Source organism: Alexandromys fortis, unplaced genomic scaffold (genome assembly GCF_014885135.2).
Source record: "Alexandromys fortis isolate MF-2015 unplaced genomic scaffold, M_Fortis_MF-2015_v1.1 scaffold_9, whole genome shotgun sequence".
Classification (NCBI taxonomy): Eukaryota; Metazoa; Chordata; class Mammalia; order Rodentia; family Cricetidae; genus Alexandromys; species Alexandromys fortis.
The window spans coordinates 10,222,600-10,366,778 of NW_026067892.1; the positions used below are offsets into that span (position 1 = coordinate 10,222,600).

The following is a 144,179-nucleotide window of genomic DNA, read 5'->3' on the forward strand; positions in this document are numbered from 1 at the left end:
AGAAGGGAGTTTGAAGACTTCAACACAAACAATTGGTTTATATTAAGGAGGTAGAAAGGCTGTTTTCTCAACCTGACCTTTGCAGTGGCCCGTTTATCACACCATACCCCTTAACTCTGTACAATTTTTATGTTAAAATCCATGTACACCATGTTATCTGATCTTCAATTTTTATTTCAAACCTTTTTATTTTATTTTTATAGGTCCTTTGCTTTCTTATCTATCTTAAATCATTAGAAGACTATACTACACGAGTCTATAATTCAGGGAGGAATTCTAGATAAGTTACTAAATTTTCAGTCACATCTTTGAATCTATTTAGATTTTTTTCATTATTGTACTGCCATTTACTAGACTTTTATTAGATCTATTCTAGGTAGCTCATGTTTATTAAGACTAGCAAAAATAGTGTTATTGCACATGTTTTGGGGTATGATTTATTTAAGGTAACTTTTATTTTCATAATTCTTTTCCTATATATTCTGATTTTTATTGTTGGTATAGACTATATTTGATTTTTATGAAGTAAACCATCTTTACTTCATTTGAATAAATTTAATGGCACTATACAAAGGATTTCTTTTACATATTAATTTTAGTTAATGCTGGATTCAACTTTCTAGTATAGAATAAGGATTTTTGAATCTATATTTATGAGAAATATCAATTTTTTTAAATTATTTACATTCTCCTGATTATGTCATGAGAATAAAGTAGTTCCTTTAAAAACAAGTAGACACTTGCTATTTACTACTTGGTGTTGCGGTCATTAATAAAGATTTTTCTTTATGCATTAGTCATTAAAAATAATGAATCTCATTTTTTTCAGTCGCACCTGCTTTCTAAATGAGACCATAAGACCACACTCCTCAACAGTCCTTTCTAAAACCTACATGCTGTATTGTGTTAGGACCAACAATTTCCTTAAAGTGTTTACAAGCATTTCCATCATCATTGGCTTTCATCTTGGAGCAGGTGGGTCACATAGTTGATTATGTAAATGCTGGACCTGGTGATCTGACTCATTTGGCCAACTGTCTTTCAAGAAGTCAACACCCATGAAAAATTTAAGCATGATATATGTTTTATGAATAAAGAAAAATTTTCAAGCGTATTTCTTCTGTGAACTCCTCATTGTTAAACAAACTCAGTATGGTGTCAGGCTGCAGAATCCCCTCAGGCAAACCCATGCAAATCTTACATTTTCCAGGTCCAGCGTTACCTTCAACAGTTGGGCACGGGGTACCCTACTCTCTACACCAGTATACAGTATAGAGAGACAAAGGCAGGAATATGGTCAGTTTTAAGTGAGTCTGAAATTACATAGTAGAGCCTATTTCCAAAAGTCAAACAGGCAGAACCAAACAAATAAAGCCCCCCACCCCTAAAGCCTCCCAACAGTCTATTCTGGAACAAGCACATCTGTGTGTTGGAGTAAATACAGAACCTTTACCAGTCCCGAGTTTGTATCCAGTGTATTGTGGTTAAATTAGGGTGACTCTCACTCTGCTTGCTATGACAATAAGGTCACAGGATGCTTAAGCAGCCTCAAAATAGCATTGCTACTTAATTCTACTAAAATAGCAAGTGCCATTATTAACGGTGACAAGCAATGAAGGGATCCATCAGGGAAGTCAGGCCCTTGAATTTTGTTATTGCTGATAGTGAATAATTTACCTCCAAAGTCACAATGAGTAACTATTTAATTCAAGCCACTATTATCTGGGATCAATAAAAAGGACAAGATTTATGCCTTTGCTAATGACAGTAGACACTGCTCCAAACTAGCCTCTTGCTAAGTTATACCCGTTTTTATTAAGACTTATTTTTAAAGGTTTTAGCAAAGTATATGCGTGCATCTATGTGAGGATATGTCAGTGGCTCACGGAGGCCACAAAAGGGTGTCAGATCCCCTGGAACTGGGATGATGGGTAGGTGGTTGTTAGTTGCCATATGGGTGCTTAGAATTGAACCCGAATCCTCTGAGAGAGTAGCAGGAGGTGAACCATTCAATCATCTATCCAGTCCTCTATATACAGGCTTTGACTTCAGTAATGATTCAGTATATAAAATAGAATGAGGGTGTCAATGTCATAAGAATGATAACTGATTGCCAATTAATAAGGACAGTGCTATCTCACACACTGTGTTTCATTCTGTGGAATCTTTTATGGCTACAACACTGAGGTTTTGTGACAAGAACTAGTTTTCAAGTGCTTCTCGTGATAAGAAACATTTGTGACTGCTTCTCCCAGCAAACAAGCATCACAGAAAAGACTTCAGATTTTTTTTTAAAAAAAGTCTGAATTGGAGAAATATAAAAGATTAGTCTGCACAATAATAAAACCCATAGTTCTCAAGAAGGTTAAATGCTAATATCATGAGATGTCCTCCTTAGTGTCCACTAAAGTGTCCTTGCTTTCATATTAGGCCATTTTTAGAAGCATCTGGTAGTCACTTCTTCTGCCTAAACTCACACTGTATTTGCTGATCAAATCCCATTTGATAGCCATAGAACAACTCTTTCTGTGACCACTCATCCTCATTGTCAGCTCAGGTCCTTGCTGGCGTTGGTAATGCAGTCTCACTTGAAACAATGGCCAACTATAAAGAGCTTCAAGAATCTATTTGTGTATTAAAGAACAATTAATTTAGCAAAAGGTAAAAATTTAAAATTAGAATCCACTCACACTTAAATCTGATTTAATTTATAGTATCTGTTCATTTCTAATGATAGTTAAAATTGGTTTGTTTCTATTATGAGACATGGACTCACCTGTTAGACTAGGCTAACATGGGCCTCATTATTTAGACCAAAATGGCTTCAAAGCTGTGCAGCTCCTCCTATCTCTGCCTCCTGGGTCTTAGGGTTACAGATTACATCACTGCATGACTTTAAAAGTTAGCATTGTATAGAACATATTTTGAATATCACTTTGCTCTTAAACTTATAGTCTGTCAAAAAGAACTTCTGTATTCCTCAAATTGAAGACGACTAGCCAAAATTTTGACAAGTTTATAGTAAATTATGAAAGGCTGGTGAACGTTCAGTATAGTTATTTCCCAAAGAGTTTGAGAATGACCAAGACTTTCATAAAGCAACAATTCTAGAACATGCATGCTTCAGCTCATAGGCCGTGTCTATCCTTCACCTGTACTTGTGAGCAGAGTTTGCTGGCATGTGCCATGGAATGTACAACACGTGGAGGAGTGGTAACCAAATGATTTTCAAATATGCACTTAACAGAAAAGATGTCCCAGGATGTGCTTATTAGTCTAGCAAGATACTTAGTGGTTCTCTGAGGTTCTGAAGTAACACTGTAGACTTTAAATAGAGACTATTTTTGGGGTACAATTTTTCAACATTTTAGACCATATCACACAGGGACAAGAAACAACCTTGATAGGAAATTTGAGATTGTATGTTCTGTTGAGTGACAATTGTTAAACACAAAACCAAAGATAACTGACGCTTCCAAGTACAGAGTCTATAAGCTGATGATGCTGATTTTGTGTTTGGGATTATATGAAAAAAAATATTTGCATCCCCATATCAGTTGATTCACTAAATGTTTAAGATAAAATAAGAATTTTGACAGCCTGAAAGAATTGGATTTATGTGTTAATAGAAGACAATATTTATTACAATGTATAAGCTGCTGATGGGTCATGTTGAGTCCGTCCATTTTACTTCTGTAAAGGGCACTGTGACTTAGTTTGTGATAAGAAAGCCTGCTCTCTGTGTCATTCATAAGAGGATGCTGTACAGACCACAGACATGAAGTAGTCTAGACCAACAGTATACATGATGCTTAAAAAGTAAGGCAATTCTCACACATGAAGCGGAGCCACACCCAAAGGCAGCTGAATTATTAAGGCTCAGTTCCACACGCTTCAAAATAGTCCTTTAAAAATAATTGCTGTCATTACTGTGGTTATCACTGAGATACGTGACAAGGCTGCCAATTTATCTTCTTCCTTGTACAATTTCATCACTCATTTTCCTAAAGCCAGACAGCGGTGGTGATTTTGTTCTCCAGAGGTGAAGCACATTTTGACTGTAATACATCTTCTTTCTATTAAATTTGAGAAAGAGAAAATTTGAAATTGTGTTAATGAAATCATTGATTAATTATTGGCGCCTGTGGAGTTTCACATTAACAAAATGAATGCTACATATACTGGAGATCTTAGTGATCTATAACTTTGAGGAGACTTTTGTCAATATTTCTGACACAAATTTTCCAAAAATTCTGAGTTTACTGGTGTTTTAACTGACACAGAAAATATTTTTAAATCACTTTTAACCAATTGATTGAGCTTATTTTTCAAATTTATTATTTCAAAAATTCCTGAGAGTTTTTAATAATACCATGTGATTAATAAATGGTTATTAATTGACTTCTTTCTCTGTGTGATTTATGTGTATGGCTATGATCAGCACAATTATCAGGTTTGTAGTTTCTAAAATATCAGTCATTCAGTGGAGTATTTGTTGAGTAAACACATGAGTAAAGAGATAAAGGAGAAGACAGGATCATTTCATGTAGCTGGAGTGACAGATGAATGACTTTGAGAAGAAAACAATTCTCCCATCTAAATTTTCCTCCAGTATCTTAGCATTCTCACTTGGGACTTACAACGATTTGTTAAAAACTAACATGTGCACTCCTTCTACATCTATTAAGAACCCTTCTGATCATGCCAGACTCGGGTAATTCAGGAAAATGCCCATTTTAAAAGTCTGCCTATACAAACCCTCCCTTTCCATTCAAGGGAACAGTATTAGATTCTAAGGGGAAAATGTACTTGGAACCTGTCATTTAGTTTACATGCCAATCAAACCAAAGCAAAAAGACAGATGCTAAGTTCATGGAAAGTACACAGCATTCAAAACACGGATCCTATGAATGCCACTATGTGAGAATTCTCCCAAAATTTGGTTTCGTTTTTGTGCATTTCTTTCGAAATTTTGACACATCCTAGATTTGATGATGGCAATGATGATGACAAAGAAGGAAAGGGTATCAGAATCCTGGTGCTTTATTATCTAGGCCATAGATAAACAACCACAGGCAAGCCCTTCATCTTGTGAGATAATGGTAAAGTTCACCTGTCTGCGAGGAGCCTCTCATATATTGTGCAATCACTACATCAGCAGGTCTGCGAAAGAGCTGGGATAGATTTATCGGCATGATAACCTATTTCATCCAATTACAATACCTCTGTGTGTAAACTCCTGAAATTCGTGTTCCGTGCCTTCCTGACTTACACCCTCTCCTTGACCTTTAGCGGAACACTCTCTGCCCGTCACATCGCTCTCAGCTGGTAAGAAGCAAGCTCATATATTTCACCTTTGGAAAAACTGAAACCCATTTAGAGTGGGCGAGACAGCTTATTTTGGTTACTAGCAGAGTCTGAAATACACCAGCGTGACATCTTATTCAATTTATTGAAGTGAATGCTACCGACAACATGCAGATGACGGATTCAACATTCTCAACTAAAGGGCCAGGGGCACAGATGAAAATTGCCAAAGTAAACTCTCAGAGCAGATCATGCATCTGGCTAGGCAACTACATCACTCAACATCCATGTTTTTTTCTGAACCCACACCTACGTTTGACTTTATCTTTCTAATATGCCAAGTTAAAATCATGTCATTATCAGTTGTTTCCCTACTTAGATTCAGCTCTCAACACAACACAGAATGCAGTCACCTGAGGGAGACCTGACTGATGGATTTCCCGGATCAGATTGGCCCACGGCCATTGATGTCTGTGAGAGATTGCCTTGATTGGTGAATGATGTGGGAGGGTCCATGCCATTGTGGGCAGCACTGTCCCTAGGCAAGCAGATATAGGCTGTATCAGAAAGTTTGCAGAGAGCAAGCAGTAAGCAGGATTTCTACATGGTTTTTTATATTTCCACTCTTGATTTGAGGTCCTGTCCTGACTTCCCCCAGGAAGTGTAAGCTGAAAGAAAATGTTTCCTCTTTTTAGCTGCTTTTAGACATGGTGTTTTGTCACCAAAATGGAAAGAAAATAGAACAGTATTGTATCATTTTTAGCTTCCTTAATAAAATTATCCTTTTCTACAGTAACTATGGTAGATATGGATGGAGCCAAGACACAAAGGATCACAAGCTTTATGACTCAAGGGCCACCTGATTCTGCTTTCTGCTCGCATTGGACAGTATGGGGATGAAGACGATTGCAGCTGGTGTACATACCCACGGCATTAAGAGCAGGAAGTAATGCCAGCCACGATGTGTCCTGGGAAGGATATGGAGTTTCCAAGTAAACTTTGCTCATTTTTACCTAGCATGTGTTTTCCATTACTTTATAGCTATTTTTCCTTGTGTACTAAAACATTTGAAACCTTCCTGCTCTGCAACTACCAGGCAAGATGATTCCCCAAATTCCCAGTCTATAAATTATATTAGCTATAAAATAAATTTAAATTTTTGCTTTCCCTGAGTTTATTATTTTCATTTGACAGCAGTGTATGCGTGTGTGTGTGTGTGTGTGTGTGTGTGTGTGTGTGTGTGTGTGCATACAAGACTTGAAAACCACTTTATTTAGGTTAATTGACATACGAAAAGCATTGAGTCCATCATCAAAGTCAGTATCAAACTTATTCATCATTCCTCAAAACTTTCCTCTCCCCCTTGGGCTTCTCTTACATGGTGTTTATTCATTTGTTTGATTTTACGTTTGTTGTTCCAGCTCTTAATATAATATGCTGTCTCCCATGCTGTGGGAGGGGGTTGGTGACGCAGCTGTCTTTCAGTCATTTCTGCTTAGTTTCTGCTTCCTTTAAGTCCAATAAAACTCGTTCATTTGCCAAGTTGTAAATTGGAGATATCTGTTCATTGGTCTGTTATCAGTTCCCTATCAGAAATGATCAGACAGTTTTTTATACATCTTCTCAGGAATAGTATCACGAGATACTTTTTAAAAACATAGCTTATTCATTGCCAAACACTAAATCTAAATCTTCTCCTCTATGGACATTTAAAAACAGTGGAACTTGGGACATTTTCTCTCTCTCTCTCTCTCTCTCTCTCTCTCTCTCTCTCTCTCTCTCTCTCACACACACACACACACACACAAACACACACAGTATATATATGTATATGTATATATATATATGTATATATAGTGTATATATCTACATTTACCACAAAATTCCATGCATCATCTAGTACTCTCTTTGCGTTTTAAAATAAAATATGAGTAAAAATAAGTACTATATATAGTACTTATACATATGTACAAATATTCAGCATTTGCTGTGAGCTAGGTTAAATAATATTTATTACTAATAATTCATTTGTTTCTGGAATATGAATTTCAATTCTTTTTCCCTTCTTCCTTCCCTTGCTAATCTGCTTTCTTCTGTGTCCAATTTCTCATAAATAGGAGAGAATACACTCAAAGATGATTCTCAGTTTTATGTGTTGACATGAAAACAATATTTTATTTAAACAATAGTCTCAATTTCAAGTTTTAAGTGTTATAATTAACTGTAGAAAACATCAAGAAAGAAATGTATCTATCAAATTTCATTCAATGGTACTTTTATCTCAGTCTCAAATTTTCCAAGTATATCTTATTAATATCTTATATTTGGAAATATTGAGAAATTATTCCCAATTTTATAGTTCTCCTCTCCTCCCCCCTCTCTCTGTATGTGTGTGTGTGCGCACGTGTGTGTGTGTTGTGTAAAATCAAAAGAAAATTTCATCAAACATGTTATATCATCTTTCCTTCATCTAAATGAAATGTTTTGCCACCGCCTCTCAAAGCTATTCCTTCCGTCTGCTGCTCTGGGCTGTTACACAAAGTACAAACAAAGTTTGGTTCCTTTCTGAGCCAAACCCATGTGCCAAAATAGCTGAGATCTAGCAATTACTGAGATTTTTCTTTATATGAATACATCCAAACAAGATCTCATGAGTGCTCAAATAGTTTGCACCTGTGTTTTGTTAAATATTCTTGTGTGTTGATTTGGGAAACAAACAAAAACAATATAATTGGGTAGAAATTGAGAAGCCCATGAACCTGGCCAATTTGGATAAGATAAAGCAGCATTTTGCAGAAGGATTTGTTTTAGAAATCATCTATAATTTACCTATTTGCTACAATGAAAACAGAAGGGAATAAAGCTCAGCTCTGATATTACCCAGTGATGTAGCTGGTGGCTCACAATGGTCTTCCTTGATGATGTGCACTGAGAACAACAGTTGGTCTTCTTTTCTGAAATGACTTACCTGAAGGCTATATTCACTTATATCTAACTATGGTCACAACTTAAGCAGTAAATTAAATACAATAAAGGTAGGAAACTCAGGAAGGACTTTCTTTATCAAGCACCATACACAGAAACCTAGATGGCAAATGTAGGGGGTGGGGAAGGATGAGATCAACATGAGAGAGAACTTGATTGCTGATGTACTCCAGAACGAGGAAGTTTTATATAAGAATATTTGAAATATGACATGTGACACAAAAATTTAAAAATGAATATGAGAGATAACAGTAGCATGAACAAATCCACTAGTGATATTATTTATTAAATATTCCTACAAGCAACAACAATGCTTTCCCCCACACACCCTCATTTATTCATCTCCATTACTTTATTAGTATGGGACTTACTTTTCCTTTTGGTGATTACAACATATGTAATTATCTAATTGGAAATAACAACAAAAACAAATGCAGATGTGGAAATTGAGAGTCAGAAAGGCCTGCCTATAATTTCCACCAGTTACTGCTTGTGTAGATAAGAGGAACTTGGCTAAAGTCTTCTCCTCATATTTTATAGATTTGTCTATCGCTCTCGGTCTAACAATAATCCTTGGACCAAATCCCCACAAAAATAGGAACTGTGTAGAATTGTTCTTTGCACTGGTAGAAGCAGAAAATACTTCTTTAAAAAATTTGAAACATCTACAAATCATTGTTATCACATAGAAATGTGATATGACCTTTTAGTCATGAAGTGGATGATGCCACACCATGTAGGTCAATGTCTTCCTGGAAGTATAATAGTTATTTGTTATTAACTATGACATGACCTTCTATTACAGCTTCCATTTCCCATGTCTGAGTCTATCTCAACCTAAATTATACTCACACTGGAGTGTAGAATGATGGTTATCTCCGCTGGATTTGTTGTTTCCTGTTGTATTTTAAAACCTCTGGACTTTAAGATTCCTAATGTGGAGATGGTCCCCACATTCATTTCACAGATCAATTGAGAGAATGTTATTTTTAATAGGCAACATTCTTTGAACAATATTCTCAGTAGACAAAGGATTTAATAAGGCAGGACTTAGATATTAGTTATTCTTTGTTCCTGTGGTAAGACACTGTCACCAAAAGTGACTTACGGAAGAAAGAGTTTGTTTTGTGCTTTAGTTCCAGAGGGAGAATCCCTGCGGGAGAGGTGAGGTGGCAAAAGGAAGCTAGAGCAGTAAGCTGAGGGATCACATCCTGAATTACAAAATGAAAAACTAAGGTCGTGATCTCTGGACGTGGATTGAAATAAACCCTCAAAGCCCAGGGACCTTCCACATCCAGTCTAGTTCCACCTCCTGAAGACTCTTCAACCCTCACAAGCAGCAGAACATGGCGAAAGGGTGTTCACATACACGGGTCTATGGAGGACTTTTCTCATTCAAAGCACCATATCCATCAAAAAACTCTCTTCCCCAGTTTGAGTAAAATGATACAATACACCGTGTTGTCCTAGTTCAACATCAAGAATTCCAAATGTTGAAATTGATATATCCACAGAACACTTCCTTAGAAATAATTTTATCATTGTTTTTCTTGAACAACGGAAAACAAGAATAAAAGGGAAGAAAATGAAAAGCAGTGATGTCCAAGTTATTCTTAGCCAGCAATCCCAGAACTTTAGAGCATTTTGTGTTTTTATTTATTTTACTTCTTTATAATCCACTTAAGGTAGGTATGCTTTGGAAGTTTTACTAAAGCAAGCCGTATTTCACCAAGTGTGTTGTCTACTTTCTATTGCATGGAATTTCTGAAAGTTTTATAATGTGTATAATCCATCTGACCATTGAATACGGTGGTATAAAAACAACAGTTTCTAATAACTGCCTAAAATGTTAAATAAGTAAGCCACAATGAAGAGCTGCAGATAGTCTAGCAAAGAAGCACAACGATACCAAGGGTCATCTGGCATCACTGCATTGAGGAGAGTGTGGCTACCGGCCCACCGTGCCCAGTCACCCTGCGATGTGCTCCCTTGTCTCTTATCTACCTCGAGATATGCACATTTTCAATGCTTTCTGTCTCTTTACAGTAAAACCTTTCTGCATAATACTGTTTGAAATGTCTCTAAAAAGGTCATGCAAAAACCAAATGGAAATTTCAACTCACATGAGTGTTTAAATATCTCTTTATTTAATATTTCAGAAATGGTAAAAAAAAATGGGCGATTTTTAATTTCATGAAATTCCTTGAGAATCTTTTCTGATGAGCCCAGTTTCATTTGCTTGCTGAACAATTCTTCCATTGCTGTTTAACTGATGACTAATCTTTATTTTCCCAGTGTCCTTTTAACTTTCAAAGTTATTTTTAAGCTTTGCTATTTCATATTCACCCACATCTTCTGGGGTTGAAGAAGCTATTTCTAGTTTATCAATAGATTCAATCATTTTGTCTAAAGTCACTTCCCTCTAACTCCTATTTTCTCTTCCTCCAGTCTTCTCATACTTGTATTCTGACAATAAAAGTATTGCCTAATTTAGGAAATAAGTATCCATTTGGATGATTTTGAGAGAATCCATGGAAATAACTAGTCTGTGAAATATTTTATGCTTAGTAACATTGTAGCAGGCAGTGAGATATGAAATAGACAACTGTATGTTATAAACCATACATGTTTGGACATTTTGATGATTTTTGTCCTGTAATATATTTTTCTTTTTGTAGAAAAGCTTTTTAAATTTTTTCTTAGAGATGGCAAACCTTTTTAGACCTAGCTTATCTTTCCCTTCTTAGCTTCAAGCTGTACCTATGTGTGCATATATGCACATACACTATGCATTTATAAATGATGTTAAGCATCATAATAACTTCTGTCATTAGCATAGGACATAAAAAAACAGATAATTGGTTATAGCTGCCATTTCCAGTATCACAAAGACTCTGACATCTTAGCAAGTAACCTCAGCAGCTTCCCATGTAGAATGTGGTTTGTATTCATCATTGATCTAGTACCAAGACGGATTTACAAAGCACAGGCTGATAGTCTCTGTTTCACAGATGGCACACTGAAGCAACAGTTTTACCAATTTGTTCATACTTAGAGATTTTAGGGTTGAAATTCTGACAGCAAAATCTAGGCAATGGTCCTGAAGTTTTGTGATTCCTAAAGACCCTGAAGAGTTTAGTATTTGCTCTAACTAATTTCTCTCAACTTTAAGGCTCTGTCTTTCCAAAACTATATATTGAAAAACCATACTTGTATCATTTTGTGTTGTACAATATAATGCTCTTATATTTGAATGTCATGTAAACCTATGTAGATCAAGCTGGGAAACCAAACATCACTTCACAACTTGTGACGAGAGCATTTGAGAGTTATTCTTCAGGTGATACTAAAGTCTGTAGTACTCGTTGCTAAGTGTGTTCACCTGCTGCTAACAGATCTCGGAAAAAAGCAAACATTTCTTCTTTGTAACTGGTATTTCAACTATTGCCTTCCCTTTACCTCTTATTTCTAGTAACCACGATTCTGTCCTGTGTTTCTATGGGTCAGAAACATACATGACAAAACATGCGATATTTGACATACAATTGTGGAAAGTTTTTGGGAAATGCTCAACAGTTGGATTGTTGAGGGAAAAGGCGATTCATCTTTTAGGGATTTTTGAAATAGGTAAGACCTTGATTAACATTTATTAGCTGCACATGCTTGTTTTATTTTGACTTCTCAGGACATCCAGTAATTAACTATAGCTCGTATCGTCATCCAGGGGTGTGGCCTCTTAACAATTCCTCCATCGGTCCCCTGGTCTCACTGTGGATGTCTTTCATATTGTTGAAATTTCATGGAAGAAAGAAAGAAAGAAAGAAAGAAAGAAAGAAAGAAAGAAAGAAAGAAAGACAGAAAGACAGAAAGAAAATGAAATAAGAACAAACCAAATTATCAACAAAATTATAAAAAACTGAAAAATAAAGCAGAAAGCACCACAGTATCTGATTTGACGTTTTAGCCAAGTATTAGTAATTGAAGCATAGTAATACCAACATATATCACCTACAGAACAGAGGAGAACAGAGAGGAACCCAGACAGCAACTCCCGCATTGTAAATTAATTAATTTTAAATATAACGGCCATAAACGTCCAATGGAAACACAATCAGCAGTTTTGAGAACAGGAGATAGCTACAGGCTAAAGGATGAAATTGGCCTTTGCCACAAAATCAATTAAAATGTCATAAAGATCTAAGCTACCATCTGGAATTGTAAACCCAGAGGCAGAAAATGGGGCAGGGGAAAGAAGACAACATGGGTCTGAACAAAGTCTGAGAACTGGCCCTCACAGAGCAGGCTCAAAAGAAAGACAACAGACACGATGACATCACAGTGAAACACTCTGCAGGGCAGAGGAGAGGACTGGTGGTTCCTTTCTGCTACTGACTAAGCTGGTGCCAGTTCAGTGTGCTCTGCTTTTTTTTGTTTCAGTAAAATGCATTTCTTCCTCATACAAAGTGTGTTCTTTCAGAGTGCTTTCCTCAGCCAAGTAAGGAAATGTGTTAAGTAAAAATATTGATATAATTTCGTTCATGAAATATCCTTGAAATAAATTTCTTCTTTGCATTCCATGACAAGTTCATCCAAAGAGCACCATGCAGATAAGCCATATTGGGTGCTTTGTGTGCACCGAGGTCTCCTGATTCCTGTCTTTCCAATTAAAGGTATAATAAGGGGGAAAGTTAAGATAAAAAATACTAAAAAATTAATATTATTTTTCAAAAGAGACAAATGAAAGGGATTGAAGTATATGGACAAATTCTCCTTCACACCAGACACCTGACTGATTTGAATTTTATTTCCCTGCTGCGTAGATGAGAAGGAATGTAGGTTATTTTTTTTCGATAAATTCTTACAACTCAAGAATCCTAAGAAACCATAGAGGTGTTCCTGCCTCATTTCACTGTGCTTAAAGATACCTGAAACCCACACAATTGTTAAATAACAGTGGTGCTCTCTACACTGCCAACCCACTCCAGCTCTTACTCCAGCAGAGGAAGTGATGTCTCAAGCGCCTTTGTGGTTTTTGAAGCTTCTCTTTCTCACCTTCTCCTTTATTCTCCGTCCCTGTGCCTCACCCCACAATGTTCCCCATAGTTGCTGTTGTTTAAGTTACCATAGCCTTCAACTAGTTTTATGAATATCACCAAGACAAGCAAAATGCAAGTATGTGAAAAGGGAGAGAAACAGATCTGGTTAGTATCCCTGCATCACCACAGTCGATTGCCATAGCTTGGACCATTGCCTGAGTCAAGTATCCATGGGGCATCTTTTATGTGATAAATAGCAAAGTGGGGGTATTCAAGGAAACAGACTAAGGAAGCATCTGCTATTGATCTTCCATCTGCTCACTGTCAGCTTTTAAGAAGGTTTAACTTTCTGATATCCATCTTCAATATAATAGTAGAGACTATCTGCCCTAGTAGACTGATTCCATTTTATTCACTTTCTGGTCTTATAGGTGCATGCAAATATTTATGAAGAGAATACACACATCACTAGAATTTTACAAATATGTCATCATTCTTACTTAGTTATTATGTCTGTGATATTTCCCACTGCTGTTACAACACACATAACACAAGCAGTGTCAGGGCAGAAAGCTTTGTGCTGGCCTTCAACTTGAGAGTGTGGTCCATCATGGCAGGGAAGTCAATGAAGCAGCAGGGCCTTGAAGCTTTAGTTACACTGCATTCAGACAAGAAGCAGGGCGTGATGAATGTCACTGCCTTGCTATTTTTCTCCTTTTTACCAGTCCATTATCCCTGCCCATGAGATGATGCTAACTACATTAAAGTGAGCTCCCCTTTCCAATTAGTCTAATAGAAAACCTCCCTTACAAACATGCCCAGAGGTGTATCTGCTATATAAATCCAGACCCAACAAAGTCAATAATTCTTATGATCTATCAAAGTTATTTTCAAGCAATGGTTTAGAGGAACATGGACATTAATTTTTAACTCCTTGGTGAGTGAAGTCATTTCGAGAAGGGTACTTTTACCCATTAGGAGTACACCAATACTATCTCCAGTTTTGCAAATTGCCCTCTCACTTTGATTATTCTTCTTTTCTCTACTAAAACTTTCTATGGAGACTTTTGTGCACTGGTGGTTATGAGACTGAGTATTAAACATTTCTCAGTGTCTAGTATGTTAGTAGGCTTTCTGTTGCTGTAACTTGAGATAAACACCTTAACAGTAGGGGAGATATATCTTGACTTGTGGTAGAGATAAACAGCTGAGAGAGAAAAGTCCAGTGCCCCTCTACACCTCCGAGGACACACCCCCAGGCACAGATGTCTTCTGGGACCCAGCTTTGAAAGTTCCTTCACCTCACATCAGCAGCACAGTTGGGGACCAACTGTTCAACATGGGAGCCTGGGGAAAAATTGTGATCAAATCATAACTCCTCTTAATCTGTCAAAAGAGTATTTTGATTTCTGAAGAATTATTTAAAAGTATATCCCAATCATGTATAGTAAGATTGTATGGTTTCTAAAAAAGAAAGGTCTTGAGTCCCACAAAGTCCCTCAGGCAGTGGCCCAGGGATGGTAAAGCTAAGATGGTATTTGAAACTCTGTTCTAAGCTGAAAAACACAGACTCTGTTCCCTCTCTCTACTAAAATGAACATCCCACAGCCATGATGCGGTTTGCTGGGAAACAAATCCCAAAGGCAGGTCTTGCTGAAGATCCATTCCTGAAAAGACTCAAATTTGTGTTGAAAATTAAAACAATAAGTCTGTATGACAGGACTTAGGGTAAAGCAGGTATTTTAGACACTAGAAAACAGTTGATCACTTGGACCATTTTGCTTCTTTTCCCCTAGAAACCTGCCAAAACAGTCTTACAGCCGAGCTCTCAGAGAAGGGAAATCTGGATTTGTCTATTTTAATTTCTTCGTTGATTTTTTTTCCCTCTCTCAATGTTGCCACAAGCCTTGCCTGACTAACTGGTTTCAAGCTCAAATTTGATTTGTGTCACCGAAGAAGCCATGATCTTTCAGAATTCACACTACAGAAAACCCTAAAACTAGATAAAGTCAAGAAGATGTTTCAGAAATGTCTCTTCTACTTTCTGTGTAGTTCGTTTGCGAATCCTTTTTATATACCTGTAAAAACCATGGTTAGTGTATGAAAATGGCTCACAGTAGGACAGTGACTCACACAGTAGGCAATGTCAGAGATGCCCAGGGTTCAGGACTTACGCTTCAATCCTTCTGTCTTCCTTCTCTCTGTGTTTACACTTCACCATCTCAAGCCCAAGCTCTCGCCTGCCTTCCCTACCTCCTGATTTTCCTTCCTTCTTTCCTTCCTTCCTTCCTTCCTTCCTTCCTTCCTTCCTTCCTTCCTTCCTTCCTTCTTTCCATCCCTTTCCATCATAATCATTTTCTATCCCATTTCCTTTCTTTCTTAGAGTCAGAATAAGATATCATCCAATTGTTTGTAATTTTGTAAGGAAGTAGATACCATCTTTTTTTTTTTTTACATTTTCAGCTATTAAAAACCTGAGCACATTCCTTATTCTATCCAGGGATTAATTATCTCAAACATAAAATGCAGCTAGTAAAGAGTGCATAAAAGTAACATGACAAAATCATTAGAAAATGTGATAGCTGATAAATATGAGACTCCTGTTAAATGCTAGGCATTTGAAAAATACAAATATTTCTACCTTGATTTTATTTTTACCAAACTTATTTTCTTCCTGACTTAAATTCAGGATGCTAAGCATTGCCAGGCTCTGTGTTGGGTGAGGCAGTGAAGAAACCGCATTTTCTCATTCACTTGGTAATTGAGCTACAAGATCAACAAAAGCAAGAATGAAGCAACTTAAAAATGACTGGTGCTTTGAAAGAGTTGTAAACAAATATCCGACATACCAGAAGAAAATATTATGCATTCAAGTCCATCATTATATGATTAATATACACTAATAAAAGACAGGGTGGTCCATGCACTACCTAGAGTAAAGGATAGGTTATTTCACTGTAGGACAATTTCTGAGATCCAGAGATACTTAGACAAAGCTAGGTTTAAAACACAGATATGACACATCACTCTGAGGAGAAACCAAGTCAACCATCACCACCATGGGAACAGAAAGGGAGGTTTCATCCTCAGCTCAGGACAAAATATCCAAATGGCCTCCCTTATGGCCAGTCTTTTCTTAGACTTTTTAATATGCATTTGGTCATCTACTGCATTTTTATTTCTTAGCTCAAATGGATGTTGTTTCTACATATGAATTTGTGTTATTTAAAGCACTCAGAATGGGAACCAGAGACATAACTTTGGGTTTCTTGGCCATTCAATCTACTTCATTATGCTAAAATTTAAATTCAATCATAAGGTTAGGCGGTTGCTCACTGATCCAGAAGCAAGCAAAACTCTTTTTATAAATTCCTGCTGATGCAGGACCAGTCACTAAACTCTCTGTGGAGTCAGCCTTAGGACTTATGACTGCTGATGCAGGACCATTGAGCAAACTCTCTGTGGAGTCAACCCTGGGACTTGTGCTCTCAAAGAAATTATCTCTCTGATGACCTGACAAGTCAGAATGAAGCTGGAAATGTGGCTCATTGTTGACTTCTTGCCTAGCATGAACAAGTGCCTGGGTTTGATCCCCAGCATCACATAAACTGACTAGCGATGAGGCCTGTATTTATAGCACTGGAAAGGCATAGTCAAGAAGATCCTAAATACCTGATCACACTTAGCTAATTAGGGAGTTTGAGGCCATCCTAGGCTATGTAAGATGCTGCCTCAAAATAAATACATAAAATCCTGCCATGTTGAGAATAACTTTCTCTTATCTCATAAATTAAACTTTTGTGTTCAAATCAGTGCAATCGCCCCAAATTTGAGTAGAGAACAAAAATTCACTCTAATGCTAACTAACAATGTCTTAATGACTAGCAATGTCTGAAAAATCCATCTATCTCGATTTGCTCGAAACTCATGAGACAAACTGGATCTCTGCCAGTGCAGAGAAACTAATCATTGAGCCAGGTTTGCATCAGTAAATGCAGGTCATGTTGCAGGATAGTTTATGGTCACCACTGCCCCCAGATGACTGTAGATAACATGTATTTATATTTGCAATGTAGAGTGAGATCACATATTCTCGGTGTCTATGATCAATGAATCACACGGTTCCTTTTAATGAATTCAAGTGTAGCATTCATTTCTCCCCCTAGAGATATTTAGAATACTGTTCAAAGTTCTGTTACCTCTGCTAGGAAGCAGCAGGGGCTGTTGTTATTCATAAACACTTAGCATAATTTTCAAGTATCAATTTCATTACCCTTACACGAGAGGCCAAAAATACAGTGCATATAAATTTAAAAAGAAAAATGTTTTATTGAAAATCATGGTTAAAAACGTCTGTTGGTGATATATGAAAAGAAGACAATATATATTAAAAATGTAAATAATCACTCAGTTATAATACTGGTCCTTGTCAAATAACAAAATAGTGGTATGTTGTGAAATGTAAGGAAGTAGGGGAGCAAATTCAGAGGCCTTTGGATATGAAGAGATTTGCGAATATGTTATTTTCCTAGAGGTAGAGACATAGAGAGGCAGGACTCCAGACTGAGGATGAATCTTTATTGTAGATGTAACAAGCAGAGAAAACACTGTTTTCTCCTGTGATAAAAACCACCAGGACATAAAGCTTCACACAATGCAGTCCTATTAGCCATGCAAACGGAGGCTAGATATGATTTAGGCATTATTTCTCTACTGTGGGTATGACATGTAGAGTGTGTTCTTCACAGTCATCATACCAAGAAAGAGATGCAAGAAGTGCATTGTTTCTAGCAGGTACACTTGCTGGTTCTGTTCACACTCTGTCATTTCATGCCACACTTTTCCAGCCAAAATGACGACAAAGTTGGGAAAAGAGGAGACTGTTTGGATGTTTTGGAGACACTCTACATCCATATGGATATTGAGTTTTGGAGAACTCAGGGCCACTTACCTGCTAACAAAGACTCTAGTGTTATTATAATCTAAGCCATTAATGGATGGCAGGTTTATTGAGATGAAACTGTAGAGGGTTTTGAACGTCAAAATGAACACTATTTTTCCATCTTCAAAGCTTCTGGAAACCAAATACATGATTCCAAGTTCAAAAATGTCATACTCTAGAGCAATCTTAATAATGAAAGTGCTGTCTCCCTCTCTTTCTCTGTCTCTCTATCTGCCTCATTCTCTGTCTAAATCTGTCCCTAACTCTATCCATATCCCACTCTCCTGTTTGTATGTCTCTTTGTGAATTGGAGAACAAAGACTAGCTCAGCAGGCATTGCAGAGTTTGCCCAGTAGAGAAAATAAGATTTTTCAGGTCTTTAAATTCTTAACAAGAAGTGAAAAAATATCAAATTTTTTTCTGTCATCCAGATCATGCTCTATTGCTAAGGAAGACTATATATCTAAATCATCAGACATGAATTGACATAACAAAATACACATATTGGATGCTCAAATCAATGAAGATTTGGTTCTTCAGAATCTAGATAAGTATTGAAATCCAGCGATCAGGAATCTAGCATGGCTGTCTTCTGATAATGATCTTTTCAAGACACACTTTTAGTGTGTGCTTGCAGGAAAAGGAGAGGGAGACCTCATAGACCGGTATCTAATATATAAAGGAACTAATCCCACTGGGAGATGATCCCTATGGCTTCACCTAAATCTGCTTGTCTCTCAACTGCCCACTGCTAAATACCATTACATCGGAGATTATTATTTTAGCATATGAAGCTGGGTGTGGGCAGAGACCATTCAGTTCATATTAGTTAAATGTGAAATTTGCCCTTGGCAGTAAGGAGAACACTCCTGGCTCTTATCTTGAACTGTGTATAAGAGCAATTCTGTCACCAAGGTTCCCAATAACATAGCAGGCATGAGAAGGTCTGCCATGTAGAGAAAACATGAGGGCCTTGATTCCATATTATTTCTTCAGTGCCCAACGTCTACAACTGGTTTTGCTGTGAGAAATTTTAGTGTTGTCATTATGACTAGTATCAATGTTAGATATGATTGTTCTCTAATTAACTCATTTATAATGGCTACAAATGAATTTATACTTACAAGAATAGCTATTGACACATTTTACCTACTGTAATTATTTTTCCTAATTACAATTATGTAACACGTGCAGAATATAGTGCTAATACGCTGTACTGCCGTGTTCTATGTGTTGATCGTAACTAGAAAACAAATGCCCACTAAGAGAAGAACAGCTACTAAAGTGGTGATTAAAACAGGTGAGCAGAGGCACACGCAAGCGTATCTGTTATTCTCACCATCCTACATCGATGTGTCCTTGTAAAATAGTATCATAAAACAAGTGAGCAGAGGCACACGCAAGCATATTTGTTCTTACCATCCTACATAGATGTTTCCCTGTCAAATAGTATCATAAAATAGCAAAAATTGGACCATATTTACTTATTCTTTTATGGTCTGAAATTTCTGGAAAATTGATCTGCAATTTCAAAGTTTTTACTCAGAAGGAGCTATATATAGAAGAAACTACAAAGCAAACACACAAACAAACAAAAAGCAAAAACAAATAAAATAACTTTTGTTAAGAAAAGAAAGGGAATAATGAAAGAAATAGGCAAAGGTAGTTAAGTTTTGGTAAAGAAATCTTTCCTAATAAATAACGTTGGCTAGTTAATCAAGATTGTCTGGTCTGTGGCGAGAGAGGGAAGTAACACCTGACACCTGTACGTAGAGACTTTACTTTGTTTCCCAGCTGCCCAGAACCAATTTATCACACGGAAACTATATTAATTACAAGACTGTTTGCCCGATGGTTCAGGCATGTTTCTAGCGATCTCTTAATTCTTAAATTAACCCATTTCTAATATTTTATATTTTACCATGAGGCTTTGGCTTGCTGGTAAGGTTGCGGTGTCTTTCTCCTGTGGCAGATACATGGCATCTTGCTGACTCCACCTTCTTTCTCCCTACATTCAGTTTGCTTTCTTGCCTAACTCTATTTTGCCCTGATATAAGCCAAAGCAACTTCTTTATTAAGCAACGGTAAAAAACCAAATTCACAGCACACAGAGGAGAATCCTATATAAGAAACCCTACTGTGTGACCCTACTGTGAGCTCTCTTACTCTACACTGAGTCTCATGTAGTAGGGGAAAGAAGCAGAACATTGCAGCCAGTTTTGGTTATGCATAATATTTTAAATGAATATGCATATCTTCTTTGATATGGTAGAAAGTTGTTCTGTAAACAACCAGAGACATGTGGTCTTCAGGGTATTGAGTTCTTCCTTGACATTAAAGATAGCCAACACTGGTTCATGTTAATAGTAAAGGAAACGACTTTGTGCTCCTAGCTGCCAATCACAGGGGGAAAGAAAGTCAACCTTCAGACTTGTCAACTGAAGGCAGAACTCATCTTACACTTGACAGTGCACACTACCTAGACTTGCAGCTTTACATTAGTCACCAAGAAGGAGTGCCTGCCTAGATGTGTGTGGCATTTCACAAATCTCCAAATAAACCATGGAGCATGGCTTGGCAATAAAGCATTCTCCAAAATGTCACCAGCTAAAGGCTTTGTTCCTGGGGTATTGGTTCATGGGATTATTTTATCTCTGGGCTAATCCTTTGATGAGGGCACACTGGATGGCCCATTAGAAGATGGAGGCAGGATGAAGGAAGTACATATTTGGGTGGCACGGCTAGGAAGAATGTTTCTTGTTGCTGGACCCTCACTTAATTTTTTCTGCGCTTCCTCACCGGCACAAGGAGAGCAACTTTGCCCTCTGCCATGGTCTTCCATTCCACTACGGTATTGTCAGCTCCCACTGAGCAGGACCTTTGAAACCCATTCTCACCTAAAGTCTTTCTTTTGGATGCTTCGTCCTGTGGGCAAGTGACTTAAATAAACACTTAATAATCAAAGGAAGATGGCCCTCCCTGGCCTTGGTTTTGACCGCATCTTCTTTCTTTCCTACTCCTCTCCATTTTATTTCAGTGCTTGTTAGTTTTGCTGAATGGCAGTTCACAGGGAATCCTTTGACTAAAACAAATATACCAATGAAAAAGCCTGCTTGATACAAAATAAAGGAGAGAAATAGAATGGAGCCCAACACACTAAGACATGGGTTAATAAAGAAAGGAGCACAATCCTCTGTATGTGTAATCTGCATCATCGGCTTCTTAAGCATGGTGTTTGTCTCTTTTGCTCACTCTGGGAGCTACCCAAGCTTTATTTCCACTAGCAAATAAGTAAAGTATAGGAAGAGATTAAGCATTTCACAGAAGCAGCAGAAACCTGCTCCTGTATTTGCCCCCAACTCCCCCATTAAATGTTCAGGAGATATAAAATTACTAGAAATTCCTCTCATCTCCAAATTTAATTCCTGACTATATTTTCACTAAAGTCCTCTATTTCGTTTTTAACAACAAACCTTTTATAATTTTCTGGAGCAGCATTAGTTAACCTCTTATCGAAGGTTTTGCAACATCCTTAAAATTGGTAAAATTATTTGGCAGTTGTAAATTCAACATTCAGCAAGATAGAACTCCAAGAGAAAGGTGTATAATAGAAAATATTTGGGAGAAAGATGCGTTGTGTGCTATGGAGAATAAAGACACTGTGTAGAAAGTCTCTAAAGGCTCCCGTGAGCTGTTGGGTAGAGTCTGGGATCATATCCCTTGAAGCAGGCCCAGAATTAGAAAGAGAAACTTGAAGCAACAGAAGAAAGCACAAACAGAGCTGAAGGGCAGGAGCAGAAACCTCCAAGAAAGTTTAACAGAGATCGTGTAGTGAGTGTACAGGACAGAAACACACAAGGTGAAACCTGTAAATGTCATCCTAGCCCTTCTCCTAACACCGTAGGTCCCTAGTACTACCCCAACACTGCAGATAGAGACCTCCCTGGAGATTATTGTAGCTGGGAGCCCACAGAACAACAAAGCCTCTAAGATAACAAGATGCATTAAGGTCCTTAAGTATTGCTCATATTCATCGTATCGTTCTAGCCACATACCTAGATCTGGAGGTAAGTGCATACCTGAATACATATATTGATTTTCTTTAGAGTGAGACACTATTAAGATGTAGCTACAACGATACACTTCTGTAAAGATGTGTCCTGCAACAATGCTGTAGGCATGTTTTTTTTGTTGTTTGTTTGATTATATGATTATTAAAAAGGCACTTGTCAATTGAACCATGATAATACCAGTGAATTTAGTTGACTACTCCCTGCCTTAGACATAATTGACTGAGAGGCCCTGCTTCTGGAGACAAAACCAATACAAAAATGGATGCAAAATAATGTGTTTCAACCACTGTACCTCATGAAATGAAATCATGGATCTTGGAGGAGAATCCACAACTGCTATTTTACTGAATAAGCATAAATCCTAACTACATTCCTAATATTTATCCTTATATTTATAGGTAAGTGTAATTTTCATTCCTCATGAAGGAATCGTCTCTTTCAATACACTGAGGCCATTACAGAAACCTACAACCAGCTGAAATGCAGCAGGGTTTTTGGGTACCAATGCCAAGGGATACATCTACAAAACACTGCTACACCTAAGCTTCAGGGATCACTTTGGAAGAGGGAGTGAAAAGATTGTAAGACCCAGAGGAATAGAAAGTATGCTGTGAGACTGTGTGACCTAGAACGTGAGAGATTTAGAATCTATGAATTCTCATCAATATTGCTGTCCAAACATGACTTGGACAAGGAAGACACCAGCAGACATGCTAACACAGAATGGAGGATGCTCACTCCCCTGAGAACTGTCATAAAGCAAGTTGAAAACAAGTCCTTGCCATATGCCAATCAGGTCAAAGGCTGAAGGGCGTACCTGGCAAGGTATGGGTTTGCCATGTTTGGGTTCACAGGACAAGGATCTTATACACAGGCATGAACCCTTTAGAAGTGAGGGGGATCCCAGTGGGCACTATGGTTGGCCTTTGAGAATAAGTGATGTTTTAGCTGCAGGGACTGGCAAAAGCAGCTTAGCCGGGAAAGGACTCGTGCAGATGCATAGCACATGTGAGGCCCTAGTTCCTCTGAGAAAAACAATAAAAGGACACATGAATAGTAAAATGGTACAGGGAGCCATTTACAAGAATTTACAAAGAAAATTTATTCAAAATTTACAAAAATTTATAAGAAAGTTATGAAGTACAGAGAGAGCATCAATTTCAGTTAAGCTGGTGAATCTGAGAAGTCTATGAAGGTAGGTCATCTCCTTCCATTTGTAACTGTCTAAAGAGAAAAGCAAGAATCCCAGAGTCCTGGCCGGGGGACATACCCCAGACAGAAGTGATGAAGGGTGGATTCTGCACAGTGCGCTTGCTCTGTGCAGCTGTGATGTGTGGTAAGGTAGGTGTGTTGGGTATACTGTTGACCTCTAATGGAATCAGCTTGAGTCCATCAGCATACAGAAAAGCATCCGTATATTTAAATCATCATCAGAAATGTTTTTACTTTTTGGTACCAAGGTGCCGTTATCAAGGCTGTTTGTGCTCCACTCAAAAAATGAATTTCCTAATGATTATTTCACAAGCACAAAACAATTGAACATATCCAGGATCCCACTGTGTCTGAACCTGGATTCCTCTCAAAGTGTTGCAAATAAAAAAAGAGGGGGAAAGGTGGAAGATCTCCTAATATCTGCTCAGATCAGCTTTGGACATGAAGTTGCTGCACAGAAAAATATAATAAAAAGCAAGTCTGACATTTGTTCAGACACTTGAGAATTCTTTGAGAGAATGACATTGTTATTTTGGCAATTATGTTGTCATAATTTATAAAATTATCAATATTCTCTCCCTAAATGATAATAAATAGAACACAAAAGGTCCATGCTTTTACTTTTCAAGCAAACAGAATTATTGGAACACAGTGAGACTTCAGTAACTCTCCTGACATTGGGATACTCTCTTGCTTTGGTCATATTTTATTGAAATTATCTCATTTTCCAGAATGTATAAATTCCATGCCTTCGTTTATCCAGTTCTATCATTGTTTCAAATGCACTTGCTTTTATTTTGAAGGTGTCTGAGATTCAGAAACAGAGAGAGAACACATAGGACTTTCTCGCTCACGCAGACACAGATTTCTGGCCCGTGCTGGGGCATGAGGTCGCTAGTCATCAGTGCAGCACGATTCTCACTTGATTGACATTGTGCTTCCCAATGATGGTGTTGAAGCATCTCACAGAAAAGAGATGCTGCGGTGCTGTGCTTTTCACCTTTATCCTGTCTCCATCTGCTTGTACTTGTCCATGATTGATCGATACAATTAAGCAACTTAAGAAAATCCACTTGGTCAGTCTGTTCCACAGCAAGTAAGTATTCAGTAAGAAAAAGAATTGCCTGGCATTGTTGAATTTTGATGTAACTCCTTTTACTTACTTATTATTAATTCAGTGTGGACTATTAGTACCACAGATCAACCAAACTCACATGTAAGATTTTCATCAACACTCATGTTGATAGAAGAAGCACCTTCAGATTTTACTCTGTTCAAATTCCTATCATTATTTGTAGCATTATTTATTTTCTTGCTCAAACTACATTCTCAACATTTCTCAAATGTCATCTGTCAGAATTTGGATTAAATATTTACATAATTCCCACCCTAGCTTTCCCTATAAATATTCTCATGATATCTAACCTTAGGGTAGGTCCCTTAGGTTGCTAGCATTGTCTTCAATAAAACAGTATCTTACCAAAATATATGATGACAATCTATGTTAAAAATATAAAGGTTTTCTGGAACTTGTAAATTCCCTTCTATCCTATTTGTGATGGTTGTTTTTGTTTTGTTTTGTTTTTTCCACTTGTCATAAACCTACGCATATCTCAGAAAAACAGAATCCTAATGGAGAAAATGTCTCTATAACAGTGCTTCTCAACCTTCCTAATGTTGAGACTGATTAATACGTCATGCTGTGATGCCCCAACCATGAAATTATTTTCATTGCTACTTCATAAGTATAATTTTGCTACTGTTATGAATCAGAATGTCAATATCCGTGTTTTCCAATGATTTTAGGCGGCCCCTGGGAAAGGGTATCAATCCACAGGTTGAGAATTACTGATCTATAAGATTGTCCTATAAGCAAGTCCGTGAGGCATTGTCGTGAGTGATAGTTGATTTGAGAGGAGCCAGCCCTTTCCCCACTGGTGTCAGCGACAAATAGTTTCTTAGTTAGGGGCGAGACTTTGCATCTACGTCCCCTTTTCCATGTGTTTTCATGGAATATTTTTCCTGTTTCCTTCTAATACGAATTACCAATATTAGTCCTGGAACTGCACATGGTACTTCTGGGAAAATACCATGTGCGAACAGAATGGCTATTAAAGGAGTCCCTAGGCTACAGAACCAAAGGAGGCTTTACTGAGGGAGTTAAGTTATTGCTTTATTCTTCATGGCTTCTCTAATTCTATAGTACGTTCTAGAAAAGTTCAGGAAGTAAAGCAATTGCTTGGGAGTGTGTACAAGATAATTCTTACCAGAACAAAATTGTTCAGGATGGATGGCCATGTGAGTTTAAATTTTGCATGTGTGCATATGTGCACATCTACACAGAGGCACCTGTGGCACATAGAGGGGCAGGAATGAAAGAAAGAGGAATTTCATTTGGACTGCACAGCCTACATCTTAACTTGCTTAATCTAGAACTAGGTTTTTCACTTTTTATTAAGATTTATGATAGGTCATTCTCCTGACAAAAGCCATGGCCAGTAAAAAAGTAATATCTGGTGTTATTGGTACAGACGCTTTGTGCACCTCTTTTATTCCTTCCTCCACAGATTGCTCACCTCAGCACCTCTGTCAAGTTTAGTGTGGTTTTTACAACTATAGAGTTATGAAAAGAAAAGGGGAAGCTATGAAAAATAACTCTTGTGCTGTTCAGGTCTTCCGCTCAGTCACTCAGCTGAATGACATCTTCCCAAGGGATGGGGAGAGATGGAACACTGATGTGTGCGTCCTTCTGGAGGCATTCCTAGACCTTGGACTGAGACAGAAGCACACAGAGAGAGAGAGAGATGGAAGAGGCTCTGTGGTACTCTGTGAGGCAGAGGAGTGCATCAGAAAAGAGAAAAGGATGTTTTTCTCTTAAACAGTGACATCATCAGGGATGTCTCTTTAGAGCAAAAATAACGTGAGACTAAAACCATGGTGAGTGAAACTGTTAGGTAGCAAAATCAGTTAGTACACAAAGGCAACCTGGATAAAGACTGATGAGCTCAAAGTTCTTTTGCTCTAACCCTTCCAAATCATTGCTACCCCTCCAAGGTGGCAACCCTACAGTTGCTGCAAAAACAAAGAAACTTAACAGAGCTTGACTCTGGTGAGAATAATATGAGTGTTGGGTCCATCTCAATCCCTGTCTTCACATTCACCTGTAGCCCCAGTAACTCTTTATCAGCCGTTCCAAGCCACTACCTCTTCCCATTGCACCTGGTTGTAGTGTAAGGAAGTTTTGGTCCAAGATTAGGTGGCTGCCTCTCTGCACATTTGAAACGCTCCCCAATTTTCTTTTTAAAATGACTTTTAATAATCTATGAAAACGCCAAGCATTATACAAAAATAGGTGTCAAGAAGGACAATCAGTAATTAAGATGGAGTGCTGGCTCCTCTATTATCCACCAATATCATTAACTTAGTGTCAAATCCATAGAAGCATTGAGATAAATTCCTCCAAGTCCCATATGATTGTGCATATGCGCTGGACACAATAATCTCTAGGCATTTTTAAGCATACATATCTCTAGCCATATATTCATGGCATTTATAACATTGGACCCTTTCTGGGGCTGGTGACTACTGGGCTGTCATAAAGAAAGGAGACCCCAGGAAAATGTTCATTAGGATTAAAACCGTAGTTAGGTTATAGATAAAGGTAAATTCAGAGTTATTGCTATTGTTCAGTCAGAAATAGGGTTAAATTTAATTTACTCTTACAGGTAGATTTTGGTGTTAGGTTTATATCTAGATTAAGGGTAAAGGTAGACGCTAGGTTAGATTTTGCTCGGGGCTAAGCCTAGTCTGGCCTAGAGTTGTGCATTTACAGGTAATGTTTTGATCAGAGTTAGTGTGTGATCTGGGTTTAGGCTAGGATTATAGTGAGGTTTCAGAATTTTCATTATTGATATTGCTTCTCATAGGTGTAAAGCTACTGTTAGATTTAGTATTCTTCGTGGTCCTAGTGTTAAGGTCATGGTTTTGTCATAGCTAGGCTAGTATTTTCTGTTTGTTTGTTTGTTTAAATTATGATTTTTGGTGTATTTGGGGATTTTTTTGTCTTTTTTACTTTCAGGGTTCAAGTTATTGTTTGCGTTAGGTTTAAGTGAAGTGTTAAGATTAAGTAGTGAAGGGGGCTGGAGAGATGGCTCAGTGGCTAAGAGCATTGCCTGCTCTACCAAAGGTCCTGAGTTCAATTCCCAGCAACCACATAGTGGCTCACAACCATCTGTAATGGGGTCTGGTGCCCTCTTCTGGCCGCAGGCATATACACAGACAGAATATTGTACTCATAATAAATAAATAAATATTTAAAAAAAAAANAAAAAAAAAAAAAAAAAAAAAAAAGATTAAGTAGTGAAGTTGGGTTAGTGATGGCTGGTGCTAAGGTTATCCCTACGCTCGGGGTTATTGTGTTGTTTCTGTTAGCATTAAGGATGGGTTAGTTTTAGAAATAGGGTTAAGGTTTGGATTGCAGGCAGGTCAAGAATTCCTTTGAGGTCAAATAATATATCCTTTAGGTAAACCCAAAACCATGGAGGCAGTCCCACCGGGACATAGACAAACAAACCTATGTTTAATCTAGTAATGTTATGAAAGTGCCCACACAGAAATCATAAACTCTCAAGAGTGGCTGAGATGAATGCCTCTCCTTTTAGACAACACCTTGAGACTCAGCTTAAGCCTGACAACTGCCCACATAAGAACAAGTCAAACAAGGGGCCTTAAGGGTGATCCATGAAAGTCTTATACACACCCATTGTCAGCCACTAGATCCTAGAGGAAACAATTTCACCAGAAACTGTTGATCACACTAGCAAAAATGAAAACGATTAAGAGTCAGTGTTTTATTACCAATGAAGTTTTCTCTCACAATGCCCCACAAGTGACTTTTAAATTATTTTAGGTCATGCTTTATATATTTAGTCACATTATGTAATTAAGGGGGAAAGTGGGAAATCAACTCTTCGTGGAAACGGAACCAGGTGCTATTTGCACAGCTCTGGCTGGCTTATTTCTTTCTTAACATGTGGTCTTCTTGACCCTCATATGTGGCATTTCTTTTCCCTCTAATGTGGGCTGATGCCCCATTGTCTGGGCAAAGCATCTTTCCTTTATCGGTTCTTCTTATTGAGCCTTTCAGGTTGCTTCCGTGTCTTGTCTTTGTGTACCACACTAAAAGCTGCCCGAGACACAGGCAGCACTGGAGACCCTCCTTTCAATTGCTTTAGATGCAAATACACATATGTGGTTCCTGTATCATTTTGGTACTTACACTTTGAACAGTTTGTAAAAGATCTTGATTGGTTTCTCCTGGTGCCTGTGATACATATTTAACAAGGCACAAACATCCTAACTTCTCCAAACCCTCAACAAGAGTTTTAACTTGTCTTCCATTTCTTCACACTGAAGCTGAATGTTGAAGGTATTCAGAACCCACCTATCTCTATTATTCCCCACACTGAGGCCCAGTGCTCATTGTATCTGGTTTTTCAAACCCTCATACTTCGGTTTACATAGTTTATAGTGATTTTCTTTTTTATTCTTTTTATTGACCTATACGTTTTGCTCTGTTCCCTTCCCTTCCTCTCCCTCCCCTTCTACCCTCTCTCATGGTCCCCCTGCTTCCAAGGCGCTCAGGAGATCTTGTCTTTTTTTTCCTTCACATATAGTGCTTTTCTAATACCAGCAAAATATTTATTTTTTGTATTTTTATTTTTATGGATCTATTTTATTTTTAATTATGAGTCTGCATGTGGCTGTGCACAAGTGAACGCAGGCACCCTGGAGGTCAGAAGATAGTAGTGAATCACCAGGAGCTAGCTGAAGCTACAGGAAACTGTGTGCTCGCCAAAGTGGCATTGAGTTCAGGTGTGATCAAAGAGCAGTAAATTCTCTTCACCCTGAGCCCAATTCTCGTCATCTTCCTTTATCAAAAATGCAGAAATCTATTTACAGATCACTAGGAGAGCATATATGTTTAGTGTTAATCTTGCCTATTTTTTTGTGAGAAATTCATATGAGCATTTCAGTGGAGACTTATGCTCACTTCTTGCTGGTTTTTCTATAGACCATGAAAGTATTGATCATCTGTGATTCCTTTGGTACATCACAAATGCAGATGACAGACCTACAAACAAGGTGATAAAATGGGTTACTGCCAATCTAATGCAAACTGCATTAGAAAAAGGCAGACTCTGAGAAGAACCTGCTTAATCATGGTTAGTTGTCCTGTAAGCAATTTTTTTTGACTAATTTGGTTAGGAAAAATGCTTTAAATGTGTTGTTTTTAAATTCACACTTAAGAAAATTAAGAAGAAAGTGAGAGGATTCCAGCAGGCTATTTTTATAGTAGTGGATAATGATACAGAAGAGAAGAATTTGAAGGAAGATTAGACAGGAGTTAAACTTTTTCTTCCAATTTCACATGTATTTTCAATTATCCTCTTTTTCCTAAGGGAGTTGCTAAGTTTACCACACAAATGCCCACTGTTTGAATGATTGACAATATGATCCCCAAGGAATATTGCAACGAATACCAATTTGTAAAACACACTGCCCTGTAGACACAGATACTACACTCCCAACTTGGGAATTTATATATTAGATAAACTAATTACTTTAAGAATGCCATAAGATCAGTTGAGAAAGTTTTGTGACAAAGCTTCATGTTTCTTTGAAAAAAAAAAGATTGAATGCTCACCTTTCCTACATGCAAGAATTATATTTTATCTCGTATTCTCTTAGAATATTCTCACTTTCTCATATTGCATAAATAAAATTAGATCAGGTAGTGAAAGCTGGCTTCTACTTCCTGGCATTATAACTGTGGTGAAGAATAGCAGGTGTTTTCTCTTGGATGTCAATAAAACCAGCTATTTTTAAAGGCAATTAAGTTCATTATCATTTCACTTGTAAGTGTCACATAGCTACAAGTAGAAAATTTATAAAATATGTGTTGAGGTCCATTCCTAGAAGACAACGTAAAACCTCATACTTGATGCTGTTGAGAACACTTACAGATGAAGCATGACAGCAGTAACTGTTTCTCTAAGTCAACCCCATGATAAATGCAGTGTGAAGAAATGCGTGGAACTCTTGTGGCTTCCATCCTTGTGTGACACCCACAGTAAACATGAATATGTAAGGGCATCCTCTGAGCCTGTCCAGAGGATAAAGTAGCTGGGATGTGCTTTGGAATAGTCACGTAAAATAGTTATAGTTTAGTCCTGAAAGCTTCAATCCTAAATTGGGGCTCAAAAGAGAGAAGATGGTCCGTAGAAACATTATTTCTCCAGAAAAGAGATAATATAGCCTTATAAAGAAAGTATGAAATAGATTTACATACATACATGCTTATATGTATGTACACAAACATACACATATATGCACACACATACACAGACAAACTTTTACACATACAAATATACATATACATTCATAAATAGAATTACAGACACACACAAACACATGCAAACGCATATACATACCCAGATTGCACACACACATATACTCAGGCATATACACATATACATGTGCACATACACATACATACACCCCTCTCTCTCTCTCTCTCTCTCTCTCTCTCTCTCTAGCCTCCTGAAGTTTCTAACTCCCTCAAAGCCATCACATGAGACAGCGACACCTTTTCTATTCTTCAGAGGTAGGGAAGCAGCTTAACAATGTACTTTGCCCATTGTAATGAGATATTTCTTTTCGAAAGCTTTGTTCAAGAAAATAACATCCATGCTGCTACTTGAAGACTAGAAGTTACTCAGGTGAAATGATGGGTGTAAAGGTTTAGAAAAAGTGCAAGAAGTGTGAGGATAAATGCTCTTTCCCTGCATGCAATCAGTAAGCCAGAAAATAAGACCGCTTTCTTCAGGAGCTTTCAAGTTTCCCAAAATCTCAGCAGCAGATTCTTCCTTGTCAATACTTTGTTTACTCCATGAAGTCTCCATGTACTGATTAAGAGTAAATAAATTATAGTAACTGAATAGTTACATTATAGTCTATGAAAAATTGATGATTTAAAGCATCAATTTTCACATCTATGCATTCAAATAGCAACATAGTTGATAACAATTGATACGCAGATACTATGCTTGGATGTGTCTGAAGAGAAAAATATAGAGAATGTTATAAATTGAATTATTGAGTGCTGGGTGATGCTTGAATAGAGGAAATTATTGTATATTGGACACTAGATCAGAGGTCACATTATACAGATTTAATTCTTTACTGGAGATTTTCTAGCTTCGCAACCATATGATGGCAGCAGTTGGGAGGATGTACACAGGCAGAATGCTGAAATGGTGCTTTCTTTTGCAGTTGTACATAATGAGGTAGAGATAGAGTGACCCAGCTGTTCAATTGTTTTCCAGCAGAAGGGGAGTGAAGTATTTCTGACCAAGACAGGCAAACCTGAAGGATGGAACTGTATCTCTCTCCCAGCTTACCAGACAACAGGGAACAAACACTGAAAAGAGGTTCCAGGACTGAGATAAAAATCAAATGTTTTTCTTAAGTCAAGACATCAATTATACAGGCATAAAACCCCACTGAGTCTTTGAAAAAAAAAAAGGAGAGAATGTTTCTCTATAATTTCTAAGCTGCACAAGACAGTACATTATAATGTTGAAGTCTTGATGCTTAGATTCTGTTGGCTAAATAAAAGAACTTCCAAAAATACAAGAATATTTGACTTATCATTCAATTGAGGGACAAGCATGACTCATAGAGACTTGAGAGTGTAGAATTATTTTCTAATGGAGGATTTTATAGTTAGAATCTATAAGGTCATACGTTTCCAAATAATGTAGCAGTTTAAATAAAACAAAATCAGATCCATTCAAAGTAAAATAAGAAAAGCTCTCTGGCCAGTTAGAGGAAAGAGCTAAGAAATCAACTCAGCTCTAAGCCAGAACATTCTTTACATTGATGACATGCTCAGAGCGCAGAGCTGCAAACTCAAAGTGTGGGGCTCCGAGCTGCAAGGAAACCGCTCACATGTAGCTCCGCTTTAATTCAGAATTGGCTGAAGACTTCCCAAAGTGTGTGCAGGGCACAAAGGGGAGGGGAGGGGGAATCAATCGATTGGATCATGAAAGTACAGCAAAAACTAAACTTCTAGATGAGCCCTTCCTCGTTTAGTAAATATCCCTGCCACAGCTGATACGGTCTGAGACAGCTCTCTCCCCCTGCTGTTGCCTCTTCCAGATGCCAGCAGCTGGCACTGTTGATGGTCAGCCTTAACAGAGATTATACAGTCAGACTTCTTTTTTTCCTTCATCCATGGTCCATCTGCCTCCCAATTTTCCCAGATGGACATGCATCAAGGAAATTATCATCCTCTGTTATATATTCATCTCTAATTCCGAAATCAAAAAATAATGTCCCCATCTCTCCATCCTTTCCTTCCACCCATGGTGACATCCAGGATATCTCATCCTTTCAGGGGCTTCTCTATTCCACATGTGTGACTCATATCACAGTTGCTGATAGCAGACGCAGGGGTGCGGCCCATTTAGTCTCAGAGGGGCTGTGCGTACTGAGTGAGTTGTGGTCCAAAGGACCCAGGCTTCTTCCCGTCAGGCATGGTTAAACTCTCACAGAATTCTTCAGGGTGCCAATGTCAACTGTCACATCACACTGCTAATTCCGGCTTATCCTCTAACACCCATGAATATTAGGCTTGTCGCTTGTGGTTTTCATTCTGTGGTTTAATACTCTTTCATTCCTAAATAATTAATACACTTTCAACTGAATTTAATGATAAGAATTTTGTTGGAAGCCAAGGACCCCTGCACTTTGTCTCCTAGTAACTATTTGGATGTGTTCTAGGTTCTGAAAATCTCTCAAAATTCTAAACCTGCTGTCAAAGAAAATAGTGAATTTACACATCACATTCCCTGATTTCCCCTCTCCTCATCCGCTAACCCCCCATAACCTTTGCACTAGAAGCTTGCTTAGGTTATTCCCTATTTTTTTTTAAGTCGCAACTCCTTCAACTGTAAATGTCAAAGTAAACACACTAAGAAGCCAAAGTCTGCAAGATTTACTTCACTGTAGGAAATGGACCTTTCTCAACCATTTAAAGGATGTAGTTTATAAACTCACCTGAATCTTGAAAACAATGGAAGAAACACGTCAGTCATATGATAATTACATACCTTATGTTCCTTAAACATACAGTTCCACCCTCAGAATAGGCATGCATACCATCCAGCCAAAATACACAATTACAGATGCTACATGGGGATGAACCTTAGAATTGTAGTACTAGAATATATTTTCTATAAATCACATCCAAATTTCAGTACATAATATGCAAACTGATAGGAAATGAAATGTTAATGTCTCCTGACTTTAATTAATGTTATCCCAGAAGTTAAATGGTTCTTCCTAGAAATACTGAAAAGTGCACAATGTCCCGATAAATCACTGCACCACGGCATGGCATAGTACATGACCTGAGAGAAATGGCAGCCTACTTCCTCTTATCATATAAAACTATGGACTATACAAAGTCACTGGGTGTTTCAAGTTAACGTCACATGCTACAGACATGGCCAGACTTTCCCAATGGTACAGATGGGGCTGCCAGTGGCTCATGGGGCACAACTTCTCTTCCGTGCCATTGCTTTATTGATACATTGGTTATCTAATTAAACAACAGAATATAGATTTACAACTGTCACCGTTTGCCAGGTTCTCCTTAACTGTTTTACATGAGGGTTGGCAGTCTTCTGGAATAACGGCTTGTGTTTACCCCCAACAGTAGCTGGAGGTTTCCAGCGAAATAAACTATTGGAAAATAAAAATGATGGACATTAACCGTACACTGTGTATATGGTCATGATTTAAACTGGAAGACTGATGTAAAGAGCCAGGGATGAAGAAGGGTAAGATCTTCAGATAATGAAACCTAACGTGTCGGTCTTCTTCTGACACTTAGATCTGACTATCAAAACATGAAGGTAGAATAAATGAACAGAAAAGAGTCACAGAGCCTGTGACACATGAAATCTCCTCCACTATCCCATATCTTTGGATCCTAAAAGAGAAGAAAGACTACTCTCTAGCAAATATGTATTTTAATGAAGTTTTTCTAGCTAATGTACAAGAATCAATTGTTGAAGGATACTCAACTCAAAGAGGTTTCAGTACTCTGGACTTATTATACCCGTGGATTTGCAGTGTCTGCTGGAACTAGAAACATTTCTTATAATGAGCCAGTTGTTGTTGTTGTTGAGTCATCTTTGTTCAGCAAGAATTGGGGGCATTTTGAGATTCATTTATTTATTATTTATTTAAAGAAGGGCACTGTGTCCCAGACAACACACTAACAGAGCCTCACCAGAGGATCTGCTGCTGTTCATCTTGGTCCTGTCCAGTCTCTAAACTTGTCTGAATAACTTTCTCAGGGGAAGAGACTAATACTTGATTTATTGAAGGAAAGTGACCAAGAGGATATATTTCTAGGTGGTTGTAGGGAAAGTGCAGAAAGGAAATATAGGGTATGTGCAATTTTAGAAGCATCAACACTAAAATGTTCCTAGGAGCATGTCATGGTCTCTAAGCCAGTAACACTGGGGTATCATCCTAAAGCCTCCATTAGGTTTCTCCCCTTCATGTTAAGAGAAGGAAAACATTTTACTGGGGTGGTGTACATTTTTCAGAGGTTTTATTCATCATCATCACAGTGGGACATGGTGGCATACAGTCATGGTGCTGGAGAAGAAGCTGAGAGTTCTACATCTTGATCTGAAATCAATGGGAAGTACACTGAGTCTACATTGAGTGAAGCTTGAGTGTAGGAGATCTCAGAGCCCACCCCTATAGTGGTACGCTTCCTCCAACAAGGCCACATCTCCTAATAGTGACACTTTCTATGAGCTTATGGGGGCCAATTGCATCCAAACTACCACAGAAATCATACTGAAGGACATGTCCAATGCCCAGCAGTAAATGATTAACACGACTTAACTAAATGACACCTTTGGAGGTTGTCTGTCTCACAAAATTTTGTCAGGACATTAAAAAAATTTTTAACCTTACAGCTCATTTGCATATATGACTTCTGCTTTTCCATTTTTATAGGATTCCTATATATATGAATTTGTGTCTCTGAATCTATATGTTTCCTGTGTTTTTATTTAACTCTTTTCCTTCTGTTACTTTGTTTTGCCCTATTCCAGTTTGTTTGCTTTTGTTTTATTTTATTTTCTTATTATTTAGATGTCCATTTTTTTTCTAACAGAGACAGAAAGTTTTAGACTTGAATGGGAAGGGTAGTAGGAAGGATCTTGGAGGAGCTGGGGGAGAGGAAGCCATAATCATAATACATTATATGCAAAAATATATTTTCAATAAGCAAAAAGCTAGAGAAAAGAGATCTACAGAAGTTTTCTCATAGACTTTACTGAATTCCTTTTCTGGTAAGATTTAATCAAGAGCTCAGAAAGGTTTGATGGGAAGGAGAATATGTCTAAGAAGAGCTGGAGAGATAGCTGACCGGTTAAGAATATGTTACTTCAGCAAACCACTGGATTTCTGTACTTAATATATACCACAGGCATCTCATAACCACCTGTAAATACAGCACAGGAGATCCAATGGCCATTTCTGGCTTCCATGGCACCTACCTAGACTCACCCATAGACATAAACATATGTATAATCAAAAAAAATAAAATGAATTTTCAAAAATACCTAAGCCTAATATTTTTTTCTGAAAAGTCAATACTGATTTAATACATTATCTATGTTAAGAAACATGATGCATGCTTTCATATATTAAGTTAATAGTTTAACCTCTCTAAAACTTTCTTACTATCCAAGATGACAAGATTGGAGGTAATCAATGTTCACTACTGGCTTTATCTCGGGAACAAACACTATCTAGATTAGATCCACAGGGAAGCTGTTCCTGGTGTGTGAAGACTTGGGGAAACTTGATGCTGTGATTTGACCGTTAAGCCCAGGGCACAGGAAACCATCAGATGTAGTCATAGGGCTTGATAAGGTTTGGAAACTGATTAACAAAATTAAAGAAAAAATTAATACATTAACAGTATTTTCTTTGAAGAGAAAAACAGAGCTCAAAAATACTGTTGTTGAGTCAAATATTTTTTAAAAGATTTTAAAAATGTTTTCTTGCTGAAAAGTCTTTCTATGTTGCAGGAAAACATTGTGTAGGCCTTTGGAATTTTTAAGCAGAAGAAGTGGAGTGTTTCTGGGGGTCATGCTCCCAATGTGAAAACTACTTTCTCTGATGGAGGTTAAGAAATATATCAAGCAATGCAGAGGAGGCATTGCATTCAGCAGAAATACGCAGAGCAGTGAACCAGTAGAAAGGTGGCAGGCAGGCTCTCCTCGGAGCACAGCAGACTACATCAGACAGGGAGTTCCTTTCTGAGAACAGAGGCACGCAGTTCACAGAAATCCCACGCCTACCCTGGGGGTTCCGTCTGGTGCAGACGCAAGTGTACTTCGTGCAGAAACAGAAGTCCTGACGTAATGCAGAGAATAATGTGAAGGGTGACCCTGAGCATAGCGTGCAGGGTGACGCACGCATGCAGAAAGAGAAGCAGACGCAGAAGCTGAGTGCTGGCAGCCACTCTAAGTTCAACTTGTCACTAGAGTGAGACTCGAACAGAAAGGAGGCTGTTGTTCCCTTCAGCCAGATGATGTATTTACTAAAGCTGTCTTGCTAACCCTCTAAGGTTCTCTCTGGATTCTATATGAGAAGTTAAAGTGAAGACTTTCCTACAACTAAAACAAAGGAGATTTCAAATATTTAAAACATAAACCTACTACCATAGAAGCTTCTTAAACTATAAACATTTCAATGGAGTTACCATATAATGGAGGGAGTAATAGCCCAGCTAGATTGCGTACGCTATCAAATAAAGCTCTCAGTACCACATGCCCCCAGGCGAGATACAGAGAAGCTAGCTGATCCAAATTCGGAAGAACCCTTCCCAGGTTCCCACTACCCTGCCACCCTCCACCCACAGACCATTCCTGCTTAACTGCCATCTCCTCCCAGTTCTGGGGACTTTCCATAGCTTAGTCGGCTCAGAGGGTGAGTTCAGAGTCCTGGCGGTTTCCAAGCTCTCCTTGCCTTGCGTACAAGGGTCAAAAATGTGGTATCCCCCCCAGGGCTCTGCCATCTCTGTCTTCTTCTTGTTAGATTGGTAATTAACACTGAGAGCTGTAATGGGTTACCTCCTTTTTAGTTGTTGGCCAGGGGCATCCGTAACTTCTCACATATTATAAGCTATCACCAATATTCTTCGCCACCTTTGAAAGCTTTACAGGAAAAGTCTGTTGCTGAAGGTCAACGTACAGACTGAGAGAATTAGAAGTGCTCAGCCCTAAAGGGGATGTTTATATCACTTCCTCCCCTCAAGGGTCAGGGATCTATGTAGAAGAGGGGGAAAATAACTGTGAAAGCCAGAGGTGGAAGAAGACGTCTAGGAAACAATACTTTCCAGACACAACAGGACAGATGGGGCAGATGACCATGTTTCCAGACACAACAGGACAGATGACCATGTAGACTCACAGAGACTGTGACAGTAGGCACATGACCTGCACAAGCTGAAGCCAAAATTCCAACATGGAGGAAGGAAAGTGAACACCAAGCCTCACGCCTATCGTGAGTAGCTTTGGGACTTTACTGCTATTGAGTGAGGGAAAGACAGTTTCCTTAATGGAGCGAAACTAAGTATATGGCCCACTCTCAAGGGCAGGCCCTATGCCTGGGAGTTGTCACCCAGCAACACAAACTAGATTTCATGTGTTTCTTTTATTTTTAAGAAAGAAAGAAAGAACATGACGTTGTGTGAGGAGGGAGGTGGGGAAAGATCTGGAAGGAGCTGAGGGGAGTGAATATGAATAAAATACATTATATAAAATTCCCAAAGAAGAAATAAAAACACAATTTGTAAAATGTCAAGACTAAAATAATTCAAAGCAAGAAAAGTTGTAAGGAGGAATTTTTAAACCCAAATGGACATTCTTAGCAAACAGTACAACTTCCATATCCTGCTTCAAAGAGGCTTGCTACAGTACACACTCAATATTGCCTTGGACAAGAACTGACCTAACCTTCCATAAAATTGAGGCATATAAATTACCAACAGAAGTTACCCTTCAGTGGAAATATAAATTGTAAAAATTATTCTAGTATGTTTCAAGTGTATGCATGACAACTCAAGCTGCCATGAAAATGCTTGCAAGTAAATGTTCTCTCTGACCCAGTTCAACTTTAAGAAAGTTGTGATATTGCTCTAGCTAATGAAGAACCCGCATTTCAGGTACTCATTGTTACCCCTGACCTCCTCCTTAAACAAGCAAGTTAGCCCAGGACCACCAGCTCAGTAGCCCTAGATATTATACAAACAAGAATTCAACTTTAAAACACAAAATGGTTCCTAAGTCTTATCCCTCCCCATTCACTACCGTGCAGCCTCATTTTTGGATACTAAAACCGTGGATTGGCTTTATCTGCTGGAGGTACGCATTTCCCTTACACATGGGTAAGCTCCTCTTTGTCAGTAAAAACCATACATGATTCACAGAGCACAACATCTTCCGCTGATGGCAGCAGGGGAAGGTTGTAAGGCCTGCGGGCGGAAGGAGTGGGATCCAGGCTGCAGGTGCTAGGGTACCAAGAAGAAACTCTTAGGTGGTTTCATTACAGAATACAGACAGCTTCTTCTGTTAAAGGCAGCTCATTATGCAGCTTGTGTGTGGCACCGCAGGTGAGCTAGCTTCTCAGGCTGCAGGCTGTGGCAACCACAGGCCCCCACCTAGGTTTCCTCCCCACCATTCTTTAAGCAAATGATTGAATTCCGTAGAAACCACTCTCAACTACTTTAAAAAAAGATTTATTAAATTCTCCTGCCGGGCAGGATTCTCTGGAGAAACAAAAATCAATGGATTTGTGTAAGTTTCTCTCTCTCTCTCTCTCTCTCTCTCTCTCTCTCTCTCTCTCTCTCTCCCTCCCTCCCTCCCCCCCTCTGCCTGTGTGTGTGTGTGTGTGTGTGAGAGAGAGAGAGAGAGAGAGAGAGAGAGAGAGAGAGAGAGAGAGAGAGAGAGAGAGAGAGATTTGGTCCTGGGTTTTCCAGCTTCTAGAATTGTAAGTAATATTGATAACCGCCCAGCTGCAGTTTCCTATAGTGCCTCATCATCACAGAAGCTCAGAAGGCAGTTCAGTGAGATGAGCCAGGGGAGTGGGCAGAAAACTTTCACCATGGCTCTCAGTGCTAGAATCTTTCAGTGTTTCAGGATATACTTGCAACAACGGTGTGCTTAATCTGAAGCAAAGCAGTTGCTGTACCATTTCACTGGTTAAATTACATGGGCCTCAGCGTTCTTATCAGAGAGCCAGAGTCCCACGCTGTAAATCACTGACCTAGCAGCCTACAATGAACACTCCCCTCCCATTTCAAAACCAAACACTCTCCGCCTTAGTAAGAACGCCACTTCCTTTGTGAAGTAACGGCGGTACTGTAACTCCTGGCACGCATTGTAGAAGTTTACAGCATATGGTGACATACTCACGGCTGTCAGAATATATCAGCTCCACAGAAGCAAGCAGAAGCTGATTGTCATAAGATCATGAGCTGTGTTCCAGGGTGATCTAGTCTGAGTTCCACTCGATTGCTTACTCCAAATAGAAAACTTGCGACACACAACCTGTCAGCTTCCAAGTTTTATATGCTCAGTAAAAAAATAAATAAATAAAGTTTTCTCTTCATTGTGATAGCTATCATGTTGCTACCAACACACCATAGAAACGTACACAAATCACCTATGAACTGGAAATTCTTTTTGAACATGTAAATTGCCTCTTACGAACTATAGGTTTCTGCCTCCAATAACCCTCAGCTATTGTGTACACATTCTGAAAGGGCAACTTCCTCTCATTGAGATGGGCATCACAAAGAGAAATTAGTACAAATGAGCAATCCATTCCAAGGCACAGCTCCCACAAGCTTCATTCCACACATGGCATTATGGGCGATTCTGTTACAGATGCGTCCAGATCATCTCTAAGTTAACTTTTACCCCAAAGGAAACTCTACCATCCACCTCAACATCTCATGTTTATTCAAATCAGCTGGGTTATTGCCAGGATGTTTGCGCAACCAACCAGGCAAGGCAGACTCTATATTAACATAGCCTTAGATCCAAATCTCATTCACCCATTACTCACTAGAACCCGTGGCTAAACACTAGTCTACCGATTCAATTTTTGTTCTAAATATTATAATGTAAATTAACTTCTTGCTGGATTCTTTATAATAACTGGCAGATGAGCATTTCCTCTCACTGATCCTGTCTTGAGGCCATTACAAGAGAAACATTGACACCAGTAACAGGCAACGGAGCAACAACAGCAACAGCAACAGCATACAGGATGAGTCAATACCCTCTGAGTCTATAGTTATATCGTACTCAGATAGCTGCTCTGTGCTTGAACTCTTCCTACCCCAGTGCCTTTACTCTCTTTACTGGTTATAAATTCCTATTAACCACCTTGGCATATGGGCAAGCATAGTGCTAAGTCAGCTTAGCAATGCCTTCACCCTCCTTAGTGTTTTCAAGTAGAAATTTGGTTTAGTCGCCCCCTTGCGTGGCCTCTTCTTTATTAATCAAAGGCTTCGCTATAGCTATACTTTTGACTTCTGTTTCAACAGTTGAAGTCTTTTCTGTATTTTTGACTTTCACAAGGGGAATGCCAGCATTTTTAATAAATAAATATTTAAATGCTAATGTAATAATGGGTAAACAGGAAGCCATTTAAATTACATTGAAAAAAAAAAAGAGCGATTAATCTTTAACTCTGACCAGTGTAACATGTCACGGACAATGCCAGGATAGTAGGAGAGAATTAAGTGAAATACTTTAAGAGGTGCTATTAAAACATTACTATAATAATCTATGAAGGAAACTTGATGGCCCGAAATTCAGAAAGAGTTCTTAAGAAGGCATGAAATAAATACATTTTCATTCTTAATATACTTCTACATCAGATGGTAAATTATTACACCAACTCAATAAAAAAGAAAGACAATTTTCTCCAGCTGCACCTGTATTATGTCAGTTCCCATCGGAATTACCTTTAATGATTCCAGAGCCAATAAAGTGAGCTGAAATTTGACTAGCAATTGCGCTGCTCCACTTCATTCCATGTGGCTGTTTCAAGCCACACAGAAAACCGTCGCTGCCAGCAGGGAGCGCGCAAGGGAAATCACCTAGGGCGCTGTGTTGAGTTCTACTCTTCGAGTCGGCGCGAGCTGCCCTAGGACACCGAGGCCACGGTCTCACCTCCGCACAGAGCAGCAACCGGCCAACCGGAATGAGATCACGTGACTGGCAACGCTCCGTTTCTAAGCGGCAGTGGCCCTAGAAGAACTTAGGGTGACTACTGGCATGGTAACTCCGAGACAGAAGCCTAAAAATCGAAGAAGCTTGTCTGAAACCGTAACTGTGAAATGCTCTGAATTCGATTCCAGATTAAGTGAAAAGAGCAGATTAATATGGTTCTATTCTTTTCAGATTTTTCAGCTTAGTGGAGTACAGGCTTGTGAAGTGTTTCCTTACAGTTTACTAAAATTCACCGTCGTAGCTACCAGTGCTGAGGATGAAGACTGCCTTCGTGTCTCCTCACTGGAAATGTTACACTGTCGATGTAGAAATGCACATGAAAAGTTTTTCTATGAATTTAACCCTTGTATCGCATTGGGAACACTCGGCTTTGCTCTTTGCTTCTTAATTTTTATGATCTGAAAAATAAAATCCATGTTGTTTGAGTTAATGCCTGCGACAATAATATGGCGATATCAATTATCTGTCAATACAGAGAGTAATAATTTGTAATGTTAATTTTTTTGTAGAAAAGTCATGGATTAAACAAATACACATTAAAAAGCAAAGGATTTTAATTCTGCTCAGATTGCCACATCCGAGCCATCGGGCCTATTATACAGTGTACATGATGACTGTAAACCTGGATATGATTGTTAGACCTGAGGTGAGCCTTTCAAATCATATGTGTATTGGTTGCTTTTCTGTTGTTATGATTAAAAAAGTGACTAAAAGTAACTTTAAAAAGATGAAAGAGTGTTATAAAGGGAGAATCAAGAAAGAAAGGAAAGACATGGCAGCAGGCAGCAAGAACAGGAAAGCTGAAAGGGGACATCTTAACCACGACAGGAAGCAGAAAGAGGGAAGGAAGTGGAACCATACTATAAAATCTCAAATCTTCTCCTCCAATGGCATGCTTCTGTCAGCATAGTTCCACCTTCTTAGGGGCTCCACAGCCTTTCCAAACACAACCACCAGGAAGGGGACCGTGTGTTCAAATGCACAAGCCATAGGGGACATTTCTCATTTAGATCGCTACACAGTGCAAACTATGAGCTGTATAGTGTATATATTTATGAGATTTCCACATAGAGTTGCATTATGAAGACCACAGTCCATGGGCCTGGAGAAATGGCTCAACGGTTAGGAATATGAACTGCTCCTCAAAGAGGACCCTCAGCTTAGTTCCAATCACCCATATCATGAGAGTCACAACTGCCAATAACTCCAACTCCAAGGGATCCTATGCCTCTTGCCTCCCTGGGCAGCTGCGCTCATACGTAAATACTCATACAGATATATACACACATATGCGTGATTAAAAATAATACAATTAAATCCCTTTTTAAAAGACCCCTATCCATATGAAGTTGGAATCTCATCTAGACTCCTTGGCACGTTCCTAAGGATGGCACTTGCCTCTCCACTGTGCCCACGTGGGCCTGAGTGCCCTTTTCTTCTCTATTTTCATCTCCTTTCTCGGGTTTACTGACTTTCCAACAAATCCGAATTGTCTTGCCTCTCAATTCTCTACTCAGCCCAGCAGCACTCTCTCTGTGGCCTGAATCCAAACTCCTGTACCCTGCCTTCAATTCCCTCAGGTCACGGTACCACACAGGTCTTATTTATTTAGTTTAACCAACCACTCTGCATGCGTGGTTCCCGTGTGTCAATGCAGTCCTTCATTTGCTTTCTTGCACAATCAGCAGGCAGCTTAACAACAATGGACAAACAGCCTCACTACATATAACAAAATGGAAAGAAAAAAAAAAAACAAAATCCATGTAAAAGACAAATGATTAATGTGGGGCATCAGGGAACCAAAGACTGAGCAAATAAAAGCCCCTCTAACATAAAAAGAGAAACGAATAGTGTAAACAAAAGCAAAGAAACCTGCTGTACCATGATGCAGAACTTAAAGAGGGAGGAAAATAAAAGATAATTGCTCAGAATCATTAGCCATTAAATTCTCAGTGCTAGCAAACTTCAGTTCAATTATTCCAGAAGAAAAAAAAAAGAGTATGCTGATAACTCTTTTACATGCAAAAGACCTATGCTTCTCGTTTCAAAAGACTGTATGCAATATGCTATTCATAGCAATAATAGGCATGATTGCCAATTAAAGAAATTTCAGCTAACGTCAAGGAGCTTTAATGCTCCTGCTTTCTTTGGAGGTGCCTATCAGAACGACTCTAACTGTCATCATAGAACCTACATCCACTAACTGATGGAAACAGATGCAGAGATCCACAGCCAAGTACCAGGTCGAGCTCTGGGAGTTCAGTCAAAGGGAGGGAGGAGCGATTATATGAACAAGAGGGCGTCAAGATCATTACAGAAAAACCCACAGAGATGACTGAGTTAGTGGGAATTCATGGACTCCAGGCCATCCACTGGGGAGCCTACGTGGGACCGATCTAGGTCCTTTACGTGTGGGTGTCAGTTTGTAGCCTGGTCTGCTTGTGGTAGTGGTCCAGGATTTATCAGCTGGCTTTTTGTGCCCATTCCCTGTGGTGGGATGCCTTGCTCAGCCTCGATGCTGCTGGGAGGGGCTTGGCCCTGCCTCTATTTAATGTGCCAGACTTTGGTGACTCCCCACGGAGTCTGAGGGGTGGGTTGGTGGGGTGTGTGGGAGGAGAGCAGGGTAAGGAAACTGTGATTGATTTGTAAAATAAATAAAAAAATAAAAAAGGGTCAATATTTTCTGAGGCCAGGTTTATGGAATCTATAAATTCCTTTTGTTTACTAAAAACAGGAATATTAAATGTTATCCTCAAAAGTTGGAGAAAATCTGATATACATATTTATATTTCTGATGAGGAACCATAATCCCAGTAGCTACATGAGCAAGAGCCATAGAGAAAATTGAAATTCACATGAGTAGTGTAACAGGTTATGATGATAGCAAAACAGCTGGTAAGTAACACATTTATATGTTTTATATATATATATACACACACACGCACACACACACACACACATGAAATTGGTATTTTGTGACCAGATGCAGGTAGGAATTGAATAAATATGAAACAGTCAGGATTAAAGCCACTGCTCTGGTCAGCCAGAGTCTAAGGCTGGCCAGTGGCAACTGGAAGGTCAACTGTGACCTGGCAACAGGCATGTGGCTAGGTGTTTATCTCTGGGGACGCTCACACTCAGTTGCATGCAGACTTGACTTGGGGGCATTGCCAGAATAAGCTGTCTCTTGCAATCATCTTCTGAACTGGGGAAGGCATTTTCTTCCTCCAAGGATGCCAAAAGCAAGTTTCTATTTCCAGCTAGTTACAGCTGGGGTCCCACTTTGAGGACAGAACAAGAGACACACAAATCTGAGAAAGAAGGAAGGGACAAGCCTATCCAGGATGACAAACAGCAAGAATGAATTATATATAAGATACAGGGCCAGGGTGGCTAACAGCAAGGACAGGTTAGGTACAAGGGGAAACACCAAAGGTGTTAGATATAAAAAGCAACCAGTAATTTAAGAAAATGTTCTTATAATGAAGGATGATAAAACTTATCTGACTGTTGCTTAAAAGACACACGTATCAATACAAATACAAAGCTCAAAATAAGGAATATCTGTAAAGGACTTCAGGCATTGTATCCAAAGCAATAATAGGTAACATTACATAATAATAAAGTGAAAGATGGACGGAGAAAATACAATTATCAAACACTAGTATGGTTCACTTGGTTTTAAAACATCTTCATATAGTGCAAGGTAAGACAATAGTAGCTTTAAAGCGAAGAAATCAAAAGACGATCAATAATGGTAATTTCATGGGTGAATCATAAATGAATATTGAACATCTCCAGACACAGCAACATACCAAAGAAAAGATGACTGAAATATTCCTGAGTGTAAAACCCTGATTCATTCTACAAGACAACAGTCATCAGAGCCAAGCATGTTACAGTCTTCAAGAACATCGGTATCTCACAAGATGAACAAGTCCTGAACCTTTCCATATTAAAAAAGGACACAAGAGACTGGACGGTAAAAAGTGAGCCGTCAGGAACCCGAGTAGAATCCATAATGTGGGGAATGTTACTAAGTCAAGGGACACAACTGAAACATTGTTGACACATTCAATGTGACAATATGACCGAGCAATTCACCCCTGAAGAACTGGGAGTTAATAAACAGCAAACTGTCTTTGATTTAAGGCATTTGGGATGAAATTGGTTTGTTACAAAAGTTTTTTAACCAGTAGTCTAGAATGTCTTTGCATCTCTGAAGTTACCACAGACTCACCCAGTTATATAAGAGTGGCCCGGTCAGCAAACTTACAGTGTTATTATATGGTTACAGAAAATAAGAAATCTTGCTTTTATTAATTTGAGAAGTTATTCAATAACAAAACATCATTAAGTACTACGCACCCAATATTTTATCCTTGCATGAAGGTATTATAGAGAAAAGAAAACTATGGTCCCACTCACTTGGCAGTGGGATGCTGTCTACTGTTTAAATTTCACTGGAGAAAATCCTCCTGAAATTACATTATGATAAGTACTTAGTGTTTCCTGGCTTCCTGAAAGTGAGTTAGAAGGCTCAGTGAAGAATTGATTATAAATATATCTCTGGGGAGAAAATACTATAATCAAGAGCTAGGTTGATTCAGTAAGGATGAACACAAGAGTTTCCATTATTTCTTCCTGTTATTTGCTTCTGTTCTGGGATGTAAATAAACTGTAAGAACATGTGTGCAATGCAATTCATCTGCGGGACTTCATGCCAGCTGGAGCATTTTAATTTTTAATTTGTACTCTAAAATCGTACAGAAGTTGTACTCCTAAGTTCCTTTTTTTCTGAATTTGTTAATGCCATAAATATAATATTGCTTAATGTGTCAAATGCGTCCCCCCACTCCCAATCCTGATGTCTTCTAGAATCTGGCCAGGCAGTCTCGTTAAGTCCGTTAGCTTCAGGTTAAGTGAGAGACCCTCCGTAAACACATAAGTTGTGGAGCGATTCAAGAAGACCTCTGATGCCAACCTCTGGCCTGTATATGTGTGCACGTGCATATGCTCATTAGCACACATGAACACATACATATGCGTGTATATATAAAAGATCCTTAGTATAAATAAAAGATCAATCTAGCATCCACAGAGATATAACTAAGGATTCTTAATCTAATTCTACTTATTTTAATGAGGCTTAGTTGCTTATTATCATAAATTTATTTTTTAAATATTTAACTTTGACACTCTCTCCAAGCCAAAATATTTAAAATGCTGGTTGGTCTCTCTCTCTCTCTCTCTCTCTCTCTCTCTCTCTCTCTCTCTCTCGTGTGTGTGTGTGTGTGTGTGTGGGCACCTGCATAAGCCATAAGATGGAGTTTCAGGCAGCTGTGAGATGTTGTGAGTGCTGGGAACTGAGCTCAGATCCCCTGGAGACTCGGCACGCTGTTCATTGACCAGCACTGTCTGCAGCTCCATGCTCATTTGCTTTTTTACTTTTCCCATTACATTTTAAAGAACGTTTTAAAAGGTGGGGAAATTGCACTGCGAGTATATAAGATAGTTGTACAGATAATGATTGCAGGAGGAAAGGATTAAATAAGGATTGGAGACTTAATTCTTTACTTTTTAAGATTTTTACCATTTGGTGTGCGCGCATGCATGTGTGTGTATGTGTGTGTGTGTGTGTACATATGTACATGCATGCAGGTGTCAACAGAAGCAGGAAGAGGCTACAAGGTACCCTGGAACTAGAGTTATAAGTTGATGTGAGCTGTCCAATGTGGATGATGATAACTGAGTTCAGATCGTCTGCAAGAGCTTCTTGCCTGTCTGTAGAAGTTGTGCCGGTTAGCTCCTTCTGAGCTATTTCTGAGTTGCCTAAAACTGAATGCACACCTATGTATTTTCTGTGTACTTCTGGTTTGACTCGTTATAATAGAATCTCTTCAAGTCACACATAAATTTGAGCTTTCAAATAAACGCCTCATTTTCACCTTATCAGAAGGACCCCCAAGGGCTTTAGGATGCTCCCTAACTGAGCAGGGAGCAGAGCTTTAGAGATGGGGAAAAAACCAAACCATCAGTGTGTTGCAGCCCAGGTCATGCCCGTGACTCAGGTGGGAAGCATTTGCTGCGTCAATGAGTCAGATGAAATTCACACGACTAAAAAAAGGGGAAATGAGTTCTGAGAAATGCGGCTTGCTTCCTCGTGGCTTCCATTGCTAACCACAGAGTTCGGGCCTGCGGTCTAATAACGGGTGCTCCTGGCACTTCGTCAACACTCAGCACAATTGTCAGTGTGGAAAGATGCTGGAGGACTGCCTTGGGTGAGTGAGACATGCTCGTTTGCACCTTATCTGGTGCTGCAAGAAATAAAGAAATTCAGAGCACAAAAGCTGGAGCCCTGGGGAAAGTGACAAGATTGGGGAAAGTTGAATGGAGTCTTTGGGCTTTGTACAGGAACCATGCAGGATCCTGGCCTTGCCTCTGCCACCCCCACAGGACATGCAGAGATATAGCATGCACTGCTCCACTATGTGTGAAATAACTGCTTTGAATAAAAGGCATTCCTGTCAATCTTTGGTCTTCCTCCATATACTGCTTTAAAAATCTATTATTCAAAGTATAAAACTGATGTCTTCAGGGACTCCGTATTTTCTTATAAAGTGAAACAAAGCAAAAGACAACTAACCATTAATCAGTAAAATTCTCTTACTTTTATGTTTTCTAAGGTTAGATTATCTCTGTTCCAGTGCTTAGGAAACAATTAGGAACATTTTCTGGAATCAAGTGTCTGGAGGGCTGGAGAGATAGTGTTTGGAGTTCCTACAGAGGACATGAATTTGGTTCTCAGGACCCATGTGAGATAGTTCACAATAGGCTGTGCCTCCATCTCCAGAGAATCTGATGCCTTCTTCTGGCCTCTTCAGACACTGCACAATGCCCCCTGCACCACCCAAGTAATTCAAAAAATAAACTTTACTTTTTTAAAAAAAAATGTGGACATACTTGGATACATCCCTACAAACAAGCATGAATATTTCTCAATGAGGAAGATAAAATAGAAATTTCTCCCATGTCTCTAAAACATTCAGTGATAGGAATACAGCACGTACTATCACTAAGTTCCATTTAGGTTGTTGTAATAAAATTTTCAGGATCCAGATGGTATGAAATTACTTTCTCAGCACACAGACTGCCATGTGGCTGTGTGACTGTGGAAAGCTGCAGGCCCGAGATAACATCTAAGCAGGAATGTCTTCCCGTCCAGGGGAAAATAAAACACAAAAACAGGCACGCACAGAAGAAAGAATTCAGGGAAAGAAGGCAAAGTGCCATGAGGACTCTTTGCTCAGGTCATGCCTTCAGTGCAATGTTAGTAGCCAAACACTATGTAAGCAGCTGTGGAAAACAGAAAAATTATTAATTCGTGAAGTGAATCCAAAGAAGTCCAGTGTCTCTGTCTATCATTCTTCCCTTCCAGGTCCCTTTGTTGCCCATGGATGTGCTGGCCACTGGACCACTTAAAGGAGAAAACAAGAGATTTATTTTTAGATCACAGTTTCAGGTTACAGCTCTCCACAGCAGATAAGTGAGGACAACAAGAATCTGTGAACAGTTGGTCACACCACATTCAAAATCAGAACAGAGCAAAACAAAGGCGCGAATGCCTGCATTCAGTTCCCATTCTCCACTCTTACACATTCAGAATCCAGTGCCTAGAGGATGGTGCCACCCACAGTGGAGGCATCTTTCCACCTCACCTAACTTGATCCAGAAGATCCTTTACAAGCATGCTCAGAGAGGAGTTTACTCCACGGTGAAACTCTCTTCAGAAGTGATTCTAGATTATGCCAAGTTGACAATTGAAAAACTAGCCACCCTATGACCTGTGCCATTTCACATGAAGGGAACCTAGCCAGTTAATAGCTAGTGTCAACTTAGACCCACAAATGTCACCCCTTCTTGTTTGCACACACATCCATGTGTTCCATGGCACACCTGCAGCTTCAATGGAAATGCTTTTTACTCCCGCTTAAATTTTACTAAATTGCTAAGAAAGCAAAGGATTTATGAAATGATGGTTTCTATCCTACTCAATTCCTGTAAACTTCCCAAAGATATTTCAATGCTAATTAGGAAAATATATAATAAATCGTCAACACAAAATTTAATTTCTTACATTTACATCATTTTTTTCATGTATGAATGTTTTGTCCACACACATCTTGCGCCACACGTGTACTAGGTCTCCACAGAAGCCAGTAGAAGGCATCAGATGCCCTGGGATTGGAGTTATACACAGTTGAGAGCTACCATGTGAGTTCTAGATATCAGACCCAGGTCCTCTGAAAGAACAGCCAATTTCCATACCTACTGATTCATCTCTCCAAGCCCTCAAGTCAAACTCAAAAAAAAAATGGCTCTGAAAACTATTTTTCAACTCAACAGTTTGTGATTTAAAAACTCTTAATCAAAAAATAGCAACTTCGGAAATAAAGGAGAAGGTGTTGCAGCGAAGTGGAGATGTCTGAGAAACGCACAAGTCTGGGCCTCATTTTATCTCATTGTCATTTTATTCTTATTTTATTATTACAGACGTGAGACTCTCTGTAAAAATAATAACTATAGTACTGAAAAGTACGAGTTCCTTCCTCCCCTTGTGGACTGTGAGATGGTACCTACGATGTTGCTGGTTCTTCTCGGTTCCTCTTGTCTTCAGTGACTCAATGGTCTCCCTTGGAGGAATCGGGAAGAAGTAACTGTTAGTCCTGTCGTAGTTAGCTTCCTCTGAACGTTAATACCTACAGCACCCCTGTTTAACTTTTATTTCTTTTAACTTTATTTATACTTATCGTGTGAGAGGGTGGATATGCCAAGGGACAGGAGTAGATATCAGAAGACCACTCTGTGGCCCTCCATCTTTCTGTGGGTCTTAGCAATCACACTCAGGGCATTAAGCTTGTGTATCAAGGACCTTAATCAGCTGAGTCACCTCATCAGCCTTCCGTTTAGTTTTGCACCTACCATGCAAAGACGTCAAGTGTCACATGTTTGCATAGCATTCTCTTCCACAAGAAATCTGTTCAGAATTCAGCTTATAAATAGAGTAATCAAAATTTGGCCAGATGTTGAATAAGTCAATTAAATTAAAAATAGATATAAGATGATATATATATTTCAAAGTCTTCTTTTGAAATCTTCTTCAAAGAATCTTTTGTTTAGAATGTGATGAATTCAATCACATCAAATAATTTTGCATTTATTTCAGGTTAGGAATAGATAGAAGTCATTCAAAATGAGAACTGATGAGTAAGGGTAATATGGTAGTAATACTAGTAATAATGATGATGAGAATAATTAATAATAATGATGATGATGATGATGATGATGTACATCCAGATGCTGACAGACTAACATTTTAATCTCTGCAAAATACAATAATTTCAAAGAGTTAAGATAGGAAAAACAATCTCTCTGAGAAAGAGAGAGAGAGACAGAGAAAGGGAGAGAGAGAGAGAGAGAAAGAGAGAGAGAGAGAGAGAGAGAATGAATATGCTGGGGAAGTTGATGACCATACATAGGATAATGAAGACAGATCCCTCTCTCTCTTACACACACACACACACACACACACACACACACACACACACACCTGGTACAAAGTCAATAGAAAGTAGAAAAATTCATTGCATCAATAGAAGAACATAGGGCACAGCACTTCAACTTGCAGGCAAAAGCAAGAAATTCCTGAAAAGGACTCAGATAACATCAGTTAATTCTAAGCACTGATAAAATTGATTAAATGCCTATTTTAGGATGATGAGTCCATACATGCTGCACAAGCATGTAGATGAAGTTCAGATATCCAACAATCACTAACAAAGCTAACCTCAGATGTGTTTGTAATCCCAGGGCTGCGGTGTTGAGAGCATGGGCAAGTGGATCCCTTGGACTTTTAGGCAGGCAGTTCAGGTACTATGGTGAGCTTTACATCTAAAGAGATCTTTCTCAATAGACAAGGTGAAGAGAAACAGATGAGGTATCCTGGTATTAACTTTTGAATCTTAAACATGCCTCCCCCCACATACTACACAAACACACGTGCACGCACACACGCAGGCATGCATGCTCGCTTGCACACATGCACCATTTTTGCATAGCAAATGGAGGTTTCAGCAGACTGAAAAGATCGCCTATGGAGTGCGATATCCTCAGTCATCTTTGACTCCATCCAGACAGAAGTGCAGTTTCACACAGGCAAACACACTGGAGCTGTGTCACCTTGTGAAGAGACTGTGAGTGGCTTCTGAGAGGAAATTGTTCTTACTCCCTCGCTCGTTCTTCACTTTCCATGTTCTCACTGTTTCACGTGACTAATTGGCATATTTTGTTCTTAAAATTAAACTTAATCTTAAGAATAAAATATATATGACCCTGGAGTGTCTGATTTTCCAAGTAGCCTTGATTTCTTTGCCTGTATCTTTTCTTCTTTCCTTCCTTCCTTCCTTCCTTCCTTCCTTCCTTCCTTCCTTCCTTCCTTCCTTCGTTTCTTTCTGCCTGTCTTACCACATTACCAACAGAATAAAGGTATGATGAGAAAAATATCTACAGACTGGAACATTCTGGCTTGGCTTCACTTCCAGAGAGCATCCAAAATGGAATAGGCTTCTATGTAGAAGCACTGCTTGTAGTATGACTACAGCTGTAACTTTCAGAATATCTGTCCTCGTAATTCTACCTCAGAATACAGAAATAAATTTTTATTGAATTCTTAATATCTGGTGTAAATATAAAATGAGATGTCAACGTTTCTAGTACATCCTGTCGTCTTTCTTTGAGCAAAAACTAATGATGACAGAGACTGAGACCACAGTCTGCTGAGAGTGTTAGTCATGTGACATGCCATGCTATCTTTGTCTGCTACCTGAAAACATGAATAAAACACGTCAGGTCTCCATGTAACTCTTGTCTTTCTCTTGGATTACCAATGCAATCTAAACAATGTAGCAGCAGACATATAGTTATTGTTTTCCAAAAACCAAAAAATACCTCAGTGTGTCATCCAACAGCAGGGTGAGTGTTTCCTTGCATAATATTTCTTCCAATTATAAACCAAAGAGATTGGTTTTTTTTATTAATTTTTTCATTTCTTTTAATTATGTTTATGTGTGTGTGAGGGGCGGTCACAACTGTGTAGAGGTGCCCACAGAGGGCAGAAGATGATTTCTGTATTCTGATTCTCTGATGTTAGAGTTACAGGAAGTTGCAAACTGTTTAGCTTGTAATCTGTGCACTCCAACCAACACAATACAAATGCTTTGAGTAAAACAATTTCTGTGGATAGGTAATTGAATCATGTCAGCACAGTGGGTTAGTGTCATGGCTCAATAATTTCAATAACTTCTGGAGGCCCTGTATTTGAACAATTGACTGCCAGGTTACAGCACAATCAGGAGGTAGTATAGGCCTAACAGGTAGGGACCAGAAAAAGGAAGCATGATCATAGAGGTTGTGACATTGATGGAGATACTAGACTTATCAGCTTTGTCTACTGTTTTTTTTGGGGGGGGGCATTGTGTGTGTGTGTGTGTGTGTGTGTGTGTGTGTGTGCCTGGAAACCATGAAATAAGCAGTTTTCCTCTCTTCGCCCTTTCTACCATAATCTGCCTCACCACAAGATCAAGTACAGCATCGTCAAGTGATCATGAACCTCGGAACTTGAAGCCTAGACTACATCCAGATTCATCTGAGATATGGCATCACAGCGACAGAAAGTTAAAGGCCATATGTGGTCAAGTGCCATCACACACAATCTGAGGAAAGATCCATCTAGTAATCTTTATAAATTGAATTCTCGTGTTTTTGTTCTTAATCTCTCCAAAAAATTGCTACAAGCTCTCTTTACCAGGGTTCATTCCCTGCCCATAATGTATCAATTGTTTTTATTATTAAAAAGTACTATAATATTGTACAAAGTCTCAATTTTCATTTTAGAATTAACTCAATGACTTTTTCTACACAAGTTTTAATTTTTGGTTCAGTTAATGTTGCAAAAAGATCCATTTAAGATAATATCTTCCCTCTGCATTAAAAGTCCTGTAAGGCAATGCATGGATGGTAATGTTTCCAGGATACATTAAAGACTGGGATCCACATGATCCACATGTGCCTTCTGTCCTTCTGTAATTTCTCTTCTAACAAAGCCAATTCTCTCCCAGTTTCAGCTGATAATTCCCTGGGACTATTTAAGTTCCTGTCATCATCTAAGGTTTTATTTAAATTAGTCAGTTCATTGGGTTTTATATCAATAGTGGGCCATAGATTGGATATGTTTCCTAGCAATCTTTGGAAGCAATTAAGAATCTGCAACCATTATTTATAGCTAGAAACCAATTATGTACACCAGGAGTGTAAACCTGGTGAACCTAAAGAAGCTAAATAAGAAGGTGAACCCAAGAAAAAACATATAGTTATCCTCTTGGCTAAGGGAAGTAGACAAAATTGCTGGGGAGAAAATTGAGATCTTGGGGGTGGGGTGGGTTGGGGATAAGGGGGGACGGGGAGAGAAAAGTGAGAAGGGGGGGTTTGGGGGAACTTGGGGAAACAGGAAGATTGGGATAAAGGAAGGTTGGATAGGGGAGCAGGGAAGCACATATCTTAGTTAAGGGAGCCACCTTAGTGTTGGCAAGAGACTTGAACCTAGAGTGGTTCCCAGGACCCAAGGCGATGTCCCCAGTTAGTCCCTTGGGAAGCTGAGGATAGAGAACCTGAAATGACCCTATCCTATAGCAATACTGACGAATATCTTTCATATCACCATAGAACCTTCATCTGGTGATGGATGGAGATAGAGACAGAGACCCACACTGGAGCAGTGGACTGAGCTCCCAAGGTCCCAATGAGGAGCAGATGGAGGGAGAACACAAGCAAGGATGTCAGGACCACGGGAGGTGCACCCACCCACTGAGACAGTGGGGCTGATCTATTGGGAGCTCACCAAGGCCAGCTGGACTGTGACTGAAAAAGCATGGGATAAAACCGGACTCTCTGATCATGGCGAACAATGAGGACTGATGAGAAGCCAAGGTCAATGGCAAGGGGTTTTGATCCTACTTCATGTTCCGGCTTGGTGGGAGCCTAGCCAGTTTGGATGTTCACCTTCCTAGACCTGGATGGAGGGGGGAGGACCTTGGACTTTCCACAGGGCAGGGAACCCTGACTGCTCTTTGGATTGGAGAGGGAGGGGGAGAGGAGTGGGGGGAGGGGGAGGGAAATGGGAGGCTGGGAGGAGGCGGAAACTTTTTTTTCCTATTCTCAATAAAAAAATAAAAAAAATAAAGATTTCTAGGAAAAATCAAAAAAAAAAAAAAAACCAAAAGAATCTGCAACCAGTATCTCCTAATTTGTACCTTTGGGGTCTAAGTTTTTGTAAACTAATTTTATAGGCTAAATAATCAATAGACTCTCCTCTTTGTATTCTCTCAGGAGCAATTTCTAATTCCCAACAAGCCAAATTTTTCTTTACTTCTTTAAATATTTTTTCTAAGTATCAACATTTCAATTAGATAATAATATGTCATGCATGTAATGATGGATTATAGATTGAGGGAATTGCTTTCATATCATTTCCAGTGGATGACATACTGATGTGGGAGTGATTTCTTATTAATAAAGAAACTGCCTAGGCCCCTTGATAGGCCAACCCTTAGGTGGGTGGAGTAAACAGAACAGAATGATGGGAGAAAGAAGATTAGTCAAAGAATAGCCATGATTCTCAAACTCCAGACAGAAGCAGGTTAAGATCTTCCCTGGTAAGCCACCTCGTGGGCTACACAGAATATTAGAAATGGGTTAATCTAGATGTGAGACCTAGCCAATAAGAGGCTAGAGCTAATGGGCCAAGCAGTATTTAAATGAATACAGTTTCTGTGTAATTATTTCGGGGCATAAGCTAGCAGGCGGCCAAGGTGCTGGGGACGCAGCCCCGCTGCTCTTATTACTACAACATACAAATATTGACACCAGGGGAGAAGAAAGGAAAACCTAACAGTGGGGCAGTGACTGCATACGCATATAGCTTCAGCCTATGCTGGTGCATAAAGCCACAGACAAATGTTTTTTTTTTATTAATTCATACAGCAAAAGATGGGCACCATATGTAGTATGACTAATAAAAACCCAGAAACAGATATTGGGAATCAAGCTGAAAGATCCAAGAAGCAAACCAAACAGTCGCTAGAGAGCTCTTACCTCTACAAAATCTTCAGACTGAAAAGAGAGCGAGTTCCTGTCCCGCCCCACCTCATATTTCTCTCTAGTCCTGGTATTAAAGGCATGCACCACCACCGCCTGGCCTCCTTGGCTAACTAGTGTGGGTGCTGGGATTAAAGGTGTGAGTCGTGACTGCCTGGCCTCTATGGCTGAATTGTGTGGCTAATTTTGCATTATGGTCTTCAGGCAAGCTTTGTTTGTTAGATCATTAACAAAATATCACTACATTATTCCAAGCACAAGAAGGTGCTTATGGGAACAAAGGAAGCTTAGATTCTTATTAACCCTATTCAAAGTTAGCAGGAAAAACTTGCAGTTAAACAAGTTTATATTTATTTTTCACAGCGTCGTCACTCTCTGTGAAATTGAGTTGTACAGCGTTTAAATCTATAAGCTTTTCATGCATGAAGGAATAAACTTTTGAAAGTGCTTTTATTAGTTCTTTAAATATGGATGGGGCATTCAATTATCTTCCTAAATTTGAATGCGGAGAGGGAATAAATAAGCCCATCTCTCCAGGTCATGCAATCGTAATCCTCCCACTATATAAACTTAAGCCAAGGAGGCTCCTGCTTGGCAACACACAAAGAGAACTAGCAGGCACCAGCATCACAATCTTCCAGAGCTGTTAAATGATGTGAACATCTGTTGTATTGTACTGAGCATTAAAACACAAAACCATGATGAAAACCTTACATCACGTATTTCGTAATAAAAAAAATAACAAATCTGTTTGTTTCATATTCATTTGAACCGTGCCATAAATTTCTAAAAGGTAGAGAAAGAAGCTGAATCAGAGAGTTGCCATGATTCTCCCACTCCAGACAGACGCAGGTTAAGATCCTCTCTGGTAAGCCACCTCATGGGCTACATAGAATATTAGAAATGGGTTAGAACAATATGTAAGAGCTAGCCAATAAGAGGCTACAGATAACGGGCCAGGCAATGTTTTAAAAAATACAGTTTGTGTGTTGTTATTTCGGGGCATAAGCTAGCCATGCGGGCGGCCAGGTACCGGGGACGCAGCCCTGCTGCTCTTAATTCAACAGTGTCAGGAAAACTACCCTCTGTCTTCTGCATCCTGGCTGGGAAGTGACTAGTTTCTACTACAGGCAGCATCCATGATGACCCACCAAAGGGCCCGTTAACCTAGGACTTCCTAAAGCCATGAACCGAATGGATGTTTCCTTTCTGTAAGCTTACTGTGTGGTTGGGCATTTCATCACACTAGTAGGAAGTAGAGCCATGGGGTTGTCTTTCTTACCACTGTTCTTGTGGCATCAATGAGGTTCAAGGAGACCAAGAAAGTAGCAAAAGGCCACTTAGGTAGGAAATTGGAGAGGTGGGGATTCAGCCACCATCTGTCTGACAGGGCAGAGCTAATCCACAATGTTAGTCTTCGTTTACTCACCCCCTCAGTGATTATGAAGCTATTGCAGGAGCTGCAGAGCATGTGAAGAGCCAGACATAAATTTGATTCTAAAGTCAATTGCGAAAATATGCTATAAATATAAATAACATACACTGTTAATATGTACTGGGGAGTTCCATGAGTTGATAAGGCCTACGGAAAAATTGAAGTGTGACAGCATTCATAAGAGACAGGCAAGAGTGGCTGAGAGAATGGTGGTGAAAGGGGCATTTTAAATAAAGGCAAGATGATGAAAGAAAGACATCCATCGACCAGAAAATGAGGATGTGGACCTCAGAGAATTCTAGCCTAATGTCTGAAATAATCAAAAAATCAAAAAATAAATAAATGAAAAGATAGTGTGTTGGTAGCACATATGGGTAATGCAGGGAAGGAAGGTAGAGGTTGGACAAAAAAAGTTTGGATTTAAGTCTAAATGCGGCATAAAATGATTGCTTATTTATTTACTTCGACCATGTTTGTGAAATGTGTTGCTGAGGGCGGCATGATGACGTGGTGAGTAAAGGTGCCTGCAGCCAGCTCTGAGGACCTCAATTCTATCCGCAGGGACTGTATGGTGGAAGGAGAGCACCAACTCCTGCAAACTGCTCTGTAGCCTCCACAAATGTGCCATAGCACACACCCCTTACACTAAAGAACACAAGCAAAAAAAATGTATTATTTTTGGTGTGGCAGTTATTTTGATAAAGGATTACAAATCATGCTTTAAAAAATGTGTTTGAGAACCTCATCCATGAGTATATGATATCTACATCGTTCTCTACATCTCTGCTCACTTTAAACTCCTCCCATGCGTTTCTGCTCCCATAATCTCCTTAATTATTATTGTCAAACACACATTTATGTATGTCATATACACACAAACACACACGTGTACAATCTATTCAGTTGACTTAGGGTTGGTTCTACATACATGTGTATTTGAAATAAGATTTCACTAAATTAACCAAACTACCATAAACTCACTGTGTAGCTGAGATTTGTATCCATCTCATGTTCTTGTCTTGGCTTTTGAAGAGCATGTTTGTGTATGGGTGTTCATGTGTGCTCATGTATCTATGTGTGTGTGTATGTTTGTGTAAGTATGTATATTGTACATGTGCATGAGCATACCATGTCTGTAACATGAATGTTGGTGTGTGCTTGTATTTATATGTGTGCATGCAAATATGCATACACATATGCTTGTACATGTGTACACATGAAGTGGACACATATGTATGTGTATCTATCTATACATGTGTTTCTCTATGTGTGAATATGTGTAGGCATGCATGTGCCTATCTTTGTTTGAAGTTGTGTACATATATGCTTGTTTGTTGATATGTACATGTATGTCTATATCTATATGTATTCATTCTATATATGTGGGTATGCATGTGTGTATATGTGTGTGTATATGTTTGCATGCATGTGCATGTCTGTGTGTATACATGTATATGTTTGTGATTGTGCATGTTTATACACATGTAGTTATATCTGAGTATGGGGGGTGTTTTTGGGGAATAGATCCACTGTAGTGTCCATGGCAGGTAGGAAATATAATGCTGAACTCCATCCTCCTTCCATATGTATGTTATTTAAATAGAGGATCAGATCATTTAAGCATTACACATCACATACATACCAGAAGGCTACTCTGGGATTTGGGAGCTGTATGTATATTTCACAAACCTTACAATGACTCTTCATTCCAAAAGTGGACAAAGTAAGTTCATTCAGTATCAGCCACCATGCGAGAATAATAAAGGAGACGCAGCCTTTGCTTGCACGGAGAAAATTCCTCAGCAAAGGTGATGAAATGCAAGAAATGCTAATATGCAAAAGCCATGCAGAAGACCTGAAGCCAAGACAACCCAGTTTCCATGAATAAGCACAGACTAGACACACCTCAATCCAGATGATGCACAGTTTTACCAGACACAAGCTTTCCACCAGCACGCGGTCAGATGCAACAAACAGACGGCTGTTTCTCTCTCTTGTCTCCTGCTCTTCCTCATCCTTCTAAGAAAAGTACCAAGAGAGGCACAATCACATGAGTGTTGGAGCCCACGGATATGGATCAGTTACATCTTGATTAAAGGTCAGAGAGTTCAAGTCTATTCTTGTTCCTTCAGGGTTATGACAGGAGGTTTGACCCAGGGTGTGGCTGCCTACAGGATGATTGGCCTAAGGTGTGGTCGCTGCACGTCCTGCCTAAACAACAGAATATTTAGCTCACCATAGAGTTACTAACTCACACGCCCCTACAATGGAACATACGAATCCATCGAGGGTGGACCCGACAGAAGGTCCTCCATGTGGGGCTCACAGCACACGAGTCTGAGTAATAGCACAGCCAGTGTGAGCCTGCATCCCACACATCAACTGACATTTGTGTTTCAGAGATTTCCCTTTATTTTTCTAGGATGCATTTGATAGTGATGGAAACTCCCACGTGTCAAAAAGACATCTCAGTAAAGAAAACAAGAAACTATGAATTATTTCCAAATTAAATTCACTGTCCACCAAACACACACACACACACACACACACACACACACACACACACACAAGCACACACATATTAATGCTTAAAGAACATCAGGAAAAAACAGTGCGCACCACACACACACACACACACACACACACTAGCCCTAAGGATCTGTTGGAAGATCAATGCATTTTGATGGTTACAGCTTTGGTTTATGTCAATATTTGAAAACTTTCCTTGCCAAGAATTTCTTATTCTCATGCAGTTGCTGCTTCACTAATCTAAGATGTCAGGGAATGCCCAGAGGCTTGAAATCAATCACTTGGCACTTACACTCCACATAGATTTAAAGGAAAAAGAGGTGCATTGTAACTACCAGCAAAATGGATAAACTGTTTATTGGTCGCATAAACACAGGGCCAGCACTTACTCAGGGGACATGAGTGTGTTGTTGCCGTGTTTTTACCATACACCGGCCTTGATGTGGGGACACATCACATCCCCAAGGGGGCGTCAGCTTTGGTTTTACAATACCTGCCATGATAAGTTGCAATAGAAAGGAAAATGAAAAAGGACCAGTGACAGGAAGACTGTAAATACAGTGTTGGCTTCCGAGGAAGGACACACAGGATTTGTTGCCTGGGCTTCCACAGGGCTCACTCTCCTTTTGTCTTTTAGTTATGACAAGATTTTTTTATTTTGTTACTTATTACTAGTGTGCGTGTGCGTACACATGTGTGTTTGTGCATTTCCAGGCGAGTCCACGCATGTGTGGGTTAGAGAACAGTTTGTGGTAGGCAGTTATCCATTTATTGTGTACTCTAGGTAGCGAAATCAGTTAGCAGGCATATGCAGAAAAATCTTTCAGCCACCGAGTCATTTGCTGGCCCTACAACAAGCTACTGTGGAATTATTATTGCATCTGTGCCTGCCTTCTCCACAAACATCATTTTCACCTGGAAGCTCCCCTGTGTCTGGAAATTTTCTCTACAGACACTCCAGTCTCTTTGATATTTCATGTTACTGAGTCCTTCTAGCCTTTCATTCCCAACCCACTTCCTCTGGGAAGCCTTCAATAACCTCTCCAATATCACTTCATGGCCTTACATGTCTTTCCTTAGCACCCAACACACCCTCCCACCCCAGTTCCTGACATCCACAAAGGATGGAACCTGCCACTCAGCAGTGGCCTCCAGAACTAGAAATGTGTCTCGTTGACCATGGGGAACATGCTTCCCCCCTTCTCTTCACTCTCTCCAAAGTCTGACAGAGCACCTGATGCTGGGTAAGACCTTCAAAAAACCTTTGTTAGACCGAAGTGCATTGCATTTTGTCTGGAATATATTTATAATCAAATGGTGGCGTTTACCCCCCTTACTCTCTCAGTTGTGTTTTGAGCAAATTTTTTCTGTTAGCCTGGGAATCATATATGTGTTCTCATTTCTTTTCATTCTGTATTGCCAGCTGATGATTCCGACTGACTCCTTGTAAAAGGCTGCAATTACAGTTAAGGGTATAATCCATGCCTCCTGAATTTGACTGTTTTCCTATTTTCCCCACCAGCATCCCTTCCTTACGGGAAGTATTAATTTTATGGTCTAAAAATTCTGTTTTCAATATACTTTTCTCTATGCAAATTTCACAATTAACAGGAGGATACTGACTATAAACCGGTCTGTGAAAGTCTTTCTGCATTACCGTGTTTTGTTTAAAAGGTTATTAAATTATTTTAATAAATTCATTTAATTTTCATTTTAAAAGACTAAATGATCTCTTAGAGTAAATGAGAAAACTACAGAGCATGTCTTCTCTGGGAGGTTTAGCTCCTGCCCCAGGATCTACAAAAATGAGAATAACCCCTTTCTCTCTGGAAGAAGCCTTCTCAGAAAGAAAGAGAGAGAGGTAAGGTAGAGGAAGTTTGTTCATATTCATGGGGTGAAATCTCGGATGCAATTCAGAAGGCTCATGACCCAGGCCACATGGTTTAAACACAGCGAGCTTTCTTGCCTGTGAAATGGAAATAATGGTGCTTGCATCGGGAGGTTTAGCTGGATTTCAGTCATCTGACATTGCTTAGAATTCAATCAACTTAGAATGAAAATGAATGATTTGGCTTTCAATTATGTTTCATGTGTCAATCATATGTTCCCAAAGCAGCACTTCCTGCATGGACATGTCTTCAGTGGACAACCCTTTCTTCTCACGGACATCATTAGAGCTAAGGACTTTTATCTCGGGAAGAAGAAATTTCTTTGACATTGAAAAGAATTTTTAAAATATGTTTTAAGAGAAAATATAACATTTTTAAAATGTAGTCAGTTATTTCAAAATTATAACACAAACATGAAGAAGCAAGAGTTGCTTCTCCTTTTAATTTAATACTAGAGAATCTCTTGGACTTCCTATGAATCACTCTTGTTCTAATGAGACAATATTAAGTGAACAGAGAAAAATTTAGGTGGCAGTCCTAGTTTTCTTTATGTTCTGTGAATTTTAAAGGACACTTTATATGATCATATGATTTTTAAAGAAAAAAACATTGTATTCATGTGTAACATTTTGGTGTGTTTTCAACGACTAGTTTTTCTTTTCACATTATGTGTTTGACCTAGGTAATGCTATATATGTGTACATACACACATATGTATGTGTGTATGTGTAGATAGATAGATAGATAATAGATAGATAGATAGATAAGATAGGGAGAAACACAACTTCATGTAACCCAAGCTGGCATTGACATTGTTATTCTACTAAGGATGACCATAAACTTCTGAACTTAGTGCCTCTACCTCCTATAGACCTGCATTACTGGTGCTTGTGCCAGAATACCTATTAAATACAGTGCTGGGTGATGTGAGATTCCCCTCTGTATACGGACTATGTTTTATTACCATTGGTTAATAAACAAGCTCTATAGAAGCACAGAATATATTCAGGCTGGAAGAGATATATATAGAGAGAGTATGCATAGTCAGAGATGCCATGTAACTGTTGAAGGAGATAAAACATGCCAGTAGACCACAGCCTTGTGGTGATACATAGATTAATAGAAATGGTTAACTTAATATATAAGAGTTGTTAAAAAAATAAAAAAAAAGAGTTAGTTAATAAAAAGCCAGAGCCAATAGGCCAACAATGTTGTAACTAATATAGTTTCTGTGTTGTTCCTAGGGTCTGGGTGGCTGGGAAACCATTGAGCAGGCTCCGCCTATAGCTAGATTTCTCTCAGGGCTTCATGTATAATAGGCAAGCATTCTGTCAGCTCAGTTCCCTTCTTCAAAGAACAATACTTCTCCGAGTACATAAAAGGCTAATCAAAATGTGAACAAAATGACTTATCTATTTGCTAAATTAAAGAAGATTAAAGGCAGTGTCTCCTGGAGCAATGTCCTGACCAATCTGCATGATGACACTCACAAGGAAGTTCTGCAACAAAGGAAAGAAAATCACATATCCTGCATTGAGTGAGTTCTTCTAAGCTGATCTCACATTTGACCAACATACTGTGGGGTTTGTATGGAATTAAATGGTATCTTCTGAATAAATAGACACGCAGCACTTTAATGCGGAAACTGGGATTCACTAATAGGAACTTCCTTGCAGTTGAGAGCAAATGTTTCCCTTCCAATCTCCCAGGCAAAGAATTTCGTAAGCCATGATCTTATCATCCTGGACAATCGAGAAATAATACCCTCCAAATTTTAATAAAGCCACAGAGTACATCTTTCCTTAAGTCACTATGAAAAAGTCATATATACATATGCATTTATATAGGCATGTCTATAGACACTCATATATTCATATATGAATATATAGCCAAACAATACATATATAATTACAATACACACACATATATATGTACATCAATACCCAAGCATACATAAATATATGCACAATATAAACACACATGTATATAGTATACACACATGATATATAATATGTCTACATAAACACACATACAAATGTGGGACTTGATTAAGCAATTTTAAGATTACTCTTTGGAAGGAAGGAAGACAGATGTTACTATTATGTGCCTACTGAATCACATTTTGTGGACTTTAACTTTCTGAGAAGGGAGAGATGCAGGGAGAGACCACATGAAAGGAATGGAGTTGAATCAGCATGGTGGGAATCAGTAATGCCACGACATATGACTTTCTGTACACTGCATACTCTCCCACACGCCTGTGACAGTCTACTGATTTCTCAAGGCATGGGGATGGCCATCTTCCTTTGTTCCATTTGGAACTATACGAAAAATTGTTCGGTTGTTCATCAGACCATGAACAGTCTCAAAAGTGTTTGGAGCATCTTACAGCAATTATATGTAGGAGTATTCTCCCACAGTGGGAGAAGAGGCAGCAGGCCCTTACAAGGAATTTCAGAACAGCCTTGAATACATAGTGAACTCTTGTCTGAAAGACAGGGCCAAGAAGGGAGGAAGGGCTGGAAGGGTGGCTCGGCAGTAAAGAGGACTCAGTACTCCTGCAGAAGACTTGGGTTTGATTCCCAGAACCTACATGTCTCACAACCATCTCTTACTTTGTTTCTAAGGGATCATGTGACATCCTCTGGTCTTTATAGGCTCCTACACATAGGTGGTACACGTAGGCGTGCACACACACACACACACACACACACACACACACCACACACAAAGGATAAATAAAACATTGCAAGAGTATTGCTGCAAGTATTTCTTTGCCTACTTCATTTCACACTGTGAGCAACTAGCAACATCCTGACATCCTGTCTCAATCCCTCTTGGAAGTTTGGAGTTTTGGCAGTATGGCACAGTGACTGTTACATTCCAGGGACTCTATTTTAGCAGGCGCATGCTTAGATACCATCCTTGACTATGTCACCACTCACACTGGAAGTCTCCAACTGACAGCTGCTTTAAAGAATTAAGTGCCCCCATGACTGTCAAGTACAGAAAACGAGTAAGCGTGTATACACTGTGACATGGGGCTGTTGGACCGGGAACAAGAGTTAGCTACTTTTTAGGTCTGATTTAAAATGTGGTTCTCAGTTAACTCTCAGTACAACAAAAGAAACAGTAAGATTTTGCCAGTAATAAAATGATATTTACAATGGAGATAGAGTTTTAATTTTCTTAATACAAGAGAAGTCATATTTGTAATGGTGCTGGAAATTGAACATTCTAGGAAAGGACTGTACTGCTGAACTGTATCCTTAGTCTGAAAAATAATAACAACAGTCTATAAACTATAGAGTTTTTCATTTTGTTCTTTACAAACTTATAAGGAAATGGATTAAAATGATGTTTCTCATTTTTTGTTTACATATCCTGACTGAATTTTCAAAGCTTTCACAATGAGTGAACCATTTAAATGATAAATGCAAAGAGAAAAACTTTGACATTTTGACATGTACTGGTCTAAAGAACACCATCAATGTAATTATCTCCTAATTATGCTCTCATATTTTCTTATATATTTTACATTAATTATATAATTAGAAGACAAAGTCAGAAGATGGAAAAATGAAGAGGACTTAGTTTGTCAATGCTGACTTTGAAGGCGGATAAAGAAACCCAGGAACATGGGCATTAGGTGGCCATGAAGGCTGGAAAGCTGAGGAAATGAAATCTGCACTAGGGCCTCCATGGGAAATGAAGCACTGTTAAGACACCCTCAGTTTAGCTAGGAGGGCATGGTGGGGGATGAAGAAAACCATCCATGAAGTGTCTAGGTGTCTGTCAAGGAGAAACAGAACTGCTCCTACTCGACAGTTCAAAAGTTAGGCATACCCAACCTTCCACTTTATACTTTTTTATTGTTTTCATATACATTCTTCTCTGCTCCCCTCCTACACTCTATACTTTATGGTACAAACAGCTCTATTAGCCCAATGTTAGTCATGGAAAGTCAGGCTTAGCTTCCTGAAGTAGACAAAGAATTTCTGAAATGCAGTGTGCCTTTTGCAACGTTACAGCAAAAGGCAAATAGAAAAACAAAGGCAGCCCATAATGAGTACAAATGAAGACATGGAGTTACAGGGACTGCCATAGACTGCTGGGGAGGATAAATGAATGCACTGCTATAGTGGATAATTATCTTACAGGATTAAAGTTGTTTAGACCCTAGTAGAGTCAGCAGTTCAGCTCCAAACTATAGACTCAAGAGAGACACTTATTTCCATGTTCCAGTACAAAAATGAAAAACAAATGTTTACTAAGGAAAATTTCATATTCAACAGAAAGTATAAAACATGGCTACTGACTGGAAATTGCTCAATAATCATTGTATAGTCATAGAATTGAATACCCCAGGCTCCAAACAGGTGACAAGAAAACACGCTCTTTATAAACAGAATGACTTTTAAGACCCTAAGAATCAAGAGGAAGACACAAAGAGTTATATTTAGTCACCCTGTTTACTTTTCTAGAAAGGGCAGTGAGATGTCTCAGCAGGTAGAAGCACTCACCATGCAATTCTATTTGGCCTGAGTTCAAACACCAGAATCCACAGCAGTTATAAGGAGTGAACAAACTCCAGCAAGTTGTTCTATGAAGTCCACAATTACAACCTCACACACTGAAATACACACACACACACACACACACACACACACACACACAGTCAAAGAGATTGAGATAGAGAAATAGAGATAGAGAGATAGATAGAGGATAAAACCTACAAAATACCAGCCGATAAAAGTCAATGTAATGATGTCTAATGATATTCTTCTATACTCATAGATTGATGCCTATCCAAATTACCATCAAAAAGGATTCATCCAAAAAACTGAGGGAAACAGATTATAAAACCTCACAGTCAGACATTAGGCAGAGCTCAGGGAATCCTGCTGAAGATGGGGAGGAAGGATTGGAGGACACAGAGGGGTCAAGGTCATCACAAGAAACCCACAGAATCAACGAACCTGGGCTCATAGGGGCTCACAGATACTGAACCAACAACCATGAAGTCTGAATAGAACTGACCTAGGCCCTCTGCATATGTTATAGTTGTGTAGCTTGGTCCTAACAATGGGAGCCGGGAATGTCTCTTAACTCTGCTGCCTGCTTTTGAGACCCTATTCCTCATCCTTGGTTGCCTCTTCCAGCCTTAATACAAGAGGAGATGCCTAGTCTTACTGAAGATTGATATACCATGTTTGGTTGATAACCTTGGAAGGCCTGTCCTTTTCTGAAAAGAAGTGGAGAAATAGATGGAGGGAGGCAGAGGATTTGTGAGAAAGAGGGGAGCGTGGGGAGGGTGAGGGCTGGGAGAAGAGGTGGGAGATGGAACTGCCATCATGATGAAAATAATAACAATAACAATAATGATTATGCTGAAAATTATTTTTAAGTGAAGGGAACTAGAAAATATAAAATAATCTGGTAAAAAGAAAATATATGGAAGTCCTCAAGAAGCTTATACACAGGAATATTACAAAAATCATATAAAATATAATCTTAATCATGAGGGGAAAATATTAAAGGCATCAAACAGTATTGCAACACTCAAATTAGGGTGGATGGTATTTGCAAGCCTAATATCATATACTCACTGTATAGCTGAGCCATTAGAAATGTTTCAAATTGTTTGTGAGCATAATGCAATCGTTGAAGACAGTGTGGCATTTTCCCAAAACACGCACTACGAGCCCTTTCAATTACAGAGATCTCACTTCCACAAGTTTTCACAAAGAAAATACAAGCATATGTCCATAAGCCAAGCCAAAGTGGTATTCTTATAACCATATAATTTGCTAAGTTCCAAAGCTGACAAAATCACAGGAAGTATGCAATATACTTTGCAACGGTATTTTCTTGAACAGTAAAAAAAAGGACTAAATGCCTGTATACAGCATGGGATGAATGAATCTCAAAATATCATATGCATGAAAAAAGCCGGGAGCCAGGTTGTAGCCCTAAGTCCATGATGATTCAGTTTCTAGAAATAATGAGTAGGAGAAACAAAATGTGGTTTCTTGGGCAGAATGAGGACTTTGGTAGGGGCTACATAACTAGGAGGTGCATCTTCTGTAGTCATGGGACAGACTGCATTATCATAGAGTTGAGTGTTACAGCAGAATATAAATTTGTCAAAATCCATCAGGATATGACACAGAAGGTCTTGGCAGTTGTTACATGTAAGCTATAACCATCCCCCTTTAAAAAAATTGGAAGGCATTGTTTGCTCTAGTGTCCTTTGCATTGGGAAATCCATTGTTCCTTCATTGTCTTCTCCTCTAAGTCTCATCTGAATACACAATACTTCAAACTTAAAATGGATCTGCTGATATAGGACATGTATAAAATGTGGTCCCAGGCATCGGAGGCAAAGGACAGAATGCAGTGCTGGCTGATTCTGTCCAGCGGGAGTCCCCGCCATCAACAACATGGACTCTCAACAGCAAATGTGTTTATGAGAGGCTCATTAGAAATAAGTGGTATCTGCATGGAGACACAGCCTTCATCTGCACAGTGCAACAACAGACTCCAGCCAATGTTAGGTCGAGAGAGTCTAGGGAAGACAGAATTTGGGATCACTAAGAGAAAACCTGTAGTAAACAAAGTACAGACAAATTCAATGACTTGGGAGAGCATGAAGCTTATTTCTGAGCCTCCAGCATGTAAAGGCAGTTTGATTTAAGTTAACACAAGGATGGGGATAAAAATACATTTTGGAGCTAAGCAATCTATCTGACTTACACTCCCAGGTCTCAGACTATCATGGAGAGAAGTCTGGGCAGCAACTCAAGAAGAAACCGTGAGTAAGTTCTTTCTCTCTCTCTCTCTCTCTCTCTCTCTCTCTCTCTCTCTCTCTCTCTCTCTCTCTCACACACACACACACACACACACACACACACACTTTTTATATGTTTGTGTGTGTGTTTTTGTATCGTATGTCTGTGTTTGTGTGTCTCTTTGTCTCTTTCTCTTTGTGTGTACTCCTGTGCCTTCTGTCTTTCTGTATCTGTGTTTCTCTCTCTCTGTGTGTGTGTGTATGCATGCTCATACACACATGTGCGTTCCTTGTGTGCTTTCTGCTAGATTTATTAAACATTCCAAGTTCACCTGCCAAGAGACGGCACCATCCACAGTAGTCTGGGTGTTCTCACCCATCATCAATCTAGACCATTTCTCACTGACATGATCACAGACCAATCTGATGAAAGCAATGCTTCTACTGAGGTTTCTCTTCCCAAGAGACTCTGGGTTATGTCCAATTGATAGCATAAACAATCCAGAGGTTGCCATTGGCCAATGTTGTAGTTTAGCATAGAGAATCTATCCTGTAGCTTATGTGTGAATTTCAATTACTGTGGGCTCTGTCAATTACTGTCTTTCGTCTTCTCCCATCACTGGGGCCTGAGGAATCTGCTACATGATTTACATGTATTTCACTAAGACCATAGCATAAGTAAACAGTTAAATAACCTCCCTGTACTTTTTCCCTTCACTTCTCCACAGAAACCGTAAAAGAAAAATACAATTTTCTTCTCTGTTTTATACGTGATGATAAAGTCTCCAGCGTCACACACCCAGAGCATGTTACATAGCTGACATTTAGAAACAGTGAGAAGCATCGCCGTCCACTTCACAGTCCTGGTCTTGTTTTCCCCAGGGCACGTGTTCTTTCTCTTATAAACAATGGCCTGGATTATACAACAAGTCTATCGCCATAAAAGATCCTTATGTCTTTCTGGAGAAATCTCCAATCGTCCCATAACTATGTGGTTCAACTTTGAAAGGCCTTCCTTAGTACACAACAGAGAAGAAAAAGTAATGGGACCTAGTTCTGATGACAGAATGTTAATCAACCCACCCATCCAGGCACAGAAATCCCATGTAGAGTCCACAAGGTGTTTGCAGTTCCAGTAGCCAAAACTTCCGCAGAGCAGTGGTGGTTCACATCCTGAATACCTCATTTAGACAGACAAATAAGGTCTGGAAATTCATAATACTGGATCCAGCCAACATCCAATAATGCTGGATTCATTTTCTGGAGAATTGCATTTCATATTCATTTAAAGCTCAAACAAAACAGGTCATCCAAAGGTCAGGATCTGTAAGACACAATAACTTCTCTGCTGGTGGTGGGGGGAGCTTCAAAATTATGGTGTTATGCCAGACGTCATTCTGGGAAAATCCCTTCTCTGAATGTTCAAAATAATGTTCTAGTGACCTAGAGATAAAAATCAGACAGAGTTCTGTTCCCCTGTGGTGGCACGGAATCCCTGCCCTTGATTAAAGCTGCCTGTCTGTCATGTTATGTCCGGTAATCACAAACTTAATTAGACTATACAAAAGCTTGTCATAGAGCCAGCCGCAAGCTCCCTTGTCATTTGGGCTTTCAAAGATGCCACAGGAGTAGATGGAAAGTTCTAGATTCACACAAAAATCTTATTTGCACGAAACACTTAAGATGCTATTATGGTGTTAGAGTGATGTTCCAGCAGTTGAGACCTCTTTCTTACAGCTCTTGAGAACAAGAATGGGTTTAGTTCCCATGATCCATCCACATCAGGCAGCTCAAAACTGCTGGTAAGTCCAGCTCCATGGGCCATACACAGTCTTCTGTGGGCACCTGAATGCATGCAGTGAACCTACAACAAGCAGGTACACACACACATATACCAAATATTTTTTTAAAATCTACTATAGTATTTATATTACACACACACACATACACACACACACACACACACACACATATATATATATCATAATACAACTGGAAATATGGTGAAAATAATTGGGAGTTCCTGTGTTTTCATAATACTTCTTCATCCACTAACCACGACCATCCTGGAAAGCGAGAGATGAAGACTTCTACGGCCATGTCCCAAATAAGATTGTTCTTCAAACCCTTGTAATTCTTGAGTTGTATCAATTCATCAATTCAGCAACTTTGCCCATCTATACTTCAGAAGCCAAAAAAAAAAAGAGGCATGAATGGAATGCTAAGATTCTCTAGAGATAGAAATTTGAAATAAAGAGATGAAAGCATCAAACAGATTGTTAAACAAAGTAGCTATGGATTTTGGGAAATACTGTAGGGATAGCCCAAAAAAAAAAAAAAAAATGCTTGAGCAAACAGGCAAAAAAAAAAAAAAAGAAAAGAAAGAAAGAAAAAGCTTTTTTTCCTGATTTTGTTGTGTTTTCAGATTCTACCTAACTGTCCCTATGTTACTGACTCTCCTGGACTGATCTGTGTTACAAAATCTACATCCTGTGCAAATACAGTACAGTTACATTTATTTGCAACCGAAGGAAAGGAAAATGATAAAGCTTCATCTTCCACCCTTCAATTTCTGCTTCTAACAAGACTCCCTGATCTCTTGTTTGGCCTAACAGATGACTGTTGCTGGGATATTTCACCTGGAGAGAGCGAATTCCTTCTCAGGTTATACCTGCTACTAAACAACACGCACGTTTCTCTCATCCAGGAGAAAGCAATCGATCTACGTTCTCTGTATTTATAAAACGAAGTGATAGCAAACCCGAAATCTGCAGCCTGGATATTAGTGACAGCTACACGAAACTAGTGCAAATGTAAACTCCGTCTCCCCTACTGGTATGGCTGAAACAACAAAATGGTGCCTGTCTGTAAGAAAAAGAACACTTTGAGGAGACTTTACCCTCTCTGAGGATCTGAGGAGGGCATGGGAGGGAGTGGATGGGAAAAGGGGAGGGAGTGGGAACTGGGATTGGTACCTAAAAGATACTTTGTTTTTGTTTTAAGACAAAAGAAAAAAGCAGAATATTTTTGTTTGTTGTTTGACTTTTTTTTTTTCTGACTAGTAAATCTACCCGCCTCAGAGGCCAGCTATCACTCTACACTGTAAAGTAGCTTCGATATTTAGCACTTTGGGGCTCCCTGTTATCCATAGAGGAATAACTCGATATTTTTTTACTCATTTTAGAAAGCACACCAAATCTATATTTAGTAAAAATCATTTTGATACATCCAAACTTTAAAAGGCAACTCTGACAAGAGCATTTCTTAATCTTAATTCTTTAATAGCAAGGGAGAGTAAGAGGAACATTAAGTAGTCTGGAACACAAACTGTGTGCTTAGAAGCTGTCGATATTCCTTGAAGGCAAAGTCAGCTGGTACACACTTAAGGTGTGTTTCAAAATGTGTTTCAAAATGACAGATTAGACTAATATCCATTTAAAGGTAGATGTTTCTCACTTTGCAGGGAAAATGCCTTTTACCCCGAGGAGAAAACAGTATGGGGCTTTTGGTTTGAAAAATATCACACATTTCCTTCAGAGCTTAGTGGAAAAGGTTATATTTAAATATAATTCTTCTTTGGAGTGTACAAGACTTGTCAACTCCTTTGCTTTAGCGTCTTGGTGATCATTTCTTCTTATTGAGTCTGACTACAGCTGCCTGTGTTCGGGCGCTTCCTTTTCTCTTGATCTTCTATAATAACTATAATAGAATCTTGATCTGTCTGTCTGTCTGTCTGTCTATATATCTATCTATCATCCTTTTCCTCTCTTTAGTAGTTTTGTGAATGTATAAATAGGAATGCTATAGTATATAAAATAAACACACACTATAGGAACTAACAAGATGGCTGTTGGTAAAATGCCTGTTGCTCAAGTCTGAGGGTCAGAGCTCCCTCCCCCACACCCAAATCCACATAAAAACCCAGACCTGCTATCATGTGCTTGTAATTCCTGCACTGGGGAGGCTGGGTGGAGGATCCCTAAGGTTCGCTGCCCAACCAGAATATTTCACTTGGTGGTCTTGCGCTCAGGATGAGAACCTATCTCCAAAATAAGGTGAATGAATGGCTCTTGTAACAGCATCTGAGTTTGAACTCTAGTCCCACAATGTATACACATTCACACACCTGCACACATACTTACACACATGTACAAACAAAGGGCTCATGTACACTACCATGCACACTCACATGCATATACATAAACATGTGCACATATGCTCACACAAAAAACACATGCACATGTGTACACATACATACATACATGTGCATGCTTGTACATATACATGCACACGTGCACACATACACACTACTAAGGAAAAAAATTATAACTCACTCTATGGCCCCTGCTCTCTTTCTTCAGACAAAGGGCCATCAAACCACCTGGCTGAGAATCCTGATCCTGCCAACAGCAACAGTGAGCATTGGCCTGAGGCGTTGAGAGCAGCTTCTGCCCTAGGTGCATCCCCAGGAAATAAACAAAACAGCTAGCAGCCTCACCAAGACACTCTCTGGGCCACCTCTGTCCATAAGGGCAGTGGACAAAGAAATGATAGTAACACCCTAAGACTATTGACATGCCTTCTAAAATCCTCCTAACCTCTCTGCCTGATCATTTTCATATCACTGATTTTGAGCGCATTTAGGGTACCACGCATCTCCTAATTTTCTGGTAACACACAACACTCAGAAAGACAACCCTCTCTCTCTTCTCTCTCAATTATTCAGGTAATGTACAATACTGGGAAGGATCTCTCTCTCTCTCTCTCTCTCTCTCTCTCTCTCTCTCTCACACACACACACACACACACACACACACACACACACGCACATACAAGAGGCCTAAGTCATTTCTAGCTACTATTATTACAACTTTGAGCAATTGGCCTATGGTCAGTTTACAAGGAGACAAAGACAGTAGCCATTGCAGACTTCATGGTCTAGTTTTTTAATAAAAAGTCAGGGATGATTAACACATAGATGCTAGTCCTTCCAGCTCAGCAAGTTTATGCATAAAACTGACCTGTCACTTCAAAATCTACTAAGCATCACTGGAAAGAATTGCACTGTGGCTTGAAGGGAAGTTGAGAGTGACAGGTGCGTTAACTTCTTAAGCTTGATGACATCTTCACAGCTGAGATAACTGGCTTGTAGATTGGGATTAAGTTCAGCTTGTTGAATAGTGGGATACAGCGGTATATTTCTCTAACCTTTCCCCAGGTAGATTAAGATCTCTAATTATAATATTCATCATTCTAAAACATTCTAGATCTGAAAAAAATTCATTTCTCAACAACATAGGACTTACCTGAACCCAGGGATACAGTGACTCTTGATAGTCTCTTGGCTCTGTTTTCAGCCATACACAGCCTTTGTATATTGGGCAGAGCAGCCAATGTCAAAGAATGCCATGTTTGTGTTTTACGAGAAAACTCAACTTCCATCACTCTCTGAGATGCTCATATGATCTGTAAATACCTCCCTCATTCAACCTGACTGTATTAATCCTGAATCTCCTTTATCTTTGAGATATAACTCAACATCAACATCCTGCTTACAACAGTAGCCTGAAAGGCCATCTTCTCAATTCTGCCTCTTTTCTCAGTTGATGCAGAAGCCAATGCTATGTGTATTTGTGATGCTACACAGTGCAGTAAGAGGCTGACATTGAATTTTCTTCAGAGGCTGCAGTGTTGAGACTGTGACTAGCTGTCTGTGCCATGAATATCTGTGCTGAGTTTTTTTTTTTTGCTCCTGATAGAAGCAGCCCTACTATGTGTCTTCATACATACGTGTCTTCTCATTCTTCATCTTCCGTTCTCTACTTTTCCCTTTGTTCGTGAAAGGAAGAAAGGACACCAGAGGTAGCTCTAGTCTCTCTTGTGTTTTATAAGCATTAGATAAAAAAAGGAAGCTAAGAAGCTAGCTAATACTTTTGTAATTTTTTCTTGATTTGAAGGCATTTTGTTCAACAACCCAGGATGAAACTGTAGACATACTACTTTTAATGGTGAAAAATCCTAAAATGGCAAGTTAGAGATGCCAGAAGTAAGTTCTTGTCGGAAGGTTGGCCCATAAAATTTAAGTGAGATCATTTCAATGGGTGATACCATTTCAGATCAAAATCAATCATCTCTAGTGGCCTTTGAGAAGAATGCAGCATCTCCCTATGCTGCAAAACCATGCTGGTCCTTCCTCAATTGCAAGTGAGGATTTCCTCAGACATGCATAGCCATATGGGTTCAACTAGGCTGAATTGGGTGTCTTGTTAATACTATAACAAATACCTTCTTTTTAACTTTAGACATTATTCCTCTCAATTGCAAGTTATAGTCCATCATTGGAGATAAAGGAACTTCAGACAGCTAGGTCCATCACATACATGGTCAAGGACAAAAGAATTGAGTGTGTGAATGCATCCTCACGTACTTGTTTTTCTTCTGCTAAACTGTGGGAATGGTGCCATTGACAATGAGCTGGGTCTTCCCACACCAGTGAATGTAATTAAGACAACCCCCATTTACATGCCCACAGGCAAACCAAATGTAGAAAATCCCTCATCAGGACCTTTTCCCTGGATGAATGAAGATGGTGTCAAGGTGCCAAATGAAGCTAACCATCACAGATATCTAATTATTTAATAAAAATGTGCATCAACAAGACACATTTTCTAAATGTTTTTAGAAAAAAAACATTTCCTATTTCTCACATAGAAAATTGACAAACGATGCATTCATAATTCTTCAAAGGAGATTAGGCAGCCCTGTTCTGTGATAGCACATAGCTCCTCAAAGGGTAGATATGGGGAAAATGTTTCTGCTTGAAAAATGCCTGTTGTTTGTCTCCTGGTTTGTGAAGTCTAGCTCCATGCTTCAGTAACTGGCTGCATCCAATTTGTTATATCCAAGATACTCACCAGACTGCAGGAATGAAACCATATTCTTTTTTTTTTGAAAAGAAAATGAAGCAATGTTAAATAATAAAAGTGTCTGTAGAGTAGACACTTTGCAACTCATGAAAACTCCCCAATATCCAAATTAAATGCAGCACCCAGAAGCAAACAATCAATAACTCATTTTCTAATTCTTTCAAAGTCTGAGATTTCTTAATGATCTGCCTAGGCTGCACCTGCACAATGAATTATTGAACAAAGAGGGCGAGCTCAGCCAGCCACTGAAGGGTGAGTTCAGCTGCGGCTGTGGAGAACTGTACCATGGAGGATACTCGCATCAGGAGACCGCAGTAGGACTATAATACAGGACTGCACCCACTGTTGGCTCAGAGAGAAAAGCCAGTTTGAAGACCTGTGATGCTTCTGAATGATGCTGGGCAGACGACAGGGTAGTTTAAAAGGACTGAACTTGGAAGGAATGGCTTTTGTTCATCAAAACGTTGTCAGATCCAATCCACTTGAGAGAAGACAACCTTTTTATTTACAACTACGAAAATCTCAGTGGAGGGGTCAAAAGCGAACTCCAAAGCTAAGGAAGGCCTTGATGATACAACTCTGCCACACTCTAACTTGACAAAATGCTCCGTGATGTCTGGAAGAGTTTATCCTTTGTTTATAGTTGCCAGGGCACATGGTTCATGCTCAATACCCCAGGTAACCTCTATGGTCCATAGGTAAACAAGAAAAGACTTTAGCTCTCAAGTTCTAGAGTGCAGTTATACACATGGTTCCACAGCACCTGTGACTACACACCCAATGCCTGCACAATACCAATGCTAGTCAGAATTGTAGAATTCCAAGCTGAAGAGCTACTTGAGGACTATAGCTTCTGGGGGTTGGAGAGTCCATTTTCTTCAGGGAGTAATCCCTGAGAGGTTATCCATGCTCCAGTAGATGGCCCTATACCTGTGCGTATATAGGCAGTGCTAAGTGGACTTAGTGGGTTTAAAATGAAGGCGCATCAATGTGGGAGGGAAGAGTGGCGAGAGAGATGGGGAAAAAGGGGGAAGATTTGATTAAAATGCATTATGTGCATACATGTAATTCTAAAATAATGAAAATTATTATTTTCAAGCTAAGGGAGACGATGATACTTGTCTTGAGGGCATGCAGGTGGGTAGCTCTGAGATCATTTGTTGCATGAGTTTTTACTTTGCAGATGAAACTTGAAGGGTTTGTTCGTGTACCGCAAGATTGTGGATGGTCACTTAAAACAGTAAGCCACACAAACTTGTGAAAGAACCTATTGTTAGATCTAGATGACACTGACACTTATCAGTGTGACTAAGTTACTCCTGGCACATAAATTTCAGAAATTCCAAACTTTTCAAGAAGACCTCTTCCCAAAGCACTAAGGTATTTCCGTGGACATGGCCTGCTGGACCTCTGAATAATCACAGTGTCTCAGTGTCTAGGCTCACTATTCACAAACAAGGTCTCTTGAAAAGAAGATCTCAAGGACATCCTGGCATCTTCTCCATTGCTGAATGATATTTCAGCCTGAAAACTCTAATGCATAATGTTTTAGAGAGTAGATAATACCTTGAGATCATTGATGTTGTGATTTAAATCTCAGGTCTGTTACTAGCTGCCAAAATACCTGTTTGAGTCTTAACTTACTTAGTAGGTTCAATTGGGCAAATATTGTATAAAAAGCTTCCTTTGCAAACAACTTGTTAGCGGTAAGTTTTACAACATACTATGCATATATCCTAAAAATGAGAAATATAGAATACATGTCTATGCATATATGCATAGGAAATTATCTGTGAAGAGTGAGATTATGGTTGTTTATTTTTCAACTTTCTAGAAATTTATGATCTCTTTTTAAACTTTTCATTGTAGATTAACAATTATACATATTTATGGGCAAGAGTGTGATGTTTCAGTGGGTGTAAATACTGTTTACTGACTGATGTTTCAATATATTCAGGGACTGAAGTATTTACAGTTTCTTTGTGGATATAAGATTCAAAATCTCTGAAAGAGATTTTGAAGTGTGCTGTATATTATTGTTCTATAGTCATCCAATTATGCAATGGAAAACCAGGCAGGCTCTTTTATGTAACTGTATCCATGCATGTATTAAGCCAACTCTTCTCATTTATTTAGCATCTTCAAAAACATATTAGCTTTTCAGTCAGAGAAATAACATATTTTCATTTTGAAAAGTAAACACATTTAGGTTCTTAATGCATGATTATCTTGCCGAAGACCAGGAGGTTGCCTCAGGAAAAACCACTTAATTCATAAATATGGAAAGCACAAACCTTTATTTTGATCTCTTCTCAAAGATCTAAAGAATTGGTAAGCAATGTCCCTCCAGCCTGTGGTGACTGGGGTGGTAGGTACTGTCTAGTGATGTCCTATTAGAAGCCAATTGTAGATGCTGATGCTCTTCCATGCAGGGATGTACAGCCTTGGCCTGCTATCCCAGAGACAGTGTGTAAGCCAGTGAAACAAAGTAAGAATTTCCTCTTACCTTAAATCAGTTACTGAGTCTACCCATTATGCCCAATTTTTAAATATTTCTGCACTCAGGAAACCAACGAAAATATCTGTGTTGATGAATGATTTTGTCAGGAAATGCTGATTTGGAGCTTGGGAAAGGGATGAGAGTGTGAACTCAAATACTTTCTTTCTGCACAGAATTCCAATGCCCTCGATTCCTCACTGCAACACAAATCAGTGGCCCTGATGGTACAGTCTCCTATGATATACCCCAATCAGGAGAGTTGTCCATAAATCTGTTAATAGTCTATATATCTATATTCATGTCCTTCAGTAATTGCTATTGAGAGTACTCATGTATCTACATCACTCGGATAGGAATATGGACATGATGTATGTTAACGACGCACTAAGGATGACCATTTTCTTAATGAAAATTTCTAAAGTCATATAAAAATAAAATAAAATTCATTAAGTGCTCACTTTTCTAGAATCCCAGACCACATAATGAGGAAATTGATACCCAGACTGCTTCACACAGCAAGTGAATGAGGTACCTGAGACTTCAAACATCTATGTATGTATCCTGCTATAAAACTACTCTTCAAAGAGCAAGGGGAAAATATAAAAATGGCCCATTAAACCATGATTTTAGGACATCAGAGCATTATTACACCAAAATCAACAAAAAGTCAATTGAATATTATGCACAAGTGTATTTAAAAACCACATTAATATGATCAGTGGAAACCAAAATCAAAGCAGGAAAGTGTTGATGTGTGGACCCCTTTCTGGTGCATGCTGGGAGATAATACTTTCCAGCTGGAATGCTCCCTTACTTACCCACCCGACTCTTTCCTAGTGCTACTGTTATATGGAAATGGAATGTGTAATCAGAATGTTGTTTGACGACTATTATTCAAAGAGAACACTCATACCATACTACAAGGAGGCTAACTTTATTTTCTTAAAATTTATTATACCTCTTTACAGTTAAAATCATTGATTAACGGAACTAAGTCTTTCTTTTCTATACACAAACAACAGACAAAAACCCCACTTTCCAAAGTAGAGAACAGTCCAGTCTTTGGAAGGCATCTGATTGCTTTTGTGGTGGCCCCATATTCCCTGACCTATCACAGAAGGCTTACTTCCCTTAAATTCCTCCATTTAAACCCTGGTTAATTGGAATTTATTGTCTTCAGCTGTATGGTAGGTACAGGGAGACTCTGTATTGAAAGCATTTAAAGCATTTCATTTCTCAGAAGGACCAGTCAAGAATGACCGGTCCTGTGTATGGATGATGTTTTCAGAGTCCAAAGATATTTTTGTTGTGGTGTTTTGAGACAGGGTTTCTTTGTATAGCCTTGGCTGTCCTGGAACTTACTTTGTAGACCAGGTTGGCTTTGAACTCACAGAGATCTGGTTGCTTCCAGAGTCCCAAGTATTTGTACACTGGAGTACTATAGTCCAATGCCTTGGACTTCATGTTAGAGATAGCTTAGATCCTTTGATGCCATGCCAAACCTCAGTCCTCAGTGATATTTCTATTCCTCTGTACAGTACTCTAATTATTTTTTTTATAAATTTACCCAGGAGATTCTTTTTCATCTTTCTCCATCCCACATGTCCTTAGAAGCTGACATGAAAGTGTCATCAGGCTTCCTTACCCACTGGGCTTTCTTCTCCCTGGGTATGGTAACTAGAAATATCGAACAATGGAGTGAAGGAAGAGGGAATAGTAAAAGGTGGTCAAGTGTGTGGGGTGGGGTGGGGTGGGGGGGGTAACTACCTTCTTTTTGTTACAAGAATTCACATGGATTTCCTCTATCCCTAACTCTCCACCAATGCTACCAGTTTCCATGCAGCTTCCTGTTTTGAAGAGTTGACTATATCCTCTCCTCCTCCATTAAATATCACATTTCTTTTCCCTCGTCTCTCCCTAATCCTTATTCTTCACCACATGGCTTCCCACTCTTTGCAGAGTTCATTAAAAAGGTGTTTTTTCAAATCACTAAAATAACATGGGCTCTTGATTTCTTGCCAGCCCCTGAATGATGCAAACACATTTTGTATTTTCTTTCTTGTGGGATTTTCATGTGTAGAAAATTACTTTTGGTATCTCATGAGTTTTTTTTTTTTTTATTAATCAGTTCAGTGAAATTTAACTGAATGCCCATTATGTGCTTGCCGCATTATTGTAAGTGTCCAGGAGACAAAGTCTAATAAGGCACAGGCTTTGTCAGTAGCAAAAAAAAATGCACATAAATGCTGTGATCATGTAATTTATCATCTCATCTAAGAGAGTCTTTCTCTTTTGAGACAAAGTCCTGTGCCTTCCTGGCTGGCCCGGAACTCAGTAAGTAGCCAAGCATGACCTTGAACTTCTGCTCGATTGTAGTGGCATTTTAACTGGCTTTTAATAAACAAAGATTGCCTGAAGATCTGAGAGTAAAACAGTCCCACTGTTCAGCCTTACAGACCAGGTTATGGTAACACGCACCTTAAACCCCAGTAGCCACACTACTTGCCATAGAAACCGGGTGGTGCATACCTTTAATCATGGTGGTGCATGCCTCCAATCCCAGCCCTAGACAGGATTATAAAACAGGAGGGAACAACTTTCAACACACAGTCTCATTCTGAGATTCCGGGAGGCAGTATTGCCATTTAAGACTGAGCTTGAGGTAAGAGACGGTGGCTGCCTGTTTTGCTTTTCAGATCTTCAGGCTGAACCCCAATTTCCGACCCTGAGTTTTTATTAATTGTGCTTCACTCCACCTGCTTCCATCCTGGGATGATCGAAATGTCTCACATTGCCCAGTACACGCGAACTCAAATTTTTTTTTAATAAAAACTGAATCATGTTAATTATGTTAACACTAGACTAGCTGTTAAAACTTATTTTTATGCGAACACAAAATGAAGAGACAGTTGTGCCACATTCAAATGAACAGTTAGCTTGATGTATCTATAGCTTTAATTAATACTGTCTAGATACTGGAAATGACTTACACCAATAAATATGAGGAAAATCTTGGCTTCTGGGAGCTCAAGGCAAATACAAATTGTTAAACCGTAATAATTTCTACCTATGTGACCACTGATTGCGGATTAGTTCGTATTCGACCAGGCTGAAAAAAAAAAGGGAAAATGTCCTGTTTGTCCATCTGGTGCTCACCTTGCCTTCTCTTCAGGACTTAGGAGGAGTGGGTGGTGTTTCATGATCCATGAATGAAGCTTAAAAGTTCTAAACTGTGGCAAATTGATTTCCTGAGAAACTACACTGGGAATCATGATGCACACTCCTTGGGGCCTAGACGACGACATGGTGATAAATGAGTACTTTAGACTTCTTGGCATCACCAACAGCTATTTTCTAAGTGAGCTTGGATGAGGCATCTAAAATGAGATATCGCCCAGGAAACCGGCCGTTCTCAGGTCTTAGATGTGGCACAAGAGGTAAGCTGAAATCTGCCACACCTTGCCATAATTAACAATATACAATGGAAAACAAACCAATAGTTTGGTCAATCCATGTAGCCAGTCATCAGGCAATGGTAAATGCATAGGCATTTTATTAGTAACTTTTCGTGTCTTTACCAAATAATATCTGGCAAGAGGCAGTGTAAGAGACAAGAGGTTTATTTGGTTTATGCTTTGAGGAAAGACAGTATGTCATGGAGGGGAGGCATGGCAGAAGGTGGCTCTCTGGAATTGAGAATGTGAGAAAATGAATTGCTCTTATTTCAATGGACCATAAAACAGAGGCAACACAAGAAGTGTGTCAGGCAATGAGCTTCAGGTCCCACTTCAAATCCCACTGACCACTTCCCATAATTAGACTTCATTTCCTAAATGTCCCACAACCTTCCAAAAAAAAGCACCATCCGATGAACACCAAATATTCTAGTTATGAACCTCGGGGGAAAGTTCACCTCCAAACCTAACAGGTATTAGTCCTAAGTCAAAGCAAGGATGGGGACCACAGGGAACTCATTGACTCTTAACAGAGTCTATAGTGGCTCAATTATTATACAATAGTTAATATTGATTATTTTCATGCTTTCTAAATGATGCCAATAAAGATCATGTTTACTGTCTTGTTTGGAAGATTTCATTTCATAGTGTACTATATTTATCATTTTTAATGAAACTTAGAATGTTAACTGATGAATATTTGATGATATATCAGATCAATAGTTTTCTACTATTCAGGAGTTTCAAAATGTATTGTCTAGTCTCTGATTCACATAGACAGATAGAATTTGCTTCTAATTAATGCAGTGACCATGGTCATTATCAACCACATGATCCTGCTAGAGAAAGGCACACAGAAATGAGGCAACATCCCACAAGTAAAACTTAGTAATTACTGATTTGACTAATTTGCCTTTTTGCAGCTTTTTCTGATGTGATGTGGGAAGTCCTTCTGCATATGTATTGCTTCTTTTGGTTAATGAATAAAGAAGTTGCTTTGACCTGTGATAGGGAAGAGTAGAGCTAGATAAGAAAACTAAATTGAATGCTGGGAGAAAGTAGGTGGAATTAGTGAGAAGTCATGCAGCCCCACAGGAGACAGACCCCATATGCTGAATGGAACCTTACTGGTAGGCCACAACCACATGGTGATACACAGAATAATAGAAATGGGTTAATTTAAGATATAAAAGCTAGAAATATGCACAAGCTAATAGGCCATGCTGTGATTTAATTAATACAATTTCTACGTAATTATTTTGAGTATGAGTGGCCGGAAATGAATGAGCAGCCTCCATAAACACTGATGCTTTCTCAGCTGTTTTTGCTTCTTTCTTTGTTTGTTCTATTTTGTTTCTTGGGGAGTTTAAGCAGCCATCTTGATAATAAAAAGGAAGACCAGGGAAGATAGCACAGAGCTTAAATGTATACGTTCTTCTTGCTGAGGACTTACGTTTGGTTCCTAGCACTCAATCAGTTGGTTTACAAAAGCTTGCATGCAGTTTCAGCTACAAGAGAACTGACACCCTCTTCTGGCCTCCAAAAGGGTTGCCTCACCTGTACAGACCCACACAGAGACAATCCTGTATACACATAATTAACAAAATAGTAAGTCTTCACACATTAATGTCAGAAATAGATCCTCTAGTGATGACGAGCTGCAAAAATGCACTGTGCTGGTGGTCCAACAAATACAACTCAAGAAGCCACCCATCTGTTTGGCTGGCATTGAGGGTGGTTGATTTGCTACCTTGGTGATAATGCAGCCTACAGGCTTTTGTGGCCAGTGTCAAAAGAAGAGGAAGAAATGTCAGCTTTGCTTAATATAACTCACCTCATTTTAGCAAAATGATGCCCTGAAGATTTACAGGAGTTAGTTCCTATTTAACCTGTGATCATGATTTTGAAATTGCAAACCTAAATTCAGAATTCTGACCTTGGAATTTATTTCTCTAGTAAACAGTACATGTGAGTTGTGCCCTTCTCAATAGAGAATTTATAAGCATAAATCACAACATATATCAGATTTAAAGAAGCAGTAATTTGTAGTCATAAACACATGGAGTTAAAACCTTTTATAGGAAATGAAAAACAAGCTGATGTAACTAAAATATTTTCAGGAAATTAATGGCACAAAATATAGAGACCAGAGATAAAACAAATCACAAACAGAAAAGGGCACAACTTATCTAATCTTTGCAAGAAAGTAAAAGACCTGGGATATTCTAGTCAAATGCAATCTGAGGCCAGCGATTTCATCAATAATATCTACAAGAAACTCTCAAGTTAATATAAACAGAAAAGGAAATTAGTAACCTGATAAAATGAGATCAGAACCCTACATATGGCACATTGATCAGTGAGATATTGATGGAAGCCTCCTTAGACTCAAAAGGAGGATAGTCTCCTTGAGTAGTTCATTTGGATTAGAAATCCTAGGTAGTAAATTAAGACAAGATGAAAAGTAGACTAAAATTGTTTAATAATAGGGAAAGGAAAATACATAGAGTTTTTAATACCACACAATAAAATTTTAAAAAATATTTTTTTGTAAACAATTCTGCCATCCTAACTATAGCCTATAGGGTCCTAGTTGAATGCATGCACTTCCTCTATATGTATGGTAAAGTCTTCTCACCCATGGAACAAGGGCTAGTGTGAGATATAAGACAGGAAAGATCAGATATAAATTATATCTTTCAAAGCTTGTTTCTGCTGACCTTCCTATAATAATACCCATCTTCTACAGCTTCCATCATGTTCTAGTCAATCCAAATAGATAAGGATCTATGAAAGAACAGATCCTTATGAGAGATCATCTCCATGATCCAGTCCCTTCCCAAAGCCCCACTGCTTGACATTGTTCTGGAGACAAAGCCTTGGAAACAAAGATCTTTGGGCAAATACTTGACATGCACAGCCCACAAATGACCCAACCATTCTCATCAGTTTTTAGGAGACAGTGTATAACAGGGATGCAATCTGCACAATGGCTAATTTTCCTAAGTTTCTTGAGAATCCTTTACTCACAAACAATGCCTTAAATTTTACTTAAAATGTATTATATAGTGGTGGTATTTATGAGAAAAAATAAACACACATAACGTCAAGCTAAGTCATTCTCAGAGTCAAATTGTTAAGCAGTATGATGAAGTTATTGGGGTCTTGCTTTAGAGGTTAAAAATGCAATTTCCAATTTCATTGCATTAAAAACAATTGAAAGAAAAGCAATTGTCATTTTACTCACATGGTTATAAAATGCTGCTTTTGCTCAATTTGTTATAAAGGAAAGTATGAGAACTGAATACCCACTTTTTGGTAATGTTTGGTAGAATTAAATAAAATTTGATGTAGCTCTCATGCCTGCTTTTATTGAATGGTTGGCCCTTACTTGTCTATAGTTCCTATTCACTTTATATATTAAAGGTTTGTCTAAAGTATAAGAACATTTTAAAGTAATGGACTATAGAGATCCCACAATTTCCCTTGTCCCCAGAATGACAGTGAGAAGCAGGTCATGTGAAGGGTATGCTAGTACATGAGCCAGGGAAGATGGCTCATTGCTTAGGAGCACTTGCTGGGAAAGGAGGATCTCATGACTTCAAATCCTCAACACCCACACAAATGCTTAGCATAGCCATATTCACTGATAATCCCAGTATTGAGGGACAGTGACAAGTAGGTCCTTGCATGAGCAAGTACAGACAAAACAACTGAGAGAAAGAGATCTTTCTATGATTTCCAATGTATAGATACATTTACACAGATCTGTATACATGTATGTGTGCACACACACACATGCACACATGCACATGGACGTAGACACAGAAATATCCTGTATTGAATTATTAATCTTTGGAAATAATCTGAACCAAGTGTCATTATATTTTTAAATAGAGATTGTATCCCATCAAGGTCAGTAAATAATTTAAAAATAATAGATGAATAGATAAAATAAAAAATAAGATTCTCTATATTTCATAGGATAGTCGTCACTGCCTTGCTTGTCTTCCTTTGAGAAGTGTAGTGACCTTTCATTTGTATTTTAATAAATAAAGCTTGTTTGAAGATCAAAGAGTAAAACAGCCCCACTGGTCAGCCTTACAGACCAGGCAGTGTGGCACACTATTTTGCCATAGAAACCAGGTGGTACATGCCTTTAATCCCAGTGGTGCATGCCTTTAATGTCTGTTGAAATATGAAGCGGCGGGGCTGCGTCCCCAACATCCCAGCCGCTTGGCTAGCTCATGCCCGAAATAACAACACACAAACTGTATTCATTTAACTGCTTGGCTCATGAACTCTAGCCCTTACAGGCTAATTCTCGCACCTGGACTAGCCCATTTCTAGTAATGTTTGTAAGCACCCCAAGGTGCGCTTACCAGGAAGATTCTAGCCTATGTCCATCTTCATCGCGTGTGCCTCAGAGAGCAGAGCTATCGCGTCTACCCGGGAGAGCTGAGCATGGCGTCTCTTCGGGAGCAGAGCAGAGTCTGACCTCACTTCCTCTTCCGCCCAGAATTCTATTCTGTTTATTCTGCCCACCTATCTTTTAACCTATCAGGGCCAGCAGTTTCTTTATTGCTCAGCCAATGAAATCAACAGATTGATATGACACTCCCACATCAAATGTCAGAACTAGAGAGGAATATAGGATGGGAGGACACATCTCTCAGACACAGTCTCAGTCTGAGATTCCTGGAGGCAGGATTGCTATTTTCAGACTGAGGTAGAGGTAAGAGCCAGGGGCTGGTTGTTTTGCTTTTCTGACCTTCAGGTTGAACTCCCATTTCTCTGATGGAGTTTTTTTTTTTTTTTAATCATGCTTCAACGAAAAGATTTCAGTGGTGTTTTATGGATGTTCTTCTGTTGGTGTACATGTGGTTTTTACTTTTTCTGAGGCTTAGAACCTTTTTGCTAACGTTACTGTTTATGTCTTGTTTGATGGTCCTTAACTACAGAAGAGGTGTGATCCGTGTATGTATTGGACAATGCAGTATAGGAGCTTGTAAACCAGCATTTTATTCTTTCTGTAATTCACATAAAAGGTATGCATATAACTTAACTCCAAGAGAAAAGTGAACAAGACTGTATCTATTTTCTAACCCATTAGGTCTAGCCATATCTCATTGCTCTTAATCACAAGAGAGTATAATTTAAGACAGAAAATACAATAGCTAAACATGCTAGAATCTTGCTTCTGCTATTTAATTGATGTTACTATTTTCTTTCTTAAGGTTTTATTTAGTTATTGTTTACAGTGTTCTACTTGCATAGAAGATTGCATGCCAGAAGAGGGCACTGCAGATGGTTGTGAGCCACCATGTCGTTGCTGGGAATTGAACTCAGGACCTCTGGAAGAGCAGCCAGTGCTCTTAACCATTGCGCCATCTCTCCAGCCCCTATGCTACTATTTTCACTTCTCATTCTTTCTTGAGTCACCACATAGCCAGTCACAACCAATATTATGATTTTATCTAATTATTTTAGGAAATGTCCCTTGGGCAGTAACAAGGGTCAAGGCTCTGGGCTGCGCCACTCACGTTGCTCATTCCCACATTCTGTGTGTTCCAGAGGCAGTTCAAGTCATGTTTACACAATCACGGCTGTCTGCTCAGAGCTCTCAGTTAGAAGGCAGTGATTCATACACCGAGTATCCGCTAAGCATCCCTGATTAAGATGGAACTCAATACTTCCCATCAGGGCATGCATCTCAGAAGAAAGCATCTTCACTTTGATACATGCACAGAGAGATTCAGATTTATTCTTAAGTTATCCTCAGATGGGTAGATCAATGTATTTATGAAGAAGCCTGCAAGCCTTCATGAAGTGAGCAATTTATCTGTGTTTCACACCGGAGCATCATAAGAGTCTCAAGCCTGGCTAAGATGTCAGAACCATGGATGTGAGGAAATTATGTGTACAAATAAGCAATGTCATTAGCCTGGAAAAAAAAAATGTCATTTGACTTTAGATGACCTTCCATCTAGAAGGTCACTTTAATAGCCTTCACTTTAATTGTCTGTTTTCTCTCCACCTGTCTGGATGCTCGTTTGGTGTTCATTCATGAGTCTGGAGATATATATGGGACCTTTGGAAGGTGGGGTTCAACTAGTGGAAATAGGTATCTGACCCTCCTTTCTGCCTTATCTCTGTTTCCTGGTCTACCTAGTTGTGAGTGTAACACTCTCAGGTTCCTGATGGCACAGATGCAACTATACCTGTGGCTGGGCCATTCCAGCCATGATGGACTGTCCCCTCAAACTGTGAACCAGAACGCTTTCTTAAATTGCTTCTCCTTAAGTCACAGTGACAAAAAATGCAACTGATCTTTGAAGCCCTTCAGCTACTCCCTGGTACTCTTTCAGCACCTGCCATGGTGAAGTTCCATAAAAATCAAAAACATTAGCAGAAGGTGAGCCAGCCAGCTAAGTCTCTGCCAGAAACATTTTCTATGCTAGTAGTGGGGCTGTATTATACTTATGAACCAGAAAACAAATAAACAAGTAATTAGGAAAGTCTGAGGCACTTTTCCATCATGGCTTTTGAAGTGAAAGCCTAGACCGTCAAGTTCAATGTCTTTCATTATGTTCTCTACAAAAGAAAATGCTTGTTGAATTTGCCAACAAAATCTCAACAGCTCTTGTCACTCAAGTAGCTTTTCCATTTCCAACTGATTCTTGGAACCACAGAATTACCATGCAGATGGGATTGTTTGGTGAAGACTTAATGTGTTTTCCTTTTAGAAGTTCTCCCTGAGGAATTTCATGAGAACTAACAGTTATGCTAAGCTTAAATGAGTTGTTAGTATTCAGACCATCTCTAAGCCTCCATTTTTGCTACCAGGACATGAGATTAACACAGCTATTTTGGCTCAGCTAAAGGAGAAAGAGAAAGAGGGCTGATAAGCAAAAATAACAAGAATATTAGTCTCAAGAAAGTCCCACTTGCTCCCTTGAACTGAACACATACTTCATGCAAAATGCTGGAAAGATAACTTATCAGTTAAAAGCACATATTGTTCCTGCAAAGTATTGAAGTTTGTTCCCTAGCCTGCAATTCAGGCTGCTCATAATAACCTATAACTCCAGTTCAAGGGAATCTGATAGCCTCTTTTGGTTTGTACAGACACCTGTACTCAAGTGTATACACCCTTGTCCCCATCCTGGACACAATATAAATAAAATACATCTGAAAAAAATGAATATGAAATACATTTAGACACTCACCAATAATTCTCTCAGTTGGATGTTTGCTTGCAACACGCTCAAAAGTACTGATAGGTCTACACTTCAAAACTAGAAACAACCCTAAATGGCAATAAATGAAGTCATTTTCAAGAAGTCTATGTGGTTACATTAAGTCTTCATCTATGTGAACTTGACAACCCAGCAGAAAGTGGAACCCTGTGTGCATCTGATCTTTTGTATTTAACATCTGAAAAAGTAACATCTTATAGAAGTGAAATTGCTGTGTTCACCCTGAGGCTCGTACAATAATAAAGCTGTTTATACTGATTAGCCCACTAATGAATGACATCTCTATCTCTAAGCATCTGTTTAATACCGAGGATGATTGCCTTACCTCATCAGACCAAAACTCTATCTACAGGCCCAACCCCATTTATCTTGTTCCTTGCTACTATTATTAAACAGAGGAGCTACAATCGAATCTTAGGGGAATAACGAGCAAGCAGTAGGCACACTTCACTCAAAGTGCACTGCCGCAACAAAGCCCAGAGGAAGAGAGCAATTAGAAAAGGTGGAACTTGCCTACAAAATAGTGAGCTGCTTAAAATTCCAATGAAACAATACAGCATGAGCCTTTGTTTCAGCTGGCAAGCCATTAGGATAAAGCGTCATTCATTAGAAGAGAGTATGAGGAAGGGTAAGTAACTTGAAATGGTATTTGTCTGTATATTGTGATTTCTGGTTTTTATTTTTGTAGGGCTTTTTCTTTTTAGTGTGTGTGTTTTAAAAAAGAATGTAGAGCTGGGTAGGTAGGGAGCTGGGGAGCATCTGGAGAAGCTGGGGAGGAGATATTGTAATCAGAATATAGTGTATGAAAATTCTTTTTCAATAAAAATGTTAAAAAATTTCATCAACAACAACAACAAAAATCCTAAGCAGTTATTTAAGGAAGCAAAGAACTGGAACAGCAGAGATCCCAGGTACTCAGTGGAAAATTCCACAGAGATTTGGATTAGGCCTATGCAACCAGTCTGCATTAGAAATACCGGTCTCCACTAGTGATAGGCAGGCTATTAAACGCTTCAGTGCCGAGTCTCCATTAAAATGGGATTAGTGCCTGTTTGGGAGGTGGGATGAAGGGCCAGACGATAAGTCTCCCTGTTTTTCCCTCTCACCCAATCTGGAGGCAGCATCAGAGAGCCAGCCCCAGGGGGGGCTATGAAATTATGCTGATGGTATGTGACTGTCAACACCCACGCCAATCAGGGACCCCTCATCCGAAGCCGTGTTTATGTTGGCACTTGAGGACTGTGCTCCTGACTAACAACAAACTATAAAACACTGCATGAATTAAACACAGAACAATCGCGAAAACACCTATTTCAACAGAGGAAGTGGCTAAAATAAGACAGAGTTAGAATAAGATACTTTATGTCTTTCCAGAAACTAGAGCAACAGCTTTCTAAGAGTGTACGCACAAAGGTGCTGTATGTAGTGAGTGCTGACTGGGCTAGTAAGCATTGAGCTTCTCAATTTACATGTAGAACCTGAGAAACAGTTCCAGAGATGGCTCCCTAATTTCATTTGCTCAAAAAAAAAAAATTAAAAACATGGGCATGTGACATACTAGGTACTGAGGAGACAAAAACGAAGACAGCAAAGATGCCTCCACTTCCACGGAATCCACATTCCATAATGGGAGCGGTAACTCGGAAGACAGAAACATAAATAGTAGGAACTGAAAATGCTGAAAGTCTCATCCAGTGATTGCTCAAGAGTTAAATTATACGGAAAGTAGTTTCCAACGAAAAGCAAGAAAAATCATAGCAGAGATGTCTGACGCCCCTTTTTAATGTATGGTTGGTTACACTTGAATAAATTCAAAACCAACACACTAACCTTTTTATTTTTGATAACAGTTATGAAAAAGGAAGGGGGGAGAAAAACAAGTGAGAGGTATACCAAACCTTAGGATATACTAGAAACTTCCAGCCATGGCTAGAGTTAAGAAACTTCTGGATATAATACAGATAAGCAGAAAATAAACACATGCACAATTGAACCCTGCTGTGTCAAAAAAAAATGACTCTGAAAATAGTGCCCTAACACAAAATTAGGGCTTCAATGTGTTGTGTCTCTCCCACAGACTCCAATGTGCGGCATAGGAGACCATAAGACACCTAGAAGGTGATGTCTTGCTGGAGGAATTCTGTCATTGCGGTGCAGGTCTTGGAGGCTATAGCTTGGCACTGGTTGCTTGCTGCCTGATTCGTTTCTGCTTCTAGATCCCTGAAGATAAAACAACAGAAGCAGTCCCTTCGTGCTGTGACCACAAAGCCACATTTAATGCCTTCGCCATCCATGATGGGTCTAGTGTTCTTACAGACTGTGAGTCAAACCAAATCCTCCTTCCTTAAGCTGTTTCTTGTCAGGTGTTTGGTCACTACAAGAAAGGTTACTCAAATACTCTCCTGTAGTCCAGGAAGTCAGTGAAGAGGAACTCGGAGTCACATCCCTGTCCCATATCGTACTTGCTGATTTTTATCTGAGAAAACTTTCACTTCTACCGGTTGCCCGTCTTGATCCATAAATATTATCTTTGAGGCTTGAAATCCTGACTCAATATGCTCCCTTGGAGTTTAGAGCTTGCTAGCCTGTATTGATATTTCAATGTGTTTTTTGGAATTTATGATGTCTTAGGCCTTTAATCACAGGGTAAGTCTCCGCCTATGCCTTCTGGGATGACTTAACCGAGGGCAGTAAATTCTTGCACTAAAATATAAAGTCCCAGGATCCTGAATACAGGACTCAGACCTCCTTCAGTTACCCTGGGGGAAGGTACGATAAACACCTACTTGGTGTGATTTACAGCCACATCTATGTAGAAAAATACAACACAGTGTCAGCAATATAGCAGAGACTTTATTTTTTTTAAAAAATATTATTTTTCAAAACATATCCCCGGTACTTTCCTCAGATTGAGTCTGAAGCATTCCTAAACAAAGATACACTTGGAGGTCATTGACTTTTATCTTGCTAGGTTGGCCGTCATCCATTTATTTTTGACATATTAGATTTATTCTCTAACTTTCAGAACACCTTTCTATTATCCAAGATGACCCAGTGAAAGGTCATCTTGATGCAGTGGGTAGTCATCTGAACTTCTTAAGCATTATGCTAGGTAATATACCCATATTAGGTAATAACAGCTATAGTAGAAGAAAGAAAGAAAGAAAGAAGAAAGAAAGAAAGAAAGAAAGAAAGAAAGAAAGAAAGAAAGAAAGAAAGAAAGAAAGAAAAGGTACCATCCAAGGTTCCTAATTGCTTACTTGAAATCTGAGAATTTATTTAGAAACAACCATCATAAATTTTCTACAAGGAAAATGGAAACCTGATCAGTACACGAGGCAATTTTGTTTCTGAATGAACCTTTTGTCTCCTTTTCTTCTCTCATTTCCAGTTTTGTCTTTGGATTACCCTGTAATAGATTCCCATGCGTTCTTTTTACCTTCGTTCTTCTCTTTGTGATGGTCCAAGCATTATTGTTGTCTCTTCTTCTCATCTCATCCATGGCTAGTCCTTTGCATACAGGAGACATGCAGGTAAAGAAGCCAGCAAAACACACATCCAGATTGTCTCATCATTTCAGAGAGAAAGAAAAACACCATGGCGAGCAGAAACAATGGAAGAGAGGGAAAGAAAGGAGAGTAAAAAGGAAGAGAAATTTTAGGCAGAGGAGAAGAGACGTGGAGAAGGAAAAAAATGTTGAGTATATCATCTAAGGGGATAAAGTGCCTCCATTTTGCTCTACTTATTTGTACATTAACTATTTCTTTCACTCTCAACATTTTTTTTTTAAAGCTAGGTGTGTTACAACCAACTCCGTTTTCTGTTGAGAAATGGTAGATACTGAACTTGAATAAGTTTAGAGAGATAGTATGTTTCTTTGGGTTCTTAAAAAACAGATGCTGAGGATATAGTCTAGCGATTTGGGGGAAAGTAGGGGTGATTGTGAACGACAAGGATGCTAAGGTCATGGGAGGCAGGGCCCTCCTAGCTGGCATACTCAGTCCCTTCCCCTAAACTTCTCCTCCAGGGGTCGGTCTGTCCTTCTGTCCTGCTACACTTCCCTATATAATCTAACCATTCTTGTTCCTTACCCTTTTGTCTACTTTCCTGTGGGCCTCCTGGCTGAAATACCTGGTTCCCTTCCCCCATCTCTTTTCCTCTCCCTGTTTTCCTCCCATGATCAGAGTCATATTCGCTCTGGACTCTACCAAACGTCGCTTCTGTACTATCACACACATGCACACACACACAAACACACACCTACAGACACACACACGCGCGTATATAGCAACTGAATATATATATAAAAAAATGCAAGAACTAAGACATCAGAGAAATGAAACACGAATGATTTTGTAAACTAGTGTGAGCAATGCCATTGCTGGAAGAACTGATCACTGTGTCTGTGTTATTCTGTAGCATTGAGGGCCGAGAAAGGCTCTCCAGGTGGAGCATATTCCAGGTTCGGCTGTGAAGTCTGGATCATTTTCAGTATAATGCAGAGCACGTCTCTGAAATAAAATGATTTAGCTAAAAGATTCACCGTCTAATTCTATAACAAAATGATGGAGGAACAGAGAAAAAAAATGAAAGTTCTTTTACCTGGGCAAAAGAAACCCTGTAAGAGATAGATGGGGCCCTGGGGAAGGCCTGGAGGAAGAGTCTAGTGATTGACAGACTCACTAGATTAGACTATGGCTTAAGAAAAAAAAAGTGCTGCTTTATTTACCATTTAACCACTTATAGGAAGAAAATTGAATTACACAGAGACTGCCTTTTTTCCAAGTATATTAATTTGATTTTTATCAAAAAAATCCTGATAAGATTTTAATGCTAAATAATAAATTCAGGGTCACAAGTCCTACCTACACTATGTCGAACTGACAAAGACTGATCCAAACCTCAATTTATTCTGTTTTCTTTTAGTTTTATCTCCATTTCTTTACTTTTTGTCCTCCTCAGATAAATTAGTTATGTCCTTGTTCCAAGCAACAGGTCTACCCATTAAGTATCTGTCGCATTGTAGCAAAGCTTTGTGGGAGAAATAGCTTTAGGAAGTGTACTGGGATTGGTGGTTCCTGGAGCAGAAGGAATGAACGTGATTAAGACTTACCCCACCCTGTGTATCTTCTCAGAATATCTGGCCATATAAGAGAAGTAGAGGTACAAATTGAGGGGTGTGAAGAAGGATGCTAAAAAGATATCCCACACTAGCTCAGAATTGAGTATAATAAAGGGTTATTTATTTAGGGGTAGACTCACAGATCACAATCCTCTGCATGGACAGAGAACAGGAACTGAATCACACTGCAGGAAGAGAGGCCAGGCCTGTGCTTTACATTGCATGTATAGTGTAAAAAGCCACGCCCAAGTGGGTGAGTTACTTCAAGACTACTGGGTGTAGGAATTCCTACAGCAGGGGTGTTCAATGGTATCAGAAGAACACCTTTAACTGTATACAAAGCCTAAAGTTACTGAGGATAATCAACTATTCAACCAGATGCCACAGCCAAGGAACATGAGAGAAAACGGAGAGGAAGAAAATTTTCCTCATTTTACCATTTCTGTGTTTTATTTTTTAGATTTCTCTCACTAAACGATCTGAGGAGATTCATATTGCAAAAATTTAGTATATAATTTTGTATTATAAATCATATATTATAAAATGGTTATTAATCATGTGTAAAATGCATAATTCATAAGAGATATATTATGCATAGTTATTAAGAATGTATGTGGTAAGAAAAGACAGATCTAGGTTACAAAGATTCAGTAGTTTCCTTTCAGACTTTTGAACTGGTAACTTAAAGTTTCTGAGTTTTAAGTTTTTCATATTTAACACTGAAATAATAAAATGGCATGCCTTAAAATTTGATGGGTAGGATTTTTTTTTTATGTACTTGGCTAGTCAGAATATGCAGACATCTTTGTTTGTGCTGGTTAGTCATGAGTCCTTGTCAACTTGACATAAACCTAGACACATCTGGGAAGAGAAAATATCTCCTGAAGAACTGTCACCATCGGACTGGCCCATGGGGCACGGCCTTGATTCATAATTGATGTAGGAAGGCCCAGCTCTCTATGGGCAGTGCCATTCCTGGATGAACACGTGATACTTAAGCAAGGTAGCTGAACACTGGGCTGAGAGAAAGTCAAGAGGCCGCCTTCTTCCATGACCTCAGCTTCAAGCACCTCTCTCAAGTTCTCACCTGGGCTTCCTTTAATGATTGTCTATAACTGATAACACAAAATAAAATCTTTCACACCCCAAGTTGATTTTGGTCAGCGTTCTGTGCCAGGAACAGAACAACAAACCAGGACCTTGTGGATTAGGCACCTTTTGTCTTTCTCATCTCTCCATCTTTCTCTTTTACACATAAACACCGCACACATTCTACGGGCTCTTTAAACAATATTTTTATTTGTGTGTGTGTGTGTGTGTGTGTGTGTGTGTGTGTGTGTGTGTGCATGCCATGTGTATGCTAGTCTCTTTGGAGGCCAGAAGCTGGTGTGGGATCTTAGAGAGTTGGTGTTACCAGCCCTTGTAAGCCATCCAGTACAGGGGCTAGGGACCAAACTCAAGTGTTCTATGGCCATCCTTCTGGCCCCTGCTATGGGTTATTTTTCCTATGATGGAGCCCCAAAAAAACAAGCACCATTCTTGTTTGAGAGTGTAATAAAATGGTTCGCAAAAATTCACGCACAAAAAGTGCTTGATGAGCAATAAATATTGCCAGTCCTTGGAGCCATGATTGATGATAACTCTTTACTCCGTTATGTTATAAATACAGTAGTGTCTCTCGCAAGTTGGTCTGGTGGCAGGGAGGAGTGTGAAGAACCCTTGTAAGGTGACTAACTAGTTCCGTAGAGTCTCTGAGCATGGGCACAAGGATTATGAGTTTGTGCTCCTTTTGCTAACTCTGCCTTATACAGAGGAAACCCAGGTTCACAAAGAAGATGATCACTGTCAACACTACTGCCTGCTCATGAATCTAAGCCACTGGATCAAGTCAATTCATCCCCAGTTTATATACACTTAAACTAGCATTCTTCAAAGCAAGACGTGATTGAACAGAATTAAACCCAAAACCAGAAAAGGATTAATCTTCTCTTTGCTGTGTGATGTGACTTGGAGGTCAGCTTTAGAAAGATTCTGCAACAATTTGCAAGAATCCTGAGAAGCTGAAATTGCCACCCTGCAGCTTTCGTCACAGGGCAGGTCATGTTGGTTCTGCCTGGAAGGTGCAGTCAGGCTTGCCCTGTTCCCTCCCCGTGCATGGCACACTGCCTTTGGGTCTGCATCTGCTCGGAGGAGCTATAAATCCAGAGATTATTGTTACTTTCATTTTTTCTTTCACTGTGGGAAAATTAAAGGAAGCAAATCTCACTCTCATTTCAGGAGAAAGAGTGCAGAAACATTACTGTCTAATGTGGACCTTCCCCATGTCTGGCAGCTCTGAGTCCACTCTATTCAGCTGTTTAATACAAACTAGGCAATTTCCCAAATATTAAAAAATAAGGGAAGCCACAGAAGCCACAAATAGCTTCTAGACTAGTATTATGGACATTTATAAGACATGTTTATAATGAAAGTGTTAACACAAACAGACAGTATCTGTAGTAGAATATTGACAAAAGAAAATTCTCAATTTACAAATGTCAAAATACAATTAATACAATAAATACAATTATAAGTAACTATCCTTTGTGGTTTTGATCAAAAACCAGACTAATTCCAAAATTCATTTATGCCATGATTTAACAAGGGGAGTCACTCTCTAAATATTACCAGCTTTTCCAGTTACATTTAAAGCAAATTTGTTTTCAATCTATGTTTTCCCTTGGAAAATAATGGAAGAAGTCTTTTTTTTCCCCTCACCTGAACTCTTACATCTTAATTAAACCCGTTTCTATTAATCTGTGTTTTGCCACGAGGTCGTGGCTTACCAGCTAAAGTTCCGGATGGCATCTGCCTCTGGCAAGGCTACATAGCTTCTCACTGTCTCTGCCTCCTTTTTCCCAGCATTCAGTTTAGTTTCCCCCATCTAGCTCTACTATTTTGCCCTATCACAAGCCAAGACAGTTCCTTATTTACCAATGGTATTCACAGCAAACAGAGGGAAATCCCACATCAGAAGACCTTACTAATATTACTAATATTAATTACTTAATAATCTTACTAATATTACTGTATATCATTTGGACTAGATAAAGATCACAGAAAACATTGAAAAGTCAAGTAAAGCTGTTTTTTCAATAATGTATTTTTCTTATTCTCTCTCTCTCTCTCATTGAATATTAACCCAATGGGCAAACAGGTAAATGACAGCCGTCACTAGCATTGTGTTGGTTGTGAGAACTTCCATCCTGAAATGTTGTAAAGGATGCCTGGTCTGAGACCCACACAGAAAGCCTGGATGGGATGCACCGATGAGCCAAAGGCAGGCAGCCACATGAAAACCCACAGGGGAAAGGTTTCCACCCCAAACAGAAAACTGTGGAGTTTGTCAATGGATGAAACCAGCGCGGGCTGGCTGGCTGAGAAATGATAGCCTATGTGCTTACAGTTACATTTAATTGGAGGGCTTTTCTGCTTCCCATCACTGAATGACACATCCAATTGATTTTTTTCCCATTGGAATGAATAGCTGTGAACAATTTTCTTAAATTGAATGGTAATTCAACCTGCGCCCACCTCACACTAAAATAAGAGATCAGTCCAGAGGGGAAGAGAAGAACAATCAAGCAGACGAGGTTCACACAAACCCTGCTATACTAATTCTTCACCTTCTAACATACCTTCCCTGTCTCAGACACAAACAGCTTGTGCTTAGCGATAACTCTGCCAAGCCCCAATCCTGTACACACAACTGGGACACCCGGCTGGTCCTGGGTTTGAGCCTCCACTCTTGCCTCTGGGAAAACGGACACTTTCATTTATTCTGTCCATGGTAAGCAGACTTTGGGACACTGTAGGAGAGTGTGTTTACAGAGTGCTCAGAAATCCCCAACTAAAGGCGTCCCACATTTCACAAAATTTCCAGTATCCAGTATCAATATTCTGTAGAAGACATGCCAGTTTGTCACGGGAGCTTACTTACATGGACCCATCTTCCCAAGGCTCCTCGGGGCTTTAATCTAGTACTTACTGATTTCCATTCTTCTATATTTTAGCTAAGTTCTTTATCTCTTCACCAGTCAGGCCTGGAACTGGCTGCACAGAACAGGTTCAAGCTGAACTTATGGACCCCTGAACTCATCCTCCCAAGTGTGGAGATGAGAGGTGTGTGTCATCTTGCCCTCCTTACGGATGGCTTTTGATAACATAAGAAATTAATTGAGAGCCAGAAAGGGTCACACTATTAATGTATTGGCATCTATGTAACTGACATACTTTAACACAGGAGGCCTTGGCATATGCTACTGAGTGGGGAGGAGACTCTCGGGCCCCTCTAAACAGGACTAAAGATCTGGAGAGCACACACTCACTCGGTGTTGCAAGATCACAACCTCAAGCCATGGCTGTCTAAGAGGCTGAATGGCCTGCTTATTTTGCATTTAAGAAATTACCATTGTAGCTGTGTGAGGCATTTCTTTTATTTTTTCAGTGCTGAGCAGCTGAGCCCAGGGTCTTGCACACAGGAGACCAGCACCATATCACTCCAATACCTTACTTGCCTGGTAACCTTGGCGTCAATTAACTAGAGTTAACCTACTTCCAAACAGCACATCCAATATGGTGGTGCATACTTCCACCTATACTTTCAACAGTGAGGGGCCGAGACAAGGGGATTATGAGTTTAAGTTCAATTACACAGAGAGACCCTGTCTCAATGTCCTCTCTGGAACACACAAATAAATACCTCCTATAGTATATGACACATGCAAGGTGATTGCTAACTTTACAATACAAATAAAAAAAGTCTACAAATGTCATCCAAGAATAGGTCCGTGCAGCCCAGTGGATATAAAAGGTTCATACCTGCTATTCTGACTCAGAATCTCTCAACATCTAGGCTAGACCCCTAGCTTGATTGTTTTAAAAGGTGGCATAGGTAAGCTCAATTGAGGCTGACTTTTTTTTTTTTATTTTTCGAGACAGGGTTTCTCTGTAGTTTTTGGTTCCTGTCCTGGAACTAGCTCTTGTAGACCAGGCTGGCCTCGAACTCCCAGAGATCCGCCTGCCTCTGCCTCCTGAGTGCTGGGATTAAAGGCGTGCGCCACCACGGCCCGGCCTGACTGACTTTCTTATGTTTGTCTTTTTGAGACTAGAATGTGCATATTTGATAATTACTTTAATGCTTGAAAGCACTGGGCAGGCTAAGGATATCAGTCCTAAAATTCCACATAATGTGTGGTTCAATTTATCAAACTTTCACACATGAGAACTAGCACCAGGTTTCTGGAGCAGGGAGGGCATAGGGTTTGGGGATATGCTGGGAAATTCTAGAATTTATGGGTGTTGGTTCTATAGTGATGAAAATTCCCCAAATTGATTCAGGTAATATACTGTGAGTATGCTAGAAGCCATTTTTACACTTTTAGGATTTAGTTTTTTAAAACTAAATTTAGTTTAAACTAATTTTAGGATTTTAGTTTTAATTTAAATGTGTGTGTGTGTGTGTGTGTGTGTGTGTGTGTGTGTGTGTGTGTGTAGTGAGTTCATGTGCCTGTGGAGTCCAGAAGAAACAATGTGGGTACTAATACTTAACCTGGGTCTTACACATAGGTAGTATGTATTCTAAACTGCTGTTTGGCGCATTTTAGTAAGTAAATTAACTGGTCTGTTTGGAAAACCTCAGTAAAGCTGTTATGCGAAATGTATAGTCCAGGTAGTGAAATGTGTCTCTCCAGAGACAGAAGAAAAACAAACCATTGTTTGCCACTCTCTAAAAAAACATGTATAGGTTCAGTAGCAATAATGTTTTCAAGTTTGAATTACAAAGGATACTTTGTTTACAGCATTCACGACTGAAGAAGCTGTGGCAGAAACACCATGGAGAATCCACCCTATAGCTGAAATATAGACATAACAACATCCTGGGGAAAAGCTTGGGATCAAATCCTCAAGCTTGTGAAAAGAATCTCCTAAGGGGATAGTGTTGAGACCCCATGGAGGGGCCATGTGGTCAGTTTTCTGCCTGTGGTTAGTTAAGAGAAAAGAAAGTGTCTGTCCTCCAAACTCACTAAAGTTTAACACATGTTTTTGTTGTAAAACTAAACCCATCAGCAGGGAGAGAAGAAGCTTTTCTCAGCCGGAGGATTTTAAGCTCTTGCTGTCCATAGTCAAAGTCAGTTCAGGCTTGCTTGGAGCAACTGAAGGGCTGGGGCTAAATAGCCCTCGTCCCCTGAATATGTTTAAGGAATAAAAGAATAGGTTTTCTTTTCTTTTTTAAAAAAGGTATTTTATTTTGAGTGTGTGTGTGTGTTAATATAGACATGACTACAGGTGCTGAAAGAGGCCAAAAGGGGATGTCAGATCTCTTGGAACTGGAATTATAGGTGTTTGTGAGCTGCCTGATGTTGGTGCTGGGAGCTGAACTCTGATCCTCTGCAAGGACAGTAACCACTGAGCAGTCTCTCAACCACCCAGAGGAAAGGCTTAATAAATGCTTTTGAATGAATAAGCAGATAAGATAAAGCAGGGTAACAACTTTATTTTGGCAGCTACTTTTTATTAAAATTAAGGAAGGTCATTGTAAAAGCTTGATTTGAAGTTTCACTAATGTTTTTTTGACAGATATATTCTTGAAGCAGATGACACAAGAGAATAGCTACTGAATAAATAAATAGCAATTGGAATAAACATTAAAAAAAAGATGTGTATATTTGCCGGTACTTGAGATTGCATGTGTACACAACTAATCATGACAAATAAAAGCAGGTCTGGAAACTTTTTCATCAATGCCGGGTTTCCCTTAACAAAGCTTAATTTTCATACACTTGGTTTCTTTGGAAAAAAAAATTAACTCTCACGTCCTCGATAAAACCTTGTGGGTACTTGCTCTCACATGTGCATACACACACCTCTGCATTTGCACATACATGTGCGCACACACACATACATACAAAGAAAAGAAGAGACAGAGATGGAGATCTGAATTGATGCTGTATCACTGGCCAGTAAGTGCCAATTCTGGGGACATTATGAGGGTTCTTTTGCTGAAACCCTGCCTACAGATATGATCTAATTGGATATTGCTGTCAAGTCAAGGTTACATACATCTTAAAATCCATATCACAAACCTAAGAAAAAGAGATATCACTATCGAAATGCCATGAAATGATTGGGCCTGGTGAGCCAGCGCCAAAGGTAGCAGTGCTCCTTTGAGTGCATACCGGGCATAAAGACTGAAATGAGCTTTCCTGCAGAGTGTAGATGGTCTAGGCTTAGTGAATATTGACACATCGGCCTCCCTAGGCCTAAAATTTCTCTACTTTTACTTTGTAAAACCTCTTGAGTAATGCGTCATATATGTTCTTTGACTTGGGACTTATTGTACATATGGTGAAATGTTCTATTTAAACTGTTCATTAAAAATAAGCCCACAGTTGGCGTACTGAGGCCCACTGTTAATCCCAGCACTCAGGAGACAGAGGCGGGTGAATCTCTGAGAGTTTGAGGTCAACCTGTTCTACATAGAGAATAAAGGCTAGCTAGAGCTACACACACACACACAGACACACACACACACACACAGACACTCACACATTCACACACTCACACATGTGACCCAGTGCGTTGAATTTTGCTAACCTGTAAATGAGACATAAATGGAATATATTGTTAGTAAGAATTTTTTGCAGTTCTTTGACTAAAGAGCATCGTACACACACACACACACACACACACACACACACACACACACAATATTAAACATTTAGGGTCCCATTCTTCCCTAAGAGACTCTTTATAGCTAGCACTTGTTGACCATGGGTTGGGAGGGAGTTTTCTTTTCTTCAGTGGTATAGCCACAGGTATGTTGTTCCAGTGTAGTTAATTTTCTTTTCTTTTTTACTTTTCTGAGTCCTGCTACCCAGCTCCTAAATAAATACTCAGAGACTTATTCTTATTTATGAATGTCTGGCCTTAGCTTGGCTTGTTTCTAATCATCTTTCCTAAACATTAATTATCTCATCCACATTTTGCTTCTAGGCATTTACTTTTCTCTATTCCATCAGTATTTCTTTGCTTCTTACTCTGTTGCTGGCTGTGTGGCTGGGTGACTGACCCCTAGTGTACTCCTCTTTCTCCTTTTCTAGTTCCTTCATTCTTCTTCTCTAGCCTAGATTTCTCTTTCTATTTACCCTTTTTGCCTGGCAGCCCCACCCATCCCTCTCTTGCCTTGCTCTTGGCCATTCAGCTCTTTATTAGCTCAATCGAGTGTTTTAAGTAGGCCAAGTATACAGTTTTACAAAGCTAAACAAGTGCAACATTGAAGAATGTAGCATATCTTTGCATCATTAAAGAAATATTCTGCAGTATAAATGAATGTAACACATCTTAAGCTAATATTTCGCAATACTCCAGTACATAGGCAGGAAATACAACGAAACAGTGCATAACACTGGGGATGAAGGGCTTCAGCCACAGGAGGAGGATGAGAGAGCGGAAGAGGAGGGTGACAATGGCTAAAATTCAATGTATGAACATAAAGTCAAATGATTAAAGAAAGAAAAAATGACAATAAAGCTATACATGTGAGTTTGTCCGTATTTTCCCTTAAATAGCCCCTTTGCAATATTTTCTCCTTCTGTGCACTGATGCACTTAAAGCCAATCAGTAACCCAGACGCAGTGTGTTGAACTTGGTTAACATTCTGTAAATACTGCATGCAATAAGGTGTATTGCTAGTGAGAATTTTTGCACTCTTTTTTTTTTGAGTAAAAAGGATTGTATTCACTTCATACCTAGATAATGTTTTAAAATAATTTTTACATAGACATATACATTTACATATGTACCTACATCCATATGTATAAATAAAAAGACCGGATAGATACTTAGAGTCAAACAAAATTTTATCCTGGCGTGACGCATCCTGCCTATTATAAGTGTTGACTTTCATGGCAAGATGTTTTTCAACAAGGAATGATTTAATCAGCTTCCGGAAATGTTTATTTCCGATGTGGGTAGCAGCAGGAAAACATTATCTGGAGAAGAATATGCAGTACCACCTGCAAAGATTTTGATTTAGCCTTATGATGGGATGTGACAACTGCATTTTATGAGCAGGAATCTCTGATTTGGCCCCTTCGGGTCAACGTTCTACTGCAACTTCAAACATTTGAGAGTCACACGCTTTTACCAGTGACAAAACTGTCACTTCCTCACACCAGCAATTGATTCCTTTGAGTGTTTTCTATTTTAGAACAGATAATGCATCACTAGATGCTTTTATGAGACAGCAGGAAGTACGTTTACCTTCTCAATATCCTCTTAATAGCAAAAAAAAATTGAACTGGAATCCACGAGGAACATACAGCCACATCAGGAAGAAGAAAAATTTGTCCAAGCCGTTACTTTCATAGATCGGAGTTCATACAGGATATCTTTTCAGTAAGTTCTAATATTTGCCACATTTCTCTCCCTAAACAGAATGCCAGTATTTGATGGAAGTGGCAGGCAGATTTTAGTTTTTTCTGGTACTCTCTGAGGGGTCAGTGTAGAAGATACACAAAGCAAAGGGGATACTGGATCTCCATAAATTCACAAAACTGGACTGTGATCCATGTTGGCAAGTCCATACCGACAGAACTTGGCTGAATTATTGAAAGAATATTCATCCTGCATCTTCACCATCATTGGTGACTTCTAGTTCTATTTATTGGTGACTTCTGGACTACTTTTTAAAACCTGGGAAATGTGTGTGTGCTACAAGATTTTAAGAATATCATTTATTGAAGATGGAGCGTGAAGTTAACCTTTCTGTTCATTATCTTGGTATGTTCATGAAGGAATAAGTACTAGAGGGTTAGGGATTAAATCAGCAACACTTCAATAAGAGAAACAGAATCTCGAATATACATATTAAGAAAGTTTACAGGTTGAAATGTGCCTGCCAAAAATCTGTGGAGACATGAACTCCCATAAACTGTCATATTTTCTTAAGTGCCCATACATACAGTTTAATATTTAGAGATGGGATCAACCTACACAAGCTATCGTAAGGCCAGTGTCCAGCGTGCACGTAAGAGATAAAGAGAGAAGAGCTGCATGAGAAGAAGAAGGTAAGTTACGGAAGATGAAGACAGAGACTTGAGCTACGCAGTCTCAAGCCAGGTTTCTGGAATTATCATTAACCAGATCCAGTAAGAAGCAGTTCTTCTCTGGAGACGCTGGAGAGAATAAGGCCTAACAACATCTTCATTTCCTATTTCTGGCATACAGAATTCTGAAAATATATGCTTTAGTCTTATTAAGACAGCGAAGGTGTGGTGGTTTGTAGAGCTGCTCTAGAAAGTTGACACGAGATAGGCGATCTCTGAGAGCGAGATGCAACTCACGAGAATAGTTAAACGAGCAACTGACACACAGAGCTTTTTTCAGGAAAACTCAATTTTGCCTTCAAGGGCATAGCTGAAGTCAGAACTAGCTGCAATATCTAAAATAAACCACTGTGTCTAAAATCAACCTACTAATCACATTGCAAAATTCTTTCTGAACACACCTGGGTTCACCACTGACTGAATTTCTGACGGCTGCGGTTTCCCCAGGTCAGCATGCAGAATGGTGATCACAGAAGAGAGATGACATGGTTAGCATCCCTTATTTAGTAAAGGATATCCAGAAACTTCATCCAACAAAATATTATGGTAGCTCTTAGAGCAGCCCATTATCCTGCGGCAAAATAACGGTTATCATCAAATCCTTTTTGTATTCAAGGTGAAAAAAAATATATCTGTAGAAATCTACTGAGTCTTTGTCACCAAAAGCAGAAGAAACTCAACAACCATATCTATTGCTAGATGAACAAAAGAAACAAATCTTTGTACACCAGCAGGTGGCAAGAATCTACAACTAGCCATGGCTGCTAACACCTATGGAATGGATTATTCATTAAAGTAATGAATAACACCAGGGAACACCAAGGATAACAAAGGGAATCTTCTTGTTCAATGTGGCTCGTTGTCCTCACTTATAACAAAAAATAAAAATAAACAAACGGCTTTCATTTTTAGAGAAAAAGACTTGTCTCCATTGCGTTTTGTACTGAGCTGTATCCAAAGTCGGTCAAGAACACGGCAAGGACACAGGGTCCCATGAAGAAATCTCTCAGGATTGCTTGCAGGATGTTTCCAACGTCCAAGCTTCTGCTCAGCTTGATGGAATTCCAGACCTGTTTTTATTATTTTTCTTTTGTAACTGCGGATCCCTTGGTTTTTGTTTGTTTGGTTGGTTGTTTTTGTTTTTTTTGAACACTGATTTTAGAAAACTTAAAATTATAAACTTCTCTCATCCTTTGGTGAATATCTGGAAGCCTTTTTTGACAGCTCTAAGAGCCCATAATTGTATTTCCCAAAGACCTTTGCAATTTGTGAACCAGGATCCTAACTTTTTTTTTTTTTTTTTTTTTGGTTTTTCGAGACAGGGTTTCTCTGTAGCTTTGGTGCCCATCCCGGAACTAGCTCTTGTAGACCAGGCTGGTCTCGAACTCACAGAGATCCGCCTGCCTCTGCCTCCCGAGTGCTGGGATTAAAGGCGTGCGCCACCACTGCCCACTTTTACATACATTATTGACAAGCATTTATATCCAGTAAGGTGCAGCTCAGGGAAAGGCTCACAGTTGGAGGGTATGATCCACCCTGGCAGGATGAAACGGTGGAAGGACTGTGACGTGACTGATCTCATTGTATCTATAGGAGGTGGAAGAGTCAGGTGAATGCTGACTCTCATTTCCCTTCTCCTTTGCTCTATTTGATTTTTTTTTCCCCATAGGCTCTAGCCCATAGGATGGTAAAATGCTCTTTCAGGATGGGTCTTCTCTGCTCAATTAAACCTTCCTTGAAATAGCCTAAAGATGCATGAAAGGTATATTTCCAAGTGGATTCTAAATTCCTTTGAACTAACACTTAAAACCAACAATCACAATTGTCTTGTCCTGCTGAACAAACATCTTCCAGTACTTTTCCATGAGCGCAGCCTGATTATGTAAAACCCTCTCACCATTTGTTTTAATAGAGTATGTTTTTTCTAACCACAATAATCTTGAGTATTCTTCCTTCTCTATTCAATTCTGCCTATGTGATTATTTTTGCATTCCAAATAATGAGTTTCCCAATCATACGTTAAAGACATAAAGCTTGATGTGTATGGCTCACTGATACATTGAAATATTGACAATTTTATCAGCCAAAGACCTAGGGGGATTCAATGCACACAGAAGCACAGTTCAGTGATCTCTGGGTACATGGATCCTCTTAAATTCAACCCATATCAATTTTCCTCAATATGAATCTTTTAATGTTTGTGTAAGAGAGATGAAAGATAATGATCTAGATTACATAGAAAGGATTCAACTCCATATTTAATATACACTCCAAAATTACTCCCCAAAGTGCATATCACCTTCAAAAATAGATAGACCTGGGAATACCAATGTTTACCCATAACCCTAACACTTAAGAGACCAAAGCAGAGAGCTATAAGTTAGAGGCTAGACTGCCTACATAGTGAGATGGTCCCCAAGAAAATTATGAGACAAATGAGAAGGTCACTAAAGTATCAAACAAGATGCTTTTAAAAATGTCATAAAAATTATGTCATAGCACAAAGATCAAAAACCATACACATTGTAAATCAAGAGCAATCACTGAAAGGAATGCCAGATAAAGAAAAACACAGCATGCCAAAAATATGAGGATAACATTGAGTAAAGAAGAATTGAGTTAGCTCTGGACCATAGTATTTTGGAAAAGCTTCCAAATCTGATTGTGTCCGAGGGTTAAAAATAAAAACAGCATGCAAGCCAAAATTTCATTTGAACCTTGAGAAGCACCTTGGGAAGGACACAGTGTGCTTTTCCGGTGATCTAGAAGAGAAACTTTGTGACCCTCACTTGCTTTCTCACTGGCCAGGATAGGACCAAAACAAAGTACTGCTTCTTTGTCAGGTGGTGCCTCCTGAGAGCTCCATCCCTGAAAGCCTGGAAAGAAGGCGCCACGTGTTTTGCATTTCCTTCATTTCTGTGAGAAACGGAGGCTAAACTGGGTTCCTCATTGTTGTAGTCTCCAGAATACTAAAGACCCCAACCTCATTTTCATGGTAATAAAGCTGCTAATCCTTCCACCCTATGACCTTCCATTCAGTAGCAGCTCATTTGGAGATAAATTCCCCTTCGGCACACCATTTTTATAATTTGCCCAATAATTAAAGCTCGGGCCACACAAGCCCTCAGAAATAGTGTTCTAGCACAATCTACCTATATGGAAGGTTTTACTAACTCATTCCAGAACTTCATGCATGGATCATGTATGAGCCTGTGATAGTGTCCAGCATACAGCACAACTATGCCAACTCTACTCTTGGCATCAGTAAACAGACCAACAATAAAACATAGCAGAAGCCTCAGCTGTTGGGAAACAAAGGGGACAAATCTGAAAAGGATCTGTGGATCTGACACGGTTTCTCAGAAGTAATGTCAGTAACTGAACCTTAAAGGGTGAGCAGGCATAGTCCAGTTGACTGACTCAACCCTCATGTGTGAACTTCTTTCTTTTTTTTTTTTTGGTTTTTTTTTTGTTTGTTTGTTTTGTTTTGTTTTGTTTTTTGAGAGAGGGTTTCTCTGTGGTTTTGGAGCCTGTCCTGGAACTAGCTCTTGTAGACCAGGCTGGTCTCGAACTCCCAGAGATCCGCCTGCCTCTGCCACCCGAGTGCTGGGATTAAAGGCGTGCGCCACCACCGCCCGGCGAACTTCTATTTCTAGACTGCAAATGACTCCTCAATCCAGTGTCGCATCCTACATGGCCTTTTCAAATTGGCATGCTTTTTGCTATGAGAAAGTATATCATTAATTCCGAATGTCTTAGGATGTTTGTAAATAGTAACAGCACTCCCATCATCCAAGACAAGCATTCTGACTCCATGATAATATGCTGTGTAAGAAAGGAAATTGTGTCTACCTCAGGGTAGCACATCCTTGCTACACTAGTTTATGGGTCTTTGGAAAAATGAAGAAAACAAAGTATTAACTCATTTGGGTAGTCAAATCAATTGCTTCTTCTTCATCATCCTAACCTCACTGCCAGCAGCTGCAGCAAAGTCATTACCCATTATTTGTTACCTAGGAGAGTGTGTATAGAGACACTGCATTTATATTTAATCATATTGCCTGCCCAACAATCCTGGTATTATTATGATGATCCAGGCTTACCCTTGAAACAAGGAGTTAAGAAGAAAAGGAATTTCCTAAGGAAGGACTTTGAGCAAATTGCAGCAGGCCTCCCCCTCCTCCCCAACGGTCAGGTCCCCCATTCTGCTTTATTATTATTATGTAGCTGCTGTCTTCTCTGAAAACAGGCTGGCCTTTTGCTCTGAGCACCTCACAGAGTTGTCTTTACCACGCTGCAGTCCTAGACAATTTCAAGGTACACCCTGAACCAACAATCCCACAGAGTCAGGGAATGTGACGTGTAACCTACTCTACCCACTCTTGGCTGGGAGGAAAATTAAATTGAGTGAAAAGAAGGAGTGGGAAAATGAAAAGTTCCTGCCAGAAGTGCTGGACTCCCTGCGAAACAACAACATCAGCCCCAATTTGCAGACAGCAGCATGCGCATCCATCACGCCTGGAGAATCATTGCCTCTATCGAAGAATCTGGATTAGTTTCCCAGAAGCAAATAGAGGAAAAATATGATGCTATCAGAAAACTCAGCATCTCCTCTTAGCCTGTGATGTTCTGCTTGGTAATTATCACTGCCGACCTGCAAGATAAGGGTGAGCTGCTTGCTTGTTTTCTCAGTTAAAACTCAGAGGGGATGTTCTTTAGAATAGACGGAAAACTGAGAATCCCAGATAGTAAAATCCCAAGGCACTCTCAAGAAACCCATTTTCGAATGAAAGCTGAATGTGTTTCCACTCGGGAGCTCACCTAAGGATGTTCTATAGCTAGTGGTGCAATCACAGGAGACGCAAGACCGAGGCACACGAAAGAGCATGCAAGAACCAAACCATTCATCCAAACAAAGCCTTCACTTTAAGAATCGATGTATTCACCAAATAGCTCTAACATCATCCTGCAGAATGCAGCTGAGTGATAGAGAAGTCTTTAAGTCACTAACCACCCCCATGTTGATGCTGTAGAGACTATAAGTGATAGATGCCAATGCATGGAGTCTGGACACTGCCCTCCCCATCTTCCTCACCACAGGGCGATTTCTTATGAACTGAACACTTGTGTTGCCTGATGGTTTCCTTTCCTTCCCAGAGCAATGAGTGAAGTGGTTAGGAAGCCAGGCAGTAGGCCATCCCCTGGGAGCACTTCGTGTGGTGTGGGGTGCGGTTAAGCCCTTCACTCTGCAAATGCAAGAACAAAGGGTTCGAAGTCCAGCGGTATTTAGCCTCAGCGCTGTCTGGATTCAGAAACGTCAGTGATGCGGTCATCTGCTTTCATCTCTGTGCTTCTTTGGCTCACTGCACCCTCTTTCTGTGATTACAATCAGATCCGCTATGTTCTATTGTTCCTTCTGAGGGAGGTTCAGATCCTCACATTAGTAGTTTAGAAAGTATAGATGAAAGAGTGCCTTTCTTCCAAAGGTTTTCATAGAAGTTCCAAAATCTGAGCCCTTATTCTGACTAAGATCGTATGAGCATTCTTTATACCAAAAAAGGGTATCAGATCTCACTATAGATGATTGTGAGCCACTATGTAGTTGCTGGAAATTGAACTCAGGATGTCTCGAAGAGTGGCCAGTGTTCCTCATTCTGAGCTATTTCCACAGCCCATTGTATGAGCATACTTAAGTCATCCCTCCCTGAATCATCTCTGCCTTGGGTTTTCTCAATTTTGGAAAACATTGAAACTTGAAAATACAAACTTGCTTTGTGATATTTTTGGCAAATTAGCCAAGTTCCAATTCCTCCATTCTCAGGGAGTTTTATATGGTGAGAAGAACCTGTCTTTGAAGAACCATCAAAGGTAATTGAGAGTGGTGATCCAGTGACGGTGGGATGTTGCTCTGTGGTTCAGCATTTTAGGTCTTCCGCGCAGTGTCCTAGACAGGAACCAGCCGTGCCCATAACTACCTAAGAGGGAAACTGAAAAAATAATGCTCTCACGCTATCATAAGAAGCAGAGTTCAAGAGCTACAGTCTGACCCATTGGCAAGACAATAATAATAAACAGGATGAAAATGTAGTGCCAGTCCACTGAGATGCTTTTTAGATCAAAGGAATCACTTCTACCAAATCATTTTTTTTAAATATCTTAAGATACTTTCAGACCAAGGTAACACTTTCATATTTAGCACTCACATGCATTTCTGCTGGAAACAGGTTACCGTAACTCTAAGTGCAGACTCTGCTCAGAGAATAGAACCATTTTTTCCCCCAAATGGTTTGTACAACTGGGTGATCCACTGGGGCACATAAGTACTGTCTCTTCCAATATTGTGTCATAGCGAGCAGTTTCCCGAAGCTTTTAAAACTTCTTTCATGCTGACAGTGAGCAACAGGGCAATGCAACTTCAGATTCAGGAGTAGACAGAAAATAGCTCTGTCGCTATTGAATGAAATTGCCTATTATGTATTGTTTTCGGCTCTCTGTAGCAGCTCAAAGGGGCCCCAATGTGTCATTCTTATTACGTTATACAAAGGGCTACATGTCACCCTTAGGACCTGCATTAATGGATTTTAACCTTAATTACTCAACTCTTGCTATCTACCAGGTTTTTCTACTGTAACATTTTCTCTCCATGTCCTCTGTCCTTACAAGTTCAAGAGGCACCCCGCCACAATCGGTATTTGATATCCAGACTCATAGATAACACAAGAGATTAGGGTCAAAGTATATGACAATTTTTATCAGATAATTGAGATTTCCGAAGAGAACAAAGAAATTCAATCACCAGGATCAGGATGTCTTGAGAAAAAGAAATGATAAAGGAGACTTGCTAGCTGTGGTATTGCTGTCTGTAATTGGAACAAGATGAGCGGTTCATACACATGGAGGAACTAGCCTGCCTTTGATACTGTCTGCACCAGAAGAGGATGTACCAGGCTTACTTAGGACTTCTGAAGACATGGGATGAAAGAGCAAGAGGAAAAATAAGGGACTAAGAGATATAAACCTTTTACACACACAGAAGCTGCGTTTGCTTGCACAAGATCAAGCCGATCAATACTTCAACATGAATTGTGCAGGGGCTCCAGAGGCCTCACTCTAGCTGAGGAATTTATAGCAGTTGATCACTACTAGGGGAGAGAAAGGCAGTTTTCCGTGGGGTGTGGCCACTGATAGGCTTCTCAGGTCTTAGCAGAGGACCTCACATCCATGTGCACACAGTCACTACGAACTGAATTCAGGCGATCATCAACAACAGTAATTTTTTTAAAAAAGATTATCAAGTCAGGAGGGAGGTGGTTGGAGGATCATGCAGGAAATGGAGTGAATAAGATAACATAATTTTATATACATGAATAAAAAATTCTCAAAAAATACGTAGAGAATACTATTTTTGAGTTAATAATTAAAGACAAAAACCCCGACACACCCACTATTTTCATGCTAAACTATTTTAGGGGAGGTCATTGTGCACAGTTTACATTTAAGAGGTAAAGCATCTTTTTGTAAGGTGGTGATTATCTACATAAATTATTCCAGCTTCTCTGCAGAGAGCTGTCTATCCATCAAGCATATACTTTTATCAGCCCTTGTTTCTTGATATTTTCCTGTGAGCCATGACACTCTATTTTTTTTTTCTCTTTTGTTTATAATCCATCACTTGGCACTGTGGCTAAATTTGTCCCAACTTTGGCCCTTAGGAGTACCCAACCCAGTCATTGTACACTATATCCCTAAGGCACTCAACTCCCCCCCCCCCCCCCCCCCCCCCCCCCCCCCCCCCCCCCCCCCCCCCCCGTTGCCCAATAACAACACTCTAGCATGCATTTCCCATCCAACCCCAGAGAAAACCATTCTTTACAGAGTTTCTATTTTTTTTTTTTGTAGATGTATGGAAGTGTTTCCAAGATGTAAACATCTTAAACCTGATTTACTGAGATTGGAAGCAAGCTTGCAAGGCTTCAGCAGCAGCATGAATGGAGACCCTGGTGTTGAAGGGAGTAGCATGGATAACCCAAATGCTGAGTTAGAAGGACACATAGGAAATGAAGACAGCAGATTTCTCCTGCTGTCAGGGACATGGGACTCCTCGCTCATTAAGTTGAACTTTGCAATCATAATTGATAATGAACTGTAAAACCCCACAAGAGGCAGAGTTTGCAGACATAGTGGCCTATTAAACCAGGGAAGTCCTCGAAATCTAAGTGTAATTTGTGAGAAAAGCAAACATATTAGTTCAAAGCAAAGAAATCTCTGAAAGGAGAAGTAATGAGTCAAAGGAAGTCAGGGCAGATGTTTAATATATCAGAGGCAAAGAACAAAGGCTTGGAGCCCTTTCATTAAGAAACAGCTATACCACAGTTGCTTAATTCCAAGGGAAAGACTATTTCAAATGCGTTCACTTGTGGATTTTGGATGAACCATGACAAAAATTGATCAAACTAGTTTTAGATTCACACATTAGCCTCTTATTCATGAACAGAGCCAGAAATCATCATGGCAACTTGATAAAAACACAGGTATTGTTAATATGGAAATGTATTCCGTGTTAGTTTTATTTGAACATGGGGGTGATATGAAAACATTATTTTGTGCAGATTAATTAACAACAAACCAACAAGCTCCAGGATGTGTTAAGTCTTGGGGGACTGGAATGTGGACAAAAGTCCTTAAGAGAAATGTTGGGGGGTGGGCATGGGTTTTGACTTTGTAACTGCAGGGACAGGAAAAGATGCTGGAACATCATCCCAAGTGCCCCTGTGTACAAGAGTAAAAACAGTCAACCTCTTCACCATGCAGGTAAAATGGTCTTTACAATGTGGGTTATATTAGCAATAATTTACAGGTGTTTGTTATACAGGAGCAATAGATTGTTACTTTACCAGTAACTGTAGTAAAAACCCACAGAAAAGTTTTCAAAACTGATGCATCTTTTAAATAATTATGGGTAAGTGGGTGCGGGGTATGTGCATGTAAGTTCAGTAGCCTACGAAGACCAGGAAAGGGTGTTGGATGATCCTAGTTGTGAATGAAGACCATAACATGGGTGCTGGGAACCAAACTTAGGCTTCTGCAAGAGCAGTTCCCATTCATCACCACTGAGCCATCTCTCCAGGTACAGTCAGTTCATCTTTGATTCCATTGTTGAATGCACATGCTATTCCTGTCCAATGGTCTTTTAGCGATGTTGGGCAGCCTTAGTACTTGTGAAAACTTTATAAGGTGGCTCCTCCCGTTTTGTGACTCTGTGTGGACTCCCTGCTTCCCTCTGTTTCATGGGAGATTATTCTAGCGTATATTCTTGCGTCTGAAAAGTCCCACAGGCTAAGGACTTCCGGTTGGAGGTTTCCTATACAAAACTTATTTATTCTTTTAATAAGTAGAGTAGAGATAATCAGACCAATTTTGCAATTATTCAAATACTCAAAGAATTTCTAAATAACATAGTTTTCATTCTTGAGTTTTCTCATAATTATTTTATAATAGCTCAGACACAGTATTGAATTAATATTATACATATTCATTATTCACCTCTTTTGAAATTTTTTGAGATTTTTTTAAATAGACCAAATTACTCCATGTGGAAATCTTTTACAGATTGAATTTTGTCTCAATGTGGATTTAATTCTTCTATCAGCAAGACAGATATATTAAGGTTTAAGTACCCCCGAGAGAATGTTCATTCTTGAGCACAGGAGTTGGCCCTTATTTTAAAAAACAAAACAAACCACCCAAATTAGCACAATGTCTTGCCGCAGATCCTTTGAAAAATGACCCCCAAACTCTTTGCTGTATTTTACAGTTCTTCCACAAGAATTCAAGCAAGAATTTATTTTTAGGTTGCTCTCAGTTTTCCTTCTCTGGAGAGGGTGCAGCTCAGGAAAAGTACTGTGAGTAACATCCAACGCAAGAGCAGCACCCCTGTGTTGTCAGGCAAGAACAAGCCTGGGTGCTGTTAGCTTTTCTTTCTCTGCCTTCATCTAAGGCATGCTCCATAGGCAAAGACTTTTGTATTATAGGAATACAGCCTCATTTCTTCTGTGTTGAAATATAGTCTTTCCTTCTGAGCCCAATTCCAATAATTCCACTGGGTAAGAGAGGGGGATCGGCAAATGCTCTGATTTAGACATACCTTTGTCTTCTCAAAGCCAGTGTCACTGGACTGAAGTCACCAGTTCAGGATGGAGAAGGCGACACTGTGGGGAGTCATTTATTCCACTTGACCAGTGGCTTCTGAACACTAATCCACGTTATTTAAAATGAGAGAGCCTGTCTTCTCCGGAGATTAGGAAGTGGATAACTCAGTGAGAGGAACAGCTGACCTGTGAAGTTTTAATTCCAGAAGATCCTGATAAGATGGTTTGTTAATCTTGATGAAATTAGAAAGTGGTAGTTGCCACAGTTTACATGTCTCCATCCCCAGAAAAGTGTTCCTTAGAAACTTAATCCCCAGGGTACCAGTAAGAGAAGATGAACCCAGTGAGGAGGTGGGGTCTTAAGGTCAGAGCTAATGGCTTAATTCCCTTAGAACCTGGGCTGGTTCACTATGAAGACAAGTTCAGCTTCTATTCATTTTATCTCAGCCCCTCCTACCACTTCATGGAAAAACAGATAACACTTCAAGAAGATTTTGTGAGAACAGAACTTAATCATGCTCTGCCTAAGCTTCTGGACTAAGCTATGATGTTTTTGGTTGCTTGCTTGCTTGTTTGTTTGTTTCTCTTTTTTTTTTCTTTTTGATTATCACAAACCACCCTGTCTCCACTCTGCCTCCGTCTAAGGCATTCTATGCTCCATAGGCATTTGCTGTAACAACACAAAGCAGACTAGGGCTATAGTCAAATTTCACTTTATGAATATTAACCCACAGCTTTTTTAGTATGGATAGTTCAAAATAAGTTCTCACTGTGTGACTGTTTTTAAGCTCTTGGCATAGAGAACACGAAATTACGCAGGATGACAGATGTCATGGAAGGTGCAATTTAGAGGACTTCACATATTTTTCCAGGAACTTTTTAAAAATTAATACTTTGCAAAATGCCAATTTTGTAAGAGATCACAAAATGCAAATCCACACAGGCGTAACACCTGTGTTTTAAAAGCTTGATGGGTCCTTCAATATCAGATTGCTACTCCAGATAAAATGTGAATTCAAAAATAAGTCATCCTTTGATAGCTATAAATACCAAGAGTTTTATCCTTTGTATTTCGTCAATTGCTATGAAACACACAATGAAAACAGTAGAGAGTGGTTACTTTAGATAAAATTTCCCAAGATCACTCGATACCAAGCAATTCTGTGTATTCTGAGAAAATCTCTCAGCAGTTGTGATAGATGACTTCACTGACCCCTTCAATTTTGATTCAGTTCATGATTTAAAAGGAAAATGTATTTTAAAGTTTTCAGAGATGTTATACAATGTCAAAATCTTTTAAGAGAATACTATCTTGCCTGTTTTGATAAATGTTGCAATTACTTTGTCTTTCTACACACACAGATGCATGTACACTCATGTGCACACATGCACACACACATACACACACATGCCTGCAAACCTCTAGGACAGTTTTCAAGTGAATCCATTCAGTATATTGATCTATTGCATTAATGTGAAGTTTATTTGTATTTCTACAAAAACTGAAAATTAGGAAAATTAAAACTGGAAGCACAATGCAACGTCACTACATTCATCCTATTTAAACTCTTGTATTGGAAAAGAGGGAACAGCAAGCTTGAACAGCGATGAATTTACTGAATCTTCATATTTTGTCACTTGCATCTGAATAGGCATAACCACTTCAGAATATTATTTGTCAGTACTATAAAGAGTCAGTAATTCTAACCTTGTATTAATATGCCTACTCTGTAAGTATATTGAACAAGAGAGATATTCCAGATTACTAACAGCAACCCCGAGTGTGAAAGAAAATAAATATGTATACAATAGTTAATAAAAATTTGAAATATTCATAGCATCTATTTCTATACCCCAACAAGTACAAGCAACCGCACACCAGTGACTGGTGTCTAAGGCCCATGAGTTGCTGATGATGTCAGAAACACTGACAATGGGACTTACACATGGTGTGTTATTCATAGTAATATGTCATTAGAAACAGGTTGCCTCACTTCTGGAGTGTGTTGCCTAAAGTTAATGCTGAGTCTAATTGTGTCTAATCCTAACCACTGGGTTATAGGGACAGTAAGGGCACAGCAGCTGCGGCATTGAGTTTACTTAATGTCCAAATGTAGACTATGTGAATTTCTACACGATTCATTTTCCTGATAAATCAAGGTCCTGACAGGAGGAAAGGGAGACTGTTACAGAACCCTCTGTGTGGCCTCAGACCGACTCAGTTCCCCATTCTCAACCTCGCTTATGCTTCTCAAGGACAACTGTAGGATGCGCTCACAATGGGCAAGGTCTAAAGCAGTCCCGACGTTCAGTGTACCCAAAGCAGAGAGTGTTTCTTTGCCTTACACAGAGCTGAGTGTGTGAAGATCACCAGAAGTGTTGAGTGTTGCTCTGATGCTGCCATTTAAAAATGGGAAATTAGCCTTCCCTTGCCGAAAGAAAAGATCCTCAGCATGCCATCTCAGCTGCTGCTCATTCCGTTGCAATGACTTTCTCACTTTTCTGGTCTCTGTGACTAGAAAACTCAGCAGTCTAAATTGTGCCTGTGCTAACTCTTGAGAATGCCAGTATAAGCAGACAAAAAAAAATAAATAAATGAATAAAAAAGAGCACAAAGTACTTAAAGGGTGTAGGGACTCAAGGAATAAAGACTGAGCCAAACAAATGATTCCTTGTGTCAAGAATTTTAAGCAAGGTAGTTTGGTTATCTTTTGAATAAATAAAGCAGTAGGGGCCAATTGTTAAGAAATAATGAGGTCTCAAAAGTCAATGTCAGCCTGGATTCCACATTCACAAAGTCAAAAGCTTCAAGAGAAGACGATTTCAAAAACAAACCTGAGTTACTACTTTCTACACGAGGCTTCAGTCCATTGAACTTAAATACAGAGATTGACCTAACTCCAATATGAATGAAATTAGGTTAATACAAAGTCAAAGAAGTGTAGTACCAGCACTAAAAATGCTGTTTGGTGTGTGTGTGTGTGTATGAATGTGTTATGTATGTGCATTTGTGTGTGTGTATATGTGTATGTGAACATATGTTTATGTGTGCATGTATATGTATGTTTATGTATTCATGTATGTATGTGTATATATGTATTTTTGTGTTGAAATTAATTTTGCTACATATAAAAGATATGAATAAATTTTGCATATTTATTTTGCATATAGGGATGGTTACTGAATCATTTATGTTGCTGGTAAGTGAGGACTTATATATAATTAGAAGAGGAAGAAAGCAAAAGAGAGGGGCTGGAGAGAAGGCTTAGTGCTTAAAAGCATTTTCTGATTATATGGAGGATCACGGTTTGGTTCCCGACACTTCCACGGATGATAGCTTTCTGTAATTGTAGCTGATTGTGAGCTCCAAGCATAGTGAGACACTGTCTCGAAGAAATAAGCTTGAATAAACAGTCTTCATAATTTTGAGAACTTTTTAATTTTTATTTTGAAATAATGCAAAAATTTCCTCTTTCTTAGAAATAAAATTTAACACATTTATCTCAGATGAAGATGACTTAAGACAATTCTAAAAATGTTCAGAAGACTCTTTGTAAAGTTGAAATCAATTGAAATGCTCAATTATAATAATATGAAAGTATAATAATACTTTTAATATGTGATTGTTGAGAAAAGTAGAATAGTTTCAATAGTAAATACCCTGACAGTACAAAGAAGATCATTTATAACGATAATCTACTATAAAGCTAAATTTTAAAAGCAATCTATCCCCAGACTGAAATACTGAACAAAGAAAGCAGTAGGAAAAAGTTGTGTGACTTTTGACACAGTTCCCTGCAAATGTTCCCCTCCACCCCACAGCCCCATCATAATTATGTGCTTTGTTCCATCTATTGGATAGGGCTGTGCTTCCAAACACAAATCAGATGGTGCCCTAGCTGCCGTCTTTCTGAACCTGACCCCTGAAGACTATTCCCATCATACTCGTGGCCAGCTGAATCCTGTTGTTGGCTTCTGCTTTCTCCTCCCTCAAAGAGCAGTGGCCAATGATCAACAAAGGGAAGGAGACCCACAGTGTTCTGTGAATTTCTGTCTAACGGCCCAAGCATAGTGCTCACAAATTTCAGAAGCATTTCTCATATCTGCTGTTAACCCATCAAGGGGGCATTACAAGGCAGCAGGAATTTTCTTGAACTTTCTCTGGGGGAGGCGCAGCTTTATGTTTTCTTATTTCTCCAACCTGACAAATAGAGAAATGGATTTGGAAAACTTCTTCAGTCCTCTCTCCCCTGCTGAGGTCGCCACAAAACATGATTGTTTTTTTTTATCAAAGTGAGAAAATAATTAAATATTTGAGGTTCTTTGATCATTCACGAATGTGCAGTACTGCAAAATGTGAGCTCTAGATGCCTCACCAATGCTTTGACCTGAGGTATGACTGCTACACATGGGATTCCCAAATACCATATAGCATTTGTTTTATGAATTTTGTGTGGTTCTGTCACTTGGAGAAAATTACATTGAACCACCTGATTAAACATAGAAGATTAAGTGTCTTACTAATAAAATTTTTATTTCCAATTTAGTAAAAATATAAATCAAAATCAAATACAGTGATATTGCTTGGAAAAGAATTTGTATTTCTTTGAATTAAAAATACTTTGATAAGCATAGTGGTCTTTCCTTCTGTATGCTGTGATTACCATTAATGGATAAAGAAACTGCTTTGGATCTATAGCAGGGAAGTACTTAGCTAGGCTGGAAGAAAGAGCAGAGTCAAAGAGAAGCAATGGAGCCACCAGAGACAGACACAGGCTGGAATTTTGCTGGTAAGTCACAGCCATGTGGTGATACACAGATGACTAGAAATGGGTTAAATTAATATTTAAGAGTTAGCCAATAAGAAGCTAGTCAGATCTGCAGAGTGAGAAAAGAAATTAAAATTTAGCAAAATAATATTTATAATTATCCATCAAATATAAATTTTATCTCAAAGACCTGGAGACAAATCCATAAAGGACTTGGGAAAGAGAAAACTCAAATTAGATTTAACTAGATGTCAGGTTGCCAATTCCAACAGTACATGTTACATCCATATTTATTTAAGTACACAGTGTACAGCTAAGCATTTGAATCATATATATGACTATATATGTACATACGTATGATGACCAGATGTCCATAATTTGTTTTTCCAAATCATATGAGTAAAAAATCAAATAAGTCAAATGGTAGTTTAAATATTTGATTATGTATATACTGAAACACATACAATCATATTTAGCATATTTTCCTATTAAAGAGCAAAAGGATTTAGGATAGAAATTAAAATTTAAAATAACCTTTTTATACCGTTTAAAGCCTGTCAGTTTTATTGTTCAAAGAAAATGAAGTACTGTTAAAAATGTACTTTAACTCTATAGCTACAACTTGTCTTCCTGGACTCACAATTCTTGTCATTCTCAGCCTAATCTATGATTTATATCTCCAGACTCTTACTATGAAATACACTATTGAATGTTCTTCAATAACAAAATAACAAAAAAAAAAAAAACAGGCAGTCAAGGCTGGATTTTAAGTACCAAGGATTTCACAGAAGGAGCCACCACAGAACAGTAAATATTCTCCGATTTCATACTATTTTCTATGATAAGATAAGATGTAACCTCTGGGAAGCTTGGGGATGGTGGTATTCATCAGCTTCTGTGTCCAGTTCACACTCCCGCCACAGATCTCAAAGGACATGCTCTGAAAATTCACAAGAAACCAAAAACCTTGTACTACACGAATTCAACATCAGTAAGTGAAATTAAACAACTTCTGGAGAAGAAAGGAACATAAAAAAGCAACCATGCAAAGAACTGTTAATTTGAGGTTAGTGATTAAGCCAGCATCTGAACTGGGATACAACTTCTTTAAAGTCAGATCTGGGAGATGGCTGACCCAGAAAATGTACCTGCTGCTGAGTCTGACCTTGTGAAGGGAGGAGAGAACTGACTCTCACCAACAATATGCAGCACCCACATAGGGGTTATGACACACATGGCTTGTGCAAGCATGTAATAAATAAATGCAAAAAAGAGAGAAAAAAAGGAAAGAAAAGAGAAGAGCAGTGTTATTTGGGGGTAAAAGCATGTTTTATCATAAAGATAGTCAAAACACAGGAACACCAAACAACTAAACAACCCATTTAAAAGCCCTCACATTTAAAAATGAGTAACACTGTAGGCAAAACCATTACTAGCTATTGCTCTAAGGACCAAATGCACTCACTCTTTAGTGCCTCTTTGTTTCGTAGGAAACTTGGAGAAAAACTTCAACAGCTGATGCTACGAGGTGTTTCATATTTAAGTGCTATAGAACACAGTTTTGATACACTGTGAATTGAGTTTTAAGTAAAAACAATAAATGTGATTAGCTAAATTGAATGCATGTTTTAAAAAGTAAACTGAATGGCTTAAACCTGCATATATACTCTATGAAGTAGAAAAGGCAGAGACCATTTTGGTACCTAAAGACAACTTTTTTTTGTGAGCTTTATGACTTTACAAGTTACTGATTTTTTATTTCTGTAGGGTGTGAAGCATCTACATCATTATCTAGCTAGAGGAAGATGTCATTAGTAAACAGATGTCATTTTAACGGGTTCCTTGAAAGTTTACATATCTTTATTTCTGATCCTTACTGTCTTGCTTGGGCTCAATATCCCAGAATCGTGTGGAATAGAGATTCAAACTCACGGAAGCAGAAAATACAATGCAGATTGATTGGACATGGGGAGGAGGCGGAAAGTTGAAGTCTGATGTATAAAATTTAATGGATTAATTTTGTCAATATCTGCCACAGAAGTAGATAAGAATACAGCCACCACAGTTTGGATCTTTATTTATAAAGCTTTATTTCATTTTCATTTATAAATGCATGCCCATGTGTCTGTGTGCACGTGTTCTTGTTGCCTGACTTGAGCGCTAGGAACCAAACATGGTCCTCTGAAAATCACTAGCGCTCTTCACTGCTGAGCCATCTCTTCAGCCCCTTGTTTGGCATTTGAGTGTCTTCTTCCCACCTGCTGAAGATCTCTGAATGACAGGCTTGGTTCCCTGTTTGGCACTATTGTAAGATTAGAAAAACTAAGTGTGGGAGCATACAGTGCTATCAAAGGTCCAAAGTAACGGGCCAAACCAGCGTCACACGTAAAACTCTGAAACCTTGAGCGAAAATACCCCTTACTTCTTAAATCGTTATCTCCTCTATTCTTTGCTCTGTTCAAAAGCTCACCAAAGCAATACTATTTTCTACTAAAATACTGCTAGTAGAATGTGTTTCTTATTAAGCAATTTATAAGAAAACCCAAGATATACAAGGCAACTTTTGAAGGGATGCATATGTTTCTTTTGAAAAGAACAGAGAAAAGTATCACAGCTTCATAAATTTGTCCAAATTCATATACCCCAACTGAAACTGTTTGGATGGTATCAATTATACTGCAATGAACGCAGCCTACTCTACTGCCTCTGTAAAGTGCTCCTTGTCTTTTTTTTGACAATTGGATTTTACTTAATTATCCCCTTTCTTTTATATATACTAATCATGTTTCTATTTTTGTGAACATTTATTCTATTAATAAACATTTAATTTTATAGATTTTGCTAAATAAATTTTTCATAGCAAAAGTGTTTCTTATGAAACTTGTGGTAATTATTCTATATGTAGAGACATTTGTGACATAGCATTCAGCTTTGCACATAATTTTTTATAATACTTTATAATGCTCAAATATCTAAATCATGTAAATTGTTATACTATGTAATGTTCTACATTTAATAGCATATATGTATTATATTATATATATATATATATATATATATCATACATTACATTCTCTCTTTCTTGATGCATTCAGATGTGAGCAGCCAGCCTTACATCTCTGCTGACAACCTCTCCAGCCACCACCTTCCCAGCCATGATGGACTTCACCTCCTTACACTGTGACCTCAAGCAAGTTGCTTCTTGTAAGGTATGTGGCTGGAGCAAGAGCAACGTCACTAACATGGATAGCTTTTATTGTAAAAGCAGTTGAACTGATGATTGCAGAACTCTGGAACCATTATGGGTATGTCACAGAGAAAGAAAAAACAGTGTGATTCTTAATTTTTAAGCCGTTACTATGATATTACTGATACACAGCAGGCTGTGTATGAGTAGATAGTCAGTAGGCAAGGAATAGCCCACTGTCACCTTGCAGCAACACACTTGCGTGAACATTGAAAGAAAAATACTTGTAGATAGGTAGCCCCTTGATGAATTGGTGGCTGAGTCTCCATCCCATCCCCAAATCGCTATCTCAAGCTACGTTATTTTTTTTTTCTGATAACTGTTTTCTCCTCATCTCAGTTATGTATTTGTTTTTACGCTAGGACTGGCATCATTGGAGAGGACAAACGGCTCCGAAAAGATTAGTCAACATATTGAAGCTTCCTTTAGTCCTTGAAGGAACCATCTTTCAGCATGAAGGCCCTTGTGTGACACCACTGAAATTTCCAGTGCTCCTACCACAACAAATAAGACCCTTCTAATAAAATTATTTCATCAACCCAGGTAAATAATGTGACACAGCTATTATAACGAGATGATGCTTATTCATGACATGATGGTTGGAAACCTTGAAATTACTTTCATTTATCTCAAGAGCAGTAAGCAGCCTCTAAGAGCGAATGAATAATTCATTAATTAATTCAACACAATTATTAAGTGCCTAACAAGTTCTACTACATCTCAGTCTGCAGCTGGTACAAATATCAATAAACAGTTGCTTCTCCCATTTAGGAGCAAGGCAGTCAAGGAAATAATTACAAACAATCTGATCAGTGTCGTGGTGTGACCATGGTTTGTGTGATCTTAAGAGTGAGATTGTTCTTCCCCACGGGGAAAGTGCTGAGAATGTGTGATTGAAATTATGATGGTGTAGCAATGTAGACTGGAGCTAGGCTATGGGAGACTTTCATGCATTTTGCAAAATATTCAATCCTGTAATGCATCCCCTGGCATAATCATGTCTTTCACTTTGCACTGAGCTGTTTGGGGGTCATTTAGTGATGCTGTGTTCCATTGGGGAAACCACAGATGTATTTGCATGCCAATAGAAGACCAGTATTGCAGCCGGATGGTGGTGGTGCACTTCTTTAATCCCAGCACTAGGGAGGCAGAGGCAGGCGGATCTCTGTGAGTTCGAGGTCTACAAGAGCTAGTGCCAGGACAGGCTCCAAAGCTACAGAGAAACCCTGTCTCGAAAAACTAAAAAAAAAAAAAAAAAAAGAAGACCAGTATTGCAGCACAAAGAGAATGATAAATACTAAACAGAGTTTTGAGGGTTGGGACTTCCAAAAAATAACATCTAAGAATATATTAGAAGGTTTCAAATAATCTAAAAATTATCAAATGAAGATTAAATAGCTGCAAGAATCAACACTGAGGCATGAAATGTTCTGTATCAAAGGGCAGTAATGGAAGAAAGGCAAGGTTGGCCACTCTTAGAATATGAGAGGGTTGTGTCTACACCATTGTCAGGGGTCTCATCTACAGACATGCAGAATGAGGATAAATATGAACAATTCTCCATATGTGTAAGAGAAAGAAGGTTACTTTCATAATGTGTCATATAATTATATCTAAATTATATGTAAAATGAATGACCTTTCGTCACCTCAGTTCTCTGCCATCAGGAGTGGAGAGAGTTATCCTTTAACCTTCATTGTCAAGGTAACTGTATCAAGAGTTATGGTTTCCAGAGATGTTTAAGTGAGGAAGAAAGACTCACCCCACGTTCACACCACGGAATGGAGACCAAGCCTGAATTAAAAGAGAAAAGGAGAAGGTCAACTAAGAATCCACATCATGTTTCCTCTACTGCTTGATACACTAAGTTGTGAGCAAGAAAGTCGGCTGCCTGGCACCATGTCTTCTCACCATGGTGGACTGTATGCCTCAGACCCTGAGTCGAGTAGCTTTCTGTTAAGTATCCACTCACAGTGGGAAGAAAGGTAAGTGCATGTTGGGCATGTTGGGCATGTCAGACCCAATGCTGGTGGATATTAGAGCTAAATTTCTTTCCCTATGTAAACTTATGCTCACAGGCTTACTTTGGTTCTTTTTTTGCTAGTTACACTATGAGAGCTTATGATATCCAGGGTCAATTCTATGGACTGGAGAAAGCTTTAGTAGCATACAATAAACTCCTATATGTCCCATCATTAGTAAAGCAGTGAGAAGTGAAATCACTTGTGCCCCTGAAGAGGTGACAATGTAATAAAAATATATAATAGACTCTGTCATACAAGGAATAATCTGAATCAGGTACAACTTGACCCTCAGTTTTAGAACATTCATCTCACCTAAAGTTTTTAATGAAACTTTGCATCTACCATGTTTATAATGATTCTGATACACATTAGGCTCTGTTGATATAGACCAGGTGTCATCCTTATAGAATCACTCAGACTATTGTCTCTTTGATATTTGAATTAAATCTCTGTAAAATCCTTTATTTTCCTACATACAAGTCCCAGAGTATAAGACCTCATAAATCTTGCCCATGACACAAATATTTTAAAAAAAATTCAAGCAAAACACATAATTTTCCCTAACATTCATGTTACTTTCCCCGTTTTACATCACACTAGACACTAGATGAATCCAAGCAGCAAATTCTCCCCTATATTATATCATATATGTGTATACTTATGTATTAATCCCACGTGTGTATGTTCACTATGCTTGTTCTATCTTGCATTACAACTGCATTATCTATGCCTCAAAATCTCTCCAAAATCCTAGAATATCCCCAGAATTACCTACCTAACCACTGGGAATTGGCTTCACTAAGTGAAAATTGCCAATCAAAAGGAAATGGTGATAGACTAGGTTGATATAAGACAGACAGACTATTTGAATTCTTTACATTAGACAAATAATTTAGAATTGCTGTGTGGTTTTTGTCTTTCAGGGGAGGAAATCTGGTTGACTAGAAAGAAAAACATACAAACAAATCTCCCGCAACAGACAAATATCACATTTGAATATACATTGCTTCTAGATTACAATGAGAAAGCACTCTAGAAGATTTGACACCAAAGAGACAAGGGGCTGTTTCATAGGACCCTACTTATAATCACCGTATTGAAAGGTTTGCTCTTTTGATGACTTCTCAGGATCCTCTTTATTCAGAAATTGTTATCTGGCCCACATGTATTTCTCACTCTGCCACAAATGGAGCAATCAAGAGTGACAGCTGAAAAATATTTTCTCCATTATTTGTGAGCTTTTCCACCTGGTAATGACCTCTGTAGGTTCAAAGTAACTATCTTCCATTTCAATGACAATGAGCTGTCTACAGTAAGCACACTCTGTGTAAATTTTTGAGCTCTCAATAGGAAACCAAAGCCAAAATTTACAGAAGCTTTTGTGATGGGACAATTGGTTTTGCAAACAGACGTGCCCGTGTGGAAGAAGATCATTTATCTGAAAGACGTGGACTAGCACCTCGTTTGAATCCTTCACTTCAAAAAGAAGAGACTCAATAAGCATCACGGAGTATCTTCTACAACTCTATAATTCTAAATGATTGAGAATCCGCAGTAACCATTCAGTACTTAATTCACATTAACAAGTGGAGGTGGAAAGAGAAATGGAAATTGGTCATTCATTCATGTTCACAACAGCCCCCGTTGACAGCATTTGGAGGGAATGGAAAGTGTGGTGTATACAGTGTTGGTTTAAAATCTTAGTGGCCACTTGAGCAAATAACTAGCACTTCGCTGGCTCTCTGTGATTAAAGACAGCAGAAATATGGTGAAAAAGATAAACGTATTTGCATAATAGTACCGAAAGAATGTTTAAATAAAAACGGTGGCATTATTGTCCTGTGGCTTTCTGGGATTTAGTAATATTATTCCAAGAGAAAGCAATATTTTGATAATTAAGTTGAAAAATAACTTCTCTGTAGAAATGTTTGGTTCTTATTTCCTATGCCTGGTAAACTTGTCCTTCTTACTGCCGTGAGGCAATTCTGTTTATGTCATTGTTTTCAATTTATAGGAAAACAGAGACTCTTGAATCATGAGCGTTTACTATCAGTAAGGTTTATGGTACCTCACTGCCATCAGCTTTAGCTGTTGACCTGGCACAGCCTAGAGTAATCTAAAGGAAGCTTGGTTGGGGAATTGCCTAGGTAAGATTAGCCGGGAAGCATGTGGGTGAGGCATGTTATTGATTGCTGGCTAACATATGAGGTCCCAGCCCACCATGGGTGACATGATTCCCTAGGAAGGTGATCTTGTGTTGTATGTACAAGAAAACTAGCTGAGCATGATCCCACAAATGAGCTAATTAATAGTATTTTCCCATGGTTTCTGCTTCAGTCCTTGCATAACTTCTCTCCCTGAATTCCTTCAATAATAGATTGTGATGTGTACACGTAAGTTAAGTCAACCCTTCCCTTCCTAATTTACTTTTAATCATAGCACATTCATATAGGAAAAGTAAAGAGAAACCAAAGATACTGCTTAACATAAAGAGAAATAAGTAACTCAGATAACACTGGACATCTAAAGTGACTGCATTAGAAAGACAAGATGACCTTTCACCATTTACTTTAATAGAGATTCTTATAAATGATATCATTAATTGTGTGTGTGCACGTGTACGTAGTTGCAAGGCAAGTATGTAAGCCATGGTGTATGTGTGAGGTCAGAGCCCAATCCTGAGGATCTCAGTTCAAGTCTCAGGCTCCACTTGGTGGAAGAAAACAACTGACTCCCACAGTTTTTCTCCTGAATTTGACATACATGCGCCTAATGGCATAAACATGTTCATATGTGCATACACAGATACACACACTACATAAATCAGTGAGTAAAGGTTAAACAAAACATAAAGAAGAGTTGTTTTTATAAATTTTGGTTAAACTTTATGATATACTCTAAATATTTTAGTTACTTACATAGGAGACCAGAATTTGACCTTTTGTGCTTAATGTTAAGAATATTAAGAAAACTTCTAGATTCAAGAAGAAGCACTATACAGTCTAGGTTTTCTAACTGATTTTATTCTCCTTCTGCTTCATGTTTCTTAGTCTTCTCAGACTGAAACTTTGTAGGCATAGAAAAGCTTTCTTGCTGAGAAAGATGAGTACTGAGTATTGTGCTGGCATTTCATAGGAACCTATACAGAATCCAATTCTAACTTCCAGGTCTTCAACACAGGATCGCCTATGAAATAATCTGTAATGGGGCTGTGACATTGAGTACACTTTCAGATCAATGGATTTGTCTCAGGAGGGAACCAGCTCCACACTTGTCACATGATCTTGTTCTAGAAACTGTTCTTGCAAAGTTATCGGGGATGAAATTAAATAGAGTCCATGATGGGAACAGTCCTGATCTCTAGGGTCTACTGAGCTTCACTAAGCAAGTCCAGCAAATGGGACTTCTGTTCTCTGAGGAAACAATAATTACACTTGTTTCCCTCAGGCAAAACTTCCCCACAATTAACCTTCTGATCAAGCTCCCCTCATAAGCACCATACTTCTTTGGCTGTAAATCATGGGATCTTTTAAAGCAAAAGAGAACAAAACAAAACCCTCTACGTTGTAATCTTTGTGGAGAGAGTACAGTGACTCTTTTGGTCAGCTTAGAGACAGACCAAGCTGCCAATATGAAAAATTGCAAGGAGTTCAAAGTGATCTAAAACATATAAAAGCAGCTTTAAGATTTATACTTTTCAGCTAACTAGAAATCTCACACAGGAACATTTAAGCAAAACTTGTAGGATACAGTCAGCTAAACTGCCACATTTTGTTTTTCAAGGTTTTATTTATTTTATTTCTAACTCTGTCTCTGTCTCTCCCCCTCGTGTGTGTGTGTGTGTGTGTACACGTACTTGGGTATAAGCATATGAGTGAAATACCCTCAGAAGTCAGAAGAGGGTGATGAATATCCTGGAGCTAGAGTTAGGAATCTTTTGTAAGCTGCTTGATAAGGAGGGAGCTGAGAACCAAACACCAGTTCTCTACAAAAGCAGCAAGTGCGCTCAGCAGCTGAGACACCTCTCCAGCCCCCATAATTATATATTCTGTACTAAATATGAAAGTATAAGAAATATATGTATTTTCAATTGTATTTTGCTTATCATCAAACTTTATAAACTCATAATGCAGAATATTAATCTTATTTTAAAAAATAAATTGTCTTGCTGAGATATTACTGTAAAAAATAAAAAGTACATTAAGGATATTTTTCCTTCACAGTATTAAATATACATTGCTCAGAGAAGGAATATGATCATGCTTATTTAAGTCTTCATTAGTTGTCTGGCACAAAAGTCATACTTACTAGGTATAATTATCTAAAAATACTTAATTTTGGACATTTTAACTTCATGTAATCTTGAAAGTGGTTATAATTTAATTCATGCAAATATGATATTTTAAGAGATAATTAATTTTAACAAAAAATATGATTGTGATCATTGTACAGCCCTGAGCAGATGCAAATGACAATGCAGAAAGAACATATGTGCCCATGACTGTTTCCCTGGGAGTGACCTCTGTCAACCCTGAAGTACAATTCAGTGATCAGAGCTGACCCCAGGCCCTATTCCTATCGGAGCTCCCTGGCTCCATTTGCACTGGTATCATGCATGCAGGCCTTTTAGTTCCATGCAATATTATTGTTTCCGCAGGCACACTGCTACCAAGATATAGTCCAATTCCCATATAATATCACAGATTGATCTTCAATGACAGCAATCCATCTGTCTATTTACCCAGTGCATTTACTTTTCTCACTAATTTGTTCTTATTTTAAAAAATTTTTCTCTATATAACATAACTTTACAAACTGTGCTCCATTTATTTATTTATTTATTTGTTTGTTTATTTATTTATTTAATATTTTTCAAGACAGGGTTTCTGATGGGGGAAGCTTTGTTAACCAATCGTCTTTAAGAAGTGGAACCTAGTTAATGCATGGCTTGCTGGAGCCCAAGAGAAAATGGTTTCTCTGTGTGATTTGCATGGAGCACAGCTGAGCTTGGACTTCTATTTCATATTTTGTGATTCTTCCCCTTATAATAAATAAAAATATAATTGTTTTACTCTTTAGCTAGCCTGGTTATTTTCTGAACCGTGCAAATTTCTAAAGATTTATCTGTGTAACAGTCCTAGCTCTCCTAGAACTCACTTTGTATACCAGGCTGGCCTTGAACTCATAGAGATCCACCTGCCTCTGCCTCCCAAGTGCTAGGAATAAAGGTGTGTGCCACCACCGCCAAGCAAGAACTATTTTTTAATATAGACTTCTTATACACAATCACATATCTTTCTTCATGCAAATCAAATAGAACACATAGAACACAAACAGAATTTTAAGTGAGCATTCAATATTCCCATCTAAAGTCCTGTTTTATCTCTATCTATACCATATCTACTGGGACAGGCATTTTATAAGGCTCTCACAGGCTGGATAAGCATTCTTCTGTTGGGAAATAACCTTATTCATGCCTTTATCTCAGTTTGCTCTGCATCCTTGCTTCAGGACTCTGTCAGAGGGATGGAGGATAGTCTGCCACAACAAGTTCCATCTCTATCAAATAATTTTGGCTGACAGCTTGATGGTAGTTGTTCAAGTTGAACTGGTGGTTCAAGGTAGTTTTTGTTAGCTTTAATATCTCCACCTGGACACACTTAACACAAGACAGTTAACTGGCTCTGTAGTAACATTCATCTTAAATAAGACAACACTCTCCTGCACAAAAAAGGTTTATAAAGTAAAGGTGAAACTCCCAGATCTCATTTACAAATGTGTTAAATGTACCATCATTACATGTAACCTGCAAAGTTTAATGATGAGAACACAGAAAATATATTTTAGCTAAATTTGAATAGGCATCTACCAAAATTATCCTAAAGATTAATTGAAGACTTAGAAATTTTCTTTTGATTAAACAATAAGACAGTAATTTTTACTGTTAAAGTATTGTCACTATAATTTAAACTTTCTAGAATATTCTCTAAGCTATGAGCTTCCACAGTCCATTTGATTTTTACTGTCCTGATACCATAGAGGATCTATCTATTTCTTTCAAATAAAGAAGAAAATATAAGGGCTTTCTTCAGGCTAATAGTAATGAGTTCTACAAATAGTTTGACAGAACTCAAATATTCCTGTCTTAGTATATTTAGATGTAGAATACACATAGTATAGAAGGTGATGACTCAGAAAAAAATAGCTAAGAACACAGCACTCAGGCAGCCACACTGCTCTTGTCCACAAAAAAGAATTAGCTCTTTGCCTTTACCCTATTGCTCTTTGACTTCCTAGAGCAGTAAGAGCCCTGAGAGGAGCAATGCAAATTGTAGATCCAATAAGAGTGTAAACTGTAGTGATATTTCATTTGTGTTTTAATAAATAAACCTTGCCTGAAGATCAGAGAGTAAAGAGTCACTTGGTTAGCTGTACATACCAGACAGTGGAGGCGCACACCCTTAATCCCAATTAGCCACACTAGTTAAGCTGTAGAGACCAGGCAATAGAAGTGTACACCTTGAAATCCAGCGCTAGGGAGGAATATAAAATGGAAGGAGACAGGTCTCAGCTAAGTCTCATTCTGAGGATTCATGGAGACAAGGTTGCCATTTTGGTCTCAGGTAGAGGTAAGAGCCAGTGGCTGGCTGCTTTGCTTTTCTGATCTGCATTTTGAACCCCTCTGGGTTTTTGTTATTCGTGCAACAGTAAGCTAACTCTGAACTTCCTGGATCTGCTAGGATGGGGAGACACTGATGATTCTCAGACCTCCTGGAACTAGCACAATGGCAGCACTCATTCTCTCTCTAGCTTAACAGATACGGACTGCATCTCTTTGACAAAGTCAGATTTACAGAGAGACAGTACTGGCTAGTTTTAGGTTAATTTGACACAAGCTAGAGTTATCTTAAAGGAGGGAAATTCAATAAAGAAAATGCCCCCATAAGATCTGGCCTTACAGGCATTTTCTTAATTAGTGATTGATAAGGAGAGCCCAGCTCTTCATAGGTGGTGTCATTGCCAGGCTTGAGGTACTAGATGCTTTAAGAAAGCAGGCTGGGCGAGCCGCGGAGATTAATTCAGTAAGCATCACTCCTTACTGTCTCTATGTCCGCTCCTGCTTCCAGGTTCCTGCCATGCTTTGAGTTCCTGTTCTGAATTCCTTCCGTGATGAACAGCAATGCTGAAGTGTGAGCCTAGTAAATCCTTTCCTCCCCCAACTTACTTTTCAGTCATGGTGTTTCATCGCAGCAATAACAACCATAGCTAAGATAGAGGTCACTTTTTTTTTTAAGTGCTGGCTTGGAGCATACAGAATTTTATGCATCTTCTAATATTAATTCCTATATTTTTGTCCCTATAGAGATTTATATTCTTTTTCTTCAGTGTTCATTGAACTGCTCCCTTCCTTGAGAATGGTGATGTCAGTCAAGGGAAAAGAGACTCCTTCTGAGAAGGTCACTGAGAATGAATCTCTTCATTTACACATCTGGGTCACGATGAAATATGTCATTAATTAAAGGAACATTTCTTAATACATTCCAGTTTTCCCACCGGCTTTTATTACATTTGAAATTAAGTATGAATTTTAAATATGGCCATAAAACATGTCGATGCATAGATATGCATGCATCCCTGCGTATATTTTATTTACCATGAATGGTACTTCAGTTTGGCTCCTTGATATCCTCCAATTGTGAAGTGATATTTAAATCAGTGCAACAAAGAAAAGTCTGTATATATCTTCTATATTTGAATGTTTATTCAAAATATTTATTCCTATTACATAGTGAATTATGTGTGCTCCATGAAAAATAATTTAAAATCCTAACCCTAGTACCCAAGAAAGGACATTTTGGAAATAGGATAGTTGCAAGCTTAAAATGAAGACATGTCAGAGGAAAGGTCCCTAACCCTGATAGTTATGTTTTATTTGTAAGTATATTTATTTCCCAATTGGTCTTTGTATGACATTGTTTTCTTGTACTAAAGATAATATTTTTTCTATTTCCTCCAGATTTATAATAATGTTACAAAGCAGTTTTTATTTCCTTTTAGGTTTTCTACAGGGTAACAAGGGAGTATTGTATAAGGGCATAAGGGGTGTCAGTTGAAAATATACAATTTTACTTAAGTTTCTTTTTCTCATCCCAGAATCTTGCAACTGATGCTCCTGAGTTCTGATGTTAGACACTGATAGCCTTGGGCAAACATGGATGCACTTCAAGCTCTTTGAAAAATTTGCATACATTTCAGTAAATGGAGTTTAATTGGTACCTAAGATGATGCAGAATTGAGGGAATCAGGATTTGTGGAGCAACATTCACAACTATGTCCCCCAAGTGGTCTACAAATAAATTTCCATATGTGGAATCATACCATGCCACCGATTCAATTTTAGTGATACTTTGAAGTACAATGAGAGGGCTGGAAAGCCGGAGGGAGGAGGAGATGGGTGATTACAGCTCACTGGTTTTACTCTGTTTCATCAAGGAAATGAAATAAATCACACCTACGTATAGAAAACTCTTCATGAGTTCTTAGAAGCTTTGCGTATATTCAACTATGGCAGTTGAGTTTATCAGCTTACATGGTGAAGGCATCAGCACACTTGATTTATTTTCCCATCGCTCCTCATTTTCACCATAGGTCTCATTTTTATAATCCCATCTGTAATTGACTTTTTTCTAATGGAATTGGGTAGGGGCTTATAAGATATTTGACAGGACAACCAACTATAATATTAAAAAGTAAGCATATTTAATAGAATTTTTAATTCTGTTTCTAATATTGTACCTGATTCCATTTGTGCTGTTTCCCTCTCCACCTCCTGTCTTTCTAAAACTGGGTATTATTCTGAGAACCTCTAGTATTAGTATATGTCTATCTCCCACTTTATCTCTTGTCTTGTATGATACAACAAAAAGATGTCTTGATTTTCAACTTATCTCAGAATTTCTATAATACTTTTGTGGCTCTAATTAAGCCAAACCAACTTTCTGGTCAGCAAGCTAAAGGATAAGATTCTAGAATGGCCCTCCAGGGTCATTCAGATTCGTATAATGTCAGGTGTGTAAATGCAGGAACCCTGGGTTTAAACAGCACTCCTGTATTTCTGCACGATTCTCTCCGAACATTGTAAATCATTAAAGCCATTGTTAGAGAGTTTCAGCAAATTTAATCTTCAATAATCTCACACTTTAGCCATGGAAATAAAAGCAATTACAGTCAGACATTTGTAATCACTGAAGCTTTCAAGATTCATTTGTGGTGAACTGAAACTCATTACTTTCCCTAATCACCATGCCAACTTAACTGACTTAAATGTTACCTGCAAAAATAACGAGATATAATACATCATGTCGAAAGTGCTACATCAAATTTAATAAATACACTATTATGGGAATATTTATTAATCCAAAAATTAGAGAATAATGGGAGATTCTTAGGCATAGAGAATAATAATAAAGAATAGTTATATACACTACGGCTATGCCTAGGAGGTTAAATGAGACAATACTTTTGTTCTTCAGCTTTCTGCGGAAAGGTAATATGGGGTGGCCAGTATTTCCTAAGTAGCTATATATCCAGCATATTTTTTTTGCTCATCTTTTCATTAATTCTCCAATCACAACCCCATACCTTTCTGAATACTTTACTTATGTCCTTTGGGAGTGGTCAAGTGCATTCCTGTAAGTATTATATGTGCAGCCAAGCACTATTTTAGATTGTACAAAGGGGGAGAGAGTCTCTATCAGTTTGAGTGAAACAAAACAAAACAAAACAAAAAATTCAAGAAACCTGAGCAGGACATATCCACAACCTTGTCTTCTCTGCTCTAGTCCTTGTTTTTCTGAAAGGAGAAAGATCTGAGATCCCACTGCCAAAAATAAAAAAACCGTCAACTCTACTCATATAGCTCCCCACTGTTGAAATTCCTCTCCCTAGTGACTGGTGAAGTTCATCTCTGAATTTTGCTCTTATTAATTTATTTATTTATTTATTTATTTATTTATTTATTATTTTAGTTTTGGGTTTTCAAGACAGTGTTTCTCTGTGTAGCCTTGACTGTCGCAGAACCAGCTCTGTAGACCAGGCTGGCCTCATATTCACAAAAATCTGCCAGCTTCTGATTTCCAAGAACTGGAATTAAATGTGTGTGCCACCACTGTCTAGCTAGCATCTGAATTTCTTATAAGCTTATGGAACACTTCTCTTCCAAGTGGGGCCTGCACCTCTCCCACATCTTTCTACTGTCACCCTGTCATCTGAAGACTCATGCCAGTACTTTGAATTTTTCCTGTATGTGACTACTACCCTTACCCTCTTGGGAACATGAATTTGTAAACATTGTTCTTCTTGTGGTTACTCTAACCCTTTGAGCCTTCAGTAAGTAAGTAAACAATTGCTATGTCAGTAAGAAGTATGCAAAGAACATAAAATAAATACATAGTAAGAATACCTTGGGTGTTATTCTCTCAGGAGGCAAGGTATTGGCTAAAATCTTACCCATCTCTATGTTTCCTGCCAATAGGAAGTTTTTAAACGATAATTTACCTCTATTTGCCCATGCCAAGACATCTGTTATCATCTTTGCTGTGTTTGTGCATTTCTAAAAGTGCAAGAGTCATAATAGCGAGAGCAAAGCCATGAGGTTAAAGACTCACCAACTGTGTCAAACAGAGTTTACACTGTTGTGTGGTGATGGGAATAAATACATCTTGAGTGAGCAGACACATCAATTCACTCTTAGATAATGTGGAAGTAAGAGATGCAAAAAAAAAAAAAAAACCCTAGAGAAAAGTGACCATGGTGGGTCAAGAATGCTGTCATCCAAACTAATGCCTTATTATTTGTAGAGTTTTACAATTATCACCATGAGAGTCATGCTGTGGTGTGAGTATGCATCCTGTGTGTGTGTACATACATTAGGAAGCCTCAGATAGTATTCCATTTTCAAGAAGAAGAATCAAAACAAATATCTTCATGAAAAATGATTGGTTCCATAATTCTATTTCTTCATGTTTCTAAACATTTATGGTAGAAAAATTTTTTCAAAATTATATCACTACTGCTTTAATGAACAATAATATGCAGTGTGATTTGCAGTGGGCACCGAACTGCTTCTGTGTCCACTCTGCTCATGTACATTTGAAGGAAAGGATGTGAGACAGGGGGAACACAGGAGACGAACGGCCTTGGAGAGCAGTGACATGACATCATATGAAATATAACCGTAGAAACTGGGGGTATTAGCCCATTCTTAAATTCTTTCTATTAAAACTCTCCTAATGATAAAGGAAACAATTATTAGTGTCTTTTATTTATTTTAAATTTTATTTATGTGTCTTTGTGTTTGCCTATGTGAACATTCACATACATGCAGTGTCCCAAGAATCAACAAAAGAGCTTGGCATCCCCTAAAGCTGGAATTATAGGCAGTTGTAAGCAACAATGTGTGCATCGGGAACCAAATTCATGTTCTCTCTAAGAATAAGTAGTCTTAGCCTCTGGCTCATCTCTCCAGCCACATGTCTGCATCTTCGGTGATAGAAATAAAGGGTGAAAGCATGGAACCAGAAAGGCTCACGTTTTACACCATTAAAGAATTAGCTATGCATTGTGGAATGGTTTAAGCAGAACAAACCTTCACAAAAGGGTGAGTTTGGGAGTGGTTCTTAAATGCTCATATTCTTCACGAAGAAATGAAACTGGAGTAGCAAACCCATGTGTATTACATATAACTGAAGCAGCAAAGGGGAATTATGGAACTTTATTAGAGTTCAGAACACTTACATACTTGAGTTTTAGAGAGAAATCTGTTTTTGTTATTTTCAGAGTTCTGTTGGAACAAATTATTATAATGGCAATAAACTAATTACTAACAATCTAATATAACTGCTTGGTTTGTAAAATCTTCTAATCATGCAAAATCTGAGTCATGTTGGGAATTAGTATGCCTAAATCATGTTATCATCAAAGTCATTTAAATCAAATCAGGAGAAGTACAAACACTTGGTAGTTCTAAATTGGATTATCAACCTCATTAGCTGAAGTTTCACGTTTTATAAGAAATATCTTTTGTTTTGTATACAGGAAAAGCATTTCTCTTGGCAATAAAATAGTCTCTTCAAAAAAATAGGAGGTAATAGGTGGGATACTTGTGAGGAAAGAAGGTATATTATGAGGAATTCTTTAAGAGAATACAGTAGGAAGCAGGTTTTTACCCTCATGGGGTAATACGGTGGACTTCTGTAGTTGGTTGGTTTGTTTGTTTTTCCACACCAAATAAATCACATAGAGTCTTGCTCTTTCTTATGAATGCCTGCCCTTAGCTTGGCTTATTTCTAGCTAGCTTTTCTTAACTTATCCCATCTAGCTTTTGCCTCTGGGCTTTTATCTTACCCTATTCTGTATACCTTTCTCTACTTTTTAATTCATGGCTTGCTGAATAGCTGAGTGGCTGGCCCTTCTTTTCTTGGATTTTCCACTTTTCTTTCCAGATTTCTTCTCCTCTTTCTTCTCTTTGCCTGCCAACCCCACCTATACTTTCTCCTGCCTCTTTATTAGACCGATCAGGTGTTTTAGACGGGCAAAGTAACACAGCTTCACAGAGTTAAACAAATGCAACATGAAGAAAGGCAACACATCTGGCATCATTGAACAAAAATTCCACAGCCTCAATGAAGGTAACACGTCTTCAACTAATGTTCTACAACAGAATCTAGTTGAAATTACGTGTGGGAACAATGATGCTGCACTAAACCTATGCCTAAGCTCCAGAACAGGCATCATCTCAGATGCTGGTAAGGGAAGTGTCTATTCATGTTCCATGCACACTGAAAGGTCTACCAGTGTAGACAGCCCTCTCTCTTCCTTCAGGGGGTTCATTCCTAGGAAGGAACCAATGCTGAAGACTGTAGAAATACTTAAGGAACAGGTCAAAGTTAAGTAAGCCCTTCATTGTAGAATTAATTGAAATAGATGATTTTATTGCAGTTGCAATTAAGGAAAGCACATGACCAGTACATAAAGCAAATAAAGAACATTCAATATGCTGGCCTGTCCATAGAAAAGTTAATTAGATGTATGGAAAATAAAATCTCAGTCTAAAATTACAAAGGCTTAATATTGGTTATTGTCTTTGACATGTTTGAGCATTTCAAATACTTCATTTAATTCTATAAACTCATGCCATGTTATTTTTTCTCCACAGAATTTAAAAATAAATTTGGTTTTGTTTGTTTGTTTGTTTCTTTGTTTTCAAGACAGGATTTCTCTGTAACTTTGGAGCCTGTCCTGGAAATAGCTCATTAGACAAGGCATGCCTCAAACTCACAGAAATCTGCCTGTCTCTACCTCCCAAGTATTGGGATTAAAGGTGTGCACCACCACTGCCCAGCTAAATTTGTAAATTTTTAATGTTTAAAATCTTTATTCTTTGTTCCAAGTTTCTAACAAACACAAGCTTGTTGAAAATTAATACTCTATGCTGTCCTTTATCTCTAATAAAATCCATTCTACTACTTAGGGTCTATTATTATCATTTTAATTAATAAGACTTGATTGACACAAGAATAATGTACTGATTTTGAAATGTGATAGTCAACTGATAAACAAGTTAGTGAATCACTGGAAATGTGTGTTGAAATGACAGTAAGCTCTTAAGTACCTTTATCACATTTGCAAAACAAACACATTGGCTAAAGAAAGATTTATCTACAAAATACTCCCACATCTAAAGTTAAGGGAATCTTGCAGAATGTTGGAGCCTACAAGACTATACAGTAAATTTACAGCTGGCAGACCAATAGACTAATCCACAGGAAGTGTATATGTACATGTCCACATGGAATAACCTGTTTTGCAGAGCTGAGGGAACACTTGTCTTTTGGAAAAGTTGCTGTCATATGTGTGGAAACCTTGCGAGACCAAGATTCTCCCTTCAGAATGGGATTCATTCCCAGAACACCTCAGCCGTGTAACTCCTCCTGCAAGGGCAACAGAAAGACCCTTTCATTTCCCCACACCAGGAGGCCTTAGAGAGAGAACATTCACTCTTTGTTCTATCAGTTAAATTTACATAGAGTCAATTCCATAAAACTACTTGCTAACATACCACATAGAAATTTCTAAAGAAAACAAGCACTGAGCAGGAAGGTAGCTTGCCCCACCCTTGCTAACAAAGAAAGCTGGGTGTACCCCAAAGCTGGTTATCATGAAAGAGATTAGATGAAAGGAATAGGTGAGTTCAGGATTCAGGGATATTTAGTAACTTTATCTAATGGTTTGGAATGTCAATCTGCCCCAGCCATGCAACCAACCATCAACCACATTCAGAGAGACTAGTTTTGTCCTATGCTTGTTCCTTTCCAGTCTGGCTGGAGTTGGTGAGCTCCCATTAGCTCAGGTAGACTGTTTCAGAGGGTGAATCCATCATGGTCTTAACCTCTTTGCTCATATTCTCATGAGCGTGTAGTTCATGATCCTAGAGGAGCTAAGTAATACGGTGAACCCAAAGGAAAACATATATAGTCACCTGGAAATTGGAAACAGAGAAGATTCCCTGACAAAATTGGAAGCATGGTGGTGGGGTTGAAGAGAGAGTGGAAGGGGAAGAGGAGAGGAGAAGGAGGCAGTTGAGGAGAACTTGAGGGAACGGGATAGTCGAGATGGAGGAAAGACAGAGATGAGAGCAAGGAAAGCGATATCTTGATTGAGGTAGACATTGTAGGGTTAGCAGAAATTTGGCTCTAGAGAAATTCCCAGGAAGCCACAAGGTTGACCCCAGCTAAGACCCTAAGCAATAGCGGAGAGGGGACCCAATCTTGATTTGCCCTGTAGTCAGACTGATGACTATCTTAAATATCATCATAGAACTTTCACCCAGCAACTGATGGAAACAGAGGCAGAGACCCACACTGGAACACTGGACTGAGCTGCCAAAGTCCAGCTGAAGAGTGGGAGAAATGAGCTTCATTTTTTTTAATTTTTTTTTCTAGGCCAAAAGTATACTATGTCAAATGCTCTCAAGATATTCACTGTAGGCTAATATAAATATTCTAATCATATTTTACTTAGGATAGTTTAATTATTGATGTAGGTTAGCTATACTAAGAGCAGTATTCATATTTGAATTTAAAGTAATCTTCAAAACTTGAGTGCAAACACATATAAAGAGTAGGTAATATGTAAATAGACAACAGTTTAACAAATGACTGAACCCAAGACACCAGAGTCAATTAAGTGTACAAATTGCTATCTTCCAGTCAGCATCCTATTCCCATGGTAACTGTACCCTAAAGCATTCTAATAGAAAGATGAGGGTATTCACAGCTGTTTGTGTTTATTTCTTTGTTTGATTGTTAAGACTGTGACTCTAACAATCAAACCCACAAATGAAATACATAAAATTTTTCAGCATTTTCCTTTTTAATATAAACTTGCCTGTCTATATAAATTGAGCTTTGCAAATAAAAAAGAAAATAAGCAAATGAAATTGCTAAAGTTCCCTCAGCATTTATCCTTTTAATCTAAGCTTGTATAATGTCTATAAATCTAGCTTTGCAGATGAATAAATAAAGGTTAGTGCAAGACCTCCCAAAGGTAAGTGCCTAGGGTGATAGTTTCCAATTGAAGGTAACTAAAATATTAATAGGCACAGTCTCTGTGTTATTAGAATGTGTCAAGTACCATGGTGAGTGCTTTATTATAAACTGCTTACTATAATTCTCATGACAGACTTCTGAGATAAAGATGATTACACCAAATTTTATATAAGGGAATTCAGAGACAATATATATGCATGTGTTACGAAGCAGAGCCGGGAGTCAATTCAAACCTGACCACAACTAGGACGGATCAAGGCCTCTACTCGCTTGTCTCCATGTCGTGCTGATGCCTTTCAGTGAGATCAACAGAATCAGAGGACTTTCTCTCTGTCCCGTGACTGTTTTGTTATCCTGAAACTAAAGCCTCTGTTTCTCCATCTGAAGACACTATGGCTTTGCTTTTCTACATATGCATCTTTGAAGAAAAGCTTTAGCAGAAACAATGGACACTAGGAAGGTTACAAACTGTAAAATCCTCTATTCTAGTGCTCTGCTTTCCAAAGTTCAATATATGTAGTGAATGCAAATACATACAGGATATGCAGAATACATAAATACATATATATATACATATAGAATGCATACACACACACACGGCTCACCCTGTCACAGATAAACTGAAAATCCTACACCTAATTTCAAAATCAAATACTTTAGCCAAACAAACATGATTCTAATGAGGGTGCAAACCTGTTCATTATCTCTATACATATGCCCCAGTGCTCAAACCATCTGCCCTATATTTGCAGAGGTGTTTGGATTTCTTTTGCATTAGTACACCGATTATTCACCAACTAACCTTACAAAATTTAAATTACCAATTTCAATCTGTAATCTGAAGTTATCAGTAATATAGAAGAAAATGAGAAATAAGGATGGGAGGGAGGAAGGGAGGGAGGGGGAAAATGAGAGGGAGGAAAGAAGGAAAGAAAAATAACAAAAATGAAATGAACCTATTTTAATTTTGAAGCTACTCTTAAAACTCTACTAGAGGCGTTTTGGCCGCATCGTAACATCAAGAAGTAAAAATCTTTAAATCCAACTGGCCTTCACCTTATACTCTCTGGTCATTTCTTCCCTTTAGTTCCTCTGTATTCCCCTCCTCCTTTTCCTCCTTCTCTTTCTCCTCTTTCTCTTCCCTTTCTTTTTCCTCCTCTCGCTCCTTGTCTGTTGATAGTATAAATCTTTCAAAAGTGGGTAGGTTAAATGTTCTCTTTTCAGTTAGCTTATTTAAATGTTAGTAGTTAGCAATTTGCATGAGAAAATATTCACACTGTACCACGGGGTGAAATTTTACTTTTTCTTCTTAACTCTACCATTTTTTACCTAGTGTACTTGTGGTGTCTGGATGTGACAGCTCATGAAACAGAAAGAGGCAACCTGAAAGGAGAAGTCTATACACCATGACAGCTCTTAGGTGGGAAATATGAGCTATGCTGAGCAGTGTCAAGTGAGAATAAACTCATGAGCATTCTTCTTCGTATAAAGCTAGAGAAAAAGATAAGATATATCTTAGATGATTTGTATAACCATTCAGAGCTGAAAATGGTCGAGGAGACAGTTGCAAGTTTCAACAGACCCACTTCTATATATCAATGTATACATCCCTTGCTCTATCATTGACCACATTTATTAGCATTTCCGGTAATTGTCTGATCAGGCAATCAACTCAAAATTAAAATCTTCATTCCATAATAGATAGCATCACACACTGTCTCTTTTAACTTAAATAAGAATGATAATTTCTCATGCCTCCACTATACTTCAGGGAGAACCCATAAGCAACTTGGTGCAGAGAAACATGCTAATCTTTTACACATGAAGACAATGACTCACATGCCACATTATATTAAATGCTGTAATAATAATATTACTAGTTGTATTACAAATATGAGCTAAGATTGCAATTTTCACACATTTATAAATCAGTGTGAGCTTTTAGGTACCTTTGAAAGAAACAAAAATTACTGATGATCAAGGCTCAGATGGGGTAGTCCATCCTTCACTTCAAAACCCCACCTTCCTGAGTGTTTGGCAAGCACTCCTCTGCCAACAGTACAAGTTCTTCACACTGGAATAATTGAAGGGAGAGAGAGCTGAGTATCACTTCTCTCTTTCCACAAGCTTCTGCAGATATTGGTTCAAACTATTTCACCACACTGTAGTCTTAATAGTCACTGTTTATGCAACAGCCAGTGTTGCCTAGATTAAATATATCCAGACATCCAGGCACCTAAGCAGGAACCTCTAGGAGTCCTAACCCTGAGCAATGTGCTGGACTCCACAAAGGATTGATGTCATTTAATTTTATCAGTTTTAATTAGTTCATGGTGTCAAAGCAGAGGCAAACAAAGTTTAGACAAAGTCATAAATACAAGAGAGTATATTACTAGGATTTTTACTGGACAGTTCATACAGCAGTAACACTGTCAGTAAACCTCACATGAATCTATTCAAGATTATTGTATAGTTATTGATTCATTATAGGAATGAAGGAACTGAAATCAAGACCAAATAGTAAAGAAAAACAGCAGTATCATGTTCTAGGGCAGGAAGTAATTTTGCAGTTGCCAGGTAGAATCTATTGGCTGCTCTAGGAGAAAGTGTCACTCTTCATTGGGGAGTTTGGACTTTGGTGGTGCCCATGTCTCAACTCATAGCCCCACATCTATGGACATATGAACTAATTGGACTCATGGCTACATAATAAAGAAAGACATAAAGGTTTTGGTGAGAAAATATGTTGGGAATGAGCCCCTTGTTATTTGGAGGAATGCTAGGTGTATGTGGGGGTCATGATACATTGCATATATGCAAGAAATTTTCAAGGAATAATAAAAATATTATTTTAAAACTCAAAGAACATTTTGTCTAATTATCAAGCTAATTAAGGAACATTCTGTTTTTACAACTGATTAATTGCTTTTAGTCATCATATTTGTGTCCTCATTACAAGAAAGAGAAAATGTCCCTGCTGGCTCCTGTATCTAAATGCAGCTCCCAGCAGGCAGTCTTGTTGAAAGTTGTGCAATGATGGGAGGTGGAGTCTAACTGGAAGAAGAGGTCCCTGGATGGGTGGACCCTGATGCTCAAGAGTAAGCCCACTCCCTCTCCTTTCTCTGCTTTTTGATCTTTTTTTCTTTTTTTAACTGATTTTTTTGAGCTCTATACTTTTTTCTGCTCCCCTCCCTGCCTCTCACCTCCCCCCTTCAACCCTCCCCTAAAGTCCCCATGCTCCCAATTTACTCAGGAGATCTTGTCTTTTTCTACTGTCTACTTCCCATGTAGAATTGCAAGCTCTAGCCAGTGGAATTCCAGAGACCACATTACCACAGCCTGTAACTTGAGCTACAGCAGAGTCTTCTCCTCCAGGTTGTACCTTTTCTTTTTCCTTTTCCTTTTCATTTGTTTGTGTCTTAGTTAGGATTTCCTATTGCTGTGAAGCAAATCCATGATCACAAGAACTCTTATCAAGAAAACATTTCACTGAGGGTGACCTGCTTACCATTTCATATGTTCAGTCCATTACAGCCATGCAGGGGAGCATGGCAGCATGCAGGCAGAAGTGGTGGTGTCAGAGCTGAGAATGATGCGCTTGCAGGCAGCAGGAAGTTGACTGACTGTCCCACTGAGGGAGGTTTGAGAAAAAGAGACCTCAAAGCCTGCACCCACAGTGACACACTCCCTCCAACAAGGCCACACTTCTTAACAGTGCCACTCCCCTTGGGGCCCATTTTCTTCCTCAACACCATAGTTTGTTCTAATTTGGATGTATTTATTTAAAATTTTATTGGCAAGATGCAAAAATGGAAGACATTTTAAATAGATTGAATTCAGACCTTTGTGGCTGATCCTGTTAGATGAAAAAAGTCCCTTTCTTAGCATCTCTCTAACTATGCAGAGGTAGCTAATAATAAATCAGCATATACTATTTTCTTTATCGAGGACAGTTGCTCATCCTTCATAGAAAGTCTCCAAGGAACACCTTGATGGGTATTTGATCACAACACTGAGAAAAGAAACTAATACAGAAAGAATATTGTGTTTGACTTTTGAGCATGTCTGGCTTCTAAAATCAAAGTTACCTATGTAGATATCTGACTAAAAGATGTCCTGGTTTAAAGAGACTTCCTGTACAATATCTCCTGGTAGGG

At 38.8% G+C, this 144,179-nt stretch overlaps 1 pseudogene; it reads left to right on the top strand.

Moving 5' to 3' along the window:
* Nucleotides 1-137,045: 137,045 nt before the first annotated feature.
* LOC126500219 (60S ribosomal protein L7a-like) overlaps nucleotides 137,046-144,179 on the top strand; it is a 16,502-nt pseudogene continuing 9,368 nt past the window's right edge.